Source organism: Atractosteus spatula, chromosome 2 (genome assembly GCF_055471065.1).
Source record: "Atractosteus spatula isolate fAtrSpa1 chromosome 2, fAtrSpa1.hap1, whole genome shotgun sequence".
In the NCBI taxonomy this organism is placed as follows: Eukaryota; Metazoa; Chordata; class Actinopteri; order Semionotiformes; family Lepisosteidae; genus Atractosteus; species Atractosteus spatula.
Window position 1 is genome coordinate 13,925,436 of NC_142707.1, and position 122,353 is coordinate 14,047,788.

The 122,353-nt window shown below is 35.6% G+C and overlaps 4 protein-coding genes across 4 annotated transcripts; all 4 read left to right on the forward strand.

Annotated features, from left to right (window-relative positions):
- Positions 1 to 6,485: 6,485 nt before the first annotated feature.
- LOC148839338 (uncharacterized) lies at positions 6,486 to 14,532 on the forward strand. Its single transcript, XM_088939635.1, has 12 exons — positions 6,486 to 6,582; positions 6,689 to 6,718; positions 7,678 to 7,986; positions 8,449 to 8,763; positions 9,854 to 9,883; positions 10,015 to 10,050; positions 10,576 to 10,608; positions 12,703 to 12,795; positions 13,642 to 13,666; positions 13,938 to 13,972; positions 14,073 to 14,110; positions 14,343 to 14,532. Exons 1-12 carry the CDS (start codon positions 6,486 to 6,488, stop codon positions 14,463 to 14,465), a joined length of 1,164 nt encoding a protein of 387 aa, XP_088795761.1. The 3' UTR covers positions 14,466 to 14,532.
- A 6,816-nt stretch (positions 14,533 to 21,348) lies between these two features.
- On the forward strand, positions 21,349 to 31,836 carry LOC148839339 (uncharacterized). The gene is made up of 9 exons (XM_088935777.1): positions 21,349 to 21,676; positions 22,737 to 23,051; positions 23,238 to 23,270; positions 24,340 to 24,387; positions 27,539 to 27,631; positions 29,285 to 29,309; positions 29,711 to 29,751; positions 29,901 to 29,935; positions 30,188 to 31,836. Exons 1-9 carry the CDS (start codon positions 21,349 to 21,351, stop codon positions 30,311 to 30,313), a joined length of 1,044 nt encoding a protein of 347 aa, XP_088791903.1. The 3' UTR covers positions 30,314 to 31,836.
- A 359-nt stretch (positions 31,837 to 32,195) lies between these two features.
- LOC148839340 (uncharacterized) lies at positions 32,196 to 62,371 on the forward strand. The gene is made up of 3 exons (XM_088935790.1): positions 32,196 to 32,214; positions 37,388 to 37,702; positions 61,998 to 62,371. Exons 1-3 carry the CDS (start codon positions 32,196 to 32,198, stop codon positions 62,369 to 62,371), a joined length of 708 nt encoding a protein of 235 aa, XP_088791916.1.
- Positions 62,372 to 77,630: 15,259 nt separating this feature from the next.
- Positions 77,631 to 87,682, forward strand: LOC148839341 (uncharacterized). The gene is made up of 12 exons (XM_088939646.1): positions 77,631 to 77,683; positions 77,791 to 77,820; positions 79,404 to 79,718; positions 80,752 to 81,078; positions 81,467 to 81,496; positions 81,658 to 81,693; positions 81,792 to 81,818; positions 81,960 to 82,058; positions 83,898 to 83,922; positions 85,380 to 85,414; positions 85,513 to 85,550; positions 85,711 to 87,682. Exons 1-12 carry the CDS (start codon positions 77,653 to 77,655, stop codon positions 85,894 to 85,896), a joined length of 1,179 nt encoding a protein of 392 aa, XP_088795772.1. The 5' UTR covers positions 77,631 to 77,652; the 3' UTR covers positions 85,897 to 87,682.
- The last annotated feature ends 34,671 nt before the right edge of the window (positions 87,683 to 122,353 follow it).

The window sequence follows — 122,353 nt, forward strand, 5'->3', positions numbered from 1 at the left end:
CCTCGGTTTAGATTCTCTTAACTTTTTGTTCATAACTTTGTTCATGAACAAACAGTGGCATGTTACATTATTATTAGTTTTTTTGTTAACAAGGCTCGCCAGCTAATGTGAATCGAAACCTGCGAGGTGTAAACGACAATTCAAATAGAGAAAAAAGACCTGACTGACAAGCCGATACATACTCTTAGAGTTTGATTAATAGGGAATATAATACAAAAATATAGTACTAAAAAAGGTACTACCACTTTTAAAGGTGATATGTAAAATAAAGTTTTTTATTATTGTTATAGAGAAACATGATCAGATTTTCCCTGGTTCAGAAAAAAAGATCTAAAGTGCTACACATAACTTTCTTAATTCGATGTATTTAAAACAGTGAACTACTGCAGGTGTAACATAACATTCAGAAATACAATCGAGAATAGTTTTGTGGTGTTTGTTTAGATGAAACGTTCCTAAAACGTATAACGTAACAAAATTAAAGACGATTAAAATCTGTAATCTTTCCACTTGTACCGTATGTCATCGGAAAGTTTCTGCTTTGTGTAAGGATGATATCAAAAAAGTAATCTAAAGTGATGAGAAAGCTGTGCTCAATGTATTTAAGGGACTTAAAAGTAAAAGGAGATGCTTCATATTGCTTGACTAATTTTAAAAACTAAGTTATAAATGCAGACGCTCCCTCGGTGCCGCGCCGGGTGTAAATATCAAAATATACATTCGTCCCGGGCACAGGCCGAAGAGCGCCCGGCTGGGGTGCGCGGGGAAAGGCAGGACACTAGTGAAAGGCGGGGTTTAGGAAGGCGTACAGTCTGGGCAGGTATAGATTACACTTTTCTAAAACGTATTACAATCTAATCCTTCCACGTTTGATCCCAAAATCCCAAGAAATATAAATCTAAACGGGTAGAAAGCTATGCTGAAAGTTTATTAAGATACTTAGAAGACAAAGATACTGTATCAATTTATGTTGCATTAGCCTGATTATGATTAAAAAACACATATAATTAAACACGCGTTTGCGATTTGAATCAGAACACGATTTAAATCAATATAAATGTTTATATTGTAACGCATACTGTCCAGCCTCCATTTCTCCTATAAAAATTTACTCTGTTGCACACACACACACACAATAGAAGCAGGAAGCAGAAGCAGGGACCGTTGTCAGAAGGGAAGAAGGTGACTATTCATTGTTCTCAAAAATGACTTAGAATCGATCATGTTGCGATATTTTGAAATATAAAAGTCAATTGATTGTCCATAATATCGCTATTTTATTTTTTCGAAGAAATGTTTGTTAAAAGAAAAGTCCAGCACCAGCTGGATTTGAACACACAACCTGCAAGTTGTTAGCCAGGCACGTAGACCAGTAGGCTACAGGACAACTCGCATGAACAGGGAGGCGAAACAGCCCTACACAGCCCTGTCGCAGTACACGAATATAATCATATCGTTATTAAATTCTTTAGATACGCGATTCCATATTATATTAGCAGAAAAGCTTAAAACTACCACTTTTTCACACGCTATTTCACATGCTAGTTAAATTTAATTTATTTATATATTATATATTTATATCTCTGACCAAGGGAAACGTCTCATTTTTTCAAAGAAATGTTTGTTTCTTGATTGTTATCAAAAATGACTTAGAATCGATCATGTTGTGATATTTTGAAATATAAAAGTCAATTGATTGTCCATAATATCGCTATTCTATTTTTTCGAAGAAATGTTTGTTAAAAGAAAAGTCCAGCACCAGCTGGATTTGAACACACAACCTGCAAGTTGTTAGTCAGGGACGTAGACCAGTAGGCTACAGGACAATTCGCATGAACAGGGAGGCGAAACAGCCCTACACAGCCCTGTCGCAGTACACGAATATAATCAAGCCGTTATTAAATTCTTTAGATACGCGATTCCATATTCTATTCCCTATCAATCAAATTCTAAAAGTATGCTTGTTGACTCCGGTATCATGTTAGTTAAAGACTTCGAAGCTTAAAATGCTTAGGGAGAAATGGAATACTGGTGTGTATTTTTTTCTTTAAAGTACCAAGACCAGCTATATACTGTATGTTTATGTTCCAAAATTAATATCGTTTATGGCCTTAACACGCGTTACAGTATGCTCCTATTCTTTTTATGCTCAGCTACTAAGATTTCCCTTCAGTGGTAAAATTCAATATCTACCATGGGCACAGCAAAGACGTTTACTGTAAGTCTTTCTACGACAGACCAACGGACCACGAGTGCCCCTGTTGGTCAACCAATCACGTACTGCGGTGCCACGTGTCATCTTGCGTCACGCTGCGCGACGCCACCTGCGGTACGTGTTTGTAACGCGCACTTTGAATGGCTGCATCTGTACATGTAACCCTTACAAATACACAGAACAGACAATTATTAGAACTTTTTAAATCTGGTTGCCATTTCTTAGTAAAAATATTAGGTCCCCTCTCAACATTTAGGTATGGTATGGTCCTCTACAGTAGCTAGGCCTTCAGGCATATAATCGGCCTCCTATCTGCTTACAACCTTTTAACCTTTCTGAGGACCCCTCCAAACAAATAGGCACAGACTTCTCCGCCCACACAGTACTGTTAAGAGGTAAACTGGTGGTATTCTACACTATGCCTTGTTTCTTTAGTGCAATTTCTATTTCTTAAATTAGAATAGTACTCTCAACTTTTTTCCCGTCTTTTCCACAACCTGTGTGTGCACCAGCAGGTTAAGAAACTAACGGGATAAATCAGTGAGAACTGACGGGCTCTGGTGTTTTCAAAAAGCAAGCTCCCTTAACTATTGACATCTTTGTCCTAGTACAGTATGTTTTATTTGCTGCGGTGACAGACTGAGATGTTAGACCTCTGAAATGCCTTGTTTGTGCATACTAATGAATACTAGTAAATAAAGTAACTTGTGTGTTGTATGTTTTGTTGTGTGTCGTTCAGTGTTTGTCTTATCATTGTTAATAAACATTTGTTTAACAAAGTGTGCCTAGATTATTATTCTTTACCCAAAACTGTGCCAGAGAACAAAGAATGTGCCTCCAATTATACCAACCACTTTGGTATATTCTGGAGACACCACTTACAAGTTGGAGGTTATGAATATTTATTTTACTTGACTAAACCGCTCAGTCAACTTCTGAAATTCACCATTTTCGTCGCCTCCCATTTTAATGCCCTATAACAATATTTTTCCTTTGAGTTACAGAAACACAGATATTTCCACAATCACTATGCACACATGCATTAATGAAGAGAAGTTGGTTTCTTATTAGTGAAACACAAACCACAAGGCACTAGTGGAAACTGTATAGAAGTAGACTGAAAAAAGGAAGAGCTTCTTTACCTAAATGTCTGTTGGAGTATGGAACAAGCTACCCAGCCATGTTATTGAAGCTGACGCTGTCTGAAGAAACAATTGGATGAGATACTAGGATCAATAAATATGATTGTATGGTTATGATTACAGTAAATTGTTTACTTAAGAATTTGTGTTGCAAGGTCATAAGTGGAAAAACAGCCTCCCAAATACAATACTGTACACAAAGATTTCAAGAAACATTTCTATGCTGAATGCTGCTGTGTAAACCAAAATTTGAAAATGGTACTTTGAAATATGATTTTATAACATTTGTTTTATTCAGTGAAAGTAACATCCCTCTTTGAAGTGGAAAAGCATGCATTAAAAAAACAAAACAAAACTGCATGGGGTTTGCACCAGCTTTTATAGATAAAGGCTGAGTGAAATGACCAACATGAATTAGTGTTCATGAGATATAGACAAACCTCATGGAGTAGCTGGATATGCTTCAATGAGCTCTGGGTTTATCCCAAGGAAAGATGATTTGAACATATTGTATGGATGAAATGTTCCTGAAAAATTATTGAGTGAGAACCCACACAGAAAATAAATTAGGAGAAAGAATGAACAGCACAGATAGTAGGGAGGTTATGAGAAAGTGAACACACCTTGTTGATTGACTGCTCTTCATTGACTCATGTACTGTATAAAATTAGAAGGAACAAAAGCTTATTTCTGACTCAAACTAGACCCCAGACTGACAGTAAGGTACAATCTACATAATGGGATAGGACATTTGGTGATGATTACATTATCCATTTCATGTTATGGAGGTTTATGTCATAATTAATCATCTTTAAAGCACACAATCAAGCTTCAGTTGTATACAGTATGTTATACTCATGAAAATTCAGCAGTGGTGTATTTAATGAGCAGTGAGTATGTTGTGACACAATAACATTCAAATATTATGGCCAACAGCAAATATTATGCACTAGTTAAGTGAGGAAAAAAACATTTTGACAATAAAAGACCTTCATCTCTCATTCATTCCAGCAGTGATAGGATAGTTAGGATTTTTAGTGAAAGGTTTAATTTGTGAAATCTTTTCTGCAAATAACAGGCTCAAGACAGGGAACATCATGGATGGGAGGCCAGTCCATTGCAGATTTCAAGAAACATTACTATGCTGAATACTGCAGTGCTTAACTGGAGTATGTTTGTGATTGTATGAAGAGTAATCATGTTTTAAATACCGAGAACAAAGTGTCTAAAAAGAATATAGCATTTAATATAAGTTTCAAGTAAGTGAAGTCTGAAATAAATTCTTCAATGTCTGTTTTAAGATTCCTTTTAAACAGTATGTAGTAAAGCTAATATTGCAGGTTTCAAGAAACATTGAAATGATAATTGTGAAAGAACACAATACAGTACAGTATATTTGGCTTTGTTGTTATACTGTACATAAAATACATTGTAAAGTCTAGAGTATTAAGTCATGAAATATCTAAAGTTTTTTTTTTCTGTGACATGACTATTATTTAAAAAGATGAAAGAAGGGTTAAAAGATTAAATGACACAACTTAAGCACCATAGCAGTGGTTGTGAGCTCTTTTTTCATATTTCCTGTGAGCATTACTACAAAGAAGGGCTGTCTCTTAACCTTCCGTGAGGTCATCACTATTATACAGTATGTATCTATACAGGGTACTGATGGAAAAAAGAAATGCAACATTTCCTGAAATTAGAATACTATATTTATAGCTTATGTACAGGCTTGGGTGCACTTTTACCCAACGAGGTCCAGGTGAAACAATGCCTGATCTCTTCACCTTTAAAAAGGCCTCAGTTCAAAGCTTAGGTCACTGCAAGAAAAAGGCTACACTTAGTCAGTTTTCTGTGCATTCCATAATGCCTTGAATGTCACCAGAAGCAAGGGAGAGGGCCATTGGCATGCTGCAGGCAGGCATGTCATGTGCCAGCTGTAACGAGAGCTGGTCCTGACTCCCATGTAGTGCGTAGTTTAGGACCCTATGCAGACGGTAAAATTCGGAAGTGACTGGAGAAGGGCTATGGGGAAAACACGGAGAGGAATGGAGGGGACGGCGAACAGAGGGCGGTGCAGACAGTGATCCAGGTGCATGGGGAGCGCAGGCGAACAAGTCAAAATGAGGGAAGTTCAAAACGGAAAACTAGGGCGCAGTCCAGGGTACAAGTGCTTGGAGATTCATCCAAGACACATGATTAAAACCAGGAACGGGATCAGGGACAGGATCAAGGAAATTAAAAGAAATCACACCAGACTGGCTTGGGTCAGACAGAGGCTGCGATGGACTTGTCAGGTCCTCTTCACAGATGAGTCACTCTTCAGCCTGTTCCACGCAGACGGGAGGGCCAGAATGTGGAGGAGGAGGTGATCCATTTCTTTATTCGATCAGTATATACTGTATATACTGTATGCATTTAAACATGCATTGCTTCCACACCTGTTCTGCACCTTTGATATCCAGGTTAATCATCATCCATTATCCTGGACCAAATGAAAAGAAAAAGACAGTAATATTAGTATTGTCATTTTCTTTGTTATTTTTGTCATTTTTAAGTGTTTATTGGACATTGTCTTTTGTTCTTTTCTCTTTTTGTTAATTAAGTCTTGTGTACTACCTATTGTTGTTGTGGAGCTACAATAATTTTTGATTGCTTTTTCTTGCCTGCAGTCTGTTTCATCATTTTGTGTCTAGCTACAGATCCCACTTCTCCTCTGGTTCAATTCTTGCCTGTCCTTCAGACGACATCTGGGCAGGGTGTGGTGCAGATCATACAGTAGCTTATTTAACCTGACACTCATGGTGTAACAGTAAAGTTATTTAGCTAATTTAGTTTAGCTAATCCATCACTTGGCTCTTTGTAAAAGCCTGATTTAAAGCTGGTTAGTAATAACGTCCCTGCAAAGATACAGATTTAGTTTCTTCCTATTGTATTTTTTTTTCTGTTAAAACTTTTTAAAAATATTTTTCTACATTGGAGCAGAAAAAACGTGTATTTTTGAAATGTACAGTTGTTTTACGTCTGATATTAATTTTCTATACAGTTTTTTTTATAACATCTGTGTTTTATTACATCTGTGTGACTCTCCCTTGAATTGCGGCAGGGGTGTTTAGTCACCATTAGATATGCAGATCCATCTTGTAAAATACACATTGAAGCCAGGATACTACTCACTTAACCTCTGCAGGATCATGACACTCTTCGTATTATTTCTTATACTGAGTGAGTACTTTTAAAGAGCCTTTTTTCATTCACATTAACTTTACTAACTACTCACTGTTGTTATTAATTGTTTTGTGACATTTAATATTATTACTTTTTTGTGCAGTGGGGCTTGAAGTGAGTCCAGTTTGGTCAGGTATGTTATTTATTTTTATATTTGTTTATTCAAGCTACAATAAAATTAATGTTTTATACATAATATTCACAGGCTGTATGTCCTAAGACATGTTAGTAAAACAGAATTCAGATCAAGTCATTCTAAATATAATAAAACTAAAACAGAATACATTTTTCATTTTTACTGATTGGAAAATACCGATATCAGAGCTTTTTGTTCTACAACAATCCTTGCTTCTAGGTTAACATTTCCAACACTATATTGCGTCTTTCAAAGAACAGATACTGTATTGATCAAAAAGAAGGGAAATACAGAATGCACTATATAAACAAGTTTTCAATGTAAAGGTCATTTTGGAAAATGAAATATTGAGATTATTAAGGCAAAGAGCAGCAGGTTTTGCAGAAATGTCTGTTCACAGATGGTCACATAAACAAAACCCAGGAAGGAATAATCAAATTCCAAAGTTAAAACAACTTGTCTTTATCATTCTTTCACCTCCAGAAATTTGTTAAGAAATATTAACAAACTTTATATCAGAGATTCATATTAGATTAATGGCAAAACTATGATTCATCCAAGACCAGTATATGGCATAATTTGAAAATAATTTCATGAGTCAAAATAAAAGTAGCAAAAATGCTTTGTTGACCCTGCACAACATTACAACGGTTCTAAAATCATCTCTTACATTTTTAAATAAAAACCTTTTGAAGTGACTGAATTCAGACAGAGATAAGCCCACAATGACACTTTATCATTTTACATCTTGCTGCAGATGGTAAGCTGCAAATACAGTACGTTTAAAGAAACTCACATCCTTAACTATGAAATTAACTATTATTGGATAATAATAATTAGCAAAACAATACAAATTTACTTTATTCAAGTAATGCAAGGCATTGCATGAAATACTGCACTTTACCTAGCCTTCATACATAGGACTAATGTTGAATGTGTTTTTTTTGGAGGAACAGATATCCGTCTACAACCTCTTATTGAGCTGGACCAAGAGCAGATTGATATAGAAGACTATGCCAGAGCTCGCTGTGAATCTGACAGTGGAAGACAATGTCATTTCTACATTGATCAGAGTCCAAACCCTTTCAAATCAACAGCGCACAGTTTTGGTGTCTGTCAGCTCACGGTGTATGTCAGTGAGCTGCTAGAAAACAAAACTCGTCAGGATAAAATGGAGATCTTTCTAAGCTGCGCTGTTGAAACTCTAATTGGGAACCAAGCAGTTCTCTCAAAGCGAAGTGGGATGAAAAAACTAGAAGTATTTGGTGAGTCCTTTTTCTATTTTTAATATTGATTCAAAATAATTTTGACTTAGTAGCCAAGGATTGATTGCTGAATATCTCAGACACCTCATCATAGTGCTAGAGACATTCTGCCGCAAATTCATAAAAATACTTGTGTGTGTGTACCTCTAAAAATATTATTAGTTTTAATCATATTTACACGTACTATATATAGTACAGTATTATTGATTTTCTTCAATAATAGATTAAGTTGATCGATTTATATCAGCATTTTATACTCAAATATTAATGTTTCCACTTGTCTAGCTTGTCTAGTACAACAGACCCCCAGAATGGAGGAAAGACAGAGACAGCTTTTTCTGCCTCAAAAATAATGGACTGCATGATCATAATTTAAGGCTTTTTCTCTGTTATGTAGATTGTTCAATATTTGCTGATTTGCAAATCTAAGTAATTGAATTCTGTTGTTTTTTTTTCTGAGAGACAAGTTTGGTAGTCTTTCTATCGATGTGGACACGGAACATATAAAAAAAGAGACAATCGTTACAATTCGCTGTGAAGCTGAGAGAGGAACACGCTGCCATTTTTACACTGATGAGGGCAGAGCTCCTTTCAGAACAGTGCCCTTCAGGGAAGAGTTTAAAGTCTGTCTCCTCACGGTGTCTGGATGGGAGCTGCTGGGACAGAGGGGTAAGGGGACTGGGACCGAGGTCTTCCTGAGCTGTGCTGCTGAACTGACCACAGAGGGGAGAACAGTTTCTTCAGGGCGCAGCAGAGCCATCAGGATCCAGGTGGAAAGTAAGAACCATTCTAAATTCTTTCTTTTTTATGTTAAGAGTGGTGTGAAATCTTAGAATATCCAATATCCAATTCTAAGGAGAGCAAGGATAATTAACTGCCACTCAATATATTTCTTAGAAGATGTAGACGTAAATTCAAGTGCAGACTATTACATACAGTACAGGTTGCAAAAAAATATATATAAATGCAAAATAGGAAATGATCTTTCCAAGGCAACTTATTAAGACTTTATGCAGACATTTATATCTTATAGATAATGAGTAAAAAATAAAAAGCATAATGTCAAGATTTTAAATCCTTAAAAGCACATAATTTACATCAATGGATGTTATATTGCAGATGTACAATGCACCAGTGAGAGTTCGTTTAGAACACCATGTGCAGTTTTGGTCTCACCATTATAAAATGGACTCTGGACATTTTTTAGTCTTGAACTGAAGATCATAAATATAGCTGATCCAAGTACTGGAACTGGAAATGTCAGATAAGAGGAATCGGTGAATTGTTGTGGGAAATGTATGAAATCATGTGGAAGTACATTTAAAACTGAGCATATTAGGCAGTTATTTATACAAAGGGCTGTGGGAATATAGAACATCATTGCCAATATTGGTAACTTGAAGCCAGTTCTCTGGTTTCTTTCAAGAAGCAGGTGGATGAATGCTTCTTATCAATTAACAACTCTTAAAATTTTAGATGGGCTGAACGGCTTCCTCTTATTTCTTGATTTAGCTCTTAACTGTTTTTGTATAGTTCAGATGGCTTAATTATAGTGATATAAAACTTGTCTCATTCCTCATAGACCGCTTTGATTCATGATCATAAATTATTTTCATCACATGGTGGAAACATGATGGAACCTAAAGAAAAACTTGTCTCCCTTGGAGATCTAATACTATTTTAGGTAATGTTATATTAGCCTAATATGGGCTTGGTTAGCTACTGTTCTTCCCACAGAACAGAACACAGAATCAAGATATCGGATTGTTTACTTATTAGGAAAACCTAAGTCTCAAGCCATCTTTGTCCTTTTCACTCTCCATTCCGATATATCGAAGTGTCACCAACATTACTGTCTGCTCTACAGGTTTGGAGGAGAGTCAGTCCACAAAAAATCGTGAGTAACAGTGCATGTGCCACTAATCATGAATCACAATATAATTTTTTATGTAGTAATAAAACAGATTTTACTGTTCATTGTTTACAAAGTGATTAAAAAGAAGATGTCACTCTAATTTTATCTTGTAGGTACTACAGACTCAAAAGACTTCAATACTGGATTAAGTAAGTTTCTATTAAGGGTTAAAAAGGGTAACATACTGTATTTGGCACATTAAATTGTTTTAACTTGTTTTATTCTGTTTATTTATTTAAATACATAAACACAACTTGTATATTTGACATCCCCATTGCATTGCCACCTCCTATACAGAATCTATGGCACTCTGGCTCAGATTATGGAAAATGTGATGTTTTGAAATTACACTCAATTGTTAAATTTCCAAGTTTTACTGAGGGAAGACTATGATAACAATATGCCTAATATTCTTGTGCCCACCTGTGGAGATGATTTTAATGTCTTGCAAGAATTATGTTAATTGTTTAGGTAGCAAAATCTAAGTATTTTTTTAAAACACTGATCATGATTCAGAAAGCCACGATAAAGAAAGATGCTGCCATGAAAACTGGCTTTCACAAATCACTTCAGGTACCGTGAATGTGTCTATTCACATATGCATCACATAATGTTGTTTTGTTCTGGAATTAAATGACACTTTACCTTATGGATGTCCATTTGTTTTATTCAAGATCTCACAGAAACAAATTTTACATCTGGATCTGGTAAGCATAATTCTGGGATAGAGAAATATATGGTTCACATAGCAGTTAGATGTAGTGTTAAATTAGCTTGTATGAATTGAACATTAAGGGCAGCAAGGAGGGTAATGAGTTAGCAGTGTGCAGTACAGGTTCAATTCTGAGTGGAAAACAATTTATGTTTTCCCTGTATTTGTGCTAGTTTCCGCTGAATTATCCAGTTTTTTACTTGCATATGTGCGTGTGTTTGTGAGACTGTTTCTGCCCTTTGGTGGACTAGAATCCCATCCAGGGTGTATCATGCCTTGTGCCCATTGCTTGCCCATTGTTAGGCCTATGACTCTGTATTGTATAGAGCTGTTAAAAAATGGATGGATGGAATTCATAATTGAAATCTACTCCCCCAATGAATTTCCAACATCTTTGGAAAAGAAGTAAATATCTTGCTTGCTAAAAATCAAAAGTGAAAAACGTTTTGTTATATTCATCTTAAAGGTACATGCATATTATTTGTTTATCCAAATAAAATATAGGGGTATTCAGACAAATTGTCGCTGGAGCACATTTCTTCTAGTATTACTCATCGTGTTCACCAATACCTGTCAATGGTAGACAATGAATTATAAATGTTCTTGATTATCTTTGTGTGATGTGTTCTACATGTGAGATATGAAAATTAAGATTACAATTTCTTTTGTTGCATTTGTTACCAAGATTAATTAAAGTCAAGACATGTGGAATGTAGTATATGGAATATAAGATATTGATCCATCCACATAAACCATTTTAGGAGTTTCTGAAACTAACTGATAAGCTTTCCAAAATGCGTCTTAGATAAAATCAACTTTAACATTCTTATTTCAAATATATACAGTATGTAATTGACATAACTATTGTTGTAATATGAATTAAAACAATCTTTTATTCTATTCATTAACTATACAATATGTATACACTGCTGTGCAAAAGTCTTAGACATCCTCCACACAATCAGGAGTTACAACATATACAGTATATGCATGCAATGTGCATCAGTTTACTCCAAACCTCGACTTGTGTTTCTACTACTCTAGCAACTTATCATTGTTGAAGCAGCTCAGTCTGAGTGAGCAATGAACAAACATTGCATTCTTTAATTCACATTGATTAGAGTCTTTACAAATTCGATCACTTGAGCAATTCAAGATCAATTATAAGAGTACCTAAGCTGCCAATATGAAATGCTGTAATAGCTACAGTATTACAGTACAACACATTTACCTGTCATATCTAATTGATTCATTGTCAGGTGAACCTTGTTATTAACATCATGTGTTTCTTTCTACACATTCATAAAACTACCAGACTACATTGTGTAGAGCCAGCAGCCATATCACCCTGCAACTCACAACAGGTAGACCACTATACAGTAGCTAAGCAGGTGTGAGCCTGGTCAGTAACTGGATGGAGACCTCCTGGGGAAAAACTAAGGTTGCTGCTGGAAGAGGTGTTAGTGGTGGCCAGCAGGGGCACTCAACCTTCAGTCTATGTGGTTTCCAATGCCCCAGTATAGTGATAGGGACTTTATACAGTAAAAAGCACCATCCTTTGGATGAGACATTAAACCGAGGTCCTGACATGTGGTTGTTAAAAATCACAGGGTGTTTCTTGAAAAGAATAGAGGTGTAACCCTGGTGTCCAGGCCAAATTACCCATTGGCCTTTACCAAACATGGCCTCCTAATAATCCTCATCCAGAAATTGGCTTCATGACTCTGTTCTCCTCCCGACTGAGAGCTGATGTGTGGTGAGTGTTTTGGCGCACTATGGCTGCCGTCGCATCATCCAGGTGGATGCTGCACATTGGTGGTGGAGGAGGGGAGTTCCAGAGTAAGGAATTATTATTATTACATTTTGTACTATAAAATACGTATATGGTATATGAGGTTAACTGTATGTTTAAGAGAAAATGGTTCTCATTTTGGAAGAAGATCATCAGAGAACTGAGTTTCTACCTTAAAAAGGAATAAACAGAATGAAAAGAGTCGAGCAATAATAATCTAAAATACAAAAAATAGAACATAAAAAATAAGATTTGTGCATAACATTTTGGTTAATTTGGATTTTTTTTCTTTTACAGCACCCCGTCCAGAGTTTTTCATCTTTTTAGCTGCTGTCGTACTGCCGATTCTGGTGGTAATAGCAGTCCTGATCTCCCTGTGCTTCAAAATCAGTGCGTTTGAATTTGTTACACAGGCAATACCCCAGATCTTTCTACACTTGGAATGTGATATTTCCTCAGTAACAGAAAGTTGGTAGTTTCAGGAACTTTCATTATTTAATTGGGAGCAATTCAGTTTTCTCATAGTAAATGAATGATGTATTTCCTAGCTTTCACTGAATCTAGTAGCTTTATTCTTCTGGCCCACTGGGACAAGGTAATCAATCATGCAAGCCTATTCCTCTTACAGTGACTCAAGGCTCCAGTGACATAAAGCAGCTTTATTTCTTCAATTGCCAAACCTCACAAGACATAAAAATAATCAGAGAACATGAAAGGGAGTTTGTCCCATTTTAAATAATATAATGTATCTCAAACATTTTTGATTTACTTTTGATTTATATTGACATGTAAAATAATATGTCTGTTTTCTCCATGGTTTTGAATACTTCTGCACTGACTGTTTCAAATAAAAAAAAAAATTAGTTGCTCACTCGGTGTACAGTATGTCACAGAAGTCCAATAGTCCAATCCTGAAACTAAAGAAATGGCGTGTTTTCATTCCAATACAGGAGTTAATAAACCAAATCAGCTTGGTATCAGGATAACCTTATTAGGCCATTGTGAAATTGGAAGTAAAACTGTTTATGTATAGTAAAAATAGTAACAAAAGAAGCAGCAGTAGATGTGTAGATGCTGTCTATCAATTTTTATAACCACAAAATCCTGAAATCCTGAGGAAATGGATGTCATACACAGTGTAAAATGTGATTGTATCCCTTTTAAAAATGTAAAAGTCATATCAAATATAAATGTATTTAATGAAAAATGAAGGTACCTCCTCTTTTCTCTCTATAGAAAGAAGGAAACAGGAAAGAGAAAGGTGAGCATTTTACTATTTCACTATGTGGACTGGCTTGTCATGATAAAGTCATGATACTAGGCCAATGTATTTGCAAATTTAATTGTTAGAACAATTTATTTTTTCAGTAAACTACATGTAGATTATTAGGCTTGTTCCTGCTTGAATGTTTAATCCTTAGGAATGATTTTACATTAAATTGATTTAAGAGAAAAAAACTTTCACATGCAGGTACAATAGGTTGTTTGGCTTGATATGGAAATTTAATGAATGTATCTATCTTTGCCCTAAGGGAAATGGAAGAAGAGGGAAACAACACCATTGTGTGTAAGTATGAAAGAAATTTGACTTTTGTGGTGTAATTAAGCACTATATACTGTACAGTAGGTCTTTCATAAAGCCCCAAATTGTTTTTCTTTTTCAACAGATGCCACAATCGATAAAGCAGCAACAAGGACAACAATGGTAAAAAAACAGTTATACAAAAAAGGAAATATATTAGATCCAAAGTTTATTACACTGAGAAATCATAATATTTGACAGAAATGTTAAATTAGCTACAAAAAATAGAATTACATTATTGTACGTAGTACTAAGAAACTCAATGCTCAATGCTTTTTCCAGGCAGGTATCTCAGAATTGGTGAAACAGTGATTCCTTGAATGTCTATAATAATGTTGACTGTTCATCTCCACAGCAGTTGCAGGAAAGGGAAGCAGATGTGTGCTATGCTACTGTGAAAGCTAAATTACCGAAGAAACAGACTACTGTGGTCGAGCTGAATCTAAAGTCAGAGTACGCTACTGTGAAGATGCACTGAGAGACAACAAAGCTGAGGAAATATCAGAGAAGGGATTTCTGATCTGAATAAAGACTTATGATAGACCTTGATTGACTGGAGCAATTTCTATATGTATTAATAATTTACTGATGAATATCTCAGCCTTTGATTGTTTTTATGATATGGACAAAATTAATAGGTTTCTTCTTTTTGGAAATTGTATTAAGGACAATTATGAAGTAATGCTTTTGCTATTACTTTTAAATTGATTTCAGCATTTGCTCTTATTTGTTTATATCTGCTGCCTTATTTAGTTTTAATTACAGTACTTTATAATCTTTAATTTTAATAAATGTCTTCTTGTCATTAGCTTAATTTTCATATGTAAAATTAGTTGTGTCAAAGAGATATGACTTTGTCCTGCAATGGAATGGCATCCCATCCATTGTTTTGGGTCTAGTTTTTACCAGGATAAGTCTGGCTCCTCCAAGACCCTAAATTGGATGACGTTGAACAATAAGCACTTAGATGAATTTGTTAGAAAATAGATGGATGGATAAATACAGCATATGATTTATGATTATTGTACCTGGATTATGTTCTATTATAACACTTTATTAGCAGTGTCACAGAAACATGTATTCAATAGAAATGAGCAAGTATTTCATCTTGTTGCTGGTGCCTGTGAGTTACAGAGTGCTCAGTCTTCATTCTGCCCATAATAATTATGTACAATATCAACTAATATCTAATTAGCGGGACTATTCTACCCCTTTCCTGAAGTCTAAAGTGGATGATAAAGTCTGTTGGACTTTTATTCAATCAAATCGTAAATTTTACTTTGGAATTTTCTACTTCCGTTAAGCACAATATATTTTAATCTACAAATCAATTCAGGTCAAGTTCAGTTTCCTTTCACACCACAAACAGTATGTAACACTGCCATTTTTTCTCTTACATACAGTACATCTTATATTTGCTTTTAGTAGTTACTTTTAACAATTCGTATAAGCATGTGTAAGACTTTTCTGAATTTACTGGGACCACTTTGAGATGATTCTTTATGGCCATTAGAAAATCTATCAATCAGCGTTGCACACACACAGATTCAATACACAAGATATATTTATTAATGCATAAATTGTGCATATAAAACATATAACAATCTGCCTGGATACAGATGGCAGATCTTACTGTGAGGGTTGTAAGAGCAATTTAAATTAATACGCTTGGGCATTCCCTGGGTCGACACTTTTCTGAAACAAGTTTCCAGTTCCTATTAAAACAACACTGGCCATCATATGATTGTCTCTGAGGGTGTGAAAATGGCCCCTGAAACAAAGTTCAGAGCTCTGCAGTGTCTTGTAAACCAGAACCAAGACAGCTGATGATTGCTTGAAAGTTTAGTGGGCATTTGAGACCCACGTGGGATTACTACGCCCTGCAGGTTCTTGATTGACTGGTCAAGGTGAGAGATGAGTAACAATGACCTCTGACATTTAGGACTGCAATCCAGATGTTCCCAAGAATCTCACAGACAGAAAGGAATGGCCATTGATCGTGATAGCCAAGCATGGCTGGGCGCATCCCCATTTGGGAGCTCCTCCTTATCAGAGAGAAAACACTGTAAATCAGAAACTGCATGAATAGCTTCTCTGTGGTGCAGCCATAGTAGAGAGATGGGGACGCGTTTAGGAAAGCACAGCAACACTTAATTCTGTCTTATTAATAAGTATTTCCTCTACACGTGATCATGATGTTGCGACAGTTCAAATGGTATTGTAACACAAAGAAGGTTTTTATTTTTGCATTATGGTTCACTGAACTTACTTAAAGTAAAATGAATACCTTTGCATTCTGAGCTTCAAATAGATTCATCAGCGTTTAGAAAAGCATGTATCAACATCCAGACTGTAGAAAGGATGTGGTAGAAGTTAAAAAAAGTACTGTTTTATTAGTCTCATGCACTGTGTAACAGAAAACGCTGTAGCAGACGTCAACTGCATGTAGTTCTTTGCTGGGTGAATTCAAGGTGAATTCATATCCATATCATGATACTGTATATGGAGATTTTAACAAAGGTTCAGTAGGGATGATCACAACCAAGATCTCCCTCACCACTTCTACTCTAACCCATAATTCCCCCCAGTATTATTTCCCAAAAAACCTACAGTATACCATATTAAGACACTCTTTCTTGGTTGTATTTATCTTTCTGCATCTCTTCTCCTCCCTATCTCCACTTTTGAAGGTACAGTACCCCCTGGTCACTCCTCACTGCGCTTGGGGGCCCTGACTTCTTTGTTCTAGCTGGCCCTCTGCTAAGTGGGTTAAGTCAATACTTTTTATGCCTTACCCCCCCAGTAAATGTTCCTAACTGCTTTGTCTTTTTGGGTGATGCAGTTCCTCTCAAAGTTAGATTGTAAGCCCAGGGACTGTGAAGTGCATAAGGTTGTTCATCTATTTGGAGTGATTAAAAGTTCTCATTGGTTAAATATTTGCCAGAGGTCATCTGGTGTTGCAAGTAATGCAATTGTGGTTTACACAGCAACCAGAAAGCTTTTACATCTAAATAAATTAGTCAATAATGAGACTACATGTGTCCCCATTTCACAGACAGACATACAGTAAGTGCTGATATCCAAGAAATTATATCTTATCACTTGAATTGGTACTTACATATTTTGTTCTTTTGTTTTAACAAGTGAACTGTGCATATATTTATATCTTACAGGAACACCTTACAGGTTTATGGTTTCTTTGTCAGAGTAAACAATGAACTCATGAACACACCATCACCTTAAATGGTGTTCTTGTAAGATACAAATATATGCACATTTTGCTTGTTAAAATTAGATATACCACACTGATAAACACCAATAAGGGTGAAACAGCAATTTGACTTCGTATACATGCAGTAAAGGTGAAATTCGAGTATACAAAGTTTGTTTAGATACTGTAGTTTGAAATTTTGGGTTGTAAAATGATCAGAACAAATTAATATGAAAGATACTGAAATATCAACTAGCTCTTCATTCATTTTGTGGTATTGCAGAACCTGGTTAGATGCCACTGTCAAGCAAATGGCAACTCCTAAGATCAGCCATAATGTGGCAGATTTATTGTGTATCCAGCTATGGAATCATTGTGTTACACACAAGGACATTTGTCAGAAGTCAAAATGGGGAAGTCAGAGAAAGATATTCAGAGGACCCATATCAGCAGTGAATCCCATATTCCTTTACTGTGCCAATTACAGGAAATGAACCCTGTTAAAGGTTGTGGTGTCAATTTGTAATCATTCCTTTTATAAGCATATACTGTAGACATACATACAAATTCATGTATGGATTGACCCTACTGTATAACCTATCATGTTTTCTCCTGACCTCTCTGCTATGCCTTCTCCTTCTCCCAGGGCCCCCTTACTGTCTTCTCTTACCTCCTTCTTTTGACCTCTTCTCAGCAGACTTTCTTATTTCATATTTCTCTACAGATGCTGTCACCACACCATGATCCTAAAATAATTTCATTTACAATCCAGCACCTTTTACTTTGTTTAATTTATTTTCAGAAAAAAACCCATAATTAATTTAGATTTCAAATCTCCCTTGTTTAGACTCACTCTCACTTCTGCTTCGTGTCCATTCTCACCTGCTCTGTCCTTTGTTCTGTTGAGCTTTATATTCCAGCTACCTTCTTCTCTCTTCATCACAACTCAAGGCCTCAAAATTCAAAGCTTTGAGTTTAATTTTTTTTTACTTTTCAGGAATTTACGCTTACTTGATCCTTCACAGTCATCATATGCCGACAAAAGTTCGCACTAGAACTTTTTTTACCTAGCAACAGTATGAAAGAATAATTGCAAGCACATCATTTGACATTTTGATGCTAATGCTATAACCACAGAATGTCTTGCTCAGTTTCACACCTTCTATTTCCTACCTTTTGTCTATATAAAAGGTAAAATTGCTTCTTAGAAATAAAGGGTCAATTACAAAAAAGTGTTTGTAGAAGAAAAACAACTCCTAAAATGAAAATTTAAAATGAGCTAAGTGACGCTGAATTTGGTGTATAAAACCCAATGATTGCCATCATCATTGAGAGGCTGCTCTCAGATCTGTTTGATTGTATCCTCTCCATGCGCATGAATAAAGGATTCTGCTTAACCACACCTAACCTGAGTGAAGAGTTTTCTTCGACATATATTGGGTTGATCTTTGTTGGACAGATTCCAGGGCAGAAATATTTTTTTTAACTTGGTGATAAAAACTTAATATATGTTTTAAATGAGGTCTCACTGGTGCACAGTACAAGGTCAACACAGGATCACGTCATTTAAATTCCATACTACATATATTAACATTGTACAACATTTTATTGCTTCCTAAAAATGTCAGTGATGTACATACACTATAATATAATAATAAATAATAAATAGCTTCTTCTAGCACAGAGTTTTTCATTTTGTTTTTACGGTATCTCTTATATGTTTGTTACCCTCATATAATATTCTTGTTACCTTTAGACACAAAAGTGTAAACAATTGTTAATTTTTACAACATTTATTGTGCGTGTTTATTAGGAGTTTTCATTTATTTATTTTATTCATTTTCTTACTAACAGCCTATACTGTTTGTGATATAGTATTTAAATGTGTTTGAGAAAAAATGACTTTTTATCATAAGAAAAACCTGTTTTGTGAATCCTCAAAACAAGTCTAAGATGTTATGTTCTAATGTAAACAAACCAATATATTTGAAAAAGAAATAATGTAAAGGAATATCTAAAATATAAGTACTTTTTTTGGTGTTTTCAAGCTTGCATTCTTCTTGCTAAAAATTTACTAATTTATATTCTGATAAAACAAACTTAAAAATGAAATTGAAGCAATGTTGCTCAGGTTTCATTAGTGTTTTCCCAAATAACCTGGCATGACTGATTTAAGCATTGCAATTATTTATTTTTATCCTCTGTCCTAGCACTCCCTGCACAGACACATAATCAGGGCTCTTTGTGACATCATGATTAAATCATCCAACAACACAATTTCTACCCTTACCAGAACCCTGACCCTTTCAGATTGGTGTCTGTCAGTTCTCTGTGTTTGGAATGGAAGTGATGGACATGAAAGCTCATTAGAACAAAACTGAGGTTTACCTGAGCTGTGCTGTTCAACTCATAGAACCACTTACCAATGCAGTCCTTAATAAGCCTTCAACATTATTTAAATGAAAGCTTATTTTATTTATACATACTGTTATTTCTGCTACTACGGGTATTGGCAAAATACAGAAAAAAGTTGTGCAATGCTTTTTTGCTGATTCTTGAGTTTTAGATGTTTTGAAAAAGTTCTGGAAGTGGCTATTCATAAAAAAAATTAAAAATGACAACACTATGGTTCTATTACACTGATCTCAGTCAGTTGCCGTATTGAAATATTATTTACCATATAACAATGCAAATTGATCCTTTTTAGTCAAGTGTACAGTTAGTCTAACTAAACAGCTACAGAATCATTTCATTAGTAGACTGCTACCTTATCACATTACCTTAAGGCCTTGTTAGGAGACACTTGTTAACTAGCTTTGGCATTGTCTGTGTGTTTTCTCACAATTTCATGTACGGGATTTCTGCGCTTCTCACTTTCATAGATTTTTTTGGCAATACGCATCTCTAATGTAGCCTTAAATCACAAAGTGGAGGGACTGATTATTCTGCCAATAAAACGCTTGTTTAAATCAACTGATTATCTCATTACCACTAACTGTTGCTTTAAATTTGAGTAATAAAGATCTTAATAAAGGACTGAATACAGTTAAAGAATTTACATTGAGTAGATTAATAAGTGCCTTAAGTATGCTGCAAAACACATTGAACAAGCATAAAACTAAATAACTGTGTAAGGTAAGACAATTTAAGCATTATCACATTTGTCTGTGGTTACCTTTCCTGTGCATTATGTGTGATGTTTCCTGTGCGTATTTCAAGATCAGTTTCATCCTTTGAGTTGCATATTCTTAAATGTAATGTCACTCCCGTAGACCCTTCAGATTCAAGATGCTGCCTATATCATTATTTATTTTCTGTGAGTATATTAAGCTATGGTCATTATTCTTTCACTTCAGGGCTGACTTTTATTTGCTAAACAAATTTGACCTTATTACAGTATGTGATCATTAATATTTCTTTGTTTTCTTGAAGTTGTATTTGGGGTTAAAGTGAGACCAGGATGTTCAGGTATGTATAAGTAGTATTAGTGTTCACTATTAGCACTATTTTTAATAATATTTGCACAGTGATTCATGTTACATACTGGATGTTATATATATACCGTAAATCAACCAATAATTTTCATCAAAAAAGGTCTACCTGTAATCAGGTCTTTGCCACCTAGTGAATATCCTGAACAGATCCTGAAGAGAATCTAATTCGTATTTCTTTTTAAGAACAGAGGTACTTCATCTCATAAATGTATGAATTTTACATAAAATACAAACAATGCAGTTTACAATACATTGTGAAAGAGATGTATGTCTCTGTGCAGATTGCATTTTAACTTTTTAAATAATATTACAAATTACATTCTTATGATTTTCTGACCAAATTTAACATGAACTACTTGATTGGGAAATGTTCAGTTGTAAAATTACACTTTCAACAATCTGCATATTACATGAATTCATGGTGAATGTATGAATTAAAACTATTACATAAATAAAATGCAAGTACATTTTAATAAATACAATTTAATCAAATCTATAACACTATACATTATCTTTAAATCTTGTAGAGCGGTAACACTAAAAAAATGCACTAATCACAAAAGAGCTGTTCTGTTCTTAAATCTAAAATTCTAAATTATTTCTGAAAATGTTTTTAAAAAATAGCAATTTCAGCTATCCATTCACTACATTTTTCCATGTTTCTTGAACATGCAGATCTTCTTGTAATCCCTCAAATTATAGTGGACCCAGAGCAAATCAATAAAGGGGATGATGTTAAACTTCGCTGTGAGGCTGAGAGAGGAAGACGGTGTCATTTTTACACAGATCAGAGTTCGGATCCTTTCAGGTCTGTGAATTACAAGTCTGGTGTCTGTCAGTTCTCTATGTCTGGGAAGGAGCTGATGGAAAAGAGTGCTCATCAAGATAAAGCTGAGGTCTTTCTGAGCTGTTCTATTGAATGGATGAAGCAAAATCATGTAGTTGAATCACCACGGAGTGAGATGAAAAAACTGGAGATGAATGGTGAGTCTGCTCAGTCATTTAAATTTGAAATTGCCAAAATGTAGGATTATACTGTAATTTGTTGCACAATTCCTGTTACGGTTACTGATCTTTTATTTCAGGAGCCAGAGCTGGTTTTAAGATTTAGAGAGTTATGAACTACAGATTTTTTCTTGACCCTCATAATCTTTAAACATTTTTTTTAATAGTCCATCACAAACGGAGTTCTTGAAAACAAAAAAAATATGGTAGCAGCCAAATTTACTACTTTTCTCACCACTCTCATCCTTCATTCAAAATATATGCCATAATACGCAGTGAAAAAGTAAGTGTTTTTAGCTTCAAAATGTATTGTTCTGTCTATCTTTTTGAAATTTTATACAGTATTGCACTTTCGCACACAATTGTTTTTTATAAAATTCATTCATTTTAAATCCCGGCTGAAAAGTTTCCTATTATCTTGCTACTTACTGTAGCTATGGCTGTGCATTATTAGTAATATTTCAAATCTATTAGAATCTCTGAGTCCTTATTTACTAATGCCAAACATTTTTATGTGACTAAATGCTGTACATGATGCACAGTTGTTTAAAAAAACACTTGGAAAATTATTCAGAAGTTGTGATTTTGTAAATTATATATACAATAGAAATGATGTTTTTAAAATAAAATAACACACTTTATTCCCTTTCTAACTTAATCAGTCAGTGGTTTGTTTTTGTTTAATGTTACAATTAACATTCTTGAAATTTGCACAACACTCATTGGTAAATAAAATATTAAGTGGATGTTCAATACTATAAAGTTCATGTCCATTTTTTTTCTAATTTTGTTAAAGAAGGCACACAAAGAATACTGTTTCTTTTTTTTTTGTTTTGTAAGTTTTTGTGCCTCCAAGAATTAAGTATTACAACAAAGCAAGAATGTTGCAAATATCTCATACTTTTAACTGTTAAATGTTTAATTGCCTTATTGAAAATGACCAAATTCTTTATAGATACAAACACTGTCTGCTTCTTATCACTGGAGCATTTTGTATACAATCATCAATGAGAGAATTCTCCTGCTTTGATTCCCACAGACAAATTTGGAAATCTTCATATGCGTGCGGAATCGGAACGCGTCAACAAAGATAAGCGTGCCAGATTTCGTTGTGAAGCTGACAAGGCATCACGCTGCTTTTTCTACATCGAACCGAATCCAAGACCTTTCAGCTCAGAGCTTTATAGGAAAGAGTATAAACTCTGTGTACTGTCCGTGTTTGGAAGGGATCTTCTGAGTCACAGGGGTACAGGGAACAGTAATGAAATCTCTCTGAGTTGTTCTGTTGAACTAGTAATAGAGGGACAAAATATTACCTCACAGAAAAGCAACAGCATCAAAATCAAGGTAGAGGGTAAGAACCAGTTTAATTTAATTAATTATATTACATCTATTCTGATTAGCTCTATGTCTACACTAGATTATGATTGTGTAAAAATATCCTAAGTTTACTTATGTTTTGTTTTGTTGAAAATATGAAGCTTTTGTTGATCATTACAAATTGGTCACTGGAATCATTAACAAACTATCTGTTCTATAGATGTGGAGGGGATTGAGGAGCCCACAAATCCTTGTGAGTAATCTTGTTTAATTGACATAATATCTGTCCATGTCAACTGTTAAGATGCCACTTCATGTTACTCTTTTGGTCTTAGAGTTGAATGTCTTGAATGAATGAGTTGAAAGTGTGAAGGATATTTTTTTTAGTCAGCCATACATTTGTCAGTCAAGGACACTATGGAAAAGATTAAGATTTCCTCTATTTGTAAGATTTATCCAAAGGTTGGGCAAGAAAATGTACTTTATGCCTTAAACGCAAGCCTACCCATAGATTTTGATGCAAAGCAAAGCAGCCCAATGAAGATGATGCATGATACCATGATACGTTACTGTGTTAATATGTACTGTACATGAAGCAGAGCGGCACGGTGAAACAATGGTTCGTACTGCTGCCTCACAGCAATGCAACCCTGGGTTTAATTCTGGATTGGGGTGCTATCTGTGTGGAGTTTGTATGGTCCCCCTGTGTTCACGTGGGTTTCCTTTGGGTTCTCCTGTTTCCTCCCATAGTCAAAAAAGATACTGTACTGGTAGGTTAATTGGTTTGTGGTAAAAGTGGCCCTAAATGTGAGTGTGCGTGTCTGTGTGACACACAGACAGCCCTTTGATGGTATATTCTACCTTGTGGCTGTTGCTTGCTATGGTAGGTTCTGGCTCCCCTGCAACCCTGAATTGGAAAAACCAGTTAGAAAATGGTTAGATGTATATGAAGCAAAATTTATAGTTTCTAAGGACACACATTGGTAATGTTTTGAAATATGTGTTAGCAATTTAAATTGCAGATTTCTCTTCATACATATCTGTTTTCTTGTTAGATCTCAGGCACCCTAATTTGCATTGGTGTGTCACATTATGATACTTACAGTACTTACTTTTTTGATCCCATGAGGGAAATTGCAGTGCAACAGCAGCTTAGCACAATCAACACAGCACAGTGTAACAAAATGATACAATAAAACTACAATGCATACCATACAGTCAATACAATACAATATAGTTCAATAGAATGGCTGCAACGTTAAATAGCTAAAAGACAATTTATTTGCGATATGCTTTAAATACGGTATGTTTTTTTTTTCAAGATCCTACTCAATCTGTAAGAGACTCATACATCACCAGCGCTGAACCTAGTGAGTATCATTTTCCAGGTGGATGTAGTAAACTATATACACTATAACCCAAATTGTTCTGAATATTAATTGTTATCTGATTTTTGGGTCATGGAGTAATTTGACCTCACAAAACGTCAGTCCTGATGATCTTTCCATGTGAAACTTTTTCTCTAACATTACGAAGACACAGACAAGGAAAATATACCTGCTTATAGTATCTTCAGTGTACATCTGTTTAATTTTTGCAGTGCTCAGTCAATTAACTTCAGAAAAGATGAGACTTCTGCCTTTAGTGAAGGACTGGTATTTTTTTTCTCTTGCAGCTAGTTGTTAGTTCTTCAGTGAAACTTTAATGATTGCTTTATTAATTGCATTAACAATATGAAAACTATTCTGTGATAATCATATTGATGACCAAAAACATGCCACATAGCAATTGGAGAATTGTCAAGGAAGCAAACTGTCATCAAAGCCATATGTAATATAATTAATATGTAATTAATTACAACTGTACTTTTAAAGTGATAATTTAAACACTGTTTTCCCTTTCTTTTACGATTTACAAACCCTTCTTTAACAAGGTGAATAATTGATTTTAAGATTTATTTGTAATTATATATTACATTGGTTTTTAATTTTATATAATTAAACTTTATTTCTTTAGTACTTCTTTATAATTTATGCTAACAAAAGTTAAGAATTTCTTTAATAAATATTAATTGCAGATTCAAATCATTAATCCCATTTGGTGACTGAAGAAATAGGGGAAAAAAACAAGAAAATTAGTTATGAATTGGATAATGCATCTTGCTTTATTAGATTTTTAGAGTCTAAAATGTTATATTGCAATCATAAAGGCATTTACAAAGTAAATATATCATGGAAACAGCAAAGTCAAATTTATCATAATTAATTAACTGGCTCACAAGGTTCATATTTATTCACACCACTAAGTATTCCATTAAATAAAAACAAATATGTACATAACACACAGAAGACATTCAATAGGAGTATACGTTGTCATGTTTAAGGTCAGAGTTCTCTCAAAAGACTGCAAGAAAATGATATAAAATACTATAGAGAAAGCTGAGTCTGCTTTCCACAGTATTTTTCATTATTAAGAAACTCAAGGCAATTGGTGCTGTATAGTGGCTACCCTGCCAGGAAATGTGTCTTGCTACAAGTGAGACAAGTGGTTCAAGAAGCAATGATAAATCCATAAGCAACTGCTGGAGATCTCAAGCAGAAACTGGTATCTTCAGGACATACTGTAAGGTTGCAAGGAAGAAGCCTATTCTGAGGATGAACCAAAAACATGCTACTTGTATTTGGCAACTTACACCTGGATGCCAATTAGAACCATGTCTTATGTTCAAAGGCAATGAAAATTGAGCTTTCTGTGTTGAGAAAACACTCATACGCACTGTAAAATATGGCAGGGGACCTCTTATGTGTCGGGTTGGTCCTGCAACTGCAGCACCTGCTGTCTTTGATAAGCTGGGAAGAATAATTTAATTCAGTACACACCAGGACATTTTGGTCAGAAACATGGTTCCTTTTGCCAAGGCCTTCAGGCTTGGCCAAAACAGAGAATCCAGTGTGACGGTATTCCAAAGCATATGTCCAAATTATCAAAAAAAGAATTAATTGCACTCAAAAAAATATTGTTAACTATCTCAATCCTCAGACCTCAACACAATGGAACATTTGTGGTTCAAACTGAAGAAGGTAGTTCACAAACAGAAACCTATCAGTCTGAAGGTCTTACAGTATAGCTATTTAACTTAGTGAAGTGGTCAAAAATCCCTCCTCAGAAGTGATGGAACATTACATTGCAGCAGCCTCAGGAGATATCTTGTCTCTGCAATCTATACCAGATTGTCACGACCGCCAGTCAGCAGAGATCAACCCACAAGAGAGCTAACCAGTGCCAGCAGCGGGTTAATAATAACAAGCACCGCCGCACGTGTTAATCTATTAGCACATGCTCTATCGTGCGGCAGGCAGCACTATTTAAACCATCTAAACTCGCTTCCTGCTGCTCGGTATTGTTCCTCTCACAGAGAGCTCCTACCTCGCCTTGTCTGAAACATTCTAGCGATACCTCTTTCGGCTTCTGAACTTCCTTTTGCCTTTCCACCACGAACTTGCCTTACATTTTGGTTTGGACGCCTGTTTCAGTATCTCTCAGCTTTTGACCTACTTTTTGCCTTTTGACTATGAACCCGCCAAATGTTTTGGATTGGACACCCGCTTCAGTATTTACATTCTCCTTTGTATGCATAGGATCCTCATAACTCACCATTTCCTTATACAGATGAGCATTTACAAAATACTAACTAGAGGGGCATGAATAAACCCTGAGAAATCCTGAGTTTTCTTGACTTCAATTACAGTATGAGTTACAAATATGGTCTGTACATAAACAATATTAAGGGTTTTCAAAGCATGTTTCAGAACTATTTTAAGCAACACACATTGTTGAATCGGTAAATCTTTCTGTTATATTTTCTGTTCCATTTTCAGCGGAGTGGTATTATACAATTCTGCTTAAAGTGGCAGAGTGCCTGAGAAAGAGGGGTATAATGATTACCAGTCATCCAGAAGGATATAGGACATAGAATAAGAACATGAGACCATAAGAACACAAGAATACATGATCATATGTGTATGAGAACCTACTGTACCAACATAAATACATAAGAGCATAAGAACAAAAAACGGAAGAACTATGTAAGTAGTCTTACATATGTTCACTTGTTTAATTGCATGGAACTGTCACCTGGGTTTGCTTTTGGATATAATGGGCTTAGTACAGTATGTTATTAGTATGATTAGTATGTAAAAGAAGACTAGACAAAAAGGGTTTGACAGTAGACCACCTTGGGTTAAAAGAGATTTGCTATTGGGTATGTAACATTAGCTTTTCCAGAAAGATTCACAGGTTGTTTAATGTTTACTAGGTGAGTTAAATTTTAGTTTGTTTTGTTCGTTCTTTTAAATAAAGCTAGGAATTCTTCTGGATTTATAGGACAATTATATAGTGATGCCTTGGTTTGTATGCAAAGGCCTCCTGAGTAATGCTATCACAGATGGAACTCTTTCATTATACATATACATTTTAAGTTCTATTGATTCTTTGATTCATTCTGGATTTTCCTCCTTTCAGGACAACCAGATAATCATTTAATCTGGATTGTAAGTGGTGGATTATTATTTCTTGTGGCTCCTATAGTTCTGACATTCTGCTTCTTCAAACACAGTGAGTTAGCCTTTTTATGCATTAATAGTGTTCCGATTTCTTCTGGCTTCAACATTTCTGTTGACTTGAAAATGTGTTGTTGTTTCTTTGGAACAATTGTACTTCTTTCCATAAAATCTGAATTAAATTATTTTAATAAATTGAAAGTAAGTATCTACAGTAGGTGGTTGCTGAAGCTTCCTGTGATTCTACAGGACAAGGAACAGAAAAGAAGCTACTTTAACACCTTAATTGTTAAGAAGACAAAGGAATCCAACATGTAACACTGCAAACACAAGTTCCTTGAAACACACAGCAGACCAAGAAATTAAAAATGATGGTTCTGCGTTTATTTCTATAAATGTCAAACTTAAACATTACAGTATACAAGGAACATATGCAAAAACATGCAAAAGGCAAAAGAAGAAGTGATTGGACCAAAATATTGTTTTCTGAATAAACGTCACTATTTATATCTTGTAATACCCTTATGTGCTGGGTCATAATTAGAAGGAAGAGGAATGAAGGTACAGTTTAAAGGCCAAAAACTAGTCCCAAAAATCTCTGGGTGGCAGGAAAAGACTGTTCTTTTCTTACAGTATACACCTGGAAAACACCTGCATATGGTATTTAAGTGGGCTAAATCACAAACTGCAAAGGAACAAGTAAAGGTTTATTCCATGCTGAAAAGAAAAGAACGTTTTGGCTGTGGAGCCTTCTTCGTGTGTGTGTCAGCTGAAAAGCTGTGTTTACCTTCTTCACTTTTCAGCATGGAACAAACCTTTACTTGTTCCTTTGCAGCCTGCGCATGCTGACGCAGCTACCTACTGTACTTGAACTAAATCACAAACTGTTCCCTTAAACTGGAAAAGAAGGAGGGCATTATGAGTAGATAAGAAACAGGATACTGGAAAATGTAAAATTATTTTTTTACATTAAGTTTTGATTCTGTTAAAATACTGGTGTTTTGGTTTAAGTTTAGGAGACCTTCCTACTGTATATAAAGGCACAGGGAAACACATCAAACCCCGCCACTGTTTTACAACTTCTCTATCTCCAAGAGTAATTTCTGCAGCTTTCAACATGATGCATAGTTATCATAGTTAAGTTACCTTAGGTACTACATTTGCATACATCAATACACTTCAATACACTTAAACATGCTACATTTAATACTTGTTATGTGTATTGATTAAGTACACATAGAAAAAAAACAGGCTTCTTCTGCTTAAAACAGGGCCATATTATAAAAGAGTATAACATATTCAGATAATTCACATTATTTTTGAAGGCTGAGAAAACGATTGCAAGAAATAAAGAAATGAGTGAATTACATTCTAATATGGAATGATCAGGTTTAGGAAAGGTGAAAGTGAAGGTGATGAAGGTCAGTATAGAACAATGTTAAGATAATAGATACAGTAATTACACATGGTTACAATTATATGATTGTAAAATAATTTAATTAAATGCATTCTTGTGTACATATCTGAATGTTCACAATGGTTAGATGAATAAAGCCTGTACCGTACCTCAATAATTCGCTATTGTAGATGTGAAATTTAGATTTCAAAATATATGAATGCCATTTAAATGGAGAAAAATGTATTTAATCAGAAAGTGTGGGGGTTCTGCTCTGAATTGCATTTCACACTCAAAATATTTGTTTTGTAGAGAGGAACAAAGGGGACAGTAAAAGGTGAGACAGCACTTCTTTTATTCATCATTCATTCTGTGTTCTGTGGTAAGAACAGTGCCTGCTGTATTGTAAATGTATTGACACGATATATTGCTGGGTTAGCTCTTACCATTAATGTCTCACTCATGATTTAAACAATAGATTTACAAAATTGTCTGCTTCTAGAAGGACTTTTAAAGTGACCGTTGAAGGTCACAACATCATCAGAACTGTCAAAAGAATACTTCATGTACTGTTTTATCACCAGAAATCTGTTTACTATTGTAACTAGTCATATTAAATCAGGTAAAATAGTTGAAAACATATTTTTATGACAACCTAGTCTGGAGGCTTGGTCCTTGAGAACAGATGCCAACAGATGTAATATATAAGTTTAATTACTCAGTTCTGCTATTTTTTAGGGCTTCGGAACAACATGGAAACAATTCTAATTGTGCTGTCTGTAAGTATGTGTGAAGAATGAGAACATAGACAGAAATTTGTAATATTAATGATCACTTTTACAGTACATACAGTATGTCACAAATCTACATTCATTACTGAATACCTAATTGTATTTTTCATGTTTTCTGCTTTTTCCTATTCTAAAAGATGAGACCATCAATAAAGAACATCAGTCTTCAATGGTAAGCAGATGATCATGTAGTGTAAATCCAATATTTTCTGCTAAAATATTGTCATTAAAATATTATGGAGCAGCTAAATATCTAGAGGAGCAAAAATGTATTGGTTAATGTGCGTTTCAGTCTTATGTTTTATATAATTTCAGACCCTATCTGCTTTTAGTGTTAATTTAATGCATAGCGTTTTTGTGTCAGTGAATTACTGAAACGTTTCGTATCTCTGCAATATGTTTTTCTCTTTTTTCATCTCCACAGCAGTTGCAGGAAGAAGAGACTTTTGTGTTTTATGCCACCGTGAAACACGAAAAATACCCTCATAAACTGGCACCGAAAGCAGAATTTACTGATAAATGTGTCTATTCCACTGTAGTAAGGCACTGAGAAGCAGCAACCCAGAAACAACACACTGGAGGAAGAGAACTTTCAGTCTTCAATCAGAGCATAATGGACTTTTAAACAGTGCAGTGGAGTTAATCAATTTCTCCGTTTGTTAATGATCTACTTTATATGGTTCTGTCTTAGGCCTGGAGTGAGCACTTTGTTATTGGCAGATTTAGAAAAGGTAATCAAATTTGCTTAGCCCAGCAACAAAATAATATTTACAGTATGACATTCTTAAATGGGTAACTGTTATTGTCTTTATATTTTAACAGCATGCACATGTTTTGAGTTACTGTATAAAAATCCAGTCTTGGGAGGGAATATTTTCTGCTTTTGTCATCTTGCTACATAATTACAGTATACAGTATACTAATTACTGTGAATGTCAGTACTATACAATGGACATTGTTATCAACACTGAAGAGGATGGTTATTCTAGATGTTATAGTGTCTCACAAATGTCTTTAGACTCCTGCACCATTTTCACATTTTGATGCTTTAAAACTTGCAGTCATGAAACTTTGAAATCACAATTGATATTTGAAATGTGCACATATGTGTATATCAACTCCACACATTCAAAGCAAAAAAAACAAAGAAAAAATATGAAAACGTATATAAAAAGTCAGGAATGCTTATGTAGCGGCAAGGCTTATTAATAATACAGATTCCAAGGGAGAGTCTTATCCCAGGTTGTTTATAATCCTAATGTCAGAGAGCATTGTTACTCATCCTCCACCTCGATCAGCCTAATAGGAACTAGTAGGGCAGGGTAACCCCACGTAGGTCTCGAATGCCCACGGAACTTTAAACCAATGAACAATTGTAGTTCCTCCAGATAAAAGAGGCAGCACAGGGCCCAGAAGTTGCCCCTCCAGGACATTCTCAGACTCATCTCGAACAATCACGTGACGGCCAGTGTGTCCGAGAGCCAGGACTTTACTTTGTTCTAAAAGTCGAGAACGGAGGTTGCCTGCGTGTATCCAAAGGATCCGTCCGAGGTTAGCCCAGCAGCAAGAATTGGGAACTGCCGGTACCCCACCGCAAACTCTCGCCTGATCAACAAGTGAACTTCGGTCGGAACTGTCAACAGCTGAATCTCAGTATTCAGAACTAGCGCTACATCAGGAATGAACCGGTCTTCTTCCCGCCTAAAGAGTGTGACTTGCTTGGACCTGCAGTCACTTTTCATGTGCAAAAACTCTGCTAGTTCAGCTGGGACTAACTAGCCAGTCTTCAGAAAGCAACTGCCAGCACGCAGCAGCAGGAATCTCTCCCTCCTTCTCCCCCACCTCACACCAAACAGGACTGCCTGGCACCGGGCCAGAGGACGCCGATTGGATGCAGCAACAGCCTGCTCATTTAAGAAAAAGGTATAAATGAATGGTATACCGAATGTATGTCCCTCTTGGTTTGTAACTCTTCGTTATTGAATATATACCTTTTGTATTCTGCTAACCCTCACTATAAGATCTGTTATGTTTATCTGCACATTTTATATATTAATAAATGTGTTCTCGTGTATTAGTATCTGTGTGTGTGCATTGCTGAGTTCTTCCGCAAGGTCAGTTTTCTAATAGCCATCAAAGAATCATTTTGTGACTTACTGCTACAATTAATAATTATTCCAGTAAATGCACAAAACTTACATATCCCTATACTTACATATTCAACCCTTTGTTGTACCAATTATTTAAGGTGTATTTTAACAGTCCACAAAATTATTTCACCAAGGAGTTTTAATAACAAGTCAAGTATGGTTATACAAAGACACAGATGAGGAAGACAACAGGCATCCCTTAGAGGATGGAGAAGTCAATATTTAAGAAGTGGAAGATGCCCAGACATTGTCTAAATTAAGTTTTGCTTCCAAACTGACCAGATGGGCAAAGAGGAAACAGGTTGGAGATACAACTGTGAGACCAATGATGACTTGAGCTACAGAGTTCAATGGTTGAGATGGGAGAAAGTGTGCATATACAGTACAGTACCAGTCATTCCACAAAGCTGGCCAACATGGCAGAGTGGAAAACTTGCTTTGGACCCTTAAATTGGGACAAAAGCTTACAGTACCTTTCAGCAAGACAATGATTCAAAGCATTATGCCAAAGATGCCATGTAGTGACTTGAGAATTGAAAAGTGAATGTCCTTAAGAAGCCCAATCAAAGTCCTGATTTAAGCATTATTGAAAATCTGTGGAAAGTCTTGTGACTTTACCATCCATAAGTGACCTTGAAGGACAAAAACTGCACCAAAGTGATGTGCAAAGTTGGTAGAAATTTACCCCAAAAGACTGAAATTGCTACCACTGTTGCTTCAACCAAACATTGAGTTCTGAATACTCATAACTTTCACATATCTTAGCCTTAGAAGTCTTCAGTTTAAGTATTCAGACTTTGAATAACATATTCAGTTTTTAAAACATGTGTGCATCATTTTATAATTTCACAAAAAGGGGAAACCACAGAACGTACACATACTGTTGACTATATATATAATGACTATAAGAGATCTGTAGGCTACTGTCTTTATTTTTTCTAACCTAAAAAGGTCTCCTTTTCCTTCAATAAGGATTAATAAATGAACTTATCAAGACAATTTCCTCAGCTTTCCTTCTGGTTTTCTTTACATCCCATTTCTTAATGATTTAATCTAACTAATAAAAACCAATAGATATTTTATGAGTCTTAAAGCAGATAATGATGACCCTTTCCATTAAGTTCTCTTGTAGGAAAGGATTTGAAAGACCTAAGTCAGTAGATCTAATGTTAAAACAATTCCACTACAGTTTCTTCCTTCAACTATACTTTTTGGTAACATTTTCTATTACATATCTTGTGGTTGTTTCGATAGGTTTGATTAAATAAGTAAATAAATATTAACTGCACAGAGTGCAGTTCTCCTTATTTTCTTCCTGAACTGCAGGAGATTAGACACAGCTCACAACTCTATGCCCACCTGGCTACTAATATAAAACTGATAGTAAATCCTGTGGAATGTGGAATTACCAACTGGACCAATCAAATTATTTTTTTTTATTCCAGTGACATCCCAGACACACAAGACACTAATCAGGCAATCAAGATAGGTGTGTCCAATTTTAACTCCATGGGAGACCTTGGCCAAGTACTAGTCTTGCACCATCACAATCACCTTTGTTTTTCACACAAGCCAGAACAAAACTAGTACTTTACCAAAGATTTTAAGCTCCCAGCCATCTCCCTTTTATATATCTGTTTTTATTAGATGATTTGCTTATTCACTGTTTTTTTTTAACAATTTTCTGTGAGGAAACATTCCTACAGTATGTCAGATGCTTCTATTGTGTGAGAGAGAATACATTTTACAAAATCTTAAATAATATCTAGACTCACCAATTATTTTCTTTATCTAATTTGGAATAGCCAGTTGTCTTCACTTGCAACTATGAAGCCTACACCCGTGCACGGAGGACAATGCAATAAATCTAGGCAGATTCCACAGACCTGCCTGCCTGTGAACCACTTGTCTTTTAACACATCATAGGCACCACAGCTCAGTATCAGCAGGTCATCCAAGACAGACAGTATGGAGTCTCCCTGGCCAATAGCAACACATGGCTTTAAAAACCCAATTGCTAAGATGATTTAACTTGTCTGTGCTTCATCAGTAACTGATGTTTGGTCAGAAAAAGTGTCTGTGCCATATGTCTAATGTCAAGAAACTAAAAGAGTAACCTTCACAGAAGATATACAGTACACATAATTCAGAGACTGATAGATTTGGATTTTGGAAAATTAGCTCTACAAAAAAAACAAGAACACCAAAATCTGAACTTAATTTGACTACTGACAGTAACAGAAACTAATCTATTTCCTTTTCTCATATTGTAAAGATAGCATACTAGAGATTGGTACTGTGTTATGACCTTTGTCACTGTTAACTAGAGCAGGTGTTTGACATTGATTTTTAAACATTCAGAGATGCAACTAATTAAAATAAGAATGTAAAAAGCATGACTGAAATTACAGCTAAGAAAAGACAAACCATAAAATTGTAATGTGAGTAACTGACATTGAAACTGTGATATCCAAAGATAAAACTTTGTATACCCTTTTCATGTGCAGAAATGGCTATTCCTAAACCAAACCAACCAACTTGAAAAAGTGCAGGACAGTTTCCTTAGTTGCCAGTTCTGGTGCAAACACACAAAGTTCAGAATGTTTCCTTTAGCATTCATTTCTTTCTAGGTAACTGAAAGGTCCTCCCTGCCTCCTGAAGATATAGCAGTACTAATTCCAGGGTGTCTCCCTGCTTAAAGTTGAGAAAGGAAACGGTGACTGCTACAATATAACTAGTGTCATTTATAAAAAACAGCACAAAACAATGAGGTGTTTCTTAAGAATTTTATTTTCAGTGGGTGTGTTAAGTTCTCATAAAAAAAAGGTTGTCATCACTGTGATGTTCTTAGTGATATCTTCCTGTTTGTTTTGTATCTCATATTACCTGTTTGAACCCATATTGTAAGTCACGCATGCTTTGAAGAATCACTCTACCCTGCAAAATCATGTTGCTTTCATTGTCTTTTCTCACACTGAGTGAGTATATTATTTATCATTCTCTTTAGTCTTACAAATAATTAATGAATGCAATTTTTTTATATCAGGTTGCTGTCACAGTGTTTATATAAATATTATGTGAACTCGTTTTCTAGCACTAAAAGATAGTACAATTTTGAAAAGTGCCATGATATAGAGAGACAGCATAGTTATGGAACACAAAATATTCAACAACAAATTGTTTTTCACAGAGAGTGTCAAAAGAGTTAAAAGTACTGCAATTTCTAACTCTGAGCGCATTTCTTTGAAAGTTATGAAGTTTGTATCCTGAAATATAAGTATACACCAGAATTTAAAACCCTATATCTGATTTCCAGTCAAAATATTTCCAGTCAGGTTTTCACAATATATTTTTATATATAGAAAAATAAATTATGAAATCTTTGGAAGGATGTAATATATTTTTAATGAAGTACATTCAATTCATTCATAAATCAATGAAGTATATATAAGGCTGTTATTCTTTGACCTGAATAGTATTAAATTCAAATGATCACATTAAATATTTTAATTCTGTTCAAACTTTCTTTGCCGTTTAGCTTTTTTCTTTGTATTGATATCGGCTCACTCTCTCCTCTGTATAGCTTGTTACGTTCAGCAAAAACATCACGGTTTTCTCAATTTTTACTCATTATGCATCCAAATTTCAACTGATTAGTGTTCATTTTTATTTTTCTTGTACTGGAAGATTTTGAATATAATATGTGTTCGTTAACATTTTCGATGTTTTCTAAAAGCTCTAGCTGGGGCTAAATTGAGAACAAGCTGTTCAGGTAAGGTATTAATTTGCGATATAAAAGTACTGATTAATTAAGGTTCTAATTTAGGTAAAACTTTTTTTAGAGGTTCAATCTATCATAAATCAAAACAATAAGAGCATTTCCAAATGAAGTTGACTCACGCAGGTTGCCCAATAACTTAAGATTCCAGGATCAGCAGAAACATTTTCAGGATTAGACTGAATGTATCATTCTTATTATATTCCTCTTAATGTAATAATATATTAATTATATAATAATATTAATTTAATGATATATTAATGATATTAATCATATATAAATCAATTGTTACACGTAATGAAATGTGTTTATAATTTTAAATGGTATGTGGGATCACGTACAAAGCTTTCTGTTCCAGGGCTAAACTGCTTCATTTTCTAGGAGCAAAAGCAAAGCTTTAAGCGCAACTTTGATAAAACAGTGAAAAGAAAGTACTATTTATTAAAATTAAAATTTTAGGCAAATGTGTGAAATGTTTTACATGTGGGCACAGTGCTTTGAAACTACCTACACTCTATACAGTACTCATTATCAAGTACAGCATACTGTAGTACAGTTTACAGTGAAATTAAATTTAAAATATGATATGCAATATGTGTATTTATATTATTTTAAGCTCTGAATACTTTACGCTTTATTCATATTTAAATGTTAATTCTCCACTTAACCTTCATGTTGTACCATTTTCAACACCTGGTAAACACTAAACACAAATTTGCAGTAAATTAAGTAAAAATATGATAATTAAATCTGACTTCACATCAGTTCTTCAGCTGATCAATCAATCAGTAAACCTGGCAGCAGCCCTTACCACCATAGTACCATGGAACTCCAAATGCTTTGTAAATGAGTACAGTTTTTATTCCACTCACAGATGGACTTATAAAGCCCCAAATTAAAGTGCAACCAGCACACATCCACAAAGACAAGTATGTTCAAAGTTACTCTGCAACTGAGAGGGACAAACGTTATATTGATCAGAGCCTAGAGCCTTCTAGACTGGTGCCACACAGGTTTTGAACATATCATGTCTCTATGTCTCAGGGGGCACTGCTGGAAAACCAGCCTCATGTGAATAAATCTACAGTCTTTTTGAGCTGTGTTTTTGGAGGAATACCAAACAATTGTCTCTGCAGAATGAATACAACTAAAAAAGCAATAAAAAGTGTTTAGTGAGACATTGTTGTCGTTATAACTAAAATTAATGCATCTTTAAAGTTCCATTGTTCTAGATTCTGTATTTGTATAAATCCTTAGACAGGTACAGATGTATTTTAGAAAACTGCTGTAGCAAGTATCAGATAATATATTGAGTCAACTGCCTTTTTCTATGTCACTGTTTTTTTAAAATACTTCTAAATGAAAGTATGGGTTAAAATATCAAATAAACTAATTCAATTAATTTTAATTGTTAATTTTGTAAAGCAAATTACTTCATCACTTTTTATTTTGTTAACATCTTAGAATACTCATAAAATGCTGTTTTTTTTTTGCAAATTAGCATGTCTTGAAATGTTTTGTACCAAAAAAATAAGCATTTTAGTCTCTTACATGAGTTATGTTGGCCTCTTAAAACAGCAGATGCTGCTCTGATTACAGCTAAAAGCTGCCAATGCTATAATGAAAGTACTGTAAGTCTCTCCATTCCCTCTCCTGGCATGGAGTTTCATTTCTCCTGCTGGTTTGATTTCCACAGACACGTTTGGAAATCTTCGTATCTATGTGGATTCTGAACGCTTCAACATAGAGGAGCGTGCCAAAATTCGCTGTGAAGCTGAGACAGGAACACGCTGCTTTTTCTACACTGGTCAGAATCTAAGCCCTTTCAGCTCAGAGCTCTACAGAAAAGAATATAAAGTCTGTGTACTGTCTGTGTCTGGAAGGGATCTGTTGAGACATAGAGGTACAGGAAACAGTACTGAGGTCTCTCTGAGCTGTTCTGTTCAACTAATAATAGAGGGAGAAAGTGTTAACTCACAGCACAGCAGAAGCATCAGAATCAATGTACAGGGTGAGGACTGGTTTAATCAAGTACATTTCTTTAAAGTATTTTTTTCGTATACAATTATCATCATACAGTTGTATGTACAGATGCAGCCATTCAAAATGAGTGAGGTATTTCGCGGCATACCCCGGTGGGCGTGTCGCAGTATCACGCGGTATGACGCAGTTAACGTGGTGTCACGTGGTTAACTATCCGGCGTCGCCTTGTAAAACCGCCAGGGGGAGCTTAACCTCTCATGTACAGCATTTGAGCTTTTAATTTTGAACTGTGTATTACAGCATGTTAATCATCAGTCATTAAAATGTTGGTATATTTTATGAAAGCAAGATTGCTCAGTTGGACAAAAGTACACAACCTACCTTTATCAGAAATATTTATGCATCAAAGCCTTTACTGAAGATATTACTAATAGTATTAATAATGGATGACTTTGGACAAGCTGTATACTCAAAGTATAATTTCTTTAGCACATTTGTACAAGCACTTGGAATCTGTCCAAGCCATACTTTGTCAGGCATTTTGTTTTACTTCAACGGGCATAAAAACTTCCTTGCTTTTAACAGGGCGTTTCATAATTTCTAACTATGAAAATGATTTAAAATGCGACACCTATCATTCAACTAGAGCTTAAAATATCACAAGGATCCTCAAGAGCACAGCAAAGAGTGTATTAAAAGACACTTGTATTTATCAACGCTTTCTTTTCCGTATACCAGATTTTATGGAACCACTTCAGAGGGGTGTCAGCCAGTTAGATTCCAGGAATCGGCACTTTAAAGGAAAAATGCACACCGGTATTCCATTTCTCCCTAACGATTTTAAGCATTGAAGTATTTAACTAGCATGTGAAATAGCGTGTGAAAAAGTGGTAGTTTTAAGCTTTTCTGCTAATATAATATGGAATCGCGTATCTAAAGAATTTAATAACGGTATTCGTGTGCTACGACAGGGCTGTGTAGGGCTGTTTCGCCTACCTGTTCATGCGAGCTGTCTTGTAGCCGACTGGTCTAGGTGCGTGACTACCAACTGGCAGGTTGTGTGTTCAAATCCAGCTAGTGCTGGACTTTTCTTTTAACAAACATTTCTTCGAAAAAATAGGTAAGCGATATTATGGACAATCAATTGACTTTTATATTTCAAAATATCGCAACATGATCGATATTTGCGATATTTTGAACATATCTTCCCTTCTGACAGCGGTTCCTGCTTCTACTGTGTGTGTGTGTGCAACAGAGTAAATTTTTATAGAGAAATGGAGGCTGGACAGTATGCGTTACAATATAAACATTTATATTGATTTAAATCGTGTTCTGATTTAAATCGCAAACGCGTGTTTAATTATGTGTTTTTTAATCATAATCAGGCTAATGCATTTCTACATTTTCTGTATGAACCAGCTTAGAGGTTCATACAGAAAGACAGCTTGTGTTTAAATTGAGTGTAAGGTAATTTATGCTTCTAAAGTCATGGTCAGCATTTATTATTGTACTGTGCTGTAAACTTTTTCTGTGCCTAGTCACATTATTTTATAGCGTTTTTATTGCGTTATTAAATCCGGTGGCGCTGTGTGTTAGTTTCCTGACTCCCATTATTTAAACTGCGACACTGATCATTCATCTCTAAATAAACTTTATTTTATATAGCGTTTTAAGCGAATAGGTAATTAGATTGCTCATAAACCTAATCGCTTTTTCTACATAAACACAGCGTGATTGCTCTCTGAAAATGCTTTTCCTTAAAGCGATTCTATTGAGGGAGTAGCCCAGCTACCACTTAACACTGTACTTCCTACTTTGAATACCTGTGAGACCGGTTTAATTCGTCACAGCCAGCACTCCGGGAGTTCATATTGCTTGACTAATTTTAAAAACTAAGTTATAAATGCAAACGCTTCCTCGGTGCGCTGCTCTGGTACGCCGGGTCTTACACAGTGCCTGTCGGCAGTAAGCGTGACAATATACATACCCAACACTGCTTGTACCCATCTGTCATGCAAATAAAACACCTTGAATTGAATTGAATTGAGAGAGAGAGGGGGGTAGTGGGACAGATATACTGTAGACAGACTCAAGGCAAATAAGAAACTTATGGGTACGCAGGCATTCACGACAGCAACATACGAAATGTTTGCACGTACTGTATAGTTAAGTTATTACTTGGTTTTCAAAGTGCAATGAAATACAATATTGTTGTTGCTGCTGTTCTGGTTGTTTTTATCCCGTAAAGCGTTTTGAGAAGTCACCTTTAAAGGCGATATATACTGTAAAACCGCTGATTCTTATGGAATGTGTTCCGCAGGAGATTCAAATTTTTATTTATTTATTTTTTAATCGCGTATCTTAGGAAATTATTTATTGTCTTCATATTTGGCCAGGGCTTTAAAGAGAAGGCGCGCCAAAAAATGTCGGTGCCGTCGTCTCCGCTTTAAAGGTACCCCCGTGCTGGAAGAATTTGACCTCAGAACGTTTGCCCAGCGTAGTTATAGTGGACATAAAAACAAGAGTTCGCTGGCATTATATCCTAGAAGACACAGACTGGCGCCAGACCGGTAAATGCTTGATGAACTAGGGATTGGACAGTTTCCAAGTGCTTGTACAATCGATGGAAATGTTCAAATAAATGTGCAAAAGAAATAAACAAAATAATCATTTATTTCTTTATCATATTGGCTAGCTAATGTCCTCTCTTTGCTAGTTAGTGGCTGTGTTTCTGCGTTGGGTAGCAACGGGTGACTGTTCTCAGGCGGAAGATGTAAACAATAATTAAATGTGATAAAGTATAGTTTGGATGTTTATACATTCATGTTAATCGTATTCTTGATTTATTTCAATAAGTGTTCATGTTTCATTTGCTAACTTAGAGCATATTGTGCAATGAAGAATAAAATAGCTGCATGACAAGTGACTTCCTTCTCTCAGTGGAAATTAAAAGGTAGCCTGCTAAATTATAAGACAGTAAGAAAGGTTCCAATCAGGAGAAGACAATTCTTTCCATTTTTTTTGTTTGATTGCTGGTAGCAAACTGATCTGAGGATATTCTGAGTGGGACAGATACATTATTTTATAGCGTTTTTATTGCGTTATTAAATCCGGTGGCGCTGTGTGTTAGTTTCCTGACTCCCATGTCACATGGTCTGTGATTGAAACCCATGGAACTATGACTTTATTTTTTAACAAACATTTCTTTGAAAAAATGAAACGTTTCCCTTGGTCAGAGATTAAATAAAACCTCACTCGTACCAAACTAATTTATATTTCTAAATATCACGACATGATCGAATTTAAGTCTTTTTAATAACAATGAATAGTCACCTATCATTCATCTCTAAAGAAACTTTATTTTATATAGCGTTTTAAGCGAATAGGTAATTAGATTGCTCATAAACCTAATCACTTTTTCTACATAAACACAGCGTGATTGCTCTCTGAAAATGCTTTTCCTTAAAGCGATTCTATTGAGGGAGTAGCCCAGCTACCACTTAACACTGTACTTCCTACTTTGAATACCTGTGAGACCGGTTTAATTCGTCACAGCCAGCACTCCGGGAGTTCATATTGCTTGACTAATTTTAAAAACTAAGTTATAAATGCAAACGCTCGCTCTGGTACGCCGGGTCTTACACAGTGCCTGTCGGCAGTAAGCGAAACAGCCCTACACAGCCCTGTTGCAGTACACGGATATAATCATACCGTTATTAAATTCTTTAGATACGCGATTCCATATTATATTCCCTTTTAATCAAATTCTAAAAGTATGCTTGTTGACTCCGGTATCGCGTTAGTTAAAGACTTCGATGCTTAAAATGTTTAGGGAGAAATGGAATACTGGTGTGTATGTTTTCTTTAAAGTACCGAGACCAGCCATATACTGTATGTTTAAGTTCCAAAATTAATATCGTTTATGGACTTCACACGCGTTGCAGTATGCTCCTATTCTTTTTATGCTCAGGCACTAAGTAAAAGGAGATGCTTCATATTGCTTGACTAATTTTAAAAACTAAGTTATAAATGCAGACGCTCCCTCGGTGCGCTGCTCTGGTGCGCCAGCTCTTACACAGTGCCTGTCTGCCGTAAGCGTTACAATATGCATACCCAACACTGCTTGTACCCATCTGTCATGCAAATAAAACACCTTGAATTGAATTGAATTGAGGGGAGAGGGGGGGAATACTAAAGCCAATACTGGCTCAATGGGCTTTGACGTGCTAATGCGTTGGTTTAACAGTCCGGGTGTGGCAGGCTTCCAATGTCAACTCGACTCGATTGGAGGACAATGAACGTATTTTAGCCCTAAATGAATTAATAGCAAACATGGTTTACATAAAATACATTTTTCCAAGAAAGTTTATAATAATACGATCTATAGTTGAAATCTGAGCCTACTTTAAAAATAAAAGAAAAGCATTTTCAGAGAGCAATCACGCTGTGTTTATGTAGAAAAAGCGATTAGGTTTATGAGCAATCTAATTACCTATTCGCTTAAAACGCTATATAAAATAAAGTTTATTTAGAGATGAATGATCAGTGTCGCAGTTTAAATAATGGGAGTCAGGAAACTAACACACAGCGCCACCGGATTTAATAACGCAATAAAAACGCTATAAAATAATGTGACTAGGCACAGAAAAAGTTTACAGTACAGTACAATAATAAATGCTGACCATGACTTTAGAAGCATAAATTACCTTACACTCAATTTAAACACAAGCTGTCTTTCTGTATGAACCTCTAAGCTGGTTCATACAGAAAATGTAGAAATGCATTAGCCTGATTATGATTAAAAAACACATAATTAAACACGCGTTTGCGATTTAAATCAGAACACGATTTAAATCAATATAAATGTTTATATTGTAACGCATACTGTCCAGCCTCCATTTCTCTATAAAAATTTACTCTGTTGCACACACACACACACAGTAGAAGCAGGAACCGCTGTCAGAAGGGAAGATATGTTCAAAATATCGCAAATATCGATCATGTTGCGATATTTTGAAATATAAAAGTCAATTGATTGTCCATAATATCGCTTACCTATTTTTTCGAAGAAATGTTTGTTAAAAGAAAAGTCCAGCACCAGCTGGATTCAAACACACAACCTGCCAGTTGGTAGTCACGCACCTAGACCAGTAGGCTACAAGACAGCTCACATGAACAGGCAGGCGAAACAGCCCTACACAGCCCTGTCGCAGTACACGGATATAATCATACCGTTATTAAATTCTTTAGATACGCGATTCCATATTATATTCCCTTTTAATCAAATTCTGTTTTGTTGTTTTAAAAGCATATAGAGAAATAAATGAAATTTTGATTTTTTTCCAGAAAACAAAACATGTAAATATATCATATTTACCAGTAGGATTACTGATTTTATTTTCCAGAGAGAAAGAAACTGAACAGAAACAGGTGTGTAAGTACCTCTTTGTCTCTATTCTGCAACTTGCACTGCCTCCTTTTTCATCAAAGTAGGGACTGTCAATTTACAATAAATTCTTGTAATTATACCTTATAAACAATTTAAACAACTGATTATTAAATCACAGTGCCCTGCAAAAGTATGCAATCCCCTTTCACTATTTGTTGTTTTAAAGCTTGTTGTCAATTTGAAGTTAAATTGACAAAAATAATAATGTCTATGTACACAACCTAATCAACAATGCTATAGAATAAGAAAGGAAATTCATACAGTAATTGTAGAGGCAGCATCGTTAGCATTGCTGACTCATAGCACTGGGGCCCTGGGTTTTCTGGGGCGCTATCAGTGTGGAGTATGTTCTCGTCATGTTTGTGTGGGTTTCCTCTGGATGCTCTGGTTTCCTCCCACAGTCCAAGGACATAAAGGCACTGTACTGTAGGTTACCTTCTGGAAAAATTGGTCCTGGTGTGAGTGTGTGTGCTTCTTTGTGCCTGCAAATGAGTGGCATCCCATTCAGGGTGTATCCTGCCTTGCACTCATTGCTTGCTTGGTTGGAAAAATGGATAGATTCATAATTTCATAAATATTCAAACACTTTGCTGTAGAAATCTTAAATTAACAACCTTATCTTAATGAGCCACACAAGTGTCTGTGAGCAAAAATAATGGTTCACATTATTTCACAATAAACATCCCAATTTCTCAATCATCTCTTAGTCGGGTATTGTATTTTAAGCAAATTAACTTTTATAAAGGAACACGTATCAGGAGAAAGGTATAAAAACATTTCAAATGAATTTAATATATTAAATATCTGAGCATGGTGAAGTCAATCACTAAGAAGTCCAAGACCAGATAACACCATTAGGCAAACAGAAATATTTTTTTAAAAGTTCAGTGGCTGAGATGGGAGAAAATGTCCATAGGTCATCAATGTCCCAGTCACTCCATAATGGGGTCTTACTACACGTGGAATTTAAAACAAACATCTCAAATCCCATATTGAGTTTACAACAAAGGGTTTTGTGGTCACAACAGTTATTATTATTTATGACATAGGAGTATAATTAAGTGTTTCATAATGTGGTTTCACCAAGGTTCTGAAATAGATTAAAATAACCACAGATGGGAACAAGAAACTTACTGTATTCAATTGTGCTACTTTGTCATATACAGTAACACAATGTAACAAATATTCATGAGTTCTCATGCTTACATTACCCACATTACTTAATAGCATAATATCACCTTCAATTTCATTGGTGGCTATTATCCTACTGCATAGAAAATGGTGTAACTGATTTGCGGTACAAAAACTGCTTATCATTTAGTATTTTTAAAGTAATTTACTGTATATTAAAAATTCCACTTTTATTTAAGTGACATGTATTGACATGTCAATACCTAATTGTACGATTTAAAAGCATAACCATAATCTTCATAGTACATACTTATAGACAGATACTGTAGATAGAGATGTATTTTTTTTTTTTTTCTTCTGAAGTAATCCACAAAAGGTGCTAGCATTTCAACATAGGAACTTTGCTATATACAGTATGTGCATTTAATGAATTTAATCAAACCAAGCCCACTTCCTTCCCACCTTTTTTCTTCTTTTCAGCAGATGCAAACACTGATGAAGGACAATACCAAAGTGCAACAAGAAACAGATCGTACATACCACATATAAAATTTTTTTGAAATATTTCAGCTTTCCAATGTGCATTTTCACCACGGACATTTAAATTATATTCTGCAAAGCTTTCCGGGATTGGACTTTAAAATTGAGGAATCTTCTCTATCCCCATTTCCCTAGCATCTGCAATAGAGAGCCACTGATGTACTGCATGATGTACCGAAAGTAGCCCTGGCAGTTCAATTGTATTTAAGATCTGGGTACTATATATTATTGTTGTAGTTTTATTGTTGTATTGTTGTACTGAGAAACAGTATAAGGGAACATATTCCCATTTTCAGTCTTAGAATAAGAATCCTTATGAAGAGAGTAAGTCACACAGTCCCCTTAAATATTAATTACTGATGAATGATAAAAATTCTTTATATGTAATCTCTCTGTGTTCAATTCTCAAAATATTTAATCAATATTGAAACATGCAGTTTTTTATTATTGCTAGACACATAACATATTGTACATGGTAAATTTTGTCTGTGAAATAAAAATAATACATGTATTTCCATTGTCATGTTTTCTCTGAAGAGTACTTGCTGTGTGGTTCATATACAGTAGATGAACTGATATATTGTAAGAACAAAATGTAACAAAGGTTATCTGGATATCTTATTTTTCTTCTGCCCTTTAAAATATCAATTAAAAATACATTTACATATGCAATAACTGTAAATATTGTAATAGGGCAATATTTTTATATCCTGTGTACAGTATATTAGAAAGAAACTTCAGGATGTAAACATACAGTAAAAATATAGAATAAAGTTTATAGTATAGGAGTTTATTGCCGTATCTACAGGTACATTGGAATTCTTATTCACACTGATGTCTCGAGACACCGGTACACAAACAGTACAACAGACAGTACAACAGACAGCAACTCATAATGTAGACAATACATTACAAACAAAATAAATAATAATGATAGGAAGAATATATATGTTTGGGGGACAATAGATAAGTAGAAGTGAGAAAAAAAACATGCTAGATTGTGTAAAAAGTGAATAGTGCAAATGTTTATTGAGTCTGAGTATAATGTTATATCACAATGATAACAAAAGCTATTTTTATAGAAGCAATGTGCCTTCCCCTGAAGTAAAAACCCAGGTGTTTGGCAGTTCTAATTAATCTAACGCTAATTCACAAAGTTCTCACTGTTGAATATAACTTTCTGAATAACTTAATACTGGTTTTAAAGGTATTTGCCTACCTGATAATTAATATACTGTATAAAATAGATACATTCAGAACAGTGCTCGCTTATCAGTTGTTTCAGTTGGTTTTTACAATAGTTTTTATTATAATTTATCTTCTTTAACACAAGATGGGGCTACTATATCTGGCCCATTTAATACTAGCTTTAATAGGCTGTGACAGTAACGTTGCCTAGTATATTTTGACATCCTGTCTACATGCACAATTTTTTATAGAAGAAACTGGTTGTAACACAATCAGGATGCTGCAATGTTTGGGTAGACCTAGTCCTGCAGGGACTGACAGGCTTGGGAATTGTTGTTAAAAACAATTTACATACAGTAAGTAAACAAATAACAGTTCCCCAACTATTGGGGAGATAGCTTAATAATCAATATCTCAAGTATACTGTAGCTTATACTAATATTAAGATAATTTTATATATTTTTCTTTTTAAACATGTAAGTGCTCACTGTGCTCACAAATAATGTATTACAGAAAACACATATAAATGTCAAAGTCCACATATATTTCTGATTCATTTTTTGCTGACATATATGTTTAAATCATTAATGGAATGGAATGTTAAATGCATGTACTGTACAGTACTGTTTCAAAAAGTGCAGCAAAAAACAACAGAATGTATGTTTTAAAAATATTATTATATTTCAATAACCCAGTTTTTTGGCTTATGTTCTGCAGTTTGTTGGGTATATCAGAACTAGACTGTAGTCCCAAAATACAGAATTGAGAAAAGCTCTCACCAACAAGTACACACTGGAAACAAGAAGTAACCTTACCAGTACAGGAGAAGAAAATGCACCTGGCATAAACAGTCCCCAATGTTTATAACCAACCACCAGTGAAGTGCTTAGATGGAGAGGAAGATGGCCGACAGGCAGGGACAGACAATAGAGATTATCAGCAATGTTCCCACTACGCACAAGGGTGCTTCTTGCTGCCCTCTCTTGTAGAGGGTATTAAAGGTTACAACTACGCAACTTAAGTTAAAAAAGTCCTATCCCCTAAACCCCACTTCACCCTACTTCATAAGTCAAAATACTTATATTGGTACATCCCTTATCAAACACATGAAATAACACAAAAGCTGACAAGACAATAAAAGAGATAATGGAAAAAAAAGAAACAGAAGTTCTTAATGACCTTCACTTGACATCTTATTGATCTTACTGTATAACCAATACTGGGTTGATTCAATTAAATTTGTCTGATAAATGTTTGGAACTACATATTTGAAGTATTCTTTATTGGCACAATGGTGTGTGTTTCTGCCTGTTGCAAGAGAGGTGGAGATCAGGGTATTAGATGCAGGTTGCCAAAACAAAAACTAGAAAACAAAAACAGGAAACACGGAGCTTGATAAGTCTACTTATGCAAAATACCTTTATATCTGACAGAAAATGTGGGGAAGCAATAATAAAGACAATGTTATATATAGTAAGAAACATAGATTTTAAATCAAAAGATATGCTAAAATTGTACAAGGTATTAGAAAAACCTCACTTAGAATACTGCAATGAATTTTAGTCACAGGTAAACAAGAAATTGTTCCTCTGGCATGAGTCAAAAGAAGAGTAACCAGCCACATTCCAGGACTTAAAGGAATGTCCTGTACTGACAGGCTGAATCTTTATGTCATGAACAGAGAAGACTACAAGGGAACCTGATCAAAGAATTCAGGATCTGTAAGCAGTCTTCATTATTTTACTATTTGAATATGCATTAATGTTGTTTTGCCTATGGCATTAAGCTGTGATTTTATTTTTATGTACATTCAAGTATAAAAGTGAGATATAAAAGTATCTGACAAGAAATTTCCAGCAAGCACAGCAGAGGGCAGTACAAGATACAACTTAAAGTATGATACATGACATGTACAGTATTGACATTCCAACTGAAACTCTTAGTAATAACAAGAGAACCCTTCATGAATTTAAAAGTGAAAGTACAGAGCACAGTGATTAAAAATGAACTTTATTAAATGTAATGAACCTAAGGAGATAAAAAAATATGGAGTACAGAATATCTAAAGTTTTTATTTTCGATTTCCAGTGTACATTACTTTGTCAGTCCTCAGTTTCATATTCTCTAATGCCGAATCACTGTTTTTCACCTGTAGTGAGTATTGTTATCATATTACTGTTGCACTTACAGTATAGATGCCATGCAGCAAAGTTTTCAATTGTTTACCTTTGAGACCCTTAATATCCGGATGGGTGGTTACATGTTTTGACTCAGGTATATGAACCCTTCTTTGCTCCTCTCTTCTCACTCTTCCTCATGTCATCCCTTTTTGGAGCCCCAGAGCAGCTCACCCCTGGCATTTTTCACTGTCCATACCTTTTCTCCACCGTTTCTGCTCTCCCTTCAACTTGTTTCTGTCACGATCACAACCTGTCCTCTTAAGGGCGCTCCAGCCCTTCCTTGTTAGTTTCATCTCCCGCACCTGTTCCCTGTTCCAGCCCCTTTTCAGCTCCCCCTTAAAAGCCAGACGTTGACGTTAATCCAGGCTCTGCATTGGTTCCCGTATCATGCGAGCCCGGGACCGGGATAAGCCTGGCTCCATTATGGTTTTAGTTTCTGTTTCTTGTTCCCGTTCCTGTGCCCCCTGCCGGTCCCGAACCATTTCTGGATTTTAATCGTCTGTCTCGGATAGATCGTTTGGCCTTGGACCTTTGCCCTGTTTTGGGAATACGCCGTTTGTCTCATCCCTGTATCGTTTGCCTCGGCCACACCTTCCCCGACCACCAGCACTCCATGGACACGCCCCCCCCGTTTTCATCTCCGTATCCTGCATGCCTTTTTTTTCTCGTGTTTTCTCACTCAACCCTGGATCGTGTCATCTGCATAGGGTCCAGAAAGAACTCTCCGTGACAGTTTCATTGTCAGGTGTCCTACCAACCAAACCTTCTGACCAAGCAATATCCTCATTGTTTTCATCTCCTTCCCTTAACCAGTACTCTGCCCAGCAGCTGGCACTCTCTATGCCCTCCCTGCAAGCGTACACCATCAGAATATGCTGGATCCAGTCCTTTTATCGAAGTCTTGCTGCTGCCAGCACCCATGCATCTTGTCCTTTCTCCCCCACTGCTGGCATTCAACCATCAGTGCTGACAAAATTGTTCCACCCATGATCCAGGTGGACCAGGCAGCCACGACTCAGACCTTCTCCAGCATACTGTATTCCTGCTTTCCCTCATTTGCTTCTTAGCCTGACCCCAGATGAGTTTAAAATATTCTGCATCCTCAGCCATTTCCCTCCAAAGGCTCCATCCCTTCGCATTTCTCTCAGGCCACTTCAATATACCTTGTGGACTTGGATATAATTTTGTTATATGTACAGTACTACATTTAATAGTTGCAAATTACACACTCTTAGCTCACACGGTTGCAGCTTTAAGTGGTTGGCTCAGAAATACTGAAAAAAATACTTTATTCTGTGAAAAAATCATCAAGCATACCTATGAGAGCTAGTTAGTGAGCTTATACAGTCTTCTTATTTAGTTTTATTTACTGTTTTTATAATTATATTTAACATCTTGTATTACCATGAGAGGTTAGCAGGGTTTTGTTATAATATGTATAAATTAAAAGTTTTACTTATTCTGGTTTGGGCCTCTGTCCCCTCACATGAAAATAAGAAATTAAATGAGTAAAGCATCATAAAGAATTAAATTAGATTATTTACACTCAAAATGTCTCTAACAGCATATTCTTCCTATGAGCAAAAATCTTCTCCAGTTTACCAGATTTGATTCTTTTGAATATTCTGAAGACAGCTGAAGTTTATTTTACCATTCTTTCTTTTGTGAAATCTTATTTATCTAAAAACAAATTATGTGCCATTAAGATGGAAGACATTATTGTTACAATGATTATAATAAATAACTATTTCACATTGTAAAATCAAACTGTTGGTATACAGAACTAGCATTTGCCAATTAACATTGACAAGGAGGTGACAGATAGAAGTCACATTATCTCTCTCCAGTGTTAGAAATGTCAGTACTATTTTGAGCTCTACTTAAAATGTCACTGTTTCCATTTTGAAAATACTGACTAATGTGAAGAAGTTGGTTTGTGCCTTTAAGCTATAAGCATTCAAACATTATAAATGAATGAATAACCTCAATTTTTTTCTTTTGGAATTTATTTTTTTTCTCAAAACAATTCACTGAAACTATTGAAGGCTTTAAATTATTAATAGAGAGGGTCACCGAGCATTCACAAATATTAACTGTAAACTGAACTGTGTTTTTGGCAACTAAGAGGAAACAACAAGAGTATCTTAGATCACCCCTCCATGATCCAAAATTATTTTGAGGTTAAAAAGATGATTACCAACAACTGCAAATTCATACAGGTACAGTCTGAACAATACATTATGGTTTTATCAAATTTCTGAAAGTACTAAACTAAATACTGTATATACTGTATACAGACCAGGAAAACACATTGGATTACTGCGCCGTTCTCTATCATTAATGTTAAGCATCCAACAATTGCTGTTGAAACTAGCCTACTTAACCCAAATGATTTAAACTAGTTAACAATGTTTTTTATACACATAATTTTACTGTACACTTAAATATCCTAAGGAAGGATCAATCCTGTCTTACGGATTTCTATTCCAAATGTTATCTTCAATGTCTGGAGATACTTTGTCAATCTAACTTCCTTCGAGGTTTTGTTTCCTTCAATAAGTTTCAAAATCTTAATTTCCATATGAACTGGGAACGTGTCAACAAAGACATGCATTCTACACTTTGTTGTGAAGCTGAGAGGGAATCACATTGACATTGCTGCACTGATCAGAGTGAGGCCCCCCCTTCAGATTAGAGTTTTTCTGACATGTATAGGCATTTCTTTTTGCTTGCTTTGTCTCGGAGGGAGCAGCAGAAAGAAATAGGTAGTGGAACCAATACTGAGGTATTTCTGAGTTGAGTTATTTGATGTTTGTTAACAGAAAATCATATCTAAATGGATGAAATACTCCTTCATTTTCAATACTCCTTATGTCCCTACATTTTGGTTTGTTATGCTTATTTTATACTAGGTTCTACATGTTAACTTATTTGATGTTTTTCATTTATAAAGATCTATGTTATTTTTATCTTTTTAATTCCCTTGAGATCTATTGTACTTCTCCTGAAACTTTCCTCTTGGGTTGTCTAGGTAACTTTCACTCTCGAAATTAGAACACAAGGTGGATAAGAGGAATCAAAATTCAAGTAGTTTTTATTAACAAAATGTCTGATAAACGTGGTTGAAAACACTGATATGTCCACAGCTATAAGTGTTAGTTTTGTTATACTCACCTGACCGGAAACAGCCAGATATGGTACTTCTGCAAACAGGGGAGAATTTTGACATGCAGGCGTAGTCCTCTGATCCCCTGATCCATTTGTGAGCCACTTATCTTCTTCATTTGACTTCTAAGGCATCAGAGGCATATAACAGAAGTTTAGATCTGACTGGAGGTGCTGCATGCCTGCAAGAACCTAGGAGGATGCAGGATTTACTGTGTTTCTAAGATTTGAAAGAGCCCTGGTCAACTAATCTCGTTTTCCCCTTTGTGGCACTCAGACAATTGTGTGTCAGCCAGCCAGCAAGTGACATGACCCAGACTTGAACCTGTGATTACAGAGCCTAACCTGCACTTGAGTAAATTCATTTACAGGTGTTTATATTGGCTATTTTTGAGTCAATACCTTCATATTCACATGCTAGTTATACAATTACACTACTTTGTTAAATAATGCATATAATTTGCAGTATAATCCATATATCCATCCATTTTTAAAGCATAACATAGGGTCACTGGGAAGCCAGAGCTTTATTTCAGCAAGCAATGAGCGCAGGGAAGGATACAGCCTGGTCGGAATGCCAGTTCATTGCAGGGCACACAGACACAAACATGCACACACTCACACCAGGGTCAATTTTCCCAGAAGCCAATTAACCTGCAGTACCAGTATGTCTTTGGACTTATCTTCATGCAGATAACACCCCAGGAATTGAATCCATGGCCCAGGTGAAATGCTAGCCATTGTGCAATATAACATCTCAGATGTTATGTTATAGTAACAAATAGTTTAAATGAAAACAGGGAAATAACACTGTTCTAAGGGAAATTACAAGATGCAGCTGAAGGAATGTTAATCCTCACACTTGAGAAAGATCAAAAATTTTGAGAAGGTGAGACAGATAAACTCACTGTGTCTGAAGCAGAGGCTGCTCAGAGCAGCAGCTGTTATTAGAAAACACAACTCACTAGCAGCCACCCAGATAAATGGATGAAGAAACTGTTCTGAAAAAAACCCCAACAAGACAGGGACATGTCCACATACAACACATTCTGTATGTTCTGGAAGAAAATACATTTTCTGGAAAAGAAACACACTATCAAAAATAACCACTTAAAAATAAATAAACCAAAATCATTCAACTGTTATAACAGTATCATTGCAATATCCATTAACCATTGCAAGTCACACAAAGACACAAACACCAGTCTGGAATTTTCCAGGAGTAACCTGTACATGAACACAGTGAAAACATATAAACGCCACACAGATAGCACCCAAGGAATTGAACCCAAGGTTCTCTGTGTTCTGGCTAAATAGCAGCACCACTACTGTTCTATAAAGTGTCTAAGGAGTTAAAATTAATGCAATCTTATTTGCAAAGGCTGAAATGTAAAGTTGTTTATTTTCAAAGAATTATATCAGGTCAAAAATAATTGTAGTGTTTTTGTTCAATAAATACAACTCTTACCCAAACTATGAACTGCAACTGAGCTATTTAAAAATATTCAGCTTATCAGAATTTATTTGTATATGAAATTGGTATTCATGAATATGCAACTTTTTAACAGAAATGCACATAGAGGGGTAAGAAAAAAGACAAACATATGTAATAGACATCAAAGATACTTTGCTCTTTCTTTCTGCTGTCCTTTTAGTTCTGCAGTACAATACAATGCCACCTTCCCAAGCAGTATCATGAACTTACCTTGTTTTAGTTTTATGCTTATCACATGTTGAGACACAATAGTAATTGACCATAATATATAGGATTTCACAAAACAATATGTAAAACAATGGCAAACAAATATGTTCAGAATGAATCAAGGAACTGCATACATACAGTAGCTCAGGCTTTGTTTGCATTCCAGTAAAATAAATATTCCTGATTAAAGTAAATCCAGATCACTCACATAATTAAAAAAAAAAACATGAGGCTATTGTTATTTGCAAATATAAATTAACATTAGCAGTAAATGGGTATTGACTGAAATAGCCCAAACATACCATCTGAACCCCTTTTGAAACATAAAAATTGCTGCAATTAGACAACAGTTCTTATACAGTATTTCTGTACACTTAGTGCTTTTTTTAAGTATTTCTCCAGAGGTTGCAGGTAATCTTCTTATAGTGCATTTCCTTGACTATCCTAACTGCATGGGTCTGTGGTTAGTGAAACCTTCAATTTTCCAAAAAGGTTTCTATTCCTCCTTTTGTGCGTCATCCCAGTTTTTCAGTTCTCCATGTAAATGTGACTAAAATCATTAGTGTTAAATCATTAAGATCTTGAGATGTGCCATTGATCCTTTAAATATGCTAACTGTTTTATTTAAATGTGGTACTTTCAATTGTAGTCATACAGAAAATGTCACGGGGTATAAACTTCCCTTTTATCCAACATCAGCAACTTGTTTTTGGCTTATGTTGTAATGTTAATTCATGTCTTTGCCACTGTTAAATCTCAATAATTCAAAGCTTAGGTAGCAGGCAATTCTATCAATATTTAATTCCTAGTCTCCAAATACAGATCATAAAATGTTCCTCCCTATTTATAGTAGCATAAGAAATTCTTATAAATGTTCATGCATAATCTTTGCCTCCAACCACTGACTCCTCACATTGATTGTTAATGACAAAAGTATCCCATTTACACCCAGTGACTCACTTTTATGCATTCTTGTTGAAATGTAGTCAGGACATATCATTTGAAAAGGTTGATGAAAAGAAAGGAAGACAAAGTCTCTTCCATAAATAAGCAGTCCTTGTTTTGTCAGTACTACCAGGTTCCAGCTATGAAGTCGTTGTGACTTTGTGAGCTGTGCTGCGCTGTTGTTAATTGAGAAGCAGGCAGGCAGGCAGAGTTAACTATAGCAAAAAATAAGAAACTGTAGGAGAGGCTCCTTCTCTGAAGCAGCAGTGTTTTAAAATACTGCTTGCAAATTCACTTTAATTCTGACTGAAAATCTCAGGTACATCCAAAGTTTTGGTACTGTATACTTGAATTTAATGAAGCATTTCAAAGTGTCCTGAATCCAATTTCATTTAGTGTGGGAGCCAAAAAAAAATCAATTGCACCTAATGACAGTTGGACCCCTTTGTACAGTACTTAAGAAGACATTCAGGAGAGTTGAATCATGGCTGATAGAGGTGAAATGAGAAATGAGCTTGGAGAGATCTTTGATCCTCACAACCCTGACATGTTCCTTGAAGTGGTCTCCCAGTCTCCTTCCTGTTTCCCCAATGTACTGTAGATAGCTGGGCATTTTCTGGAAGAGATGAAGTAAATAAGATTGCTGGAAGTACAAGATGTCATCTGAGTGATCCGGAATTGTCCAGAGGGGCCATTGTTTAATAATGATGATTATTTTCCACCCTGGATTATAAATATGATTAAATTAATGTGATTACATTTGCATGTGTAAACTACGTGTATATTGTACAAAACAATTTGTCAGGGTATGGAGTAGAATGTTAACTTTTAACATGATTATGAAAGAGATAACCGATTCTGGCATATTTGTAGCAGTCTTTCAGGATGTTTCCAAGAAACCGTACAAGTAGATGTTAGTTTACCTAAACACAAAGACCCCAGATGATTTCAGAATGGAATTTTTGCACCAGTCTTACCCATGGATTACATCTTTAAATACTTTGATTTGTCGTCAGTCAGCATGTATTCCTGTATGCAGAGAAACCTGGGACTCTTAGAATCACTGATAAAGGCCAAACCACTTCAGAGGAAAGCATTTCTATATACGGCCTCTGATCACCTTGTGCAAACCATAGCAGAAATAGTTTTGAACATTCTGAAAGTTAGCATAACCCTGGTCAATAAACAGTCTGAAGTTCTAAAAAGACAAACGATTATAAGAACTCTGAATTAAAAGAATATATTTGTTAAAAAATATTAAACCGTTAACCTGTCTAGCAATTTTTTTAGAACCTTGTGTTTTGAGTGTTGTGATTTTTCTGATTATGGTGCTTCTGCAAAAGTAGTGGTAGAAAAGTTAAGAACATGTAACTTGTACCACTTGGTTACTTAGAAGGGGTCATACTGATATAATACACTGTACTGTACATGTAAGAAAACAACATAATGCATGCTGTATGACAAAATGAGACAAATTTCTTCAAAACCTCACCTGCCCAAATGTAGAACAGTTAAAATTTACAGTATGTCCATGTGAGGGTTAGATTAAATATGTCTAGCTCAGACTGAAAAACTATTTAAAAAATATATTGCTGGCTTAGATGCCTGGTGGCCTTCTTCTTCAACATTTCCAAAAATTATTTTCCTATTCACATTCACAGCTCTGTTGATGGGATTTAAAAAATTGAGGCACTTTTCCTTGAAGCATTAAGTTTAATTTAATTTAAAACCTTACCGATCCTTTTGCAAAAGGCTCACAGTAATTTCTGCTGATAGTGCTTAATAAGTTTAACTGTTGAGCTCCAGTACACCAATGGCACTGTAATATGTACTTACTTTGAAACAGATATTCAGACAGCCATACACATCTTTACTGAGGCCCACAAGAAAATGTGACTTTACTGTCAGAAGACTAAAATGCTCCATCAAAAAGTCCTGAATGAGATATTCCCAACTCTGATATCTCAGAAACATCAACTAAAAAAAACAGTACTGCCTTTATTCACCTGAAGAAGATCACTATTTCAGTTTAAAAACCAACTGAATGTTCTAATGAGCAAGTATGATCCCCTAACAATTATATTGTGCTGAGATATTGACAACATGAAGAAGACATCTCGAGCTGTCGAAAAAGTATCTTCACACCTACCTGTAACGCTGCTCTGAAGAGGTGAAAAGGATCCAATGCAGATGCAGGAGTCGTTGGGAGGTAAGTAAGCGAACAAACTGAAACTAGGAGCTGAATCGTAGTCAGAAGGTGTAAGGTAGGTCGAAATCTGGTAAAGACACTGGTAGCGAACAATCCAAAACGTGAGACAGAATCGAGGTCGAAAAGAGAGCGGTAGGTACAAATCTGGTATTGACACTGATAGCAAACAATCCGAGGAGCAAGGCGAGATCCGTAGTCTGAAGGCAAAAAGGTGTAGTCAAAATTCCAGGAAGGCAAAAAGGTTGAGAAACGCTAGGTAGAGCTTACGAGAAGTTAACTCAATACTGAGCAATGGGAAGCAGGTTAGAATGGTATAAATAACACGGCGTGCCGCACGGTAGAGCAATTGCAGGTGTGTTAACTCGTGCGGCTGCGCTTGTTAATAATAACCCGCTGGTGGTGCTGATTAGCTCGCTCTGAGTTGATCTCTGCTGGCTGGCGGTCGTGACAGTACCCCCCCCTCACGGGCAGCTCCCGACGCCCGAGACGGCCGATCGGGATAGTCCCTGTGAAAGTCGCTGATTAGTGTAGGGTCCAAAATATCCTTCTCCGGAACCCAAGATCTCTCTTCAGGGCCATAACCCTCCCAGTCGGCTAGATACTGAAGGGTACTGCGGTTCCATCTGGAGTCGATGATCTTATAGACCGTATATGCCGGGCGCCCCTGAATGCGACGAGGAGGTGGCGGGCGACATTGGGGAGCCGCAAGGGGCGAGCAGTAAAAGGGTTTCAGGAGGGAGACATGGAATGAGGGGTGGATTCTGAGGGTAGGGGGAAGAGCAAGGCAGAAGGTAACCAGGGTGATCTGGGAGAGAATCTGGAAGGGGCCGATATACCTAGGCCCGAGCTTCTTGGAAGGCTGATGTAGAGGTTAGACAAAACAAACGTTAGTGTCCACTCTCAAGCAAATACAATGAACGATGAGGCAGTGACTATCTAACATCAGGTTCACTGGGCCTAATATATCACTTGGAGGTCCAAGAATGCACTTAAATGATATCCTCAAGGCCAATATGAAGAAGTGCAGCATCAGCAAGAATTGGTGACATACTGTTATGTTATGTCACCTGATACTATTACTGTGGATAAGCAGGACCAACAGATACTGTGTATTGTGGAACAGAACAACAACCAAGGACAATTCATTCCAGTTGGAGACGCTTGCAGAAGATAACATGATCCACGGGTAACATGATCATTGAAAACATCCAAATCATTCTCCATTGTGAGACATACCCAGATGCATTGATTGAGACAGCCCCAAGCATTCATATCTCTTACATCAGCCAAATCAAAATGTCCTTTTGTCTTCAAAGCACTTACAGTATGTGCATGATCCCACTTCCCATGTTTACTCTAGGCCTATAAGGTTTGCTAAATCTTCTATGAAACGTACAGTATGTTCTTTGGAAGCATCTTTGTGGTAGAATTGCAGTCCAGCATAATGTAGCCACTGCTGTGAATAATGACAGATTCTCCAATTAACCAGTTAATCATATTTTTTACACACCTGTGTTGATTCCATGTGAAGTGTTTCTCTAAATGATATAGGTATTATGTTTCATTCCAAAAAATGTCAAGGTCACTTTTGCAACTGAAGCACTAATTTTCCTTTTATCTGATACTGTGTCCATTGAGTGGAACAACATCAACGAATTACACCTCACTGGTCAAAGAAACAGCATTCCCCAATTAAACAACTGGTGACCACTGTTTCTCACTCTGAGCAGGTCTATTTCAAGCTTTCAACATTTCTTCAAAAAGGAGTAGAAACATACAGTACCTTTAATAGCACACTAATGACCAATGGTTAACTGTTAATACTCTTAGGGAGACTTCAGAAGTTACTAAATGAAAACTTTTAGGTAAAACACATATTATTTTGTGTGTGTGATGAAATTAAAGCGCCCTGTAAAATATGAATTTACAGTATGCATACAACCCTTTGTTGCCTGTTAGCAAAACGCCTTCCGTAATGGCTCTCTGCTCCTGTTTCAACAGGTTGTATTGATGCTTTAATGTCTTTAATATACATTTATTTGATAATGGGTTTCACAATGGATTTAAAGTATTATTAATTAAATTATGCTGAGAAAGGATGGAGTATCCTGTGGTTTGGAATAAATATTGCAATAGTCAGAACAACTCAGCCAAAAACTACGTACTGTAGCAGAATTAGCAGCATCACAGGTCATATACTGTATCTGGTTCTTACAAGTTATTTTTTACCCATGTGTCCCATGTCTATTAGAGGCACAGTTACCCACTTTTAAGTTACACATTCTCTGGATTTGGAACATCATTTTGTTTAGTGCCTGAAGAGTGCTAATGTTTCTTATACCGTTCCTTATTCTGAGTGAGTATATTATTGATATTTCGTGGCCATTTACTGTATTTATAAACATGTATTGTTTTTTATTAGTGATGCATAAGTTTAAGAGTAAATAACCATTAACTTTATTTGTTAAGTTATAGGTGGAGCTGAAGTAAAGTTGAATTCATCAGGTATGTTGTTTGCTTATTTATCGATTTTAAAATTACATAGATACATATGTGTGTGCAAACATATCACATTTGTGCAATATGTAAGGCACTGAACTTTGACAACTTGTAATTATCCTGAAGTAAATTTTCTTTATGTTCCTTTCACAATGTCAAATTCAAAATAAAGAACTTTACAGTGCCAAATAATTGTATCTATGCCCAAACAATTTTTAAAGATTATGCAGCAGAGAAAATTTAAGTTTTCCAAAATTTCTTTTAAAATAAAAATATAGTTTCAGAGAATAAGTTGTTTTTTACTTGAAACTGCTGTGAATTCTGCTTTGCAACAACATATTTCGAATTTTGTCCATTAAATGTTGTGGATTTAGAGTAAGAGGAACTTTAACTTTGAATATTTTGCTACTCAGAACTGAAAACAAGATTTCAGTTCTGAATTTATACATAAATTCCTGTAAATGATGGATGGCAAGATCCATGATAAGGTGATAATGGTAAAAGAAGACAGCATAGAATACAAAATGAAATCACCTGTGCGACTGTGAGATTTCTTTTTATTAGTTAGCAATAAAAAACAGCACATTCTTTGCAAAATATGATTTCTATTCTAGGAAAATTAAAGTTTCTGAAGTGTTCTGATTTGTAATAATTGGGATCAGAGGTACTGTACAGTACCTATTGATTGCATCTGTTATGTGTCTTACAGTAAATGTATTGTGACTTAGTAATAATCATTAGACAACATACAATACTAAATAAATGCATTATATTAATGGGATTATAACAAAAATTACATGAATGTAATTTGTCAATGATAAGTCTTTGATGAATATGTAACTCTAGGCAATCCATTAAGAAGTCACAATGCTGTGGAGCTTGTGCAATTGAGGTTTCTCAAATGTTAAAAAGAGATTTATTAAAACTGCGGAAAATTGTAAATCGTAAATTGAATCATTTGTTAAGAATTTGAGGTAAATACTGAAATAGTCTCATTCTGCAAACCTTGAAAAGGAGATGTGGAAAAAATATTGTGCAGCAAGAAGGAAACATTATATTAAAAAAATAAAGGCCCATGGGGAATGGGGGGCAAGGGTCACCAGTTTTCTTTGACTATCTGACACTGGAGGCAGAGGTAATGTGGTCAGCATCACGCTCCGGCCAGCCTATTACCCCTGGAAGGATTAACCCCTGGTACTCATTTGGAAAGCAGGCTGAGTGGACCTGGGAGGAATTAGAGCAAGCTAAATCACTTGCCCCTACCTGGGATTGAACCCAGGACCTTCTGGTCAGGAGCTAGACACCCTTGCCATCTGAGCTTCCATGACTACAGATTAAGAAATATATATATAAAGCAAATTTTTGGATTGAACGCTGGACCTTCTGGTCAGGAGCTAGACACCCTTGCCGTCTGAGCTACCATGACTCCAGATTAAAAAAATATATATATAAAGCTAATTTTTGGAAGAGAAAAGAAAGGGTATTACGGTCTACTAATCATTTGAAGATCAAATTAAGAATAAAGACTGGATGATCTAAAACAGTGGCTTCCATCCTTTTTCAATGTCCTTTTACATAGACGCAACCTTTACAAAATGTAAGACACTGAAGTTTGTTTGTTCATCTCTTAGTCATTGGGTTGGATGTAAATTACCAGCCACAGTTATTGCCATTCATATTTGAAGAACTAAAATTAAAGTTATTGGCAAAGGAAGTTATTCTCACCCAGTCAGTCAACAAAATGTAGGCAGCGCCTGGCCACATTACTGTTGCTCGCAGCACTTAAAGCCTGTGCCACAGCCTATGAGCCAACCCTTCTCAGGACTATTCCATGGAGCTTGGGAACCTCTAATTGAAAACACTACCTGGAACTATCTAACTATGCTACACCTGCCCCTATGCAAATAGAGAAACAATTATCTTCCTCGCTCACTGTTGTGTCTAGCTGTTTTTACAGGATTGTGGCTGCAGTTGCAGACATCTCTCAATCTACATTTACTTGTGTGTCACCAGCATTGTATTTGTGTTGCTCTTTCAAAATTAATGTTATATTTTTAATTTCCCATAGCACAGCGGTGTTGATATAGTATCAATCCTTCCCGTATCCCATTATAATAAATTAGTTACCTGTTTTGAGGTTTTTTAATAATGTAATAATGACCATTTAAGAGGCAAGCTGAAGGGAAACTGAAAAGGGTTCTGTTTGTGGAATTTACTTGCCAAAACAAAATTACATCCCTTTTTTGTGAAACGATAGACTTACCTCAGAAGCCACTTAAAAATTGTGCAATTGTACTAATCGCGCTCAAATGACGGCCGTTTCCACCTCCAGTAACACTGCCTGCAGTGGGCATCATCAAATCAATTTCCCAATCTGCCTGCTCCAGGGAGGGTGTCTATGCCACCGACCCATAAACAGCGCTCACCTGCTTACTTGGCAGCTCTCGGTTTTAGTGTCTGCATCCTTGCTTAGCCTCAACTATGACTTGGTGCTGGCTTTTTTCTCAAGAAGTTTTCCAAACCTTAGACTCTAGCTTGTTCCCCTCATGGTTTTGAATACTTCTCTGGCTTGAGTTATTGCTTGTTTCCTTTAACATCTATTCGTAGATTCATTTTCGGCTTTGTTTTGTCTCTCGTGTTCAACTGCTCTGTTTTTTTTCCAGCACTTAGATCTCTTGTCTGCTCTTTCCATTCCACCAGGATGTTCTTGTTTGTACCTTAGCCTCTTTCCTTCACAGCTGTGTGCCTGCAGCTCTGTGACCTCTGTGTGCTGCCTGGGTGTGCAGCTGCATCTTACTGGCTTGTCTCACCTGCTCCATCAGCTTGCCCTGCTTGCATGCTTGCACCTGCAGCCTCACTGAAGCCCACTTTCTCATTCACTGACCTAAGCACCATCTCTCTCCGGCACCAGGATCCTTTTGTCAACACGAACAGTCAACCCCCTTCAGCACATTTAGCAGTCCTTTACAGTATCAAGCAAGAAGTCTAACTGATTAAGGGTTCAGTTTAAATGAAAACCAGAAGAGACGGTGTCTTCTAGTACCCGGGGTAAGAATCCCTGCAAATATCTGCTATATCCTGTCCAGCTCATTATGGACATACAGTATGCAGATAAGAAGGAAAACAGACCTATTCTATGAATGTGCAGGTGGCTTTTGATTCAAACATCATATTTTCAAACATTGTAGTAAAATGTATTGCGTTGGTTCATGACTATTTTATAATTAGCAACAGCCACATTTTGGTACACACAGCCAGAATTTACGATGTGTTAAGGCATCTTTTATTTTTATTTTCCTCTCTTTATTATTCTAGACAATTTTAAAAAGCCGTATATTCATGTGAATGCTGACCACATCGACACAAAAGAGCATGTCAAAGTCCGCTGTGAAGCTGACAAAGGAACACACTGCTACTTCTATACGGATCACAGTGAAGTACCATTCAGATCAGTGCCGTTCAGGGAAAAGTATAAAGTTTGTCACCTCGTTGTGTCTGGGAGGGAACTTCTGAGAATCAGAGATAATAGAAGCAGTGGAGAGGTTTTACTGAGCTGTGCTGTGGAACTGATAACAAAGGGGAATAAAGTTACCTCACAGCGCAGCAAGAACATCAGAGTCAAGGTGGACAGTAAGGACCAGTTCAGTTTTATACTTTCCTGTTCAATATGTTCTTCACAAGTAAAGTAAATTTAAAAGAATCTGACTGTAGTAATACACAATACATTGATTGGATTGCTTTACAGTTTACAGTATGTAGTATGCAGTTGTAAAAGTGAAAACAAAACAGTCTGTGTACATTGCTTATATGAAATTGTTTTTTTTTATGGTGAGGAGACACCAAAATATAACAATTTTATAATGATCATTGTTTTGGCTTGTCCTCTGGAGTACTTTACTGACCTTTAGACAGTTTAGAAATATACACTGGGGTCTGCAAAGAGGCCTTTTATCAATTTAAGTTTAAATATGCCATGATTCATGGCAGAATTATTAATAGTATTGCCAACATTATTATTCCATAACTTCTTGTGAATAAAAATGGTGTTTAATCATAGAGATCTCAGAATTTACTAGTGACTCTCAAATGCTATTTAAAGTGGACTGAACAAAAGGTTTTTTAGCTGATATTCTCACCGTGAAAAACTATAAATTTTTTAATAGGAAACTGAAAGCAAATGTTTATAGATGTGTTTTTAGAGTTGCTTTTTTAATTATTTGTAAATGTTTATGTGAAAATGTCTCATTTTTATTTAATTGCACTCTAGAGATGAGTAAGAGTGAAAAGGTTTAGGTAATAATGTATTTGTATTGGCAAACAAGTAAATGTAATGCATGACAGGTTTCTCTTTCATTCAAATTGCAGAATTGAATGGATATAGTGATGCACCTGGTGAGTATCAAACCAGTGTGAAAGAGAAATTAGCCAGCATTAGAGAGCTAACCTCACTTCCTACCATAAAACCTTTTATAATAAGGGACAGTAGCTACTACCACCACAATCTACATGACCAAACTACCTCAGGCATTCTACTACAATGTACTTACTGTACTGTATTAATTGGTTACACACTGCCATGAGCATCTCATACATGATTTTAAACCTTTTTACATCATACAGATGCAGCCATTCAAAATGCGTGAGGTATTTCGCGGCATACCCTGGTGGGCGTGTCACAGTATCACGCGGTATGACGCAGTTAACGTGGTGTCACGTGGTTAACTATCCGGCGTCGCCTTGTAAAACCGCCAGGGGGAGCTTAACCTCTCATGTACAGCATTTGAGCCTTTAATTTTGAACTGTGTATTACAGCATGTTAATCATCAGTCATTAAAATGTTGGTATATTTTATGAAAGCAAGATTGCTCAGTTGGACAAAAGTACACAACCTACCTTTATCAGAAATATCAAAGCCTTTACTGAAGATATTACTAATAGTATTAATAATGGATGACTTTGGACAAGCTGTATACTCAAAGTATAATTTCTTTAGCACATTTGTACAAGCACTTGGAATCTGTCCAAGCCATACTTTGTCAGGCATTTTGTTTTACTTCAACGGGCATAAAAACTTCCTTGCTTTTAACAGGGCGTTTCATAATTTCTAGCTACGAAAATGATTTAAAATGCGACACCTATCATTCAACTAGAGCTTAAAATATCACAAGGAAAAATACACACCGGTATTCCATTTCTCCCTAAACATTGTAAGCTTCGAAGTCTTTAACTAACGTGATACCGGAGTCAACAAGCATACTTTTAGAATTTGATTAAAAGGGAATATAATATGGAATCGCGTATCTCAAGAATTTAATAACGGTATGATTATATCCGTGTACTGCGGCAGGGCTGTGTAGGGCTGTTTCGCCTGCCTGATCATGCGAGCTCTCTTGTAGCCTACTGGTCTAGGTGCGTGACTACCAACTGGCAGGTTGTGTGTTTGCATCCAGCTGGTGCTGGACTTTTATTTTAACAAACATTTCTTCGAAAAAATAGGTAAGCGATATTATGGACAATCAGTTGACTTTTATATTTCAAAATATCGCAACATGATCGATATTTGCGATATTTTGAACATATCTTCCCTTCTGACAGCGGTTCCTGCTTCTATTGTGTGTGTGTGTGCAACAGTCAATTTTTATAGAGAAATGGAGGCTGGACAGTATGCGTTACAATATAAACATTTATATTGATTTAAATCGTGTTCTGATTTAAATCGCAAACGCGTGTTTAATTATGTGTTTTTAATCATAATCAGGCTAATGCATTTCTACATTTTCTGTATGAACCAGCTTAGAGGTTCATACAGAAAGACAGCTTGTGTTTAAATTGAGTGTAAGGTAATTTATGCTTCTAAAGTCATGGTCAGTATTATTGTACTGTGCTGTACTGTGTCACATTATTTTATAGCGTTTTTATTGCGTTATTAAATCCGGTGGTGCTGTGTTAGTTTCCTGACTCACATTATTTAAACTACCACACTGATCATTCATCTCTAAATAAACTTTATTTTATATAGCGTTTTAAGCGATTAGGTAATTAGATTGCTCATAAACCTAATCGCTTTTTCTACATAAACACAGCGTGATTGCTCTCTGAAAATGCTTTTCCTTTATTTTTAAAGTAGGCTCAGATTTCAACTATAGATCGTATTATTATAAACTTTCTTGGAAAAATGTATTTTATGTAAACCATGTTTGCTATTAATTCATTTAGGGCTAAAATACGTTCATTGTCTTCCAATCGAGTCGAGTTGACATTGGAAGCCTGCCACACCCGGACTGTTAAACCAACGCATTAGCACGTCAAAGCCCATTGAGCCAGTATTGACTTTAGTATCCCCCCCTTCTCCCCTCAATTCAATTCAATTCAAGGTGTTTTATTTGCATGACAGATGGGTACAAGCAGTGTTGGGTATGTATATTGTAACGCTTACAGCAGACAGGCACTGTGTAGGAGCCGACGCACCAGAGCAGCGCCTGCATTTATAACTTAGTTTTTAAAATTAGTCAAGCAATACGAAGCATCTCCTTTTACTTAGTGCCTGAGCATACTGCAACGCGTGTGAAGCCCATAAACGATATTAATTTTGGAACTTAAACATACAGTATATGGCTGGTCTCGGTACTTTAAAGAAAACATACACACCAGTATTCCATTTCTCCCTAAACATTTTAAGCATCGAAGTCTTTAACTAACGCGATACCGGAGTCAACAAGCATACTTTTAGAATTTGATTAAAAGGGAATATAATATGGAATCGCGTATCTCCAGAATTTAAAGACCAGACAATCGCAAACTCGTTTTCAATAAAATTATTTTATTCATTCAGCAGTTTGTGAGAGGGACATCCAGCAGGGAGAGACACACACACCGGTTTTCATTGACAACATTGTTTTTTTTTCAATTCCTCTTGTCTAACAGGAATGTTTTGTTTGTGGACAGACTGTTAGACAAGAGGAAAAGACCGCCTCCTCCTACGAAGCATTTCGTTGATCCGATCACGAATTCTTTTCCAGTCGTACGCAGCAAGGGTTGAGAATCTCCGATTCACCATCGTACTAATGGTTTCCCGGAGATTGCAAGGCAAGGCACTTTTGCCTCTGGACCCATCGAAATTTACAGACGTGGTCCACCCCCAGTAAATTTCAAAAGTCACAAGATTTCGAAACACGAGGGCGGCGTAGCGGTCGGCTCTTGCTTTCCCGTCTATGCCGATGCACTGCAAGTACAACCCCCCCTCCATCTCCTGGGTGATGGGTAGCAGTTGGACATCTGGGAGAATTATTCGTCCCACTGGCATCTGTGAATTCCGCTGTGCTTCCTGGGGGGAGATAGCCGGCGGGGACAGCATCAACAGATGGGGGGTGGACCACGTCTGTAAATTTCGATGGGTATCGCGTTAGTTAAAGACTTCGATGCTTAAAATGTTTAGGGAGAAATGGAATACTGGTGTGTATGTTTTCTTTAAAGTACCGAGACCAGCCATATACTGTATGTTTAAGTTCCAAAATTAATATCGTTTATGGGCTTCACACGCGTTGCAGTATGCTCAGGCACTAAGTAAAAGGAGATGCTTCGTATTGCTTGACTAATTTTAAAAACTAAGTTATAAATGCAGGCGCTGCTCTGGTGCGTCGGCTCCTACACAGTGCCTGTCTGCTGTAAGCGTTACAATATACATACCCAACACTGCTTGTACCCATCTGTCATGCAAATAAAACACCTTGAATTGAATTGAATTGAGGGGAGAAGGGGGGGATACTGAAGCCAATACTGGCTCAATGGGCTTTGACGTGCTAATGCGTTGGTTTAACAGTCCGGGTGTGGCAGGCTTCCAATGTCAACTCGACTCGATTGGAAGACAATGAACGTATTTTAGCCCTAAATGAATTAATAGCAAACATGGTTTACATAAAATACATTTTTCCAAGAAAGTTTATAATAATACGATCTATAGTTGAAATCTGAGCCTACTTTAAAAATAAAGGAAAAGCATTTTCAGAGAGCAATCACGCTGTGTTTATGTAGAAAAAGCGATTAGGTTTATGAGCAATCTAATTACCTAATCGCTTAAAACGCTATATAAAATAAAGTTTATTTAGAGATGAATGATCAGTGTGGTAGTTTAAATAATGTGAGTCAGGAAACTAACACAGCACCACCGGATTTAATAACGCAATAAAAACGCTATAAAATAATGTGACACAGTACAGCACAGTACAATAATACTGACCATGACTTTAGAAGCATAAATTACCTTACACTCAATTTAAACACAAGCTGTCTTTCTGTATGAACCTCTAAGCTGGTTCATACAGAAAATGTAGAAATGCATTAGCCTGATTATGATTAAAAACACATAATTAAACACGCGTTTGCGATTTAAATCAGAACACGATTTAAATCAATATAAATGTTTATATTGTAACGCATACTGTCCAGCTTCCATTTCTCTATAAAAATTTACTGTTGCACACACACACACAATAGAAGCAGGAACCGCTGTCAGAAGGGAAGATATGTTCAAAATATCGCAAATATCGATCATGTTGCGATATTTTGAAATATAAAAGTCAACTGATTGTCCATAATATCGCTTACCTATTTTTTCGAAGAAATGTTTGTTAAAATAAAAGTCCAGCACCAGCTGGATGCAAACACACAACCTGCCAGTTGGTAGTCACGCACCTAGACCAGTAGGCTACAAGAGAGCTCGCATGATCAGGCAGGCGAAACAGCCCTACACAGCCCTGCCGCAGTACACGGATATAATCATACCATTATTAAATTCTTGAGATACGCGATTCCATATTATATTCCCTTTTAATCAAATTCTAAAAGTATGCTTGTTGACTCCGGTATCACGTTAGTTAAAGACTTCGAAGCTTACAATGTTTAGGGAGAAATGGAATACCGGTGTGTATTTTTTTCTTTAAAGTACCAAGACCAGCTATATACTGTATGTTTACGTTCCAAAATTAATATCGTTTATGGCCTTCACACGCGTTACAGTATGCTCCTATTCTTTTTATGCTCAGCTACTAAGATTTCCCATCAGTGGTAAAATTCAATATCTACAACGGGCACAGTAAAGACGTTTACAGTAAGTCTTTCTACGACAGACCAACGGACCACGAGTGCCCCTGTCGGTCAACCAATCACGCACCGCGGTATCCCGTGTCATCATACCTGCGGTATCTGTACCGCGGTGTCTGTACCACGCACTTTGAATGGCTGCATCTGTATCTTTGAAATACATGCTTCTCTCTCTCTCTGCTTATTTTCTTTTGGCCATTTCAGCATCATCTCAGGTGCCCCTCAGGGCTCTGATTTGCAAATCTTGTTATTTAGATCTACAAGCTTCACCTGTTTCAGATTTCTGAGCAATATGGTGGAAAATTTCATGCATACTCACTCAAAACTCAGATCTATATCTGTATTAAATTTGATGCTGATATTGTTGTTCCCATTTAAGTAATGATATACAGTCTTCAATACACCTAACCTTTCTTGAATTAAATTCCAAGGAATCTGAAGTGATGTTAGTTAGATTCCAAAAGCAGCTTAGGAGCCTGAGCTTGTTATCTGCAGTTCTTTATGGTGTAAAGAATGAAATAGATTTTAAAACCAACAGAGTGTCGTTTATCCATTTTCACAACCCTGTTTAAACTCTTTAATTTTTATTAATACTGAACATTAGGTAAAGTGTTCATCACAACAACTGTATGTTTCTAAATGTTGTATCCTCTGGAGATTCCAATAGTAATAGAAGTCTACAGTATGATGTTGTGCACATTTTGTTTTATTTTTGTGCCATATAGACCCATCCACTTAACAAATCCAAAAGAAAACTGTTTTTCATAATGCATGTATTACATGGTTAAGAAGTGCCCAAGCTTATTACTACAGTTCTCTGGCTTTCACCTAATTCTACTGTTTACAAGAGAAAATTAGAAGTGAATTCAACATTTTACAGTATTTTTAATGCATGTAATAGTATATCACCATTTATACAGTTTACAGGCATTTTCAAACCATACGTCTGTGATGTAATTGATCAGAGATTTAGTTTGTTTGTTTCCTGAAAGATATTATAGTGTCAAATTATTTGGGCTCATGCATTAAAAATAAAAAAAATATTTTTTTACAAATATTGCATAACATTTGTATTTATATTGTAGTGCAGTTGCTCTTTGTTTTGGCTGCGAACCACTGATCTCACACTACCTAGTGACTATAAGCACAGTGGTCACACTTGTGTTTGTCTCTCGTTCTCCATTCCCTCAAGACATGAGACAAAAAGGGCAGCTGAGATAAGCTAGGGAACATAGATGGAACAATAGCACATGGCAGAACACAGTCAAAGTGATGTCAAGAACAGTAGATTGAACTTAGAGAAATTTACAGGCATTTTGAGTGCTTCTAATTTTCCATGTTTAGCAATTTGATAAACACACATCTTCCCTGTAGCTTTTCTGCAGCACTACAGTACGTCTTTCTTGGATTTATTAACCATTACTTCTTATATCTTAGAAACATTTCTTCATCTTTCTATCTGGATAGCCACTGGTGAATTGTGTTTCCTGATGGCAACAGCAGTTTTAAGCTGCTTCTACTTTAAACGCAGTACGTTGATTTTTCTTACATTAATAGTGTGTTCTACACTAATACGGTTAATGTTAACATTTAATTAAGGTTTGCTTGTGGAACAGATTGTTCTACAGTATGAGAAACAAAACTCACTTTTTGTAATTTCCTAATTTTTTTTTATGTAATTTCTAATTTTACCTAAATCCTAAACCTAACTGGATAGTTATTACTGTGGTAACTGCACATTAATTAATTACATAAATATTGAGAAGAAATTTGTGTTTTCATTAATGCAAATTTCTGAATTGAATTAACTTTTATTGGCCCTAAGGAAATGTGTCTTGCATATCAAAAAGCTCATAAACATGTAACATATACAATAATAAAACAACACAACGATATTACAATACCATAAACCAAAAAAGTACTCAACAACATTGCTCAATTAGTGTCACGCCCTCTACAGCCAGAGGGCGCTCCTACTCTGTCCTGTCCCTAGTTTCCTGTGCTTTGCTGTGCTTCTGGTGTCTCTCTGTCTCGGGCTATATATTTCCGGGTCACTCTTTCCTCTTCGCTCAGCATTGACGTTCGGATGTCCTGAGACCCGCCTAGCACCAGGTCGCCGCTCCGTCCGTGGCTTGAGGGCATAGGTTTCTTTACGGCATTTCCTGAACTCCTATACTGCTGAGCCTGGGCTAACTCCCCGTTCCGCTGCTTCGCATAGGGTCTTCTTCCGCTCTCCTGCCATTCCACGGTTCATCCCTTCTGACATCCGTGACAATTAGAACTTTACCAGTACCATAAATGTTAAATATTCATAGAATATTCACAGGTAGAATAGTCATATATTCTGAAAAGATTGGATGAGGGGGATCATCAGGAGCTGAATTTCATGCAAAGATTCAGCCGCGCCTTATTTTACAAGATTAATAACGTCAATCCATTAGACATGTTATTGAGTCCAAGGATATGCCAATAATCACCAGCACAGATCTCTTTGTTCAACTTATTTTTGTTGTGCAAGGACGAGGTACCTCCCCAGTTCTGAAAACAAAAAGTTAGAATGCTCTCAATAAAAATGTAATAAAAGCACTGTACTTTCTACATTAAAACTCATTAACATCTTTAAAAATATATAACCTGTTGTGCCTTTGAATACCTTGCCTGTTTTTATTGGCAGTCCACGTCAATGTATAATTGATAAAAGTGCCAAGGTTTTTACACCCATTTACATATTCATGTTTTCATATCAGTACCATTGACAGTTACAGGGATCATTGGAACAGAACATGCCTTTCTAAATTTAATTAGCATTACCTTTCTTTTGTGTTTTAAAACAGTGAATTATCCTGCCACCAATTGTAGAAAAAAAAACATGTCCTGTCTATAATTGTTTTCAACATCATCCAAAACTTCAGTGAAGGTAACATCATCCACAGACTTGCCATAGTGGCTAACACAGTGATTGGAGTAGTATGTGAGAAGGAATGGAAATAGCACACAGCCTTGGAGGTACTCCCTTGCTGGGGGTTATGATGAAGACTTCCCCAAACGCATTCGCACATACTGTACTGTCACCAAAGAGTAAGAAAATTCTATGTCTACTGAGTAGGCATACAGTATGATGTACTCCCATATCCAAAACCTTTCCTACCAATCTGTTTGTTTGAATAGTATTAAATGCCAATAAAACGTCAGCAAAAACTATGCACACACAGGATGACAGAATTTCTAAATGCTTGTACACTTGATTTAACAAAGTCACAATCTTCAACCCCTCGTTTTGCCCTTTACTCAAACTGAAAGGGGTCCTTGAGTGCACTGATTGATGAATGAAGATAAAACAAAATGATTCATTCAAAACATTTCATTGTGACTGAAGTTAGTGATACTGGAAAGAAATCTTTTAATTCAACTGGGTTTGCTTTTTTAGGACTAGGTATAATTGTGCATGTGGATTCTACAATAGAAACACACTGTAAATAGTCATTTAATGTCATTGATATTACACCTGGAAGATTTCATACAAGAAATCAACTGAGGTATCTGAGTTGATTTAAAATTTTAACATAGAACATGAACACTTAAAAATATAGTATTGTGACACTTTTTAGTTCAGTCAGTTCCTGTTTGAATTTGAAGCCTTCATTGATCATTTAATCAAAATCAGATGTTACAGAAAAGTTAGAAAGAAGAAATGTTACTATGATGTGTACTGTTACTATAATGTTCAGTCAGGAACTTCCAGAATAAATTGCAGCTATTCCTTTACATAATGATGTTTTTTGATGTTTCATAGCTCTTTAAATGTGTAAACTGTTTTTATAAATAGACAAGACATTAAAAAGCAAGACAGAAACATTGGGTTTCCTGTGATTGACAGTATTTCTCACTTGTTATATTGGGTATGTTTTTCAGAAGGAAACAGGACAGTAAAAGGTGAGTCAGCACTTGCAATCTAACCATTACATTAATAGCACTGCCTCCTTTAATCACTTCACTGTGATGTAAAAAAGAAAGCACACCATCTTACGATAATATTTTTTATATATTAAGACATATCTGACCTTCACCTAGTGCTCACCAAGGTCTAGCAGTAGATAAATGAAACCTCATGTGCCAGAGAACACACACAAATTTTACCTTGTCATTATTAAACAAAATAAAACAACCAATATTAAGTTTCAAGGCTATGTGAGAAAAAGTAAGTTCACCCTGTGAATGTGGAACCCCCTTTAGCAGGAATAACTTGAAGTAAACATTTCCCTGTAAGAGTTTATCAGTCTCTCACATTGATGATATGCAGGTTTTAGTATTTAGCAGCATTATGGCCAAACTACTGTACTTTGATCTCATCTGTCCAGAGGACATTGTTTCAAGTCTTGTGGTTCATTCAGGTGCCGTTTTGCAAACCTAAGCCATACAGCAAAATTATTTTTGGAGAGAAGGGATTTTCTCCTGGATTACCTTCCACGAAAGCCATTCTTATTCAGTCTTTATCTAATGGCAGAATCATGAACTATAACGTTTACCATATTAACAGAGGCTTGTGGATGAAGCTTTGGGATTTTGTGTGATCTCTAGGAGCATCATGCAGTTTGATCTTGGGGTGAAATTGCTGGGACACCCACTCCTGGCAACTGTCTTGAACTTTCTCCATTTCAAATTAGAGAAAGTAATTTTAAGATAATTTACAAATTCCATGTCTTTATCACTGTGGAATAATGGACTTCAAGTTGCTTCGAAAAGGCTTTATAATCCTTCCCAGACTGATGAGCAGCAACACATTTTTCTCTGAGACCCTCACAAATATCTTTTGACCTAGGCATCATGTGTTACCACAAAATTGAATGTTCCAGACTAAAATGACAAAGTTTCTGATTTTAAATACAGGTGAAAGCACTTCCTGATGATCAAGTAATCATGTGCACTTGTTTAGCAGTACCTGATTTTAAATACCTTAACTGATATGGCAGAAGTAAGGGTGCATTTACTTTTTTACGTAAGGCTTCTGAATGTTGGTTGTCTTTTATTAAATAGTATCAAAAGTAAAATATGTTGTGATATTTGTTACATGAGGTTATAATTATCTACTGTTGGGACTTGATGAGGACTAGGTGAAGGTCAGAAATGTCTGAATATGTAGAATCACAGAATTTTAAAAGTGTGCACTGTCTTTTTCACATCACTGTATATAAATATTAAGACATGGACTACCTATCATTATATAAGGTTACAACACATTTTGTAATGCAAGTATTCTTGAGAATTATACAGTAGTTTATAATATTTTGCTTGGCTAATTTGTCAACTCAGAGATCTCAGATATTTACATGCAGTACTTAAGTTATAAAACCCCCAAAGGAAATACAATTCTACCTGCAGGAAATTACAGAACCGCTAACCATATTTCTGTGTTTATTGATATAGGCTTTGCGGTCTCATATACTGTACCAGTGAATATCAGTGAACATCTTGTGGAAATGATTCTACAATGTGTGACTTCTATAATTTCTAAACATTTGGTGAACATATCCATTTTAATTTTTCAGGTTATGCAACATGCTTAGAAAATAAAAATTTTGTCAGTACATTTATCTGAATTTGACATATTTTGGAATTAGGTTATTTTCATTCATCAAACATTGTGTTTCAAACAAGAGTTTGTATTTTTTTTAATTTTTCCTTCTGAAAATCAAAGGGTTTAACATAAATGTGTTACATTGATAAATCAAAGTATTTCAGCACATAATACGTAACATGCACAGAAAAGGACAAATGCATCATTTACAAGATATTTTATCCATTCAATTTCTAGTTTTAGAAAAGTGTTAGCACATGTGATTTTTTTCAGGAAGTGATAATCTATTTCTAATCTTTAGGCTCTTTGAATCTTTAATAAATGCTTCACTTTGCTCACATCCCTAGCATCTGCAGAAGTCCCAAAATGAAGCTTGTGAACTATGTGGAGCTGCTAAGACACCAGGTCAAGTGAATCAGTGTCCTAAAAATTCCAATTAAATTACTATGATGGATGATACACTGGTGATACAGGAGGGCAGAAACACTGACATTTCTCTTTACTTTGCCTTGCAGAAATATTCAGACTCTTTCGACGGTAATAAATAGTGAAATTACAAAAAGATGCATACACATTTTTTCAAACTTCACAAGCTGAAGACTTCCAAGGTCAAGATATGGTACAGTAAATGACCACAAAAACTAAAAGAGGTCAAACTAAAATGATTACATACTGTAAGACCCACGATCTCAGCATTGGGTAGAAGTACTGTACCTTTGGCTGTGCAAGTTTGTTTTGGTGCGATTTTCACCCATTCTTCTTGGCAGATTTGCTCAAGGTTTATCAAGGTTTTTGGAGAACGCTTTTGGTCTGCAGTTTTTTCAAGTCTTTCCATAGATTTGGAAAGGATGTGGACTAGGCGCGGCTGAATCTTTGCATGAAATTCAGCTCCTGATGAACGGACTTTACAGGTAATTTTGTGAACCTAATTTAGCTTTGTTACAGTAAATGGTTTGAATACCTCTGCAATCATGACTTTTCCATTTGTCAATCAAATTTATTAACTGCATTCTTTTTTATTTGAAAATAGAGTAGGTTGTGTATCTAACAGATTTAATTTCTAAATGTGTAAGTGTAATCTTTGCAAGCTTTACAGCAGTACAATGTGAAAACTATCCAAGGATTTTATTGGTTATGCATAGTACTGTATATTCTTTTACTTATTAATATTTAAATTACTCTATTTTTTTCTTCGGGTTGACAGTTCTGTTTGTAAAGTAGGAAATTACAGACTTTTACAGATTACAGACAAATTATAAATCAGGTAACAATCTTTTTTCTAACATCTGATATTGAATATTTACAAATGAGATTCAAGTGATAATCTATATACATATATGTTACAACCCCAAGTGTCTAGAGGTAAAGGGGTGTAACATTTGTGATAATTCTTTTGGAAGCAGGTGGGTTTTGGTGAGGGACTAGGAAGCTTGATAACAAGGGTAAGGAACTAGAGTGGTGCCAAAGAAAAGAAAATAACTAACAAAATGGAGCTGGCTAGGAAAGTGAGGGAAAGCTAACCTGACTGCAAAAGAAAACCCATAACACACGGTCTTCGGCACACCCTAACTAACCTCCCCTGACTACCCAAAACCATACAAGACAAACGGCACTCACCCGTACTAAACTAGTGTACTAATACAAAATCAACTAAGTGTGTAAGTGTACCCAACAACCTAAACTAACCTATATACAAAAGTTCACACAAAAACAAGTGAACCAGGAATACAAATAAGGGAGAACAAGAGTAATCGACAGGAACAGGGTACAAAAGAACACAAAGGTTGAACATGTAACACGTTAGGGCAAGATTATGGCAAAACAAGGATAAACACACAAACAAACGAAAGTACAAAGAAACTAACAGAAAACCAACAAAACAACAAAGCTGAAGCTATACGAAAATACACACACACAAAGCAAAACAAACCAACGAAGCCGAAGCAAAAACCAGAAGCAATAACCAGAAGCAATAACCAGAAGTGAAGCGATAACCAAAACCAAACGGGACCAAAGTCAAACGAAAGGCCTCTTCCTTCAGAAAACCTCCATGTTATATGCTGAATAAGATGTGTTCTGATTGGCTGAGAGCTAATTGATGATGACATCAAACTGAAACAGTGGTGTGATGGTGGGCCAATGGGGGAGGGAGAACAATCAAGGGTCAGCAGTGTGGAACATAAAAAAAACCACACAGACCACACACTGGGACGTAACAATATAAAAATCCAAATATAGGTGCTTTTAATTCAATAGACGCATTAAACAGTGCAGTAATTATGATTAGTGAGCGAGAAAATTATGAAAATTAAAAATATTAAGGGTTTCCTTAGCTTATGGATACTTGTGCCTTTTAATATTAAGCTTTCAAATTTGTAAATTTGAAATAAATAAAATTATGGTTTCAGTTTGTCTTTTATATTTTCAGATTATATCAAAATAGTTGACATTTATTTTTTGTCAAACCATCTTTTTCACACATTTAGGTTCTTGTTAATGAAAAAGGAAGTGCTAGGGTGAGCAAATTCTGTCATTCAGAAATCTGTAAGCGAAAAAACACCCCACTCTATATTACATAAAAGCATTTAAATGACTGAGAGAAAAAAAGATGTACAGTAGTTTGTGAATAATCCATGCTTCTATGCTGGATGACATTTTGGTAAGAATCAACTCATAATGTCTGTTTTTTTTAAATGTTAATGTAGTTTTAATAGATAAAGTTTGTGTTTCACATAATGACTTCAGTGCTGCTTGTCTTAAGACCATTCTGTTAAACACTGTAACAAGTAACAAGTAACAAATAACTGACGGCTTTTTAAAATAGTTTCTTTGTTTATATAATATATTACATAACTACCAATAATTAATATAAAACTAAAAATGTTATGAGCTGAGTAAGGCATTACAGAAAATTCAGAAAAAAACATTAGAAATTTCTATGATAGGTGAAGTATTATAACCTGAAAAATGATAAACCTGATATGGAACTAGAAAAAAAAATTATCTTTATTTTTATGCTCCCTTCACAATTTCCAGTTGTCCCCTCCATCTTCATCCTTCAGAGCTGAACTACATTTCCCTCCTTAAGACACAGTGGCATCAGAAATAATTATTTTTCACAGTTTTTAAAAAACAGCTATTATCTAATTTGAATTTGTACACATGATACTAGCTGAAAATCACAGCGTAGCTGTTAACAAAAGTTATCATACTCATGATGTTTCTTAAAATATAATGACGTGGGGCATTAAAGGTTAATTGTGTGCCGTTTGGGTTGTGGGTGTGCAGGGCCCCTTGTGACTCTGTTTTAGAGGAAGTGATCTGAAAATGGAAAGATATAACCAAACATTCTGTAATTTGAGTGTTTCTGAAATTATATCTTTCTTGCAACGATATTGTTTTAATGTGTCTTGCTGTTCTCTATGTAATGTAAAAAAATGCTTATCCTGTTACACCTATTCAGTTGAAACACTATTCTTTTTCCTTTGTTTTTTATTTTCAGTGTGACAAAGTCTTTATTTACTTGATAATTCCAACAGCTTACTAGTATTGGTGAGTAGAATCTATTATAGTTATGTGTTTTAACATATACAAAGATATGCACAAATTACATGCAATTAATTTGACTTTATTTTGACTTCCAACAACTCTGTTGCATTTTCCCGTAATTATAACACTGGAGGATAAAATCTGCTGGTGTACAATGACTTTTAGAAATATCTTTTTCAACCACTGTACACCCAAATATACACCACACACATTTTCTGGTCAGTCAAAGCAGATACTCACTCTTGCAAAAACTGAACTATTCGCTAACATGATTTAAGCCTATGAGCTTCTACTACTCACTTTTAACAGTAATTAGAAACTATTGTCATAATGTAGTGTACTATACCCACATAAAAGCCCATCATTGCAAATAACATCTGTATTTGTTTTAGAAATTGTTAGTGGTACTTTGTCAATTGCACTAAAAAGGCTTTGCAGTTACAGAATGTAATACAAATGAATGTACAGTAGCTAATATTAATCTTAAACAGTATTTTTGAATTTTCACTAGTGAATGCTCATGTTTGCACATGTAAAGAAAGAGAGCACAATACCATGCTGATATTATATTGAAAGAACAACACTGAATTATGTTTATTTTTTCTATGGCCTAATCCAGACAAAAAGAGTCATCACACTATAGTTAGGTATGTGGTTTTCTTGTTTCCTTGATGCGGTCAGTTCCGCATTTTAACTTACATATGCATTGAACCCAGAACACTTCATTTGAATCAACCCTGCAGAATCATGACGTTTTTAATATTGTTTCTTACGCTGGGTGAGTACCTTGTATAATTATAATTTTTAATTTACTTTACATTTCTCTTTTTTAAAATATTGAGATTGTTGCATTACCATTGTATTTTTATTCTGTTAAATTTATAGCTGGGATTAATGCGAGGCAGACAGCTTCAGGTATGATTTTTTTTTTAAAATATGTATTCACTTTTTTTTACATAATTCTGACTGATCTGTTGAAGATTCTGAAAGAACCCTGTGTTACAAAAGGTTTGGATCTAGGACAGGAGGAAATGCCTGTGAGCGCACACAGAAAGTATTGTTTTACCTTACAGTGAATTTTTTCTAGAGAACAATGAAATATCATTTATTAGAATGTTTTAACTATTTTTACTCATACAGACCTTCATGATACATCTAATATTTTAAAATAATGGCCAGAAACCAAATGCATTCTTATAGAATCTTGCAGGAATAAATTTTGAATGCTCCTGTGAGATTTCTGAAGGAGTTCATCTAAATGGTGCTGAACAGAGGACTCTTACTTATAATGTCAAATTCATACAGTATATAGTACTGTAGATACTGATTAAACAGCATTTTATTTTACCACAGAAACATATAAGTATATACTTTTTTCTTCCCATATACCTGGTGTTTTTATGCTTGGTCAGAGGTTACAGGCATTTGTCTTGTAGATTTTCTATATTGATAATCCTTTATGACTCAACCAGTGACTTGGAAGAAACTGTTCCTGTTTCTCCTTTTTGTGCTGAAGCCCAGTTTTTACTTCTTTTTCCATGTGTGAGTGTTTTCATTTCAGAATAAATAAGAATTGGAGCTTTGGTGCTGGCCTTTAAAAACTGTAATGGTGTAATTGTTTTATTACATTGCAGACTATGATGGAATAATATTTTTTTTCTAATCTAGAAGCAAACAATAGCAATATTATCTCATTTTCTGTATTTACACATAAAATATAGTATATTGAGTGGAGCAGAGATTAGTCCAAAATTGAGGCTGTACAATTAAGTGTTGTTTTAGTCACAGGCTGGATTTTTATCTACTGTACTGTATGTAATACTGATCACTTCTGGTCATTTATGACTGCTGGTAAGGAGTAGTTGCTACATGTCTTTTAAATTAAAAAAAATAAATATTCACGTTAGGTTTTAAGTTATTATAATGAAACAGTTATTCAGTCTAATATGCTCACAGATCCATTTGTGTTGTACTCTTTTTCAAGTACAGCTGGAGCTCATCAACTGTCTCTTAGCAGGATTTGGTGCTACGTAAAACAGCATCATATTAGCGATGATCATGCTGTAATGTTGCTGCAAGGTTTACGATGATAAAAAAAATAGTAAAGTATATTGCTTAAAATAAAAATGGAATTTAAATGTAAAAGTATACAACCGTGGCTTTCACAGCCCTAACACTAAGACATATGATATTATGCCATACTTAAAATGTCCCCAAGATGTTGTTTTTTACATTTATACAATATTCCCTTTCCGTCTGACCGATGTAAAGACAAAACACATAGTGGTATGGTTTTGAATATTGCATCAATAAGTTGCAAAACATTCAAACATTTAAATGGCCTTCTCTCATTCTTAACATTTTATAAAGGTTTTAATTTTTTTAAGTAGTAATAATTGCTATTGAATTAATAATATTTGCTACTACTGTTGTCTCCTTCTATAATTGAAATGATATATTCTCCTTTTAATCAATACTACTGTTTATTATACTCACAGATTCACCTATACAACCTGTTATTACAGTAACATCAAAACGCATCAGTATAGAAGATACAGTAACAATTCGATGTGAAACTCAGAATGGAAAATTGTGTCACTTCTACACTAATCAGAGCACAGACCCTTTCAGATCAGAACTAAACAAGGCTGGAGTCTGTCATATTACTGTCAATGGGTGGGACATTCTGGAACAGAGAATGATGCACTTGAATATAACCAATGAGGTTTCTGTAAGTTGTGCTGGTGAACTAATGGAGGGGAACCAAACTGTTACCTCAAACAAGAGTGAACCAGAAAACCTAGAAGTCCTTGGTGAGTGTTCTTAATCTTTTACAAAGAATTAGTTTTAGTTAAATTTTAAGTAGTTAAATTTAGTTAAATTTTAGTTAAATTTAGCAGAAAATTAATTTGTGTACCTATTTACAGAAATAGCATCCAAATATCTCAATTCTTTAGACTCAAGTAAGATAACAAAAACTATAGGTTGTTGGTGGGTCTTCTTAATCTTTCCACAGTATTACTTTTTTAATTTTAGCAGTACATTCATGTGTGTACTTTTTAATTTCTAACAGAAACAAACATCTAAAAGTCCCAGATTCTTACTATTGTTGTGTCATACAAATGACAAAGTTCAGGTGTCTGTGAAGCAGAAGTCTCTTTATTTCATATACATATGGAAGTCTGGCTTACAACCACCAGACTTAAAAATAAGTAGCTGAAGATGGTCCTTTATACCTTAAAACAAAAAGAGTTACTATGACACATTCTAAAGAAATGATAAGACAGCAACACATGCCAATTAATTATATCTAAGTTGCAGACTGGACAACAGTTAGTTCTTTTTATGTTCTGGATGCACAGCCAGCATACCAAATACATGCCCTTTATCTTACTGACCGAGGACAGGCAGCATCTTTATATATTTGGGCGCAAAGCTAACTTCAAGACACTGGACTGCATAGTTTGCAAAAAATACAAAAACAAGGAATGATATTATTATCTCACTTCCCAGGTGTCTCTCTTATCTCTTCACTATGAAGTCTGAGAATATATTACCAGTAATCAGCTCTTATGGAACATCCCAAATGTATCCTGTGCTCCTTCAAAACTAAAACTTCTAAACCAAATACAGTACAATAAATTGTAAATACATAAACTGCTGGACAAATTGGATCAACTACCCTAATCTCTACCATTTCATTTCAAGTATTTTCACATGGACCTCAAATGCTTTACCTGCTTTATAGAAACATTTATCAAGTGTTTCTTTGATCTTTTAACCAGTTACTGTATTAAACCTATGACTATGGATGAATAACATCTTTTGATGGACTTCTTCCCACAGGTACGTTTAAAAATCCAAGAATTAATGTAAATGAGGAAAACATTACAAAAAGTTCACAAAAAGTTAAGATTCGCTGTGAAGCTGAGAGAGGAATACACTGTAATTTCTACATTTATCAAAACAATGCATCTATGGTGCTATTGAGGAAAGAGCCATTCAGGAAAAAGTATAAAATTTGTATTGCCACTGTGCTTGGGAGCGAGCTGCTGAAAAAGAGAGGCAATGGGAACAGTACTGAGGTCATTCTGAGCTGTACTGTTGAATTTGAAAGAAAAGAAAAAATATTTATGTCTCCGCCCAGTGAGAAGAGGATAATCAAAGTTGAGGGTAAGGACTAAACTCATTTAATTAATTTTATGATTTTGCTATTTATGCAAATATAAATATTTACATTGCCTATATATATTTCATGTTTACATTTCGTTCTTTGAATTTTTGCCAGTCTTTTTTTCTTTTTATTTATATGGAATGTTTTTTTTTTTATTTTAGCATTGCTTATTACTACAATAGAATTGGTCGTTAGCACACCAATAGATTTGTGCTTGACTGACAGAGTAAATTTTAGGACTGAATTTAGAAATCCATGAGGTTGGGCAGTGCTTATCTCTCTTTAAGTCCAGTATTTAATGTAAGTTTCTACAGATGTGTGAATAAAGCTTTTCATACATTTGTTGCTGTTTGCCTTCAGTTGATTCCAATTTTATATGTTCTTTAGATTTGGGTGTCAATGGGCCCACAACCATTTGTGAGTAAAATTGCCTAATTACATTATATTCACATTCTCCTACCAGTTAATTACTTTCTATCTTTCTACTGTATATAATTAGTTGCAAAATATATAAAAGCTACTCTGAACCATGACTCTTTTGTAATCTAACAAGAGAATATGTGACTTCCTTTTATCAGGTCTTACTGAGTCAGAATGGCCCATAGCTGAATCCAGTAAGTTTTGAAACTGTGAAATAAGTAACATAGCATGCTACTTAAGTAGCATATTATGTTTCCTAAAACATTTGTTGTTGTTTTTTCTTTTCTTTCAGAGACTGCATCATCAATAGATGGAAAAAGTTAGTATTCATCTTGTGTCAGTATCGAAAACTCAAGCAAGTGCTTGCCCTCTTTATGGGTCCTCTCACAATAATATAATACATCTGACAAACATGCATTTGCTGTTTTATTTAAATGATTTATTCTCGTTCATATTTCAGGTAATTTTTCAAACACCTTCATCTGGACACTTTCTGGTGGACTGTTGTTTTTAGTCTTTTTCATAGCAACAGGCCTGATCCTAATCTGTTTAAAACACAGTAAGTTTATCTTTCTAAAACTAAGATAGGATAGTCATACTTAGTGTGCATGTTTTGACTTTTGAAAAATCCAATATTCTCTTACTTGTCACAGGTAAATGTTAACAGCATAGACAAAATGTAAAAATTCCCGGCACGAAATGACTTTCATGAAGACTTCAAGACTAGTTTTCATGTCCCTTCAGTATTATTTTTGATTCATGAAAAAATACATTGAAGATCCAGATAACCAGATATTTCTCGGTAGGAATCTGACAACTGTATAATATAATGGTATCACTGCCTCTCTTTGAAGAAATTGCACAGAGGAATTAACACCAGCATGGTGCCCCATCTTTCAGAAGTCTGTTGACTTTCACTCTGTTCCAGCGCTGTGGAAAAAAGCAATAAAAGTGCCAATACCCAAAAAGCCCTGTCCCTCAGATAACAATGACTACAGGCCAGTAGCACTGACGTCTGTTGCTATGAAATGCTTTGAGAGGATAATGGTATCCATGCTGTGCTCAGAAGTGAACACTGTACTGGATCCATATCAGTTTGCATATAAACACTGGCGGGACACCAATGATGCAATTAACAGTTTATGCGTCTTGTTCTAAAACACCTAAGAGGACCCCAATGCCTATGCTTGGATGCTGTTTGTGGACTTCAGCTCTGTATTTAATATGCTGCAGCCCCATCTATCGATAAGCAAGTTGAAGCAAATGTCCGTTAACCTATAACTTGGTACTAATTATTTTTAATAAATCGTACACAGCATGTCAGGGTCAACAAAACTTTTTCAGAATCAGGATCTATTAGCACAGGTGCTCCTCAGGGCTGTGTGATCTCTCCAGTTCTGTTCACACTTTATACAAATGATTGTACAAGCAATAGTCAAAGCAACTTCATTTTCAAATTCTCAGATGATACAGCTGTGCTCGGCTTAATGCATAGAGGTAGCAGCTCATCTGTATACATGTCGGAAATCCAAAGGTTTGTGCAATGGTGTGACAACAATAGCCTAACTCTGAATGTTAAACAAACAAAAGAAATAGTTTTTGATCCCAGAGCAGTTGGTGATCACTCACAAGTATTAATCTATAATGAACTTATCACTCAGTTGGATTCATATAAGTACTTAGGTGTACACATAGACAGTAATCTGTGCTGGACTCATGTTGAGAGTGCTTGCTCCAAAGTTCAGCAGCGCTTATATTGCCTGCGAAGACTAAGAGTGTTTGGGGCTTGACAGGAAGTAATGCTACTCTTTTACCATGCTGTAATCAAGAGCATTATCAGATATGGTATTACAGTGTGGTTTGGTAATCTATCAGTTCATTTAGAATCGCAAATTACCCACCTCATCCAGACAGCTTTGAACGTCATGGGACTGAAACAGCATCCTTACCTGCAATCTTTGAAAAATCCATAATCAAACAGGCAGGAAAAATTATATCAGATCCTTCCCACATCCTCAATTCTGAATATCAACTTCTTCCTTCTGGCAAACGTTTTAGGATTCTCAAATGTAAGTCAAACAGAACATCCCTTTGTTCCACTATCCATTAAAGCTGTTGGCCCAAAGGACAGACACAATTTTGACTTAATTTTGACATACAAATATGTTTTGTGATGTGTTATAAATGTTACATGCTGTTGTTATGCGTTATACACGTACAATAGAGTGATGTGCAATGTATTTCTTATGTTTTGTGATAGTATAATGTGCAATGTTTTTCTTTTCTTATTTTTTTGTTTGCATTCTATTTTATTCTATTTCTATATTAGAAAACAACTTGTAGCCCTGTTTTACTGGTTCCACTTGGTTCCACTTATCTTTTCGGTATTATTTTTCAGGAAAAATACAATATGATTGTGAAAGGTAAGTAAATAAATACGACAGACAAAAAAACACAGATGAAAAAGAACACACACCCAAACCTTATTGAAGTACTGTTTGGTAAAAAATTGTAGAAGTAGCCAAATATGGTTGCACACTCTGCTCCAAAATAATGTTTAACACTTGTCAAAAATTCCCCATCCACAAGCCTTCATCAGGATATACATCTTAGACTAACTGAGAGACTATAAACTAGTATCCCTAAATCATATATGTATTTACTAATAATAGAACACCAATGGTCACAGAAATGCTCAGTTCTTTACCGTAAAGAAAGTTCCCTGGATGAACATTGTTGCATAACGTCACAATACATAACTGAGTCTTGACCTTTAAGACATGATTTTTTATACATCTTAAGATAATTGCTCACAAGTGTTAATCATTTATGTTGATATTGAAATTGTGTGTGCCTAGATGATTTACTGCATCTACTCTCCTAAGAAGGGACCGTGAGCTTTGAAGCTATGATCCACCAGCAGCTGTTGGATTATTAATGTTGTTATACAGTATATAACTGACTTCCTGTTCCCAAAAAGGCTTTCTTCTCCTGTTGGCACAAAAACAATCACATTAGAGCAGGAAAAAAAAGGTCTTACAAAGATATGGAAGAAGCAAACCTGAAAAAAATACAACATCAATATCAACTCCTGGGTGTTAACCTTAACCAAACTAACACAAACCAGATACATGAAGACAATCAGGGAAAGAACCCATCAATTTAAGATTCAAAGATATCAGAACAAGTAAGCAAAGCGAGTGTTAAAGAATAACCAGATTGTAGACTGTAGTAATATCTCCCAAGACAAAATGCCCTTTATCTGCCAAAGAGTGTGCATGATGTATTAGACCTACACAACAGGACAACAGATACAGCATTTGAAGTTGAAGAATTTGTAGGAAACATGTCTTTAGAGAGGGTGGCTATTATAAATTAAGGTATAGGTTTCATTTACTAATGAAATTAGTAATGTTTGTGTTTCACTTCACTGTGTATTTATATTCACATATTAATTTATCTGCAATATCAAGCTAAAGCTGACATATTTATGATGTACATCATATCTAGTGTATTGAGACTAATTTTAAATTTTTAAAAATAAATAAATCATTTTATTATTTAGAAAATTATATTAGAAAAAAATATTTCTCTGTGGAGACAATGCTGTTTCTGTGAAGTACATTCATTAGGATACATTTTCAAAAAGTAATTTGTAAGACGTAATTTTCTAAAAACCTACTTTACTTTTGCTTTGCACATTCTCATTTTATCTTGAAAACGTTTTTTCTCCTTTTGTGATATTCCTACATAATGATTATTTTATTTTAGGAATAATGACAAATTAAATAGTATTACACTTCAGTAGAAACTGTACAATGCTATAGATTACAGTCTAAAGATCATGCATTTGCTCTTAAAACATTTTTTTTTTACATAGGAACAAGCAGACTGAAGAAAACAATGCTGAATTGTGTAAGTATGTGAGAAAGCAAGCTAGATTTAGTGCTCTCTCAACAGACACCAGCTACACTGAAAAATATATTAATGTTTTGTTTTTATTTTTATAACAGATTCTGCCGTCAATGAAAATGATCAAAAGATTTCAAAGGTAATCAAATCATCATGTATATGAAGTAACACTACTTTTAATAAACATTCTATGTATGTGCTGTGTACTAGTATGTCACTCTATTGCCGGGTATCATGTAATGCTATTTTTGTGTTAGCGGCGATAGAAATCACTGAGAATCCTTTGTTGATCCCCACAGCTGCATGACACAGGCTCTGAAGTGTACTATAGCAAAGTGAAACGATACAAGCAACCTGCAAAAGCTGACCAATTGGCTCAGCTCCATCCAAAGGAAGAGTACTGCACTGTGGGGATGCAATTTGACAGTAACCGCACAACCACATCAGACAACGTCTGCTCCATTCAGGGAACCATAGACAATTAAAAAGAACAGAAAAATGGAGCAATATTTTAATAGCCTTTCTGATAAACTATTTCCTTATTACTTATACCTGTCCATGTGTCTTTATGCATTTGTACTTTGTTATTTGTGGTTTATCTTTGGCTTTTACACTAGATGTCTTCTTCTTGATGAAGTACTTTCAATATTGTTGCTATCTTAAAATATCAAATTTCAGACTAATACTGATACCTGATAGTGAAGCTTAGTTTTACTTATCTCTTTATAATGAAAGATATATTCCATGGTTTTCCTTATAACAAGACATTAAAGTTTAATTTGCTCCAAATTGATCATTTTCCTTAATGTTGTCATACTGTACATTATCCTGTATTGTTCTTCATTTAGTCAGTGAAAGAAAATTACTGGTAATACAATCCCATGCTTGTATACCTACTGTATGCTGTCTGGTGCTGTAGAAACACACTGTACAGTACATATCCCTATACTGTATTGTTCCTCTCTGGTTAAAGAAGAGAGGAATTGTGCCCCTGATGTTCTGGTGTGTGTTTTGTCACTGGAGAACACCTGGACAAACTTGGTTTTGAAATATTTTGATAATATGTATATTTTGAAAATGAAAATTTAATTGAAGGTTTCTTATACAAAAAAATACTTATAATCTAAAGGCAAATTTACTTAACCTGGCCTACATTTTCTTATACTGTAGATTACTTAGAGATTTTACCTTTAATGACTTCAATGTCTTTTTTTGTTTAATGTTAGTGTTCTTTTTATTTTAGGAATGATGTAAAGTAATGTAAAGGAAAAAGGCTTACACTTGCTTATTTTTTTAATTATATTTGACACAATTCATTTAGTTTAGGGGTTGCAACATTACATTTTATAAGTGGATAATAATCCAATTCTGTAAATAATTACTTATAATTACTTGGTGAGGATTTGGAATATGGTTCAAACTATGGAAAAAAGTTTTGTTACTAATGTAATTAATCCACTGCAGCATTTGAATATTATCACTTTTATGTCAATCCATTAATCTTTTTTGTAATATATTTAATTTTTAAAACATTACTACACAAACTAGGAGTAAAACACATTCCTGTTTTAATGTTTCAGTTGCCTTTATTTTCTTGTTTAAGTCCAAATGTATGGAAATGTATCAATCTCTGAACAAGGTCTGTTCAATAACACATATAATCTGTATATGTGAATGTTAATATTATTTCCTATCCTTTTAACTTTGGCAAATAAGTGCTTCCAAGTCACTTCCAAGTCACTTACCAGAAAGTTTTGGGAGGTTCTTTTTCTATTTTTTCTTAATCCAACTCAGTAAATATTATACTAAATGGAATAACAAAATAAAACATGTTCACACATTTACATGTTTTAATGACTAGAGATCTAGTAATATGATAATGATAACTAAATGATCTGAATTGATTCTAAAAAGTAATGACTTTAATTGGGTGGAGCGGTGGCTCTGTGGCTAAGGAGCTGCGCCTGTGGCTGGAAGGTTGCCAGTTCAAATCCTGCAGCTGGCAGAGGACTCCTACTCTATTGGGCCCCTGAGCAAGGCCCTTAACCCAAGCTCTTCCAGGAGTGCTGTACAATAGCTGACCCTGTGCTCTGACTGACCCCAAGCTTCTCTCCCTGTCTGTGTGTCTCATGGAGAGCAAGCTGGGGTATGCAAAAAGACAAATTCCTAATGCGAGAAATTGTAAAGGGTTAATAAAGTGATGTTAATTTTTAATTATTGTCAGATTGTAATAGCTTTTACAATAAAAATTATATTCATGAAAAAACACAACCTTTACCCCTGTTTTAGTGGTTCCACTAAGCACTTGGGTTTTATCTTTAAATAAAAAATTGATGGTGAATTGTGACCAAACATACTTTTAAATACTTAAGGTGGAGTCATAGCACAAATGCAGTTTAAAAAGGAACTTATGTACTGTATGGGGTTGGAGTAATGCAACATTTACATATAAAATAGAAAAACAAAAAAGGGGAAAGAACCATACCATGTTCTTATTACTATTTTAGGTACTATCCAGTATTTTAATATTTTAATATTTTTATTTGTATATATAGTGTATATAATATTTTTAGGTACAATATGCACTATGAGCTATCATATAACTCATATATACTAGATATAAACTGACGTTATTTTTGAAATAATGAAATCTATTTGATTCCTAGATGAAGGATCTTCACTATTGTTGCTGTCTCAAATATCTAACTTTGCTACACAAAAGTTAAACTGATTCAAAGATTTATTTTTTCTCAATAGTAAAACCTAATTTTACTTTTCCCATTATGAAGAAGGGTATATCCTATGCTTTTCTTCAGTGCAATCTATCATTATCACAGTGATTTTTTCTTAATGCTCTTCCAGCCTGTATGCAGTACTGTGAATTCTTACATTCAAGGCCTGTATACCTATATACAGTTTCTTAATTCTCCCATGATAACTCCCCTTTAGTAAGTAAATTCATACTTTAGTTTAGGGGTTGCAAAATTGCACTTTATAAGCAAATAATTATTTCCTGCAAATAACGACACTTTGGTGGATGGTTTTAAGCTGTGGTCAGTTTTAATTAATTGATGGCAATTTGGATATATATATATATCACTGTTATGTCCCACATTTATACTTTTTAAATATATAAAATGTATAAACTATCAATACTGTATATATCAGCTGTTACCCCTGATGATGTGGACCACTTCAGCACTGATACTATTTTGGGCTCTGTCAGTGAGAATATACTGTGGTTATAGAAAGTCACCACCCCTTCAAAATGTTCACCTTTTGTTGCCCTAAAGCCCCAAAAGAAGACAAATAAAATCAGATTTTTTTCCAGTGTTATTTACAAATTGTACATTGCAACATCCAAGTGAAAAAATAAAGCAAAATTTATGAAAAAAAAATAGAATAACTGGGTTGGATAAGAAAACAACCCCCTGAGTTAATAGTTAGTGGAAGCACCTTATGCTTGAATTACAGCCTTGCGTCTGTTTGGATACATATCTACCAACTTTGCACACCTAGAGGGAGGAATATTTGCCCATTCCTCCTTACAGAATTGTTCAAGCTCAGTCAAACTTTGTGATGACTGTTGGACTGCCCTCTTCAAGTCATTCCAAAGATTTTCGATGGGATTTAGGTTGGGGCTCTGACTAGGCCTCTCAAGGACATTCACCTTAGTGTCCTTCAGCCACTGTATGGTTGCTGTTGCAGTGTGGTTTGGGTCATTGTCATATTGAAGGGTGAACCATCTTCCCATTTTGAACTTCCTGGCTGAGGGCTGCAGGTTTTCTTCAAGAATTTGTCTGTATGTTGCACCATCCATCGTCCCTTCTACCCTGACAAGTGTCCCAGTCCCAGCTGAAGAGAAACACCCCCACACCAGGCAGATGCCACTACCATGCTTTACTGTAGGAATGGTGTTCTTTGGATGGTAAGATGCATTGGGTTTCTGTCAGAGGTACCGTTTTGCATTACGGTCAAAAGATTGATTTTGGTCTCTTCTGACCACAGCATCTTTAAGGTGCTAAGGTGCTTTTTAAACAAGACTTGATGTGGCTTTTTTTAAGGAGTTACTTTTTTTTGCCACCCTCCCATACAGGCCAGATATCAGTACTTCTGATATTGTTGTCATATGCACACAATGACCAGTCTTTGCCATAAAGGCCCGTAGCTCATTCAAAGTTGCTATCAGCCTCTCAGTAGCATCTCTGATCAGTTTTCTTCTTGCTCAGTCATCCAGTTTGAAAGGACGGCCTGATCTAGACAAGGTCTGGGTGAAGCCATATGCCTTCCAGTTCTTAATGATGGTCTTGACTGTGCTCTATGGGATAGTTAAAGCATTTTAAATCTTTTTAAACCCATCTCCTGACTTGTGCCTTTCCGCAACCTTATCTCAAAGTTCTTTTGAAAGTACCTTTCCTCCCATAGGGGATTCTTTACTTTGAAATGCACTTTCAAGCAGTGGAATCCTCTAGAAACAGCTGCTTTAATCCTGAACTAATCAAAATCACCACAGTTGATCACAGGTGGGAGCCAATTAGTTTGTTGTGTGATCTGTAAGGTGATTGGTTATACCTGAGCAAGTTTACAAATGCAATTGTAAAGGGGGTGTTCACATATCCAAATAAGGTATTTCACTGTTGTAATATTAATTAATTTTCATAATGTTTAAGAATGTTATTTTCACTTGGTTAATGTGGGTTACTGTCTGTAAATAAAAATGGAACAAGCCTAATTTAATTTGTTTTTATATTCAGAGTGTCATACAACAAAGGTACAAATTTTGAAAGGTAGAGGTGACTTTCTGTACCCACTGTATGCATTCCTATATGAATATGCTGTATGCTGTATATTTTATATATAACTATATATCTATAAAAACACACAACTGTATTAGTAGCCATTCAGCTTCCACTTAATAATTTACCAAAATATGTATTTCATTACTTTCAAACATAACATGTTTTATGTTTTCATGTTTTAATATTTTAATTGTCTTTATTTACTTCTTGAAATCCAAAAGTATAGTCTTTCATGTGGGTTCAATTACACATTCTAATGTGAATGTGTGAACCTTAATACTATTCATTATCCTCTTCACTTTGAAATACTGCAGCAGTATTGTGTTGGGTGTGTGTAATATTATCCATCACATTTAATAAAATTTAATAAAATACAGTTTGACTTCAACTGTACGGTAGACTCAGAATGTGCTAGTAAATTACTCATTTGTACAAATAAGTGCCAGTTTTAAATTGCTTTAAGTTAAAGCGTCAAACAAATAAATTATTATTAATAAAAATGCTGTGGTTTTGGGGGTTAAATGAGACCCCACAAGTAAACACAACTTTAAAGCTTTTATTGTATTTATAAGCTATATATAACTCAGCTCCCATTCTGAAACCACCAGAGATGTGTGCACACAGAAGAGTTTAGGCACACAACCTCAACTCTACTAAGAGTGACACTGTACGTCTTCTCTGTCCTGGAAAACCATCTCTTTTTGTTTTTTCAAGATGAACTCAGGATGAAATCAGGAGCATAATCTATTGTCCACATACAGTTGAAATATTTCCTTTGGCCACACTGAGACAACAATAAAAACAATGAAATACAGAATAATGTACTGTACATAAAACATCCTGGGGATTTTACAAGATGTGAAAAATCAATGCAATTTAGATAACAATACAATGCAGTACAATACGGAAAAGAAATGCTGGGCCTTACGGGAAAACTCAGTTTATCTGTATTTGATATAATTTTAGAAAACTCTTGCTTTTATATTTTATGATAAACCACATTGAGACATTTACTATTTGTTGTGCTTATATAATAAAATGTTTATATTAATAATTAGAAGTCAATATCAATGATGCAAACCTGCAAAACACCAAAAGATAATGGCTATTTTTCCATATTTGTTATCTATTTAGTTTTTACAAATAAAATATTTAACTTTTTATATTGCATTCATTTTTCCTTTTGTTCTAGCTCTGAGATACTAGCTGGGGTGATTTTATGCTGCAGCTTAATTATTCTGAATTTTACAGTATTTATAAAAGCATTTTAAAACATACTGAAATCAGGTCTTGTAACTCAATCATGTCGTATTTTTAAAAATCAAGTTAAAATTATTTTAGATTTACCTATGTCATTATTAAATTTATTGGACTTTGTTAAATTTATTTTGATGGCCTTGTTGTCAAGGAGTTAGGTTTTTAACCTTGTCATTTCTCCACCATAGGATCTAATCTCTTATGTCTACTGTGCTCAGGTAGAATCTACCAAGCATGTGCCACCTGTTTACAGATAACCGCAGTTAACTTATCTCTATGAACACAGTCTTTAAGACTCTGTTTCTTGAATGGTTCAACTCTTAAGTTACTGATCAACAACACTTCATCTCTCTTGGGGGTTAAAGTCAGGTCTGATGTTGGGTGTTCCCCAGGGCTTGATACCAGGTCCCCTATTATTCAGTATTTCCATGTTCCCACTTGGTCAGTATTTAAGATCACATGGTCTGAAATATCATTTTTATGCTGATGGAAGCTTATCTTTGTTTGTCTGACTCTGGTCTCTTGTTTGATTATCTACATACTATTGGCGACAGGGCCTTCTTTTGGTATGCCTCGAAGCTCTGGAATTCTAACCCCAAGATATCATAGAGTCATCTGAGAGCTTTCAAATCCAGACTCAAAACTTCAGAAAGGCTTTTATTTAATTGATGTCTGTGAACATCAATTAAGATGAAGATGGCCGACGCCACCACTGATTCATAAAAAATGTGTAGCAGTGTTCCACACACACCAAGGACCTAAGGAAATAGAGTCGGCTCTGACCTTTCTTGTACAGGGCGTCAGTGTTACCAGACCACTCCAGCTTATCATCCAGGTGTACCCCTAAGTACTTGTAGGACTCTACCCCCTCTATGTCCTCACCCTGGATGGAAACAGGGTTCAGCGGAGACTTATTCCTTCGGAAGTCCAAGATCATTTCTTTGGTCTTGCTGGTGTTAAGCTGGAGATGGTTAAGATGACACCACTCCACAAAGTTGGTAATCAAGCACCTATATTCCTTCTCCCTCCCCTCTCTAATACACAACACAATTGCAGAGTCATCCGAAAACTTCTGCAGATGACATGTCTCAGAGTTGTATCTGAAGTCAGAGGTGTAAAAGGTGAACAGGAATGGAGCAAGGACAGTCCCCTGTGGAGCCCCAGTACTGCTAACAACCTGTTCGGACACACAGCTCTGTAGCCGTACATACTGTGGCCTGCGGGTCAGATAGTCTATAATCCAGGACACCAGGGGAGTGTCCACCTGCGCCGCCCTTAGCTTATCTCTCAGTAAAGGTGGATGGATGGTGTTAAAGGCACTGGAGAAGTCAAAGAACATAACTCTCACAATGCTCCCTGTCTTCTGCAGGTGAAAGTTAGCTCTGTGTAGCAGATAGATGACTGCATCCTCCACTCCCAAGTGTGACTGGTAGGCGAACTGCAGGGGGTCCAGTGCTGTACTCACCAGGGTTCTGAGGTGGTCCAGTACAAGCCTTTCCAGAGTTTTCATTAGGTGTGATGTAAGTGCCACCGGTCTGTAGTCATTCAAGACTTTAGGGTGCCCCTTTTTGGGTACTGGCACCAGGCAAGATGTCTTCCAGAGCATTGGAACCCTTTCTAATCTCAGGCTGAGGTTGAAGATGTACTGCAGCACTGAACCCAGTTGGTCCGCGCAGATCTTTAGCACCCTGGAGCTGACACCGTCAGGACCCGCTGCTTTCCCTGCATGGAGTCTCCTCAACTCCCTTCTGACCTGGTCAGCTGTGATGGATAGGCTGAGGAGGGCAGGGGAAGATGGAGTAGGAGTAGGAGGGATTTCATGATGGGGTGACTGAGGACATAAAGAGGGTGTCTGGGGTGAAGGCCTTTGAGGTGAATGGACAGTGGACCCTGTATCGAATCAGTTAAAGAAAAGATTCAGCTCATTGGCCCTCTCTAGGCCTCCCTCACTCTGTTCCATTGCTCTTCCATTTGCTACTGCTCTTCCATTTGCCTAGAAGGCAGTTTTTAAAATCAGTGGTTATAGAAGCCCAAGACATTGCTGTTTACCTTAATCTCTCCTTCTGATCATTCCTCCAGTTTATTCGAACACTTACCAATTTCCATCTCTGCTTTTTGGGGCACAATTGAAACAATGGGTCCTTATCCATTGAGATAATGATTCTATTTATAATCAATACAGGAAGATCCTCTCAACCTATAATGACATTTTTAAAGTCATTTCAATGGCTTGTAACACGTTTCTCTATAATCTGCAAGAAGTTCTCATGAACCCTGGATTTCCTGCTGAGCAATTCTGGCCGCTCCTTCCAGGTTAAAGCTGTATTCTCAGCAGCTCATCAACATATTCCTATCACGTACAGTGATAAATCTCCCATATCTCCCTTACATACAGTAAACCTATAAAGATACCCTTAAACAAGCACTCCTCCTGCTCTCTATCCAATTGCTGCAATGACCCAGAGTTCAAGCCATATATCACAGAACACTTCTCTCACTTTCACCATGCTTCCCTAATTCTACATTGGTGGTTTGGTACTTCTGGGACTCCTAGCCTCATTGTCCTAGTGAAAAGGCATTTGTAATGAGAGTTTGGGAGGGATGACAACAGCCAAATTCAATCAGACATGGCTGCTCAGTAATTATCCATCACTCCAGATGTCATTTCCTCTCCTAAACACTACAAATATTGTATGTAATGCCTGTCTCTCCCTCACATATGTCTTTTTGCACCCCACCTTCATCCCATCTCCAACTCTGCAGCTATTGCTTGGTCATACCTCTATCTGTATGGGGGTCCTTGGCCAGAAGCTCAGCTGTCAGCCAAGCAGGCTAAGCCATGTTTTTGTTAAACACTCCATAACCCTTTCAGTACACTTTATTCTTGGTCGTTCCTATTCTTAGTGAAACATGATAGAATATAAATCTCTGAAATGATCTGCTGTGAACATGAATGCTGATTGTTCTCTCAGGGATTACAAAGATCAGAATTAATAACTTCAGACTTGAAATACTCTATGCATCGACTATAATGTTACAGTCTAACTCTGTTACATCCCAGTCTGGTCCGTGTGTTTGTTTTGATGTTATGTTCCACACTTCCTGACTTTGGTTGTTCTCCCTCCCCATTGGTTCATTAATTCATCAACTTTGCCGTAATACATCATTCATCAATCAGCTTCACGACCAATCAGAACTCAACTTCTTCAGTATTTAGCTTGGAGGTTTTCAGAACGAAGGTGTCTTTCACTTGAAGTAAGAGACAAGATGTTAAAAGGGTTAATAACTTAAGTCAGTTCTGCCTGAAAATTAGACTTCTAAGCAACAGGGGTTTATGGCAGGAAAGGGGGTTAACTGATAAGGATTCCAGATGCGAGCAAGGAACCCCCTGGGGGCATAATCTTAAACTGACCATTTGGCCAGGGCCTCTTAACTGGCCAAATACCATGACCCCCCCCCCCCCCCCTTACCATAACATCGAATGACGTCTGAAGCAGCAAGCAAGGACTATATAACCTAAAACTTTGTACCGGCACATCGAACAATACTTCGGTTTTGTTGTTTCTTGCGGGAAACAAGACTTCGGCTTTATTGTTCCTTGCATGCAATAAACTCATCTGTTTTACTTCATCTCGGGATCAAGAACCTTATTCTTTCTGTTACAACACACTCGACTTTGGTTCTGCACAGCTCAGCTTCGGCTTTGTTTGGCTTTCATTTTCCTTTGGCTTCACTTCTCTTCGTTTTCGTTCGTTTCGCTTCGTGTGTGTTTCTGTATAACTTCGGCTTTGTTGGTTTGTGTTCATCTCCTTGTACTATTGTTTGCTTGGATTTTCTTTTATTTCTCCATTACCTTGCCCATACATGTTATATCAACCTCTGTGCTCCTTTGTTCCCCATTCCTTCTGTCTACTCTCATTTTCCCTTATTTGTATTCATATTTCACTTGTGTATTTGTGTGAACTTTTTTGTTAAGGGTTAGTAAAGGATGTTGGGTACATTCTACACACATAGTTGGTATTAGTAACAGTAGTTTAGGATGGGTGAGTGCCTTTTTGTCTTGTATGGTTTTGGGTAGTTAGTGAAGGTTAGCTAGGGCATTAGAAGACGCCGAAGACCGAGTGTTTTGGGTTTTGCTTTGGTAGTTAGGTCAGCTTTCCCTCACTTTATTAGCCAGCTCCATTTTGTTTGTTATTTTCTTTTCTTTGGCACCACTCTAGTTCCCTTTCCCTGTGTGTTATTGTATCTTGTTACTGTACATACCAGTCACTTATTCACTTTAAAATAAATCACTTTTGCATCAAAACTTGTTGTCACGCTCCCTAAGTCCCTCACCAGAAACCCACCTCCATCCAAATCCATCCTAAATGTTACAACTCTTTACCCCTAGACACCTGGGGTCATAACAAACTCAAAGGTTTGATCATTCTCATATAGTTAAATCACATTTATATTCTCAGACACTAGTAAATGTGCATTTGCTATCATGAACTAACATAATAATTTTAGAATTATGACATGAATAATTCTGTATAATTAAGTTTTACTCAACAAATCCGCTGTCCCTTCTTAGATAAAGTAAAACCTCATACAGGAAAAATTGATCTGGTCAGGATTGGTTTCTCCATGCTCGGACTGTCCCTGTACAGGCAGAGGAAAGAAAGAGCTTTTCCAAAGCTCTGCCAAAGTAGAGTCTTGCTGACTTTGGTCTTTAAAAACAGTCTTTGCACAGTTTGCTTTCTTGGGGCCCAGCTACAAGCTAGACAAAATAGCAACTCAGTTCGTCCCAGCTATAGATTTGCTTATAATATGCTGATGTATTCTGGATGTCAACACAAAATGTCCACCTGTCAAATTTAGTTGATCTAGCAAAAATAACTATGTTTACAAACATAAGATTTCATCTGTTTCAGGAAAAATATCTTAAACAGGATACTGCACTTGACTAACTCATTCTTTCAGCCTGAGGTCTTGGAGGAAAGATAAAAGCCCTGACCTGGACTGTTGCAGTCAAGTGTTTGTAAAAGTCAGTTTACCAGCTTAAATGGAGAGATTTCAAGTCAGTCAGTTAACCAGCAGGAATGAACAGGAGTCCAGTCTATGCAACACAACATACCAAATGACAAATTGCTTTGATAAATGGCCTTGCTCACAGGTTTTCATTCTGTCCATGCTTGGCAGATGTTGCTAATATACAATTTTCAACTACATACAGTATTTGAGAGAAATGGAAAATAGAAATAAGTGATTAAAGTAAGTCTTTTCAAGCCAATAACTCCATGCATTCATTTAGAGCTCCTTTGGAAATACGTTGACACAACATTTTTCCAGGGGTAATATAAATAGTATTTTAAGAATTGTGTTTTAACACATGAATGTGCACACCACATGTACAGTATCATCAGTACTAGAGCTAGTGGATGGTGTTGATTTACAGTATGATCATGATTCTAAGCTCACAGTTGGACAGATGTGTGTTCAATTCTGCACTGTAGACAGACACTTCAGTTAATCTGTGAGAATAGAGCTCTCAATTGCTCCAGTTTAGTCCTCTAAACTGTAAAAAAGGAAACCCCATATTTCTTGGGGTAACTCTACAATGTCTTACAGTTTCAGGCTTACTACATTACCCTACAGGCTAAGCGTATGTTGGGAAATGTAGTTAGACAATGTAATTTTGGGTATACAACCTTAGCTCTGCCAAATCAGCAAACAAAATGTATAACATATAACCATGTATGTATTATATACCAAATTCTGTCTCCTCTTGTGTGTGCCTAATTGTAAGAAAAAAAAAATCCAGGTATTAGAAACATATTGTACTACTAAAACACAAGAACACAACAGTTATCAGTACACATTCAAATTCTCAAAGTTTTTATTGGTTGTTTTAGACAGAGTAATTAGTCTAGATTAAAATATATCTATTGTTCTTGTTGTGCTGTCATAAAAAGCCAGAATTTATTTTCAAACTGTTTTTCATGGTCTTTATTTCAAGTAATATAAATACTTTTCTTGCAACAGGCTTGGTTAGTTTTCATTATTGTTCAGATAAGACCACATTACCTTATACTTGCTGTGGTTTCATTTCCTGTTCCATTTCAACATTACTGCCCAGTTTCTTTTAGTTAGTGTTAGTAGTGTTAGTGCATCATAGCCTTCATTATTATGTATATTCATTAGCACCGTTGTAATTCACAATAACATGATCCTTCTAATGTATTCTTTCTTAAGTGAGTACACAATATTTGCATTGTGTAAATTGTAGTGTCATTACAAATAACCACATTAAGTAGTAGTGTAGTGTCATTACAAATAAACACATTAATTTAAAAACAAATGTTAAAAAGTAATAATTTCATCATTTGATCTGTGGACTTTCTGTTAAAATTGTAGGTGCAGTTGAGATGATTTGAGGACTTGCAGGTACCGTATGTTATTTTTTATTTGTTATTAATAATTGCTGTATTTAGATTTAGGTATGATTTTTAGGCAAGATAATTTATTAGATTTTTTAAGCTTTAATTAGTAGCAAATCAAACACACTTGTGTATGCAAATTTATGTTAAACTGTGTTACAGTACATTTCACCAAGACATACCATCCTTTTAGTTCATTAACAGTGCTTGTTAAAGCTTTGCATATGGAAGTTCACTTTAAAAATAAAATCTAGCAAGTACAAAATTGTATAATTCCTTATTTACAAGTTGGTCTGTTTGTCTGTTTGCCTATGCACAAAGTAATTACTGTAAAAGTGCTACAAATGTTTACAGGACTTTTTGTTGTGTTTTTAATATCCTAACTGTGTACTGTATACACAGTATCAGTTGTTTTATTATTAAGGAAAACAAAACTTTAAGATAGAATTTTAGTTTATAATTGTAATCATGACTTTATTATTGCTTGTTATTCATTTTATTTTTTACTTTATTTGAATTTTTATTTTTGTTTAAGTTATAGTATTTAAAGATTTAAGAACTTGATATACATATTTATAGTATGATTGGGTTAAAAGTGTATGTGCTGTCAGCAAAGAGTAATTTAATTATTTTCCTCAATGTTCTAAAACAAACCAATGACAAATAAATAACTATGCTATTTTTGAAGGTTTTCACTTCAGTAAAAAATTAATTACCTGTATGTATACTGTATACTGTACTACCTGTGCACAAATGTACAGGGACAAATCCAAAAGTTATACTATTTAAAAACCAATACAGTCAATAATTATATTTGAACTTTTATATTAAAACATGGAAAGAAAATTTCAACATCACATCAACATATACAGTAATTATCAATATTACTAAAGTGATTGGAATGAATATAAAGAATGTTTATTGTATCACATCAATGCATTTTCAACCTAAGCTTAATTTCACTAAAACAATGTGAAATTAATGGATCAAAACAATATATAAAGATAAAGATAAGATAAAATATATTTCACCTGATGGTCTACCTGAGCAACCTGAAGTTGAAGTACACTTGAAACATTATTACATAGGTGATGATACTGTATAAGCATACGCTGTGGAGCCAAGAGAGGAATCCACTGCCATTTCTACATGAATGGGAGTGAGGTCCCTTTCAGATCAGTGCCATACAGACACCAGTACGCGCAGTGTCACCTCTCCCTATCTGTTGAGGAGCTGGTGGGGGACAGAGACTTTTGGAATAGCACTGAGGTGTCTCTGAGCTGTGCTGTGGAACTCCAAAAGGATGGACAGCTGAATATTTCACATCGCAGCAAACCTGAAAAAGTATTAGTGTTTGGTGAATTTACATTTGTCAAAATAGAAGCTCCTATGACTTTAAATAAGACTGTTTCTAGGGATATCTTTGTGCTACTCACCTAATTTTCTACCTGTGCAAGATACCTCACTTGAGGGAACTTCTACTTCTTTATTCCACAGATAAGTTAGATAAATATGGAAGACCTCATATTCAAGTGGAGCACAAAGTGATAAAGGACGAACACTCTGTTCAAGTACTCTGTCACTCTGAAGCTGGAATACGCTGTTTCTTCTACAGTGGTCATGCTAAACAACCTTTTTCATCAATATCTTACAGTAAGGAATTAAAAGCCTGTCAGCTCACTGTGCAAGAGAAGACATTACTGACAAGGACAGAGGACAGGATGAGTCCTGAGATCCTACTGAGTTGCACTGTTGAAGTGAACTTAGAGGGAAGAGCAGTGACTTCATGACACAGCAAGAGTGTCAAAGTGAACGTAGACAGGAAAAGTGCAGGTCTGTTACAGTAATATAACTTTGTTTACCCCTGTACAGTAAATCTTAAAGAGCGTTTTCAATGTGAATTTAGAACTCCAAAGTAAAGACTTACAGTCTTACTTAACTTACATAAACTTACAGTTTATGTTTTACTTTGCAAAGAATTCAACTTATTCTTTCTACAGGTGGGAAAGCGACTGAAGTACCAGTGTCAGAAAACAGTGAGCACAATTTTCTCCAATGAATTAAAGTCAGATTATTTTTCTTTCATTTATACATGGTTATACAATATACAACATAGTTATATTATTTAAAATGTTGACACTAATGCTTAATTTTGGATCTTTTAATTTTTGCAGGATGGAATGTGGCAGAAGTGCTCTTGTCAGCCACTAGTGAGTATGACATTCTTGAAATATTTTTTTTTACTTTTCTTTTTTTTAGTCTGAAACAGGAAAACTATTAGCAGTTACAAATTAGCTCACTCATTCTGGTTACTCTCTCTACATTCAAAATGCACATACTTCATGAATACAAATATTCTGAAACAAAAAACTAATGTTTCCCCCTTTTTTTTAATTTCATTATTACTAATTCATGGTTATTCCAAGAATTTCAAAGCAAATTAATGTAAATGCAAAGCATAGCTTTAAAAGTATTAAGACTGTAAAAATTGTCAGGATGTGTTAGAAATTACATTTATTTAATAAGATTACTTAAAAAAAAAATTCAGCTCCTTATACCAGCTTACCTCACAAGCAAATTAATAAAAGTTGAGTGAGGGAAAATACTGTCTTGTTGCATGTTGAATAAATGTTGTAAAAAGATTACAAACAGAAAAATGCAAACATCTATTTGAAAACTCAAGCTCAACGCATAAAAAATGATTAACAACAGGCTGAATAAAAAGCGAGTAAAATGCTCAGTTTCCACAACAATGGAACTTATTAACACTTTCATTGTGATTAATTAGTGGATATGCACTTCTAAAATTAGCATTGTAGATGTATAAGTCTTCATACCTTCAAACATTTCTCATTACAGTACTTTATAGAAGTGTTCTCAATGTTTGAGTCATTAAAACCCTAGCAGTTCCCTTCAGCTTCTCCAAGGTGCAGCGGCAGTTATTGCTGAAACTGGATGCCTTACAGGGTGCATGAAGAAGAGAGAAGCACTGCAAAAGGTTAAAAATTAAGACATAAGAATCAGCAAACTGCAACCATGGCTTCCTGTTCTACAGTGACATTTCAAGGCTGAACATTAGACAAAAGAGTGAAGGGTGTTCCATTCATGTAACAAGAATATAAATCACTGTATAAGTACTGAGCTTGAAAAAGCTACAATACGTCAGAAAAACTTATGTTCTTTGTAATATATGTAATCTTGACACATTATTTTCATATAATAAACAGTAATGTATGTTATTCAGTAAAAAAGTGTAGAATTTAGGTTAACAAACATTATGTTAAAATGCATAATGCAGTGGTAAAACCTTGTTTTGAATATTTTGTACATTTTTGGTTCCTACAATATAAAAATCATACTGCTGCTCTGGAATCGGTGCTGAGAAGAGTAACAAGATACAGTACATTTTTGGACAAAGAAATACATTTTTTTGTCTTCAAACATTAACAGACCTGATTCAACCACTCAAAATCTAAGATTTGTGTCCCTCTGAACTCCATAGGATTCCTGTAAACTAGAAAACTGGAGCAGCAGTGGAGTCCAGCATCTGGCAGTTATGGAAGGGGACATGATCATTATCCATTTTTATTTGCCAAAAATTCTTCTAGAAATATTACTGCATGTGGCAGAAAAAGAACACATCGACACATTATATGCACACAATTTATTCATACACTCTTCCCTTCCCCGGAGCAAAGAATAACTTGAAAATGAACCCAATCTCTAACTGCCAGATTGAAGTCGACTGTCACAGAACACCCTTACTCTATCAAAAAGATAGAAGAAACAATACCAACAATCATCACACCTACTGTATTTTGTTGACTTTTTAAAATATAAATATCATATGCAAGTCCATTTTAATGTAAAAATTCAACTGTTATGTCTTCATTGTCGATCAGCATACTGTATACAGCATGACAGATGCTGCTCTTGTTACAGATACACAACAAATACTTGGAAGCTTTAGTATTTAGTGGCAAAAATATTGCTCTCTAGAGGAGTCCTTATTTACAGAAAGAAATCAACATGACGGAGAAAGGTGAGAAATTAATTTGTAATCTTATTCTTCCTGGAGTTTCTTTAGCTGCAATGAAGCCTTCTGAATTTCATTGTACTTCATGGCTTGCTGTAAATGCCTTGCTATTTAAATGGCTTTCCAGGCCATCACTGAAAATGATAATTTTTCTCAATTGAAGTACCTTGTAAAATAAAATATTGTATAAAAATAAATGAGAAATGCCAAATATTTTTCAGGGTCAACATAATGAAATGTAAAAAAAATGGCTTTTAAAAACATACATTCATAGTCATTTAAAAGCTAAAAATAATTATTTTGTGTATTTATATGGGAATTTATGTTGTAATGTTGTATATTCTAAATTGTTTAATTCTTCTCAAGGGATCAGCAACGTGGAAACAACAATTCCGAAGTTTGTATTTGTAAGTAGATTTGAAATTTATTTGACCAAACAAACTAGAAGAGAATAAATGGTGATAAACATGTGATAAGCTTCACTTGCCAATGCTGAAAACTCTTACTTTCTTTTTTAACAGATGCCAATGGCATTGAAGATAATCAACTGACGGCAATGGTAAAAATGCACAGTATATTGTAAATAAAATATTAAAATACTATATTATAATAAATATTAATATTAAAAAGTCATTTCAGTGACTGGTTCTGTGCTAATTTTTAGCTTTCATGTTGGTTTTTAGATATAGTTTATGCAGTTTTGCTGGCCTGCTGACCAGCTCTTGTTATTAAGAAGGACTGCCAACAGTCTTAAACCCAGAGATGTTCTTCCTCTCTTTATTTATCTCCTCAGCCAAAGCAGCATCACACAGACCTGGAGGTGTGCTATGCCACTGTGAAACAATCTGCGAGACCAAAGATAGCATCCCCAGTGGTTTCCATCAGTCAAACTGATGAATATGCTACTGTAATGAAGCTAAGAGGTAGCAAGAGGATGGGCTTCAGAGGAGGAACTTCGCTCTTGTACTAGGCTCATAAATGCCTATTTTAAGAATTATGTCCCACAGAATCACTTAGATACTATGTATTACAAATATGATTTTCAACTAACATGTTACTGTTTTAGCTTTAAAGTAATTTTTCTCTCTTATTTACCTGGTTCCATGGGGATAAGCAGTTCTGCAGGAGATACTTCAGTATGTCTGCACAATTCCAGAGGAAAGGATTTTTACAATGTATTCTCATAAATAGTGTGAGTCTTATTTATTATACTAAACTGTGTGATTATGTGCTTAGTGTATACAGTGTTCTGTCCTAATAAAAGTTGATTTTTACAAGCTGAAATTATGTTACTTTATTAACATTAGTATATATTTTGCACATTATAGGGATTATAATGGATTAATTAAAAGAGAAGTTTTCATTCCAAGAGTATAAAGAAAGTCCAGCTGCTAGTTATCATAATTCTAGACGCTAATTTGGGTAAGCAAATCAAATGCTATTGCTTTTTACAGCCTGCAAAATTCATCCTAAGGATTTAGGGCCTGCATCCATATCAGGGCCAGCAGCCATATCACCCTGCAACTGCAACCCACTGAAGCTAAGCAGGTGTGAGCCTGGTCAGTACCTGGATGGGAGACCACCTGGGAAAAACTAAGGTTGCTGCTGGAAGAGGTGTTAGTGGGGCCAGCAGGGAGTGCTCACCCTGTGGCCCATGTGGGTCCTAATGCCCCAGTATAGTGATGGGGACACTATACTGTAAACAGGCGCCATCCTTCGGATGAGACGTAAAACCGAGGTCTTGACTCTCCGTGGTCATTAAAAATCCCAGGGCGTTTCTCGAAAAGAGTAGGGGTGTAACCCCGGTGTCCTGGCCAAATTTCCCATTGGCCCTTACCAATCATGGCCTCCTAATAATCCCCATCTCTGAACTGGTTTATTAGTCTGCTCTCCTCCCCACTGAGAGCTGGTGTGTAGTGAGCGTTCTGGCGCACTATAGCTGCCGTCGCATCATCCAGGTGGTTGCTGCACATTGGTGGTAGTGGAGGGGTGTCCCCATTACCTGTAAAGCGCTTTGAGTGGAGTGTCCAGAAAAGCGCTATATATATGCAAGCAATTATTATTATTATTTACTCAGAGGGATGTTATAAAATCAGTGCTGAACAGTAATGATGAGAGAGTCTCACTAAAGATGTCTCAATTCTTTCACATGGTGGTGCAGACAAGTCACTCACAGTGTGGCAACAGTATAAATTTGATATGATTGCGACACCTTATTTCACATATCATCTTCCCTCTCTAACCTTCTTTTTCTCCTCCCACGCTGGCCTGTGATGGAACTAAGTACCTACAAATATCAGGAGTGCAAATTATCTGAACATCTTCTGGTACCTCCTCATTGTAAATATTGTGGACTGTATTACTTTTTACAGTATTTCAATTATTGAACTGGTCATTTTAGAGCCTACTTTAAGGTTCAATGTTCACTTTATTGTCATTCTACACCTATACAGTGTACAAGAGACAACGAAATATAGTTCCTCCTGGGCCGCAGTGCACAATACACTAGAACAATAAGCAATACACAATACACTAGAACAATCAGAATAATGGCACAGAAAAACACACCGGGGGTGAGTGGCAGTCAGTTAGCAGCTGTTGAGGTAGTATAGATACTTTATATAAATAAGAATAAAATAGTGTAATGAGTAGATAAATAAATGAATAAATGGTCCATAACTGTGGTGTCATCAGCATACTTGATGATATGATTACTGCTGTATTTGGCTTACACAGTCATGGGTCAGCAGCCTTGTGGTACACCAGTGTTCAGAACTATGGTGTGGGAAGTGTTACCATGGATAGCCTGGGGCCTGTTGGTCAGGAAGTCTAGGATCCAGTTGCACAGTGGAATGTTCAGACCCAGTGAGGACAGCTTGTGTACCAGTTGTTGGGAGGTGATGGAATTGAACTCTGAACTAAAGTCTATGAGCAGCTTTCTGACATAACAGTCTTTGCCCTCCAGATGGGTCAGGGCCAGATGTACTGCAGCGGCAAACACATCTTTGGTGGATCTATTGTGGCGATAGGCATACTGGTGCGGGTCTAGTGTGGATGAGATAGAGGTCTTGATGTGACATGACTAGTCTCTTGAAGCACTTCATAATGACCCGGGTGAGTGCAACTGGGTGATAGTCATTGAGGTTGGATACTGGTGATTTCTTGGGAACCGGGGTGATGATGGTGGATTTGAAGCATTTTGGGAGAATAGCCTGACCCAGGGAGGTGTTAAAGATGTTGGTGAAGACCTCCGCTAACTCACTAACGCACTCCGTTAGCACGCGGCTGGTGATGCCATCTGGACCTGCGGCCTTCCGTGTGTTAACTCTTGCCAGAGTCCTCCTTACATCAGCTAGGGAGACAGACAGCACCTGGTCACCTGGGGAAGGCGCTGCTTTCATGGCCAGGGTTGTGTTGAGTGCCTCGAACAAGGCATAGAATACGTTCAGCATATTGGGCAGGGACACATTCCCATCATCAACACTGTTGTTTCTTCTTTTGTAGCCAGTGATGTACAGTATGCCTTGCCAATTCTGTCACATCTGCCTCGGGTTATTGTCCACAAAATGCTCCTGAATCCTCAGGGCGTAGGCTGATTTGGCTTCCCTGATGCCGCTGGTTAAATTGGCCCTAACTGCTTTGAGTGCAGCTCTGTTGCCAGATTTAAATGCAGCATTTTGAGCCCTCAGCAGCTAACGGACCTCTGAATTCAACCAGGGCTTCTGGTTAGGTTGAATAGTGACAGACATAGTGATCACAGCATCATCTGCACACTTGCTGATTTAGCCAATGACAGATGACGTGTACTCCTCTAAGTCCAAACAGTCCCTGTATGATGCTAATTCAAGTGATTTGTTTAATTTATTCAAATCTACATTGTATTTTTTCACTTATATTATTTTACAATTCATCAATCAATTTACATTTTAAATTTATTATACTGTATGTATGAATCATGTACTGAATGCTGTTCAGGAATAATTAAATTTAAGTTCGCACTGCCTTGAATTGTTTCTGGAGCAAATAGCATTGCTATATTCAAAAATAATAATAATAATTGCTTACACTTATATAGCGCTTTTCTGGACACTCCACTCAAAGCGCTTTACAGGTAATGGGGACTCCCCTCCACTACCACCAATGTGCAGCCCCACCTGGATGATGTGACAGCAGCCATAGTGCGCCAGAACACTCACCACCACATATCAGTGGGGAGGAGAGCAGAGTAATGAAGCCAATTCATAGAGGGGGATTATAAGGAGGCCATGATTGGTAAGGGAACTTTGGCCAGGACACCGGGGTTACACCCCTACTCTTTTCAAGAAACACCCTGGGACTATACTGGGGCATTAGGACCCACACAGACTGCAGGGTGAGCGCCCCCTGCTGGCCCCACTAACACCTCTTCCAGCAGCAACCTTAGTTTTTCCCAGTAGGTCTCCCATCCAGGTACTGACCAGGCTCACACCTGCTTAGTTTCAGGGGGTTGCCAGTTGTGAGTTGCAGGGTGTTATGGCTGCTGGCCATATACATTCAACACATTTCTGGAACAGATGATGCATGATTATACACTCAGAGATGCTTGTACTCAAACACAACACTGAACAAACAAACAACAGTTAAGAGTTGAATCTGTAATTCAGAAGAACTTTCTACACAGAACATAGACAGACATGAGATAACAACAGACTATCGATTGCTAGCTGTACCAGTGATCATGTCTGGCGCCCAGTGATTTCCATCTCTTCAGTTCCTTACAATGTCCATCATGTTACCTACTGACAGTGAATACAAAAGGCAAAAAGGTAAATACTGGAGTCTGACTTCTAGTATGATAGATTCAACATGTTGATGTCAAGGTGAAACACATCCCTAACTTAATTTCATTTAGAAAGTTCAATGCTGAACACATGAGCTACTGTAGGTTTATTTTATTTCATTTTATTTTTTGTTGTATTTGCAAATAAATGTTGTATTAACTATACACTTTTCTTTGGGACTCTGCCTCAACTCAAAAGAACAAATGAGATCACTAGACAAAGTAGAAGCATATTTGAAGACTTTTGAGAGGACAGCAGCAAGAAATTGGTTTACAAAGGAGCAATGGACTGGAATCACTTTTATTTGCTCCCACTTTTAGGTGGGAGAAGGCATCTGCAATCTTTTACGAGGACACTTGGGTGTGAAGAAAATTGAACTAATTTTGACTCTATTGTCCAGGGATTATTAAAAAGGTTGAAGATTAGTGTAGGAGGTAGCCCAATTGCAAAATAATGGCTCCACAGCCACACTGTCATAGTACACTGATTCTCTTACCTATAATTGGTACACACTTTGAATGAATTAGCATGGACCTGTTTTGGTCGCTTATTAAATCAACTAAAGGATGTCAGCACATCCTAGTTGTCTACTGTATGTCACCAAAAGTTCCGAGGTGTTCCCTTTAAGAAACACTAACTTACAAAGGAATTAGTCTTTTAGTTTTCCAGTGTGGGAATACCAAAAAAACCTCCCTAACCAGGAAATACTTTTTAATGTCTTAGGTAATGAAATATGTTTATAAGTTCTTTAGGATTCAACAGATCAGGACCTCCTTCTGTCATCCCCAAATTAATAGATTGGTCGATACCTTTAACAAGACTTTGAAAACTATGTTCTATAAAGCTAAGGAATGGGATTGTTGTAATGGGGATCAGTCATTGCCTTTTCTCTTGTTTGTAATAGTCTTTGACTGATTTCTCTCCCCGTGAGCTCTTGTATTCTAGGAGACCAGACTGGGAGTCATCTCAATAGTGAAGGAATACATGGAATGAGGGCACAATCAGCAAAGAAGCTATTATCATCCAGCGTCACTTTGTGAATTTCAGCCCAGTGAGGCAGTTCTTGTTTTGGTTCCAACAATTTAAATTCCCAGCAATGTGGAAAGACCTGTAGAAGTGGAAAAAATCAGCCCAGTAAATTACAATGTGCAACAACGGGTATACGAAAGTGCAAAGCATACCACATAAACATGCTAAAGAAATGTTATAAATGTGAAGTTTTGATTGTCCATTTAACTCTTGACCCATTAGCTGAAGAACTTAATTAGTTAATTTGGCAGTACATTTGGATAACTTAAGTTTGTCACAAGTTCGGTACTCAGGACATAAAAGAATTCTTGAAAAAATATGTTCTACATTAGTCGAGGCTAAACTCACTCAGTCCTTACTAAGTACTAGATGGTTGTAAAGATACAATCTGTGAAGTAATCAATAATGGGACTATTGAAGGGTGAATGGTTGACCAACATAGTGCTGGTACTGTACCTAAACCTGATGGAAGCTTCAGATTTTGCAACATTTTTCAAAAGTTAAATCAAATCTCAAATTTGATTTAAATCAAAACTTTGGCTTGACGAGCTGATTGAGCAACTAGATATGGCTTAATAATAATAATAATAATAATAATAATAATAATAATAATAATAATAATAATAGCCAGCAGCCATATCACATTGCAGCTCTTAACTGGCAGAGTTGAGCCTGGTCAGTACCTGGATGGGAGACCTCCTGGGAAGCTATGGTTGCTGCTGGAAGTGGTGCTAGTGGGACCACCAGGCGGCGCCCACCCTGCGGTCTGTGTGGGTCCTAATGTGTGAGTATTGTGGCGGGGACACTATACAGTAGTGGGTGCCGTCTTTCGGATTAGACATTAAACCAAGGTCCTGAATCTCAGTGGTCAGTAAGGATCTCCAGGCATTTCTCGATAAGAGTAGGGAGTTATCCCTGTGTCCAGGCCAAATTTCCCCCTCGGCCTTTACCGTGGCCTCCAAATTGTCACAACGTATGATTGACTTGCACTTCCAGGGTGTACCCTGCCTTGTGCTCATTGCTTGCTGGGTAGGCTCCGGCTTCCCGCGATAATGTATGTTATAAAGCGGTTTGGCAAATGACATCACTTTTAGTTGTCCAGCAGAATACCAGATTTATCGCCCTATTAAATAAACTTTTAAAGTATTAAGACTAGTGTAGCTGTCATCTTTTTTAATTTAGCTTTGTAAATATCTCAGTATCTTTCTCACAAAACCCTATGGTATAAATACCATATGGTATAAAGCAGTTTGACATAATAATAATAATAATAATAATAATAATAATAATAATAATAATAATAATTTCTTATACAGTGCTTTTCTGGACACTCTGGACTCCCCTCCACCACCAATGTGGAGCCCCACCTGGATGATGTGACGGCTGCCGTAGTGCACCAATATCCTCACCACATATCAGCTGTACGTGGGGAGGAGAACAGAGTGATAAAGCCAGTTCTCAGTTGGTGATTATTAGGAAGGCATGATTAGTAAAGGCCAATGGGAAATTTGTCCACGAGGCCGGGGCAACACTTCCACCTTTTTTGAGAAACACCCTGGGATTTTTAATGACCACAGAGAGCCAGGACCGCAGTTTTAGGTCTCATCTGAAGGACGGTGCCCTTTGACTGATAGGCTTGACATATTGTATTACCACTCTCAACCTAACAAAAGATTATTTGCAGGTTACTTTGGCTGATGACTCAAAGGAAAAGAGAGTGCCTGTTACTCCTGAAGGTCTGTACTAGTACCAGGCACTACCATTTGGCATGCATGAAACACCAGCTAGTTTAATGCATTGGGTACTCTGATCCCATTGGAAGTTTGCAGCGGCACACTTGAAAGGTAGTGGAATATAAAAATGTTCTTAAAAAGTCAGACAACAGTCTCCCTGTTATGAGTCGTAGTGCATGTGCACATTTTGTAAGATATATGGGGTCCCTTGTGACTTGGAGTTTCAGGTAATTGACAGATATATACAGCAACTGCCCCACCCCTGAAAAACACAGATATGGCAAATGTTCATATAAATATGTACATTTAAAACATATCTTCAGGTCCACTCAATTATTAAATAAGAAGTAAATCTGTAGAACCTAAATAATTCCTCCATACTACATCCTCTTTCTTCTCTAGTGCTTAGAATGAGAAATAAGCTTTTATCGAAAGATTAATCAAGCAAAAAATGTTTTCTTTATCTATTTTTTTCAGCAGATACTTTGAACAGATTCTTTAAATAAGATCAAGAAGTTGCTGCTGTTTTGTATGTACAGTAATATGACAGAATTTATTTTTGTATTGTTCTATTTCATTTCAGGAAATGTCTATTTTTACTGTATGAGGTTTGTTTATATTAGATTTGTTGTTTTTTACCCTTATACCCTTCAAGCAAGACCACATCATCTCAGACATATTCACTGTCAGGGTTTATTTCAAGTTTCCTGTTCTGCAGAAACATGTTGCTGCCTGTTTTGATTTCTCATTCACCACACAAGTTTGTACATCTTTGCCTTCATTATTACTTTTGATCATCTGGACCTTTGAACCTCATAATAACATGATGTCTTTTGCATTGTTCTATATTTTAAGTGAGTACACGATAGATCACTTGTATGTATTAAAACTGTTACAGAGACACTTTTGGTGATTTAATTAAATCATTACAGGTTGTTTTAATTAGATTGTTTAATGTTAATTTATATTGTAATTTAAGGTGTGTTTTGCAATTTTTCTGAACTTTAATATCTTATTTTAAAATTACAGTTGCCACTGAAGTGAGACAAGGATTTACAGGTACAGTTTGCTATGTGTTTGTTATTATAAATTACTGTACTGTATCCAGATTATAACTTGCATACTTTTATCAGTTTTCAGTTCCCATGGGGACAAAAGGTATGTTGTATGTTATCATGATTTAATTATGCTTCATATATTTTCTAAACAAATAAAGCATGCCTATCCATGTAAATGTAAATTAATAAGGAAAGATTTTAATCAGAGTTTATTTTGGCACAATGCAAAAAGCACACTTATTCATTATTACAACTATTATTTTAATAAACTGCAATATGCAATGAAACTATTTTTTAATTGATTTATGTCATCTAATGCCACAAAATATACAATTACCGTATTTTTTTTCTTGAAATCCAAATCTAAAAACAAATCATATTAGCATAGAAACAGAAGTGTTTATGATGAACACATTTTCAGTGCCTCATGACGTTTTGCCAATTGTACTTACGAAAGAAGAAATGTTATTCATAAGCCCATAACTCAATCTTCCTGTACTCACTAAGACAGGGATAGTAGCCAACAGTCAATTATTACTTTAATGCCCATCCATCAAAAAGATGACAAAATTGAACAAAATAATTACCAATAAGTCTGACCCAAGTCTGACAACTTGCCCCTCTTGGGGATAATAAAGACACTCTTTTTTTACATGTAATTTGAAATTAAGCTATAAGGATATAAGAATTTAGAGGATAGTCAATATGATTTTAGAAAAGGTAGCTTTTGCTTATCTAAATTGTCAAAGTTCTCTGAACAAGCAACAATAGCAATGAACACACAAAGATGATACAAAATGTTCTTGTTAAAAGATCAGTTATCAAATTACAAACAGTAAGACGTTGGGTGAAATGACTGTGTTTGGAGTGAGTACTGGATAACATCTGGAACACTGGAATTAGAGATGAGGGATGAATTGTCAAACTGGTGATGTACCGAAATGTAATTAGTGGAGCTCCAGAGGGACTCGATCGTCACAATCGGGAAGAAAAAAAAGTAAAGACAATGTTAGCATAAAGAATTTAAATCAAGGGTATGCTATGGTATAATTCTTCTATGTGCTTGTAATAATTAGATTTAATTCATTTAATATAACATTTAATATTTAATTTATATTTAATCCTGAAAAAATATACTTTTTTGTGATGTTTTCTTTACCATGTTACAAAATAATATTGCTGCTTTGGAATCAAATGGGAGATGATTAATGAAGACATTTAGAAAATAGACTTCTTGAGTAACTCCTGGAGAGTCCATTACTTTGACAAATGCAGAATTATCTGTTGGGGAAACTTGAACATATCTTTGTTCCTCACTGCCCTAATTTGTTCCCTCAAACCTAGTCAGTCTTCTTCCAGTTTTGACAATATAAAGGGCAGGGCATTTTTTGCAAAAGATGCAGTAAATGAGCCTGGTGAACTACTGTACACAATACTCTCTGGTACATCTTGAAATGAGCAGCTGGGACAACTACTGTATATGTGTGCTGTTGGATATATATTTAAAGGTACTTGTGAATGTACTGGAAATATACTTATGCTGTATTTGTGTTGAATATTGCATTTGTGCTGGATACATATTTGCAGTTGTCTTTAGGTTACAAATATTCTTGTTTCATATTAAAGTATTGTTAAATGTTATATATTCAATTCAATTAATAAATAAATTTTACTGACAGGCCTGTCCGAAAAACCTGAAGTTGAAGTACACTTGAAACATTATTACATAGGTGATGATATAAGCATACGCTGTGGAGCAAAAAGAGGAATCCGCTGCCATTTCTACATGGATGGGAGTGAGATCCCTTTCAGATCAGTGCCATACAGACAGCAGTATGGGCAGTGTCACCTCTCTCTGTCTGTTGAGGAGCTGGTGGAGGACAGAGACTTTGGGGATAGTACTGAGGTGTCTCTGAGCTGTTCTGTGGAATTCAAAATGGATGGACAGCTGAAAGTTTCACAGCACAGCAAAGCTGAAAAAGTGACAGTGTTTGGTGAGTTTTTTTTGTCAAAATCAAAGCTGCTATCATTTTAAAATACATTTTAAAATGAATAATTTTATTCAGAAATAGTTGTGGATAACTTTGAATTACTCAACCCATGTTCTTTCTATGCAAAATACATTGCTTGATGGAACTTCTGCTTCATTCTTTACAGACATGTTCAGTAAATATGGAAGACCTCATATTCAAGTGGACCATAAAGTGATAAAGGACGAACGTTCTGTTCAAGTACTCTGTCACTCTGAGACTGGAATACGCTGTTTCTTCTACAGTGGCCAAGCTAAACAACCTTTTTCATCAATAATATACAGCAAGGAATCTAAAACCTGTCAGATCACTGTGCCAGAGAAGACATTACTGACAAGGACAGAGGACACGATGAGTCCTGAGATCCTGTTCAGTTGCAGTGTGGAACTGAATTTAAAGGGAAGAGCAGTGATCTCACGACGCAGCAAGAATATCAAAGTGGACATAAATTGGAACAGTGCAGGTTTGTCACAGTACTGTAACTTTGTTTACTCCTTTAAATCTTAAGAAAAGTACAGTATTTTCAATTTGAGTTTAGAACTCCAAAATAAAGGCCTGCAGGCTATAAATTTGCTTTTATGGTTCACTAAGCAAATAATTCAACTTTATGGCTAAAGGTTTTATCCTTTTTGCAGGGTTCAATGTGACAGAAGTGCCCTTGTCAGCCACTAGTGAGTAAGAAATTCTTGAAATTTTTTTTAATAATACTGCATATCAAAGTCTATTACTGTTTGTTTTCAGTTCACGACTCTCATATGGATGTAACACACATTTAATTTTAATACTTTTTCAAATGTGTTCCGTTTTAGTTCAATGTGGTTTTTATTCTGGAGTTTGCAGAATAATAAATATCAATAGATTATTTGAAATCTTCTTTTCTTCTTTTCTATTCTTTTTCCATAATCTCCAGTAGGTAAACCAAGAGCTGTTACAAATGTGCTCTATCATTCTGGTTACTTTCATGATACAAATATTCTGATACTATAGCAATTTTAAATGTATTAAGCTTTCTTGGATACTACAGAGTAGAATATTAACATATTACAGTATATAAAATCAAAGTGAAAAATATGCTGTACAACAGCAACAAAACACTGTATTAAAAATATTCAGATTAATAGATTAGGCTGATATGTTTGAAAGTTCAATAGATAAAGTTAATTGTTAAAATGATTAATTCAGCTCCTTATACCAGCTTGCTTAGCAAGAAAATTGATAAAAGTTGACAGCACTATAGTTAGGAACTATTGAGCAAGGAAACATAATGTCTTTGTTCCTGGCACAGCATGTTAAATAAACAGATGGCAAACAGAAAATGCAAACATCTTTTTAAAAACTTACACTAAACAAATAACAAATTATTAACAATCGACTTACTGTAGTAAAAAGTCCCTTAGTTGTTCCCCTTAGTTTCCATGTACGTCTACTAGAAAGGGCTAAAATATAACTCCACTACTCTTTTGAAAAGTGCCATGATATTTTTAATGATAACATAAAATTACATGATTTAAACTCAGTACTTTGTACTCCAAGAAACAGTACCGACAACCATCAAACCTATCTTGGTCAGTTTTTAAAATATAAACAGTAGGACATATAATACAGTAAGGATCTGCTACCATGGCTTCTTGTTCTACAGCAACATTTCTAAGCTGAACATTAGACAAAATAGTACAGGGTGTTCCATTTGTGTAACAAGAACAGGAATCAGTGCATTAATATTAATTGGTAAGTACCTAGCTTGAACAAGCTATGTAAGAAACATAAACTTATTTGCTTATGTTTACACACTATGTCATTTTCATGTAATAAACAGAATGTAAGATATACAGTTAAAGTGTATAATTTAGTTCAACATACATTATGTTCAATTGTATAATGCAGTAGTAAAACCTCATGTAGAATTTTTTAATTTTTTTGTTTTGCACAATTTGGGTTACCACAAAATAAAATTATATTGCTGCTCTGAAATAAACATTTCAGTGTTGAACTGATGGACCTCGTTCTAGTGATCGCCTTGGTGCACATGCCAAAATCTCTGACAAGCTGTCTGTGTGTTGTACACTATATCACCAGGAAATAACCTCACAGCTTTCTGCACCCCATCCTATAGGATTACCTTAGGAATCTCTCTCTGTCAAATTAATTAGAAGTGCAGCTTATTACATTAATTAGTAGTGCACCTCATTAATCTCCAGATTGGTCAAAGCAAAGGACAAAAATCAAGCATACATAAATGCACAGAGTGAACAAAAATAATTGAAATTAAGGAAAACAAACAATTACATGCACCACATCACAAAAGCCACTTCAGCAAAGTTCAGTTCAGTTACTTCAGTCCTTTTCCTGTGCTCAGTTGTTCTCACTGGAAGACACTGGAAGTCAGCATGCTTAACACAAAATGGCACATTTGTATACACTACAGAAAAGAGCCAGCTGAAGTAAAATGGAACAGTGGCTCTAGCAAACTGAAAGCCTCAGAAAAAGGAGTGTCACTCCTCTGGAACCCCTAGAAAAGACAAAATAAACTAATACATACGCTTCATCTAATCTGTAGATTAGAAAACTAGGGAAGGGAGTGAAGACAACAACAGTTTTTTTATTCTCCACAGATTCTGCTAGAAATATCACTGCACATGTATTAACATATTCTATGCACACTACTCACTTATTGTGTATTATGTTGCATATACTACTCCCTTCCCCCTAGTTAAGATCTACTTAAAAGCAAAACCAAACAACTGCCAAATAGAAATAGACTGTCACAGAGCACCACAACTCTATTGAAAAGTGCCATGGGATTTTTAATGATTAAATAAAATTACATGATTTAAACTCGGTACAAGAACTAATACTTATTGTTTTTGTTGTACAAGAAATAATACTGATGGCCATCAAACCTAACTTGCTCATTATCTAAAATATAAATAACATCCAATGAGCTGAACATAAAAGATCAACTGTTGTATTTTGTTCTGCATTAGTATTTTTGACAGATGCTGACCTTGTTACAAGTGACAAACATTTAGGAGTCTACACATCTGAATCAAGTAAGTATCAGTTGAAAGGGTCAAATGGAAGCCCAGATCTGCCACTAGGCACTATAAGAGTACCAAATGTATTGCGATAACTAAGGTTTCACTCACTAGTAATGAATTGTTCTAGAGACTGTGTCCTGTATAAATTGTGCTTGTTGAAGGCATTGTAAATGTGAAGCAGCCAGTGTTCCTAATAAAGAATACAAATCCATTCCTCTGTTTTCAAACCACTTCACCCAATTCAGGGTCATGGGGAAGCCAGAGCTGGCAAGCAACAGGTGCAATGCAAGATAATAACCTGGATGTGATGCCAGTCCATCAGAGAGCATAAATACAGTGTATATATATATGATATAATACAATTCTAATGCTTGTAATGTTAATTTCCTTACAGCTCAGGACAACATGATGGCGAATAGACACAATAAGGATAGCGTCTCTGTGTTGTTGACAGAAACGCTTCTGTTGTGTTGCTGGGTGCATCTCTTGGAAATGTTCAGTATAGCTGCCTTCCAAATGACAGACAAGAATGCAGTAAAAGTATAGCAGTCAAGTACAGTATTGGTTAATTTAACTGTTCTGCGTCCTCCAATGTATAGAAGCAGTATTTAAAAAAAGTTACTTATTATATTATTAAAATCTAAACGTACTAGCTAAATACACTAAAATCAATCATTAATATAAATTAGGACGAGCAGTGGGTGTAATATAGTTCCCTGTGGTACTCCATTAGTTATAGTACATACGGTAGCCTGAATTTTGGCATTTACCTCTTATCTTTACTCGTTGTTGTCTATACTGTACATTGCCCAAACTCTCTGATTTCACTAAATGCCTGCAACCTGTAATTTGAGAACTATCTTTTATGAGGAACTTGAATACACACCTTTGGTAATTCCACATATCCTTTATTACTGTACATGTTGTGTGTATATTACTGCATGTTCAATGGTTGCTCAAAGAACTCTATCACATCAGCTAAGGAAAACCTGCCTTTTCTAAATTCATGTTAGCTATTCTTATTTCCTTATACAGGTAGGTGATCCTCTAGTTTAGTTCTAATTATAATTTGCATAAATTTACATATCATATATGTCAGACTTATTGATCTATAATTAATGTGTTCATTTTTTTTGATAGGCTCCTATCTTAAGCAACTGTAGAGAGGCATCTCACGTTTCCTTAAGGATACGTAGACAAATACCATCAGGCTTTTGGAGATCTGTCTTAAATTCCTCTAGTCCTTGAAACACCTCAGTGCTTCACCTCAAGTGCTTAATACAGGGCTATATGCTTGCACAGCTGAAGGCATGTTGTCGTTTTTTCTTTCTTGGCAAACATTTGAATGAACTTATTTCACCCAATATTTATTTATTTATTTATTTATTTATTTATTTGTTTGTTTGTTTGTTTGTTTGGTATGTAGTATTTTGGTTATTTTGGTTAACGGTTATTTTGTTTTCATTGTCTAGAAGTTCCCTGTTGTTATCCTGGGTACTTGATTGCACTTGCAATGTGCAATCATTTCCTTAAAGAACCTATTACGATTAATTTAGCCTCAGCTACAATGTTTTTCTCTCTCTTGGGCTTTCTAACTTGTGCTTGTAATTCATTATATTTTCTTTTAATAGGATCATGTTTTGTTTCAATCATTTTAAATCTTTCTTTCTCAATGCATTTTTTCAGTTTGAATTGTTAAACAAATTGGGCCACTGCTTTTTAATCTGGAATTTACTTACTATTGGAATAAAAGTTATGTTTCCAAAGTAATAAAATCTGCACTTTTGATTTAGCTCATCCTTGCTCAAAATGTACTTCAAGGATAACTAGCTTATGATTAAAACAACCTTGATATTTCATTTACTTCTGTTTTCCTCGCATGTCATGATTTTTTTAAGACACTAGATCAACATAGCTGTTCCCTCTAGTAGGTGCTCTGACAACTGATCTTGTATTGGTTCAGATCAGCTGTTCAACATGGTGTGAAAAAGTATTATTTTTTCTTTTCCTAATTATATGAACTGTCTTTTTTTCAGAGATTTTCTTGATCCACCTAATCTTTATATTTACATGTATTTATGCTTTTTTTTTACAGAACACTACATTGGGGTAGCTACTGGATTATTACTCCTCTTTGTGTTGGCAGCAGTCATTCTGACATCACTCTTTTTCATACATGGTGCGTCAATCCTTCTTTATTGTAAAAGGTTATTTAGATTTCAGCTTGTAATTTTAAAACACTTGTTAAAATATATTATGTAATAAACTAATTATATTGATTGAAAGATAAAAAAATCACAGGGCGTCTCTATTTAAATGGTAGCATTTGTTCCACTGTCTGTGCCTTTTATTTATAGAAAGAAATCAACATCACAGAGGAAGGTGAGTAATCAATTTGTAATCTTACTCTTCCTGGAGTTTCTTTAGCTGCAATGAAGTCTTTCTGAATTTCATTGTACTGTACGTCCATGCCTGCTGTAAATGCCTTGTAGTATAAATGGCTCTCCAGGCCAACATTGCAAATGAGAATTTATTCTCAATTGGAATATCTTGCAAAATAATACATAATATAAAATGAGAAATGCTTCTAGTAATGTTTCATAAATAACTAATTCATTTTTCAGGGAAAACATAATGAAAAGGACATCTGAGTTATAAAAATACACTTTTGTAAACAGATATTTAAAAGTTAAAGTTTTTACATACAGTTGTGAGAAAAAGTGTGTGACCCCTTTGGAATTATCTGGATTTCTGCATGAATAGCTCCTAAAATGTGATCTGATCTTCATCTAAATCATAATAATAAATAAAGACAGTCTTATTCAACAAACAACACACACAACATTTTACATTGTCATATAGCAAATGGCTTAAACAATCAAGATCATTGTTGGAAAAAGTATGTGAACCTCTAGGATAATGACATCTTGAAAAGAGGGTAATTGGAGTCAGGTATTAAAATCAGTGAGTCACGTGTTCCAATCAATTCAGGTGTGGAATTGACCTGCCCTGCTGTATAAAAAAATACACAATTTTGGTTACATGCTCTTCATAACAGAATTCTGTGCAGTATGGCCTGATCAAAATGATTTCAGAGGACCTCAGAAGAAGAGTTTTTGAAACTCATAAGACTGGAAAGGGTTCCAAAAGGATTTCTAAAGACTTGGGCCTCCATCAGTCCACAGAGTTTACAAATGGAAGAAATTCAGCACCGTTGCTACTCTCCCTAGGAGTGGGCGTCCTACAAAGATCAGTGCAAGGGCTTAGTCCTTACCCTAAGGTAAGGATCTGCAGGCATCTCTTGCACTTGATAATGTCTGTGTTCATGAGTCTACCATAAGAAAAACAATGGTGTGGTGTTCATGGGAGATTACCATGGAGGAAACCACTGCTCTCCAAAAAAAAACATTGCTGCCCATCTCAGGTTTGCGAAAGACCACCTGGATGTTCCACAGCACTACTGGAACAATGTTCTGTGGACAGATGAGGCAAAAGTTGAACTTTGTGGTAAATGTACACAGTGTTATGTTTGGAGAAAACAAAACACTGCATAGCAACACAAAATCTCATCCCAACTGTGAAGCATGGTGGAGGGAGTATAATGGTGTGGGGCTGGTTTGCTACCTCAGAGGCTGGATGGCTTGCAATAATTTAGGGAACAATGAATTCCAAGTTGTATCAGGAAATTCTACAGCAGAATGTCAGGATGTCTGTCTGTGATCTAAAACTCAAAAGAAATTGGGTCATGCAACATGACAATGATCCAAAACACAGGAGTAAATCAACAACAGAGTGGCTCAAACTGAAAAAATTCCATATTTTAAAATGGCCAAGTCAGAGTCCTGATCTCTATCCCACTGAGATGCTGTGGCATGATCTGATGCAGGCTGTTCAAGCAAGACATCACAAAAATATCTATGAACTGAAATGGTTTTGTATAGAGGAATGGGCCAAAATACCTCCTAACCGCTGTGCAGGTCTGATCAACAGCTACAGAAAGCATTTGGTTGAGGTTATTGCCAATAAAGGAGGTTCCAATAGTTACTTAATATAAGGGTTCACACACTTTTTCCATCAATTACCTTGATTGTTTAAACCATTTGTTCAATAAAGATATGGCTATGTAAAATGTTGTGTGTTGTTTGTTAAATAAGACATTATATATTATAATCCACATAATTCCTAAGGGTTCACAAACTTTTTCTCACAACTGTATCTATAAATCTTTATATCCATTGATATTTGGACTATTTTTATGGGAAATATTTAGTAAATGTGTATATATATATTCTAATTTTTTTAATCCTTTCCAAGGGATCAGCAATGTGAAAACAATTCTGAGCCTTGTATTTGTAAGTACAGTATACTTAAAATACTTTGGGAAATAAATTGAAAGTTAAACATTTGACTCCACCTGTATGTAATAATCTCTGCTTACCAATGCTGAAATCTCTTACTTTTTTTAACAGATGCCAATGTCAATGAAGATGATCAACTGACAGTAATGGTAAACAAAAACTTACAAATCGCTTTCAATAACCACTCACTACATTCAGGGTCATGGTGGCCCAGAACCTGTCCTACAAAACATTGGGCACAAAGCAGGATACACCCTGGATGAGTAGTCAGTCCATGGCAGGGCCTACATAGACACAAACACATACACACTCATACCAGGGCCAATTCCTCAGAAGCCATTTAACCTAACAGTATGTCTTTGGACTGAGGGAGGAAACCAGAGCACCCAGCAGAAACCCACACGAACACGGGGAAAACATGCAATCTTCATGCAAATAATATCCCAGGAAATGAACCCAGGGCCCTAGTGCCGTGAAGTAGCAATGCTAACTACAGTACTGTGCAACCATGCAACCCTAAACAAAAATTTGTATTATAAATAAAACCCTAAATTATTATTTTTTAATTAATATAAATTTTAAGAATTGGGTATTTCAATTACCGGTTCTTTCATGTTGGTTTTTAGCTCGGTAAAAACCAATTGGTTCAGCAAGCCAGCATGCAGTTTTGCTGGCTTGCTGAACAGCTCTTGTTATTTTAAAGAGAACTGCTAGCAGTGTTAATGCCTGAGATGTCCTTTTCTTTATTTATCTCCACAGCAACAGCAACAGCAACAGCAAGATTATCACACAGATTTTGAAGTGTGCTATGCCACTGTGATACGAACTGAGAGACCAAAAGAAAAAAACCCAGTGGTTTGCTTCAATCAAACTGATGAATACGCTAATGTGATGATGCCCAGAGGCAGCAACTAATGGATGGCTTCAGAGGAGATGTTTCACTCTTATATTAAGCTCATAAATGGCCATTTTGCTTACCTCACACAAAATACTTTCCATACTATGTATTACTGGTATGGCATTAACTACTATGTTGCTCTTTTGGCTTTAAAGTAATTTTTCTCAGATATTTAACTGGTTATTTAACTGGGGAAGATCAATTCTAGATTCAGTTCTTTATTACAATATCTTTCTGTCTGACTTCTGATTATTTACACCCTCATGTGTGATTCTGTAATTATCATACACTATTCTGTATATAGTGTGCTTTACACTCTTATAATAAAAGGTGTTTTTGCATGCTGAAGTTACTGTATGTCATTTTATTGACTTTTGTATATATTTTGCACAATATGGATTGTGATGGATTTTCATTTGCAAGAGTATAAAGAAAGTCTAACTTCTGGTTATCATAATTTCTGGAAACTAGTTTGGGTAACCAAATCAAAGATTTGCTTTTTAAAGCTAAGAAAATTCATACTAAGGGTTTACTCAGGGGGATGCTGTAAAATCAGCAGGATAACAGTGCTGGAGAGAGTGTCTTACTGAAACTCTTTCACATTGAGGTAGAGACCAGTGACTCAAAATGCTGTGACTCATAATTTGATATACTGTATTATTTATAACGTCACATTTTTCATAGTATCTTGCTTCTTCTTCCTTTTTTCCTCCCACGCTCCCCAGTGAGGGAACAAAATACCTTTAAAATGTCAGAAGTGTAAATTCTCTGAACCTTTTCTAGCACCTCCCCATTGTAATTACTCTGTGTTGTGTTGGTTTATATTCCAGTCATTGAACCAGTACTTTTAGAGCCAAGTGATTGGTTTAATTTATCCCAATCTACATTTTATTTGTTTACTTTTAATATTTTTAAAATTATTAATTGATTTTAATTTTAAATGTATTACAATACCCATTTGGTTTGGCTAGAGACATCATCTTAATCAGCAATGATTAATTGAAAATAACACCACAAGGCTGGACTTGAAGTCAATCAATGTAAAAGGAGAAATTAATATTTATATTCAGGTTATATTCCTCATGTTTACAATCACAATGACACACATTTAGTAATATTAAGGTCTGCTTCCAACATAAATCATTTACTGAATGTTGTTCAGGAATGTTTAAATTTAAAATTTGCACAGCCCTGTACAGCTGTTTCTGAAGCTGATGTGATTTATCCAATATACTTCTTGATCATGTAACACATGATGCAAGTTTGTATTACTCGGTGATGCATGTAACCCAACACTGTGTTGAAAAAACAAACAACAGTTACCGAGTTGAACAAAAGCTCATCAGGTTTGCAACTGAAAGTGAATACTCTGACTTTTACTATGCTGGATTCGACATGCTGACGTTAGGGAAAAACATCCCTAGCTTATTTTGATGTGAAAAACTGGCATGTGCTTAGCAGCTATTA

Excerpts from the sequence above, each read along its gene's own strand:
- LOC148839339 (XM_088935777.1), top strand. The coding sequence starts at position 21,349 with ATGTTTCTTGAACATGCAGATCTTCTTGTAATCCCTCAAATTATAGTG. Across the intron at positions 23,052-23,237 it reads CATCAAAATCAAGGTAGAGG|ATGTGGAGGGGATTGAGGAG; the intron begins GTAAGAACCAGT and ends TCTGTTCTATAG. Across the intron at positions 29,936-30,187 it reads AAGAACATCAGTCTTCAATG|CAGTTGCAGGAAGAAGAGAC; the intron begins GTAAGCAGATGA and ends TCATCTCCACAG.
- LOC148839340 (XM_088935790.1), top strand. Across the intron at positions 37,703-61,997 it reads CATCAGAATCAATGTACAGG|ACAATTTTAAAAAGCCGTAT; the intron begins GTGAGGACTGGT and ends TTATTATTCTAG.
- LOC148839338 (XM_088939635.1), top strand. The coding sequence starts at position 6,486 with ATGCAGATCCATCTTGTAAAATACACATTGAAGCCAGGATACTACTCA. Across the intron at positions 10,609-12,702 it reads AAATTTTACATCTGGATCTG|CACCCCGTCCAGAGTTTTTC; the intron begins GTAAGCATAATT and ends TTTCTTTTACAG. Across the intron at positions 12,796-13,641 it reads CTCCCTGTGCTTCAAAATCA|AAAGAAGGAAACAGGAAAGA; the intron begins GTGCGTTTGAAT and ends TTCTCTCTATAG.
- LOC148839341 (XM_088939646.1), top strand. The coding sequence starts at position 77,653 with ATGACGTTTTTAATATTGTTTCTTACGCTGG. Across the intron at positions 77,821-79,403 it reads TGCGAGGCAGACAGCTTCAG|ATTCACCTATACAACCTGTT; the intron begins GTATGATTTTTT and ends TTATACTCACAG. Across the intron at positions 81,079-81,466 it reads GAGGATAATCAAAGTTGAGG|ATTTGGGTGTCAATGGGCCC; the intron begins GTAAGGACTAAA and ends TATGTTCTTTAG.